Source organism: Lepisosteus oculatus, chromosome 16 (assembly GCF_040954835.1).
Source record: "Lepisosteus oculatus isolate fLepOcu1 chromosome 16, fLepOcu1.hap2, whole genome shotgun sequence".
Lineage (NCBI taxonomy): Eukaryota > Metazoa > Chordata > Actinopteri > Semionotiformes > Lepisosteidae > Lepisosteus > Lepisosteus oculatus.
The window spans coordinates 5,680,476-5,824,654 of record NC_090711.1 but is presented as its reverse complement, the minus strand read 5'-3'; the positions used below and the strand labels follow the sequence as shown (position 1 = coordinate 5,824,654).

Sequence of the window (144,179 nt, the reverse complement as noted above, 5' to 3'; positions counted from 1 at the left end):
ATGCTAAACCACTTTTATTATCTTTGTGTTTTTTGAAGCACCTTTAACATTTTGGCATGGTACACACCTCCAAGGCTGTCATCTCATCGAATCTCTTTCGTCACCACACAGCCCTCCTTTCCTCCTTCAGAAAGTACAGTATTCACAAGGCACAGCTGCTCTTTCCTGAAGCTGATTCAGTCACATTCCGTGCACAATAAAGCCTTTTTAGAACACTTCAGAATGATTTAGCTGCACTGCTGGGAATAGCAAATATGAAATATTTATTAAAAAAATAATTTAGTGCCATACATCATGGTTTTCAAAGATTGCTATAGAGGCTGACACTAGGATTGCAAATTTGATGTTAAGCTCAAAATCAAATAAAATAGATGAAGAAACCATATATAAAGACACTGAAGAGAGGGAGAAACGTTTTTCTTTGATATCATTGCAATCATATTAATGATATTCATTTTTAGGTGAGTTTTCTAGTATAGATTTTAGCTTTAAAGAACACAGTTGGCATGTATAAAGAAAATCAGATTGAAACCATTTTTGTAGATATTATTTAAGTGTGTTTATAATGACTAAAATATACTTTATCAATTCCTAGTTTTCCATAACCATAATCATGGCATCAGTAGTACAAATAATTATTAGAAATCTGCAAGCTGTTTTGAAGACTATCATGCTAAAGGTTTTGTACAGGAAACATTTGCATTATAGGTCACATTCTGCTTAGCAGGTGATGACCTGATATGCACTTAAGTAGTATCACTGCAACCAAGGTATAAATAAATGTTAAGCAGGTTAAAGCAGTTGATAAATCCTCCAAAGTTTCAATTTGTGTTTCTTAGAAAAAGGCAGATCGATTTTTTTTTTAGAAAATATGCTTGTCAGGCAGCTGTAATGATTTATACAGGTATCCTGTATATCCTGTTTATTTGTGGCAAAAATGCTACCTTGACCAGTTCATTGACCAACCAAACTGATTCTGAAAAAGCATACGGGTTAGCGATAGTGGATGTGATCGGGGTCACAGTTTAACAAGCATGTAATTTCCCTTTACAGGATTAAAGAATGTTGCTAAAATATGCAAGGAGCAATTCTAAAGTAGCGTGGTGAAACCTACAATATATAAATAATATACGTGCTGCAGTTCCATAGACATCAGTAATGTTAAGTTTCATAAGAAAATAAGATCTGACAGCCATCTTAGTTTGCAATGCAATGTCCCTACAATAGCACCTGCAAATAATCATTGACCGCACAGTCTTTGAACAGTGCTGTTTGTTATATAGGATGCATTTCAAGAAAATAAAAAAGCTGCGGTCAGGCAGTTCCAGGACGGTTTATGCAGGAGCCTTATTTTTGCCTTCTTGCCATTGCAAAAATTGGAATTCACTTACCAAACATTCTTTGAACAAGAGTTGTTTGCATAACAGGAAATGTTTTGTCATACAAATGATGACCTGGAAAGGAAATGCACCAACTTTCAAGGTGAAAAACAGAAGTAAGAGCAGTTGTGGAGGAAATCTGTCAATTCAATAGGTGGACTGGTCCGGAAGACATACAGTAGGCAGTTTGAGTTTTGAGAACAAAATGGTGGTCATGTGATAATTGTATACTAAATATGATGATTTAAGGGATTTTAAGCAGTATAATGGGCTGCTTATCAACAGTGAACAAAAATAAATAGCTGTCAGGCTATCTTAGTTCATGCATGAATGCCCACTGATACTAAAATCCTACCTATAAAGTTTGTAGTTACAGTAATAAACCAAACAGTTGTTGTGAAGGAGCATTTTAAATGATTATATTTCACAATTCACAAAACAGTTTATTACTGAAGAACTTAAGAATAGACTAGGGAAGGCTTTTCGGCCCATGGTGATTCAGTTAACAAATTGACTCACACAACTTCTGCTCTAAAATTATGACCCGTTATACCTGCCTAGTAAGACATTGCTCAGCTACTTGGTCTCTGAACACAACCCATTTCCAAAAGTGGGAAGAAAATTTTAAAAACATGAGAAAGAAATTGTCCTTGGAACCCTAATAAAAAGCTAATTTATTTCACACGGCACCTTTTTTTCTGAAAACCTTTAAAAACACGAGAAAGGAAATCTGTTTGTTGCTGACAGTTAGTGAGGGATGGACATCTGGGCTCTCTCCACGGACAGTCAGGACTTGGACATATTGCATGTCACAGCGAAAGGTAACAAATTCACCAGGACAGCCTCGCCATCTGTCACCAACCAAGAGCCACGAAGACAAAGGGGTCAGGCTTCATCAAGACAAGTAGGCCTCTGACATTGCAATCACCCCATTGTCCTTGCTTTCCATCAAACACTACGAGCTTATCATTCAAATAACACTCACTGTCAGAAGCTACGAAGGGGGGAAACTGATAATTGTTTTACAGATATCACACTGATACAGATATATAAAAAAGAAAACGCATTCAAGAAAAAATCTTGGCATCAGCCATATTGCTGAGCCCCCAGAAGTACAAGAAACACAGTTTGCTGAAACACAGTAATCTAAATATATCACAACCCCTCGGGTCTAATAAAGATGAAGGGAAATTACATAAAAATACCCTGTTAAAAATGCTAAGGGTAAGAGATGCTGGATGAGAACACAAAAATGCTGTTTTGATGCTTGTATATCTGTTAAAATGCTACTTTAAAAAAATGTAAGAGCATCTTTCAGGACTTTCAGATTATGATAAGGTCGAAGGCAATGACTTTTATTTCATTTTTTTACAATTAAGAACAAAAAACTACAGTTGTCAGACCAAATCACCAGATGTAGAAGATATGACACTGTACACAGAATAAACACACACACATATATAATGCCTGTATCTATAGTTCTTCCTCTGCATACGAAGGCCCAAAATTCTATTATTCTATTAATAACTACTTAAAAGAGAAATAGTAATGATAATGAAAGCATGATAATTTGATTAAGAATTCTGCTTTTTCTTTCATTTCATTTTGCAGTTTTTACATAATCAGTGAATTGCGGCTGAATTTCCATGCCAAATTTCAATCTCATTGTTTAGACCAAATTTGCACACTGCACCGTCATGAGTGCACAAATATGCGAATCCAAATATAAAATGTTTGGCAACAACCTGGCTTCCTAAGAACCTGCTAGTTTTGACATAGATTTTTTTTTGTCACTTGCGAAACCATCTGGAGCATAAATATTAGTATTCCTCATGCTTGCCATTTCAGTGACCTATGCTAAACAAACCCCCTATACAACCCTTTATTCTGTCTCATATAGGGGAATGCCCTATAATTTGCCCTTGTGCTTTTGTTGCCAAATTGCTTATGTAAATGAATCTGTAAAAGGGGTCCCTCTCCTGTCGGAAGTGAAACAGCCCAAGGATAGCACTCATATTCATTAAGGTAGAAAAATGAATTCATTAGCCTCTGCACCTACTCTCTCTATTCCTTCTCTTAAACTGCAAGTTAGCTTCATTTATGTTCACAGTCAGGGAAGAAGCCTGAAATTAAGAGTGAGAAGTTTTTTTTTACATTATCTTCCAGAGAACAGCGTCATCTGGCGCAATGCGAAGCAGATAAGGTTCCCCAGTGCTGGGAGACGGGGTCGATTTTCCATTATGGAATTTAATAATAAAGATAAACTGCCATGCCCATCAAAGCATTACTTAAGGCAGTCTCTAAACGTACCAAGATTTCTTCCCCTCCCTTCAAATTATCAGAAAACTTCCCCAAAGTTTTTTCCGATAGAATGCGCCCCGCCACCACCTCCCCCATCTTCTATCTCTGGAGATGAAGGACGAAACACCTAACTGCCACAAAAAGGTCAAACAGCTGATGTGAGTAATAGACAGAGCTTAATATGAGAAAAAAACACTCTTCAACCACCTCCTGCAGGAGGCCATTCATGTATTCCTGCATTCTGCTGTTTATTTATGAGACCTTTAAAGAGGGACTTACTATATTCCAATGTATACAGGAAGTCCTATGCCTTGGACTCACATTGTATTAAAATGACACTGAATATGTGATTCTTTGAAAGATTTCTCCTCTGATATATTTGCTATTTGTTCACCTTTAAGTAGCATGGAAGATGTGGCTATGCTTTTTCAAAAAATACTATTAATAATTATGTAGCTTATAACTTCATCCTGTTGATATGGAACAGACTGGAAAAATATATTATACATTATTATACTACTTCATACATTTAGTCTTAATTAGCCAACATATTCAAAGTATTTTACTTCTGGTGGTATGAAACACGGCACTGGGGGGTCTTGAAACCCAAAGCTCCCAGTACAAATCAAAAGCTGCTTATTAAATACAGCACAAAAGGTACATCATATTATCACCGAAAAGCATGTTTCTTAACATCGTATTGACACCTAAATCGTGCCACAGAATGGTAACAGAAATTGTGAAAGCTGACAAACTGGGGAAGATATTGGCTGACATGATGTGTTTGTTAATTCCCCAGTGATAATGCACGAAGCAACTTGCATAAAGGCTGTTTTGTTCAGAATTACAAGTAAAGGCACTCTGCTCCCATCCAAATGTAAGCTGTTTCTTCAAAACTAGCCTTTATTACTGCTCAGAGTATACAGAACATTTTTGCTTGTGTAAAACCCCCAGAGCCATTCATTGGCTCACAGCTTGATTATAAACCATTTCAGAGCCAGCTACAATACTATTATATAACATCATGCTTCACACGATTTCTTTACAAGGTACAGACACTTATACAAGATGTGCAACCTTACTCAGCGGCATGGCTAGAAACACATGCCTACAGAAAAAGTAGGTGTTTGATCTCAAAAGGCTACCAATCTAATAGCAAAAAAGTACAGCTCAGAAAAGGACATGGATATTGCGATGGAAATTGGCAGTTTAGGGCAGGGAGCCTCAAGCAATAACACTTAAAGAAAGCTGTACTGTATATTTATTGTAGGAACAGTACATACTGTATGCAGTGTTTATGTACAGTATGAGATTTATAGAGCTACTGTAGCTGGCGATATAAACTTTGTCATATAATACATGGCTGACAATGATTTATCATGTTAATTATGTTAATGCTGTACTTATTTGCTGAAAGTAACAGCAAACAGCAAACAGACTTTAAAGCTTTTTTTACCTATGAAAAATGCTTTCACACTGTGAACATCCATTCATACATTTTCTGTTTTATCCCATGCAGGCTAGCAGGGCAGACAGAGCCTATCCTGGCAAGCAGTGGGTGCAAGGCAGGTTACACCCTGGACAGGACGCCAATTCCATCGCAGGGCACACACACACAAACACAGACACGCACACGGAAGCCAATTCACCTACCAGTATGCGTTTGGACTGCGGGAGGAAACGAGCACCGAGAGGAAACCACGCAAACAGGGAGAGAACATAAAACTCCATGAAGATCGCACCTCAGGAACTGAATGCAGAACCCCAGTGCTGCAAGGCTGTTGGAAACATGAACTATACAAATCTAAAAAAAGAGATAATTACATTACACAGAGCATTTTGTTTTCCACTCCAAATTTTCAAATCATTGAGGTTTATAGTGGTATGTCAAATATCACACTGATCAAGATCTTTGAAAGGCATCCTTTAAGTATTTTTAACGTCTTTTTAATTTTTACAGCTTCATTGTCAGTTCATCCTTGCTCTAGGCACAAGGTACACTAGGATATTACAAGTAAAAAAAAACAAACAAATCTTTGAGCAATAATAAAATAATTTCTTAATAAAAATACATCTACATTGAAGTATTTCTCTCAGTGTAGACATGGAAAGAATTATTGAGATTTATTTCAGTCCAGAATAATGTTGACTTCTGTCTGATAGATCCGGGGGTCTCCTGCATCATCGTTTGGAAGATGTGAAAAGCCTGACAGCTGTTTGAGCTCTTATCATGCAGAATATAGGCTGATATGTGGATTAGTTGAGAATTTAGCAAAATGCAAACATATTGCAGTGTAAGTCTATGTGATTGTGGGGCAAGACAGTATTAATGGAGGGATTGCACATATAGTACCACTAATTGAGGTGGCAGGAGCCAAAAAAGAAAACTGCAACATGAGCTCTCAACTGTTTTTTACATGGCTATCCATCAATTGACAAAACAAAGCCCTCCTGTATACAACAGATCTTAAATGAAAGACAAGTAGAGTAGTGGCAGAGGGTAGCTCAGTCCCATGATGGTTGGCATTGCTGCCCCACAGTGCCAGGTTCCTAGTTGTCATTCTGGCCTTCTGTGCCTGTCTGTGTGGAGTTTCCACGTTCTTTCTCAGTTTGCCAGATGCTCATGTAATTGTCCCCTTGAGGAAGAGGATGGATGTTGCCTACTCGTGACCTGATCCTGAGCAGAAGAGCCTAAGTTCTTCTGTCCCCTACACAATGCTCTCAGGATAGTGGACAAAACAGACAGGAATTGCCTTACAGGACAAATTCCAAATCATTGCCTGTGTTCATGAAGAATTTGTAGAATGCTGCAGAAAACAACAGACTTCTTATGTGTATGGGGCCACGCTGTTTTTGTTTTTGAAGAGGAATTATTCCAAAGATATTTAAAAGTATTTTATAGATTGAACTGAGGGTTTTGGCATTTTAGTCCTGTGAGTTGAAAATGCTAGTTACCTGTTGAATGGTATTTCCTCTAGCTGAAGCCAGGTATAAATTACACATGGCATAAAGCCACATGTGTACCCAACGGGGAAGAGCTTGGAGTGAAAATGAAGAGAAAGTGGCTGCCCAATTAGTTGGGATGGATTGAATGATGTACAGTAATGGTAGCAGAAAAAAATGCAATTCCCATTGGAGTGGAGAAACAAACGTGTTGTCACATCTTCTGACAAATACTGTACTATTCTACAAGCTTGTAATAGACAGGAATACAGTAGAACAAATATTCAGGTTTTATTCATCTTGATGAGATAAAGGTCTGTCCCACCATGAAAATAATATTTATCTTTTTTGTCCCTGTTTCCTGAAATGTAATGTTCTTACAGAGTATTCCTTTTTCTTTATTTTTACTGCTAGGTCACTTTTTCACCCCACACTTTTTTGGGTTATTACATAATGACAGCACTGCTTGTGGACACAAAGGTGCCCTAGTACATAGGGGAGATCACTGAGTATTGAAGTGTCTGCCTTTACTGTACATCTAGCATAAAAATATTGTCATTTTTACATGACCCAGTAGATTCCTCCGTTATCCATATTTATCATAATAAATTATTATGGACACATTACTTTTTATCTGCCCTGCAAATTTATAAGATCAGTAGGAAATTGATCAGTAATACTAGTGTAATTCCATGGAGGATTAATATTCCCCTAGAGGTATGCTCTTGCTTTTAAAGAACTGACCCTCTTACATTACATATTTTGTTTATTATGCACTTTATACTATCAAGAGGGCGCTACAGTTACCTCGTAAGAAGTCAAATTAAACAAGAGAACAGAAGTAGACAGTGTTTCTTCAGTTTCTACATGGTACTCTGAAGGTTACAGTGAGGAAGCCTCAGGCAGCCAGGCTAAAGGCTTGGAGTCCATTTTATGAAGCGACCAGGTCATGCACAATTGCCTCACCCCTTCAAGGTGGGCTGCTCAGAGCTTGGTGGCCAAGAGTGACTAGCACTTCGGCTGGCTAATCACAGACTGCCTTGTGTCTGCTCCATAAGGGGCCAGGCCTGAACACACTTTACTTGTCCAAGGTCCCTTCAGTTTCTCTGAAAGCAAAGAAGAACAGTCGATCTTTGTTGGCAGTGTTTCAGGGAGCAGACTTTAATTAGAGTAAAAGCTTTTTCACCCCGGTTTTGTTATGCTTCTTGTTTAGCATTTTCTCTATTTATTAGTGCAGCTTGAATTCTGGCAATATTGTTTATATATGATACTACTAAATGCTTTTGAAAGCTACTTTTTTTAATCCAAATGCCTGCTCTCTGGCAAAATTCTTTTTACTTTCTCTTTATTAAAATTCTGTAGTTAAAATATGAAATTGGTGATGGTTTCTCAAAGAATAACATGCTCAAGAGTATTTGCTAGTGAACTGACAAAATTCTTCAAAGAGCAGTGAAGCTACTGAGTGACATAAGGGAAAACAATAAATAACTGAGAAATATTTATGGCTTTGCTATTTTTATTGCATCCATATTTCACCACCCTGTAGGCACAACAACAAATGGGACTACTTGTAAGAAATAAAACTAAAACTGTGAAACATTTGCACAGGTTAAATTAAATGGTTTTAATTTTAATTGTCGTAAGATCTATTACAAAAAGTTAAACATTTGGTATTGAGTACTGACAAGCAGATCAAAGGAATCAAGACTAATCCATTGATTTAGCAGAAATGCAGTGATAATTTAACAATTAAAATACAGAGGACAGACATTATCGACAATAAAAAAAGCTTTGTCATAATTAAGAGGCAACCTGTGAGAATGAAAAATACAAAGTCTAAATTTTATATAAATATCTCTTTATAGATATTAGGTTACAATTGGCCTTTTTTCCTCTAATATACTGTATGGAGGCATATGGGTTCCAATATTCATATTGTATGTTGCTTTTTAAAGTCTGTATATTTAGAAACACATACATTTATTAACAACAAATATTAAAAGCTGAAAACCCATTTTTGGAATACAAAACCAATTTAATTACTCATTATTATGATTACTCTACCTGACAGCATACCAATACCACCCTCTTTTATCAGCAACATACCAAACATCCATCACTGTAATAACAGGACGATGCATCCCTACTTTAGTAGTCAATCTGTATTAAATGTGTGTTATCCCCATAAAAATGCTTGTTTTATGGATCTGAAAGGGAATGAGTCAGTGAAATAAGACACAAGAAAACAATATTTAACAGCTTTTCTCTGGAAAAAAAAGACATCCTTTAATATACTTCATTTTCTGCTTAGGAAAAAGGGAAGGTGTACCATTAATAATTTATTCATTAACAAAATAAGATAAATATTTGGTAACCGCCTTTGCTAAACAGGAGATTAACTTTTCCCATCATTGTTACAAGCCCACTGTTCGCCATATTAGTGCTCAGGTCCAAATCTACTTGCACATACATTTTCACTGAAAACAGCCTTATCTGTATAAAACAGATGCCACAATTTTAACTACACACGACAGAGTTACACATAATATAAACATAATATAATTGAAATTCTTGTTCCGCCGCTTTTCCAGTTTAAATTAAAGAAAATTTAGGAATCCAGGCAAATGGTTAGTTACTTTCGGTAATGCAGGGTTTATTATTAGCTTGTTTACATGCAAGCTCGCGATTTTGTCAGTCTTATGCAAATGATATGAAGGATATCTTACAATAATAGGGATTTTAGTCCATTTACATGGTACATGCGATATAGAATATTATGAACATAATCTTTAGAAATTATACACAGAATCCCATACATTATGCAAGTAAAATTATACTTCTAAAAAAAGTACAAACTGGCTGATGATTAAAAAAGCCCACAACTCCTTAGTGCTTAATTTCCTTTTGAATATTTGGAAGTATATAATCTAATCAATCTCAATTAATCTATTTCAAACAAAACCCTTGGATGTTTACAGAGGTTAATAATAATAATTATAATAATAATGGTGATTATTAGTATTATTATTATTTAAAGATAAACCAACTTAATGTGCCTCATATGCAACCTATTTAAAGAAATCTTTGAACACAACTATATTTCCATTCAGTACCTGGATGGGAGACCTCCTGGGAAGGCTAAGGCTGCTGCTGGAAGAGGTGTTAGTGAGACCAGTAGGGGACACTCACCCTGTGGTTTGCGTGGGTCCTAACACTCCAATATAGTGATGGGGACACTGTACTGAAAAAAAAAAAGTTGTTGTCCTTCGTATAAGACTTCCTCACTCTCCGTGGTTATTAAAAATCCCAAGGTGTTTCTCGAAAAGAGTAGGGGTGTTAAACCAGGTGTCCTGGCCTCTGTAAAATCCCCTTTTTACATTTTCCCCACCTATGAATAACTTTGCTCTCCTCTCTACTGATTGCTGATGTGTGGGGGGCGTACTGCTGCACTATGGTTGCTGTCGCCTCATCCAGGTTGTAGCTACACATTGGTGGTGAAGAGGAGTCCCTATTACCTGTGAGGTGCTTTGAGCAGAGTGTCCAGTATAAATGAAAGGATTATTATTATATTTCACTATTCTGTTTAGGTTTACAGTTTATGTAACCGTCCTATGCGATTCACAATGCCAGTATGCTCTGGGACAAATTGGATAAAATATCAAACTACATACTGTAGATGTTGAAAGCAAGGATAAAATTATTCAAATGTAATTCTAATTTCATCAGGCAGTGTCTCAGAATAAGACATGTCTGAGAAGGTTGAGGAAGCTGGGGCCACTCATATCTATTATCAAACTACAGTACAGCAATGACATGTTGATTATAGATAAAACTAATGTAATGTTACAACCATAATTTTATAAAATGATCTGTTGTTAAAAAACTACTTTAATGTTACTTTTTAAGTTAAAAATATTGGGAAATAAGTTGGAATATGTCATATCAATTAAGAATGCGTCCATTGTCAACAGAACTGCACAACCACGGCACTGTCAAAGTTCACAATCACAACTATTCCCCCTTAATTTAGCCTTTAAAGTATCAACATTCTTAGCTCATACATAACTTTAGATGAAGCATTGGATATCAATTTTGATGGCAAATGTTTTAATATGCACAAAAGGTGACCTCATTAATCATCTTAATTTTGGGTGTAACCCTAATCATACATTTTAAGAAGGAAAATGTCATTGCATTTCACATAAATTGGTAACTACACCTTAGCTATTAAATGACATGATAATAAATTAGGAGTCAGGTTCTGTGGCTCTTTTCGAGAAATCTACTTCACATCATATTTTGTAGATTTGGATGCACTGGTAATTCCCTTTATATTGTTATGCATTTCTACCAATGAACAGTATCCCCCAACCCATGAAATTAAAAAAAAAACTTTGCCCTGCCATTAATAAACAGCTGTGTTGAAGCTGCTTATCACAAAAGATTATCACAATATCAGTCATTCAAATGAATTGAGAATTCTGCGTTACTGAGCAATTTAATATTCAGCATTTGATTTTCACAAGATAAAAACATTTCAGATTCAGCAGACAGATTCTAATCATTTACCTTCTAATTTGAATCACATCTATTTTGCAAAGAAGCTAAATTCTTATTGCTAATCACAGAGCTAGAATGTAAGGAGGGATAATATGTGAGATGAACTTTCAGAGGGATGATTGAACAAGCTTTGGCAAACTTATTTTTTTTAATTAGATAAATGATTAGCAAGCAAAAGAATCTGGTCTCTTAACTCTTCCAAATATTATATTTGAATGCAAAGGACCATTTATATATATGAGGACCGTTTATAATTATTTTATTCACCTGTTGCGGATTTAAAAAATGTTATAAAATGTGTTTGTTGTATTATATTTGTCAGAAAGTAAACTGTATTTGAAACAATTTCTTAAAAATACATTTCTCTAGTGCATTACAGTTTTAATGGAAGTATTGATCATTTTGGTGATGCTTATCTATAATTATTTAACTGGTGTCTAATTATAAGCAGTTTATACAGAGGACAATACAGTAGGCAAAGCAAAAATGCACTGTGTAATTTCAAGTTTTCATATCACAATGTTAGCAGTTTAATTATGATACATGAACTCAAGTTCTCAGGAGATACTGTTATATTAGCAGGCCATTGGGGATTTCCTTAGCCAATATTTATAGGGTCAAATCAGGGATTAACCTAGGGATTATTGTGAAAACTGCTATAGGACTTGACCTTGGATTCCATTATTTTTAGCACTAATAGCTCCAGTTAAAGTGCTTTAATCTAGCATGACTCGATTAACACAGTGAGAACAAAATTAGTGAAAACCAACTGGATGCAGGCATGCAAACTGAGGAGTGTAAACTGGAGTCCACAAATTAGGAAAGTAGAAGTTCCTATGTAAATGCAGTAAAGAAACTATTATGTGCATAAAACAATGGAATTAAATCATATGTACTGTACTGCATTAGAACCAGCTGCAGTACAGTACATACTGCAGAGTTGTTTGTACAATACTTAGATTTCACATGTAAATCATAATAATAGTAAATGCAACACAGTAGATCTATGTATAACAGCTGCAGGTGGTACCTTGTGGTTATAAAAAAAGGATTTGAAACTAGAGCATTGAGTCAAAGAATAAAACTTTGTTAATATGAGTAAAAGATTTATTTGTCTTTTTAATTGGAGTTCAGGGCTAAGAGCTGATGCTTAATTGTGAAAACTGTTGTATTCTCTTATGTTGCCTGACTGTACCTTAGCTTACTACATCTTGAAAGATTCATGGTAGTGATACCATTAGTTTTCATACAGTCAACATCAGGATAACTTAATCTTAAAAAGAGTCAATTAAAAATCTGTAACTAGAGTGGACAGGGCTTTGTTTTTATACATCAGACTTATATTGCTCTGAAGAGTAAGCAAAAAGACCTCCTTCATGAAACAGCAATAATAATTAATAATAATAATAATAATTGCTTACACTTATATAGCGCTTTTTCTGGACACTCCACTCAAAGCGCTTTACAGGTAATGGGGTCTCTCCTCCACCACCACCAATGTGCAGCATCCACCTGGATGATGCGACAGCAGCCATAGTGCGCCAGAACGCTCACCACACATCAGCTATTAGTGGGGAGGAGAGCAGAGAGTAATGAAGCCAATTCATAGATGGGGATTATTAGGAGGCCATGATTGGTTAAGGCCAATGGGAAATTTTGGCCAGGACGCCGGGGTTACACCCCTACTCTTTTCGAGAAACACCCTGGGATTTTTAATGACCACAGAGAGTCAGGACCTCGGTTTTACGTCTCATCCGAAGGACGGCACCTGTTTACAGTATAGTGCCCCATCACTATACTGGGGCATTAGGACCCACATGGACCACAGGGTGAGCGCCCCCTGCTGGCCCCACTAACACCTCTTCCAGCAGCAACCTTAGTTTTTCCCAGGAGGTCTCCCATCCAGGTACTGACCAGGCTCACACCTGCTTAGCTTCAGTGGGTTGCCAGTTGTGAGTTGCAGGGTGACATGGCTGCTGATTGCTAATTGATTAATCATGATAATATACTTTTTCTCCTTTGCATAAATGCCATTAAAGATGAAGCTTTTTCAGCATAATCCAGCTAAGACAATTAGTATCAGGTGTCTTGGTATTGCAGTAGCAAAGTGAGAAAATGTCCTCTACACAAACATTGATCACTTTTGAAAGCAACACATTAAATGAAAACTAGTTATCTCCTGTCCTTTGAACTGAATTCTCTTCAGCCCAAGTTGTATTCCTGAACAAAAAGAATTCTGATGAAAGCTGGAAGTAAAATTTCAAGGGAGCACCTAGGTACGTTCTAAGAAATTAGGAGTTTCAGAGAGAAGTAAAGTAAAATTAAAAGAAAACTTCACCGACTGCTTCACACTAACTAGCATCTCACTGAGCATAACCCTCAAGGGCAGTAATCCTTTCACAGGCTGTTTAAAACAGAATTCCCTGCTCGTCAATTTGAATGTGAGTTAAACCAAAGTGTTACTGGCAGCAGATACACAGGAGAGCGAAGGAAAGTTTTTACTTTCCACATAACAGATTCCTTTTGCCCACCCAACACCATGAACGGGATCTTAAAACGATGAGCTAGCTCACTGAAACAATACTTCTACAATACTAATACAATCATTAAGGCTTTGCATTACCCACTGAATGACCTTTCTTTTCTGGAAACAAACAAAAATACAGCAGGAGGAAATAACAGACCAAGAATATATACAGCAAATACAACAGGAACGGAATATATTTAAGAGAAGTGCTAATAATACACTAGAGCAGATTAAATACACAAAAATCTAATCAAAATCCAAACTGTAATTCAGTACCAAAACTGTGCCAAGGTAAATAAAAGGTAACAAAGTAGCTTAATCAGGAATGAGACCACAGGACAGGCCTTTTGTGCAATTCACTGAATTTATACTGCTTTGAAGGTATTTGACTCTTTAATTCCTAACTTGCCATGATTTCTATCCAATGAACTGTGCAGAACCCATTTCGTTTTTCTTTTGCATTAACGTTTACACTATTTCCAGCTCTGTGCAGTTTGGTTAAAAACATCCAAATCTTGTTTTGGCAACATCACATAGTAAGCATCTGTATTTCCTAATTAATTCAACATTATGTCCTGGGGCTCTTGTTAAATTGTTTTGTTCTGTTTCTTCTGATCTCTTTAAGCAAAAAAAAATCATCTTGATACTACTTAGAATACTATTTCAGCAAAATAAGACTTTCAGAAACATACATTTTGTGGAATGAAAACAGTTGCAAGAATATCAGCACTACAATACAATAATGCTTCATACTTCATACAAAATGTTTAATTACTTGAATTAAGAAAGCTTTATAATGAAAGGGGCCATTTAGCCCTTCTAGTCCATTGTTAATTGATCCAAAAATCTAATCCAGCTGAATTTTACTTGTTTCTTTCAGCCATTTCTCCTCAGAGTAAATATTCCACGGAGAAGACTTTTTTTAAAAAAGCAATGTTGAGCTTGAGCATATTTTACACTCTGCAAGTCAAATTCCCCAAAATTACCCACAGGCAGATACAGTATGGGACCTGTCAAAAGCATAGTCTTTCAAAACAATCCCTAGCCATTAAATGACTGCAATGTTCAAAGGTTATACACATAATATATTTTTAACCTAAATGATACAGAAGCTAATAGTGCTCAAACTGTCAGTTGTGAGCTATGAATTCAATTGATGATACAACAAAATTTTAAATGTTAGTGGAGTGTGGAGGTTATCCTGACTCCCTTGGTATCTGTTATTCAGACCACTAGGATTCATATTCCTAATGTGCAAGCAACATTTTAGCCTGTGCTCTTCCATTGTGTAGATTTAGAAATTGTTCAGTTTCATAAAAGCCTTACATGAATAGCCAAATAAACTGGCAACAATACCAGGATGGAGGTTCATCAAGTGTTCAGCTAATTATAATTTAAGGCTGAATAGCAAGAGCAGCTAAAGAGCTCTTGTGTTCCTGACGTACAAGTAAATTGCCAGCATTTCTGTTACCGCATATCCACTACAGCTTCAGCAACCAGCAGTCATTAACTACTTCTCAGTGGGAGATTGTTTTATATTCGCTAATTTACACAAAGAAGAAACTATTGCACTGATTTTTAAAGCCACCCATGCACACACCAATTAATGAGACGAATATGTATATTTATTTTTTTCTTGAAGTCTTTTTTTTCAAATTTGTCTAAATGCAATGTTGGCATCCATTAATCTTACCTTGCATTTTAATGAAACACATCTGAAAGAACAATAGGTGCTCACATCCTCAAAGTAGAATTATGACCCAACACAATATGTTTTAAAGGTTTTTGCAGATATGTTTATACAATAGTTTGAAATATGAGATTACGATTTTGTGGCTGGTTTCAAAGTTAAAAGTTACAGCGTTTGTAGGATTTATTCCCTTGGCTCAAACAGAGTTAAGATACAGCACTTAAGTACTCAAACTGCCACAGCAGTATACTCTCAGGGTCTGATTTCATCTGCTTTTAGAGATCAAAGCCTTTTTAAGGGGAAGAGTATTATTTCAACTGTATTTCCTCATATAGGTGATACACAATACACATGAAAGAGATCTCAGCAGAAGAGGGGGCGTTTAACATTATTTAAATTGTAAATGGCATCCATAATTTAAGGCAGTACTGTACTATGTAAAGTACCACTTTATAAAAATCATATCCATAATTAATGCATCATTATCGAACATCAACCTACCGCAGACACAAAACATAATCGAGAATAGGTCTTTGTGACTTGAGACACCCGAAAGGTGTCTCAAACCACAACGTGCTCTAGGCAAACTGCCTGTACAGAACACACATGCTTCTGCTTGTTTAAGGAAAGACCCAACAAGACTCCTAATTAGGACTAATTAAAGGTTGAGGATCGGTAGAAATCAGTCTGGTCCAGAATACATTTGTTACCGAGTGAAGGCAAAGGAAAATTGTATTCATTCAAAAGATACTCAGGCTGATACTCCAAAAGGTCTTTGCATTGCATACCACTAGGGATGGTGATGACGCTGTAGTCACCATTTAATTATGAGTTAAGAAACATAAACAGTATGTCCATTTATGTTGCCCCATTTCAGTTCTTTAATTAAACTTTTAACATTATAAGCAATATTCAACAGAAGTGGGCACAGACTGTTATAGCAAAAAAAATGACAATTGTCTTTTGCAATATAGCAGCACACTGTGCCTGCTAGACCTAAGTCTCTAATAAGGAACTAAACTTAAAATTAGGACATGAAATGAGAGCAGTAGTCCCTAAACAGGACTGGACATCAAAACCATAGATGTGCATGTCTTGTCAGTTGTCAGACATGATTCCTGTTGGATACTTTATTACCAAAAATGTAAGGATCTAGTTTAAAATATCTGATTAATTTCCCTTGGTTAGGTTGTCTGAGGACAGAAGATCTATTTCTTTGTCTTTTGATCTATATGTATATTAGAAATATAAATGCCAGGCTGCTGTCAATAACCCAGTTGCCTCCGGCAACAGTTCTGGATCTGGTAGTTCTGCGCTTTAAGCATTACTGTGATTTAGATCTAATAAACATGGAGAAACAATGGCCTGCCAAGTTGATTATTGGACATGGAATTACTTCCATTTCTAAAATTGCCGTTTAGATTGAGCTGGAGAAGACCACTGCAAGTTACATGTGACTGGCGACTGGAGTCGACTCTCCTATTGCTTTTGAACACAGAGCCTGCTAGAGCAAAGCAGGAATCCCACCCAGTGAAAGAATACTGGTTACGGCACATGACTGTGCCGTCCATTCTTTGGATTAGTTAAGGTAAAGAAAATATTATTTTCTTGTGTTTTGTTTTTTGTTTTCATGAGATGGATCTTGTGTTTGGAGTGATTATTGTTATCAGATTCTTGACTGGTGTATTTTATCACCCAGGACATACACAGAGTGGCTACATAATCAAGCCAGCTAAATGCCTCCAATGGTTTGCTTGTTATTATACTGCTCATTTCTCATTGCCAAGGAGCAGTTTGTCCCATCAAGGCCTCTACAGGTTGATCAGCTCGAAAGACAGTTGTTCCTGCACTGTGTTGGCAGCATGCCGAGGAGAGCACCTTGGGTAACACAAGTCTTTTATTGGAATTCCTTCCATCTGGCTGTCATCTAACATCTGCATTTCAATTTGCCCCCTCTGGTTCTCTGGAATCTTTTGATTCTTGCAATTCCAATATAAATTCACCCCTTGAGAGACCCCAAGGAAGCCTAGAAAAGAATGTTTTGTTAAATATGGAAAGTCCCCAACAAATGGCTCCTAATTTCAGCACCAAGTTGTTGTTGTTTTTTTGCTTTTTTATTCCAGGTCTCAGACAAACTTTGTAAAGAAAGGTTGCTCATCCTTACTCATGCCAAGAAACTGTAAAATGTCACGACAAAAGAGTTGTCAAAGCTGCAACAGCCACACCTCCACAAGAATGACTGTCATTTGGGAGACTCTGTCCCCCTGGTTTCTCCTCATTGTGAGGTAGGAAAGATCATTCACACTTATTAGACTTGCATCAGCAGTCTGCACCAGCTTCTTCTTTTAATAGAAGGCATTAGTCATGGGAAAGCAGTGTGAAATATTTTATGAACACATCAGGATGGCTAACGTTAATGTGAGAACTGCACAAGTATCATAATTCTTCTCCATATTTTAAACAGGAGACACACTAACATATGAAGGGGCTATAATCTCATCTGAAGCTGGCTATGCTGTCCCAAAAAAATAAAAAAACCTTATTTACATGTTTTCGTAGAATTTACCCCACTTTCTTACAGTTTATTTGCAAAATAAACAGTAAATAGGTCCTCGGAAAAATCTACATTTCTGAAGATCTGCCGTAGCACCTGCACAATATAATTGATGTAAAATCCCTTAAAAAGTTAAATGTTACTGAATTAGTAGTTGAATTAAGGCAACAGCTGTTGCAAGAGGAATGTGACCTACATGCTATGTGTTGAGGTGGCCACGCCTTTAAGTGCTTAAGTAAAAGTCTTTAACCAGTCCGTGTTCCATCCTGCTACCTACTTACTCTGTGTTACCCTGAATTCACTATTGAACCTGCTCAGTCCTTGAGATGAAACTAACTTTCTACAGCAAGCAGATCTCTAGCATATGGCAGTTATTATTGAATATTTCACCTCTCATTCTCTGTAAATTGCTTTGGATAAAAAGAATCAGCTGATCCACTAATAACTGTTTTACATTCCAAGCTGCCTCGTTCAACGAAACTAAAAGTTAAAACACTGGAACTAAGATTTTTGACGATCATAGTCTTTAGAGGTTTCAGGACTTCAATGGTGCTAAAAGTGAGATTCCGTGCTGTATGACTTAAATTCTTTAACAGTGTTATAAAGGTGTAATAAGCTAAATGTGCTGCAGAACTTCAGTAGCACTGCTCCAGTTTCAGCATCTCTCTGTTCACTTTGCCTAATGCACTTTCTTTCCCTCGGTGATGGCATCTTGGAAAGCCTGGAAACTCCCTTGATGCCAAGAGCTTAATAGAGTCTTCCTTTCATTCTGAAATACCTGGGAATACAGTTCAAAAACTGAGCTGAGAATCAAGTGCTGTTCACACTGCTGGAGGTCTTTCATAGGCAGTCCTTGTAAATCCAGTTAGTGGCAGCATGCCAAACGCAAACTGGCACCTGTCCAGGCAACAGAAACCCCCTTCAACGTTCATCAGGCTCTGCCAATCTGGTACACACACCCGCACATGCCACCCCCACCTCACAGAATACTGACTTCTTTAAAAAGTTTTTGTTGGCACAAAGTATTGACTTAAAAAAAAAACAAAATTCACATGGCTCTTACCAACCTTGCCTCATCCCCACCCCCAAAGCCTAATTGAACCAAATTAAGTCTTAAGTGCCACTTACTTATAACTGTCAAGTATTCACAGTTTTTGTCAGACTTTTAATAGGGCTTAATCTCAATAAAATCAGTGAATTATCAACCAGCTTCTCAGATTTAAAAGATGAGATGGCCCTTCTAAATGACCATGAAACTTTCCTTTTTCTCCCTTCTTCCCTTTTGCTCGTCAGGAAACACTTCTCTCCATCCCTAGAAGGTCTTTGCCAGTCAGTGCTGCTGTGATGGCCTCCAACAATGTGGACAAGTCCGAATATTACAGCTCTCTCAGCCTCTGCCAGCTCCTCCAACCACATTAGTATTGTAACCTGTGCCTTTGCAGGCAGACACACAACCCACGACTCTGAAAAGAAACAGCTGCTGTTAGGAAAGATCATAGCTTAGATGTCCAACAGTTATGCAATGGATGTGGAATGATATTTGAATTTGCATTTGCCTTTCCATCTATAGTCATTTCTAACATAAAGCAATTTGTTAAGTAATCACTGATGGGTGGCCATCTGTGGGTGTAACACTGAAGCCTTCTTACACCTGCAAAATACAGCAGCAAATGCTTTCTTTCATTTTGAAGGACTGTAAATAGTTGATTTCCCAAAGCCGAAATATAAAATCTGTGGAAGTGAAAAGAATATACAGTAGGAGTAGTGGAGTGAAAATAATATAGGACTAGAGAGGAATAGAAAATATCAGAGTAAATTAAACTGTAAGTGATATTTACCTACATAAAAAAGAGGAGATGGGGGCAGTTGTGTGAACATATGCAATGGTATTCCCAACAGAATTTGACATTAGATATAGAACTGTTAATTACCATGACTTCAGAGATTAATGACTTATTTAAAATAAGTATTTAAGAGGGGGCTCTCATGTAGCCAGTCAAAGAAAGCTGTCAGTTCAAAATGCAGTTTGCGCCTTGTAGTCCAAACATAATCATTTTAAGTCCAGGATACAGAATTAACCAACTATGATCAGAATTCTCCAAGTTACATGCTGCCCACTTTTGCCAGTGGGTGGGCTTCTGGGTATACTTTTGCTGCACAATTGTGATCTGTCAAGTCACACGTGAGCTGGGCATCTGCTGTTAAGAACTTAAGGTCATGAGAAGAGTTGCAAAAGAGAGTGCATTTGGCCCTTCCAGCTCGATTGTTTTCTAGTAGTAGACTTATCTGAGAATCTGGTCCACCCATATCTTAATGGATGAGAGGACATCAAAACATGGCTGGGTAGCTTATTACAGACTCTCACAAACCCTTTGTGTAAGAAAATGGTTCTTGTCCTTTGGTTCATGTCACACTGTTGACCATGAAGACATCCATTAGGTTAACTTCATCAGCACTTTTGAAGATATGGTCAGTAGGAACTGTTTCCCTTCTACAGATTATGTTTCCTCTGCCACAGACACTGTGGAACTTGGTATAGACATTGGTGAACAGCACTGACAAGAGTGTGTTTGGAATCAAAGTGTTTCTGGTCATCACAGATGCATAATTAATTGTAACCTTCCTCGATTCCAAATTGCATGTGTTCAATGCGAGATTAAAGTCACACGCGTCTAAATGCAGCACTTAAGACTGGAGTTTGAATATCTGCTTCTCCGTCTACTGAACCAGTAACACCTGGAGCCATGTGGTCAAACAGCTAATGACAGGCACCTGTTTAGAACTCCACCAAACTGCTGCACTAGAAAACTGATAGCAGCCTAAAAGAATATTATTCAAATAATTCCACATTTCCACAAAAAAAATTAAATGTACACCAGATATTTTATATACTTGAGGATTAACCATTTATTTGAACTGTAATTTTAATTTTAACAAATATCAACCCTACAGAGGATGTGGCTGCCATATTAGACATCTGTACCTAAAATCCAGGGGAATTTCAAATGCTCTTTCTCTCTTTCTAGTTGGCCTGTGGAGTGTTGGCTTGGGCTCGAGAAAGAACATTGTTGCTAAGCAACCAGTTGTGGTTGCCATGGTGAATTTAAGTGGAGCAGCTGGTCCAATCAGCATAAACTGCGGGCTAGCGGAGGCAAAGCCAGTGAATTTCATGCCAGTACAGACAGGAAGGAAAGCTGTTGAGGCATGTATGATGCCGGAGAGAGAAGTGTGCCGCCTATAAGTACCCAACAACACAGTCCCTATGATTAGAAACAAGCTTACTAATGAATATTCATTCGGCTGATTAAGCCAAACTCAATTATATACTTGACTGCTAGAATTAAACTGGTTTGCATTTTTTTAGTTTATTAACTACTTAGTTTCAAAGTGGTATGGTATTTTATGCAATGCAGAAATTAAAAGCTGTACCTTCCACTAGAATATAACCCTGAAAACACTTATGTTAGTATTTTTATAGGTGCTCATCATATATTGTTTCGCTCATCTGATGAAATAAAATGCTGTTCACAGGCTTCCTTCTGTAAGCTGTTGTTTTTAAAGCACAGATGTTGCTTTCAAATTTATATGGTTTGAGTGTCAGCAGAAACACTGCAGGATAAAACCAGAGTTTTCCTTAAGTACATGATAGGATTTTCAGACTACTAAAATGTTGAAGCTTCACACTGCATTCCATATCTAAAGAAGTTCTCTCTTTAAAAAGCCTTTCATCTTCTAATATAATTTCTCTAGTGAAGGCACTGCTTCTAATATAGCCATGACGACCCGTGAATTAATGTGCATTCTTAAAAACAAGCTTTGAAGAAATCTAAGCAGCTATTCATTTGAAAGTAGAATTTTATTCTTAAATCTAGTTTGAGTATTACAGCACCCAATTATCACAGCAGCAGAGCAAGTTTAGACATTTTAATTTGCAGAGATATTCAGATCATGTCCTCAGAGAGATCTAGCAGCCCATGTTAAAAAAAGTGTTATAGAGTGTATTTTTCTCTTGAGTAAGAACCTTTGAAAACCATGCTATTAGAAAATCTGAGAGAATATAACATTTAGATTAATGGACGTATACTCTAGTGTATCTGCCCACCATACAACTAAAATCTTAAAAACAATGCAATGGGAACATTGTGTTCTAATGCTTGCTTGTGATCAAGCTAGCAAAAAGAATACATTGCAATATGCATACTGAATGGGATGCAAAAAGAAAAGCATATAAGCTTTCAATACAAGTACTACACTGGAATCGAAACCTTTCTATCCTGTGTAAAACTCAAGTCAATATTGTTGGCATGGAACATGTAAACTATCATGGCTAACAATGCGGTCTATTTTGCCAACAACAGTCTACATACTGTCAACGGATATGACACAGGAAACTTTCTTTGCAAACCTGTGAACAAAAAAAATCATAATCAGACAGGAGAGAAGTGGATATGTCATTTAAGGTTGTCATCAGTTTTTAATGTGAATATAGTGCAGTTCAGGAAATAGCTTTGGATACATAAAACAAAGTTTTCTACAAATTGTCCTGACCATTGTTCATTTTGTGGAAGTTATTTAACAGAGCTCTAGTTAATACTTAATCTACATGATCTATCTGTGATAAACTAGATGTATCATGCACACAACTATTTATTAAGATTGGAATACCAGCATCATCACCTCTCTTTAAAATCTGCTGTGTGTAATAAATTAAAATAATATTTATTTACAGTTTAATTACTTATTGTTCTTGCATGTGTCATTTTTAATTCGAGATATTTGCCTAATAACTATAAAATACTGTTTGTGTGGATACTACGCATTTTCTGTGAGTCAGAATAACTCCTTTCAAATGCACTGTGGACTTTGAAGTTTCAGTTATATTGTATAATTAAACGAAAAACAACAGAAAAAGTAAGAAAACAGGCACTGCAAAGGGAGCTATTTAAGGTAACAGCAATCCGGAGAAAGTGTATTTTGTTTGGCGGTGATATATAATTTGAAAGCTCCAGCAACGACTAAACTGTGTGCATATAGTACTCCCAGGTATACTTGCACGGGAGAAAGCACGATAACTACAAACTGAAAATATTTTTCATTTTTTAGATTAAATCATTCAAAACTGCTTTTACAATTTGTAATTGTACATTAATGAAATGCTCACTGTTTAAATAGACAACATCTTGTATTTTTTTAGATGCAAAACCAGCAAATCCTATATCTCAAAGTTTTAATGTCTTTCCTCAAAAAAACTAAAAAGCATTAAAAGCAATATTAAAAATTGATTACAACAAATGCATTAAAAAACACAACAGTAAGAATGTGTGGTATACTGCAAATGTACATGTATCTACTCCCTTTAATATCAAGTGAAAAATACATTTTTAAGATATACAAGGCTGGTGGTTATGTGAGGGCACATAAGCTATGTGCTGTTATGCCCAAAGGCTTAGTGAGAACAGGTTTGCCTTTCTAGCCAATGCACATTTGGAAGGACTATCTGCGTGATACTAAAATGATCTGATTCTTTTAATTTAACCGGGAGCAAAGAGACACAAAGCCCACGAGTTCCTTAGAAGGGACAATTTTGCTGGATTGGCTTGATTTAATGGGACAAGTTCTGCATGTGCACATTGCATGAGGTTTAAATTAACTCCAGTATGCATGCTGGGGGTGAAAGCACAAACTAGTTCTTACACTATACATCACAAGAGCACCATAGATCAAGGCATCTTGGAAAAGGCATCTTTCCAGAATGTGTATATATAATCTAAAGAAAAAAACATTTTAAATATTGATAGGATTAATGATGGGATTAAACTGGTAATGTGTCAGTCTATATAAGTGCAGTTCATGTATTTTTAAATGTACAAATGTTTATATAAAAATGAAAAGCATTTTACAATGAATACCACTGCATACTGCCTTACCTTAATTATTTAACATCTCACTAAGAAGGTGCTGAGTTTGTACATATAGTCTGTTGTCTTCATACTACATAAAATATCAATATTAAGAGAAGGTTCACTTTAAAAATGCAGGGAGTTGTTGAGAAGACTTGGCCATTTGGTAACTGACCAGCAACAACCCATTTAGAAATCACCAATGTATTTGACCAGTTTTTACTTTCACAAAAAAATGCCAATGATTTGAGCTCTAGAGGTCGTGATTTGCTTAACCCTTAATGACTGTAAGGTGAACATTTGAATAAACTCCATCCCGAGGAACAAGCATGTAGTTAAGCAGAGTAAAACTGATTGTAGTGAGCTTCTAAAATGAACCTTGTGCATGACGCTGTCTGTCTCTTGTTACAAGTGGTAGGAAGTCATAAGCGCAGACCATGGCTGACAAAGTTAAACAAGATTGCTAGGCTGCAGCAATGCTGGGGGTCCCAGCAGGTAACAGAATAAATCTGCTCATTCATGCCCAAAATTGGTTTTATATATTGCAAGTGCAGAAACAAGCACAAACCTGCGAGTTACTAGTTTATTCACTGGGTTTAAAGAAGGCTCACCTAAGTAGGCTATCACAACAAAACCAATTGACTCTTTTGTCATTGTTGTAGCTAAGCTCATCGTACCTTCATTATATTATAACCTTTTACATTACAGAACATGTGATGAGGCTATGAGACAGTGGCTCCAATTTAACTTACTGCCATTTCACTGGCATTTGCAACCATATCACTATATCTCTTTTCTGCAGTTGTGAATTATAGCTCACTAATGTAGGAGAATACTTTGTATATTTGATTTTTTTATAATGTAGTACTTAGAGTCAAGGAGCAACACAGCTTTGCTATCTGAGCTCAAATTAGACACCATAGTCACCAAAATATAAAAGTCTCTTCAACTTCTTGGTTTTACAAAACAAACAGTATTATCTTTTGCAGCAGTATTTAAATTTCACTTAATAAATGCACCTGACAGACAAACATAAGTGAATATTAAAATCTGAATAAACTGTCAAAAAGAACTATGGTCTCTCACTTTTTTTTTTAAATAATGCAATGCAAATAATGACAGTAGAGTTTCGTAGCATAAACTAAAATCAAGAGCTATCTACCTCTTTTAGGGTTTGATAGTTGTAATAATTGATAGTTAATGTTATATGAAATGAAACTGAAATTTAAAGATTTGTGGCCAGGAATTACCCATCTAAGGACACAGTTGTTTGAAATGTCTTTTCACAGAAGGCTTTGCTTCTCATAGGCCACAGGCCAAACAATTGCAGAAATACATGCATGAAAGGTGAACAAGAGAAGAAACTCCTGTGAAAGGATATAACAGAGGCATGAAATTAATTCCATTGCATCACATCTTGCACCGTGTAATATAACAGAGCAAACAGATTCCTAGATAATTCCAGTGGAGAGCCTAACAGCCTAACAATGCAAGCCAAAATGTCACATTTAATCACAACTACAGTGCTCCAACCTTGCTATTCACTTTGAAACTTTATCTTAATGTCTCTCTCCAACACAAGCACAAGCAAATATTTGGAAAGCACTGACATCAGGTGACTTTCAGAAGAGACTTACAGTCATATATTCATTTGTAAAGATTGACCAAGAGTCCTAGACTACTGGGAGGGAGGGGGGGGGAGATTGAGGTTTGAGCAATCACTGCTCTAACAACCATATAATGGACACTTTTAAAGATCCAACTAGGACCCACTCCAAAACTAACTGATTTAGAAAAGGCTTGCTCGCTGACTGAAGCCAATTCTCTGCTGATCATCAGCCAGCCTGTGCAGCAGCCTACATTGTGACTCATTGTGTTTGGTTACTGAACCACAAGCAATACCAGTTTATAGCACAATAAAACACTACAAGGAGGCATTAATTGGATATAATAGCCTGCAATAATTTAGCACCTTCACATATATACACACACAAGAAAAATATATTTATTAACTTATATTGCTACCATTATCAGAATTACCATCATCTTCCTCTCGGTGAAAGTTTTTGGTCAATTTAAGTTTTGCAACAAAGAAAAATAACATTTGATGACAACAAAACAGTTCCATCCTAGTTTAGTGCTAAGATCTGAAGACACCACAGTATTTCAGGGTCTGCCACTGCCGACACATTTGCTCACAGTCCAAAAGCTTACTAGGTTAAAGGTAAAATTGTTTTTTTTTTCATAAAAAATCATTTTTGTGAATCTTAAGGCTTTTTTTTTTTCACAACAGCCTGCAACACACACAATTAAAAAAGGTAGTGGTGGCAACTGCATTCAAATGCTTTTGTAACTGAGAAAACATTACAAAAAGAGAATGTGAGAATTGTCCAAATATTGCAATGGTTTATAAAATTCACTCGAACAATTTGGGGCAGGAATTTATCACAGTATCTAGCAATGAACTGCTAATTGCACTCAACCTTTTGCAAGGCAATCCTCGTTAGTAAATTGTTTTTGAAAACCTCAAGACAATGAGAAAGAATCAAGCACCTGAAGCAGAAAAGACACTCATTAGGAGTCCAGTGATCAAGGTATTGCCAGTTTGAGACCAGGCTATGCCATAAGCTGTCTCTGATTGGCATTATCCCCAGTCAACAATTATCCAAGTGCTCCTGTGGATGGGCAGCCTTGAGTTGGATAGGCTATGCTTAACGTGCCATACAACAGCAAGCCTTACACTAACTAGGCTCCTGTGGATACACACTACTCTTGTTGTAGGTTACATCAGCCCTCGAAGTCAGTGCTAACTTGGCTCTAAGCACGTGGGATTCACAGGAAAAAAGGCTGAGGACAGGACTTTTTAAGGTAAAAATGTACCACAGTTATAACAGTGAGATGAGTGCACTGACCACAACTGGCATTTCCGAATTCTAAAAATGAAACTCATTAAAATAAATATAATTAACACCATCTTAAGAGCATAAGGATCTTTTCAATCCCTAAATCACTGGAATAATTGTATCGCAATGACCTTCAAAAGCAACTGCTGCATTAAAAAACATATACTGTATATGTGTGACCATCATAGATAAATAGTACATTATGTATTTTTTTGTATACAGATTGCACATACTACTGAGTTGATTCATAATAAAGTGCCCTCCTCAATCTAAAAACACCTTGCTTTTTCTTTTTAAGCACTTCTAGTAATTCACCCTATGAAATGAAATAATAAAATGAAGTAAACAAGGAGCAGATAGTATTTGTGTATAGGGTGTACTTTGTTATCATATCACATTCATATCACGGGATTGCTTCTGCTTGACTTGGAGGAAATGCAATAATAAAGATCAGACAACAGCTCACTCACTCAGTAAGTGCCCTGATAAACAGTCAAGATCAGGTCAATAAAACCAATCATTCCTAATCTTCTTATGGAAGTCTTTAAAAGTATTTCAGTAATTTCAGAGCCATTCACCAGAGTCATAAAAGAAACAGGTATAATGAAATACCATCATCTCCCAACATAGTATCAATAAAGTGGGTCATTTACAGATGTTTAATCCATTACAAGTATGTTCACTGATCACAAAGTGATGCTTTCATCATGTTATCACTCAGGAAACAAAACACATTATGGTGGTAGAGTCATATTAACATATATTCTAACACTGTAATATGTCATATATTTATAATGGCAGTTGTGCAAAACTTCTGTAGATTCAGTTATCTTTGTAACAGTCTGGTATTTGGTGAAATTCTGATCTAAAGGAGAAAAACGGACTGACAGCAAAGCAAGAAAGATTGTTCTGACAGCTTTCTGTTATAATTAACCGAGAAGTTAAAATTGAATGTTTTATTGCTGCAAAAAGGAAATAATGGGCATAGCAGCACACTGTAGTTTAGCTTTCCATCTGTAAGGAGTATGGTTGATTTAATCAAGTAAAAAAATGTGATGTCATTGTGGCATCTATTCCCCTATTTCAAATAATTTTCATTAAAAACTCACAAGCCCTGTTTATACTCACTGGGCTATAAGAACTGAAATTCGGATGCTGTCCACTTTGAATGTAAATGACCATTCAAATCATTTTGTGCTCTTATGCTCCATCCTCAGCGATATGTGTCTCTGCCTTCTTCGTGGAGCCTGGGTATATGCATTTTAGAACTGCAGTCCAGAGGGTATTGCTTGTTAAGTGTTTGTAATCCTATGCAGTGTTTGTTAGCACTTCAAACAAAGTCTTCTGTTGCTGCATTGCATCTCAGCAACTGGGTTTCTATGACTACATGTCTATTTTGGCTTTCATTTTGGGCGGGAATTAGCTTTAAAGATCAAGGTGAAAAAATCTAAATTAGAACCTAAGAAATTGTACCACAAACACCTAAAGGCCTGAGCCTACCCTACCAAAAATCACAAAGGCTCTCAAACACACAAAACCATTAAACAATACGGCTAGAAATGGATTTCTCTTCCACGGAAATATTCAATATATGACCATTTCTTATCCAGAAAGGTGAGGTGCACCATTACATTGTTTTGTCTTCTGCCTAGAAATTGTAAACTCAAAGTCTGATCCAGAACTTCCACAACAGTCAGAGGTGTGTCCTGAAAAAAACAGCCCTCTCAAATGCTTTTTTCTCACTGTACACACGAAGATGTTAGTGAAAGTATTACAAGAAATTCTGAAAGAAGATTTTCTATGACTTTGATAGAACTATAAATTCAAATGTCATGTCAAGGTGCCCACAAATAACAACAATTATGATTATTATTATTTTTATTTTTTTTATTGAATTAATACTATAATAATTATCTATTATATTTAACCAATTCCTATAATGTATAAACAAAAATATAAATGTTCTTTTAATCTTTTTCTGAATTTCCAGTCTCTAGATTGATGTACATACTATTGTGTACTCTTCTGGAAACATTAAAAGTGACAGTTTTAGGAATGTAGGATTGCTGTACAGTCAGGCCCACTGTGTGAATACTGTATGTTTTGGAAGCCTGTTAACATGGCACACAAGGCATTTAACAGAGAGGACTAAAACGTTTGAGGTTCAGCCTCATCTTAGCATTCTTACCATTTCTTTCTCCTGTCAGTCTGCAACAACGGAGTTTCAGATCATAAAGATGAGTCCTATGGTGGCTGTGAAGATAACAGTATATGAGAATCTGTACTATAGTTATTATACACGTTTTGTTTTCTTCTGCTGAAACAACTTCAAAACTGATCCAAATATTTGTGAAATTGCCCAGGGTCTAAATAAAATGATCAGGCTATAACTCCAAACCCTTTGTGCTAAACGCATTAACTATAAACTCTGTATACAGTGGTAAAGTGAAAGTCAAGGTCATAGCCATCAACCACAGAGAGCGTCTCTCATAAACCCAGGTCAAACACAATTGGCAGGAAAACACGTTTTTTGACTGAAACTCCATACACCGGATTCAAAAATACCACTCGCTTCAATCTGTAGAAAAGAGTAGAACATTTGGCTTGATACATAATAGACTGTGTTATGTGTTATATTTTTTTAAATCGACAGATAAAACTGTTGAAATATCAGACACATAATGTTAGTGTATGTGCTGATAAGAAAGTAAAAATGTTTCACTGTACTTTTTTGAATTCCTAGTGTTTTAGATGCCTTTGTAATGTTTCTGCACATGTGGGTATCCCACATCTGGAAGGAACAGACGTTTGTATTATTTTTAATAGAACCCATAATTCAAATTAAATTAAAAAACATCTTAGGGAATCCAATAAAATAAATGTACATACACTATAAAATTATGAATTGAATATAGTTGTGTGTGATATCAATCATTGTAAATACTTTGTATCAGCACATACAACATTATTATATAACAGTTGCACACAGTAATGTATGTCTAGACAGCACCATTCTTTTTACCCTTTCATTTATTTTTTTTTGCTAGCTACAAGACTAATAGCTCCTTGTGGTCTTTATTCTTCACTGTTGCAAATCTTGTAAGTTGCACTACTAACACTAACTGCTTGATTTAAAAGGTGACCTTTCACCAGCTCTTGATACTGAATTTTCTGGCTGAGTAAAGCTAAGCATTATAGAGCCATCCCCAAACTCGCCAGTCAGCAACCTGGCAGGACGTAGTACTTAAATGCTATTACCTCAGATGTAAGACTGCAAGATCAGACATGACAGGGTAGCCCAACGCCAACTGTTAGCACAGCTGTATGCAAAGCATTTGAAGGACAACCAGTAAATGGGTTTCTATAGAAATGGGCTTGAGGGGGGAGGGTAATATGAAATATTTATATTATTGCTGATTTTCTATAGGAAAAAAGTTAAATCACTCTCTTTTTTCTCCCACAATGAAATTTGCAGAGAACATGCACATCACGAGCAAAAGGTTTCGGCAGCAATCTAATTGTGTCAGCACATCTGATAATTCTGCAATGTAGGAACTCTAAGAATTATATAGATTTCATGCATTTTCTCTTGAATTTCCCTGGCAGTGCAATTCTTATATTTTACCATGGCTTTTTACTGCTTTGTTATACCATCTTGTGCCTTACATTTTCTTACAATTCTTTTTTTTTACTGCTGTAATTATATATAAAGACACAGACGTCAACAAGACAATAACACTATCTTCCTTTTAAGGTACCTAAGAAGAACCTATTTTACTTGAAAGTGACACTGAGATATTCTACTTTTACTTTTATTCTTGTTATGACTTTGGTCCTTTAAGAAAAACCTTGATCATATCTGCACAAGTACAAAAAATAATTATTTCCTAAGACAATCTTGTAAAATATAAACTCGATCTTCAGAATAAGTAATATGCAAATTAAAAGAGCACAGGTTCAGGACAAAGCTCTGGAAAAGAATAACAGTAAGTCACTCCCAAAGCCACACTAAAGCTACTGTACTTACTGTTTTTGCAGTATTGTCCCACATTCTAGTCACTAAGCTGTACCTTGTCAACAACAATATTCGTTAAAATTAATTGTTTGCTTAAAACATAACAATAGCAACGAAAACTTTGGACATTTCAAAAAATAATTAAACACAAAATACACAAGACCCGGTACTAAAAATTATTTTCCTTTTGCATCTCAAAAAAATCCCACTGCTGTTTTTGAAATAAAATCTAATAAACTGTTTTCACTAACCTATTCTAATTAGGACGGCAACACGATACACCACCAAAATAAAAATATTATATGTTGAAAGTGCTCCTTTCATCAAAGGGAAACAGTGCTCTGCATAATGTACCAATATTACAGAACTTTAAACAAAATAGGGAAATAAAAAATACCACATAATAATTAACAATATTTTATTATTAAATTGTAATTAATTACTGCAAAACTAGAAGAAGCATCACAAAGTGATTGGTACACATTCTATTCAAATATAAAAATATGTTTATTTTTCCTTTGGGTTCACACTATGCACATTAAAACAGTTCAACACTTTGTATTACATTTAAAAGACAAAATTAATACTGAGTTATGATTTTTATTATATATAAAGATACATATATAAAAAACTATGTGTATAATTCTGCATATTTGTACACTCTACCACACATTGTTTTCTTAAGCCTATGTCATTTTTGTGTTTTGAATATTGTTACCATTTTAAAGAACAGACCGACCAGTTCATCTTTGTAGATCCCACAATGTGGAGAGCCAAAACAAAACTAATACACTTTAAGCCATTTTCTACATGGCAAGAGAAGGATTGTGAAAAGCCCAAACCCTTTAGATGAGTAGGAAACCTTATGTGTCTGTGGTACGTGTTATTGCCATTTGTTTTGCTCTATAACGACATAAATCCATAGAATAATTATGCAGTTCACAAAGAATTGGTCCCTTATCTGTCAGTGTGCCCTTTCCTTTCAGGCCATCACAAGTTAATTCAGGAACCATTCAACCCCTCTAATGAAGCTTGGCAGGTCTGAGGTTAATTGTATATTAATTCGAAAACACTGATAACAACAAAGTAAAAGTGTAACATCTGTAATGACTTGTATGAAAAAGAGTCAGAGTGCAGCCCTTGGTTTGAAACAGTGTTGTAACAGTAGTTTGCATGAAGGAGACCGTAAGTCGGTTTCTATGACTGTGCTCCTATTATGAAGCTTCGCCATCTACAAAATGGTGAAAACTGCCCTATGTGGCCTGCGCACAGCCATTTTTTTCCAATTTAACAATAAAAATGCTTCCATAAGTGTATATCATCTAGTTCTTAACATAAGCCAAAGCAATGAAAAGGTACATTTTATAGAGTGAGGGTTTTTTTTATAAATTATTCATTCCTATTTTATTGTTCTCTTTAATGAACTGACACTGTTTTGAAATGCACAAAAATCCCTTTGAATATCATGCACTTGTACATAAAATGGAAGTCACTTAACGTTAATTAGCCAGCTAGGAATGACTGTGTTTCAAAGAGAAGGATAACATTTTTTTTTAAATGCACAATTAATGGTGGTCTTAAAAAAACACAAATCCCCTTCAAAGCTGAGCTATTAACAGAAGATTTGGTTTTGTGTACTGAAAGATATCAATGCCTCTACATGCTATTGCTACTGACACAAGTGATGTCACACTTTGAACATACAAAATGTACCATATTGACCATGTTAAATTGTTTGTATTTATATTTTAGGTGATCAGTATTGTCTGTTTAGAGTAAAATGAAAAGAGAGACGTGCAATGGTCAAACTCTGATCCTGCCAAAAGTCATGCTGTTAATTCAGCATGTCTCTTGACAACAGTAAAACATGAAGAATTCCCCTTGCACGGGTCAGCATAAAATTGAACCGTATTGACTTTTTTCCCCACACACAAACATGAGTAAATATGGAAACCAAACAATGTATGTTAGAAATGTGGGATTCTTTATTGGAATTTTACAAGCAAGACCCATCAATAAATTAATAAGTTATCCCAGTGCTTACTCTTACCAATTCTACAAAAAATAATTGTTGGATGAACTGTGCACTGAATGGGCTGTGATGGAGGATATGGGGTACCTAATATCAACAGAAGGTCATTAAAAAGACAACCCTCTCGAAAGCACAATCATGAGGAACTGAATGTTTGTTCAATTAAAAAAGCAGAAAAGTGCTCCTGTTGCCCCATATTTTTAAACCTTTCCTCTGCTAATATATTTTTGTAGGACTGTATCCTGTTACCATGACCTTCATGGGGGATAATAATATTCCATGATAATAACAATGGTATTTCTGAGGGTTTTTTTATCATACAACAAAAGGATCACAGAAATACTGTCTTTGAGACTGTTTTATGTGAACGTTTTTGGCTCCGTCTGCACAGTGTATCAGCTACTCTGTGCAGATAAGAAGTGACCTGCACCCATGTTACCTGTGTAAGTCAAAAGCAATGCACCATTCTACACACATGCATCTGATCAGCTGTTCTGCCACAGTGCTTTATAGCAGTCATACAATATTTCATAATATTTTATGCAGAGTGTGAACTCGCTGGGACATTTATTTGACAGTGCTGTAGACCCAACATTAACCCAGTTGCTGAAGATTTGTCAGTCAAAGCATTTCTGCCTACAGTACTCTACAATCAATTACTTAAAACACTAGTCTTGTTAAAATCACGTCTGCATTTAACTCCTCCAAAATTGAGCTAACAAATGGCAAAACGAATCTGTAAGCATCATTGTGCACGTACAGAAAGAGTGGAGATGACAATTTAAAGGCATACTGTGCACTTTACCCTGTTTCTCAATATAAAACCCTCTGACTGACAAACAAAGATACAGAGTTATCAAACAAGAGATAGTGACAACTGATTGACAACAGTTTGGAGGAAAATAAAATGGAGCAAATTGGTGAGTTTTAGCATTGGTATAAAATTGTTGTGGTAAAATGTAAGTCTTTTAACCCATGCTTTCTTCTTCAAAACTAACCTAAGTTGTTGTCTGGTTATTCATAGGGCAATACTAATTCACAGAGGAAAAAAAAACTTAAAATATGTACACAATGCATGAATGAAAACATAAATATTGACAATAAATACTAGTGATACACCTTTCCTTAGAACATTTATGTTTTAAGTTACAGTTATGTTATTCAATAATAATAATAATAATAATAATAATAATAATGTATTATGTTAGCCTCTTTGTTTTCCATTGAAACCAAAACTACTGGCATCTTATTTCCTCATGTTAATGTTAAACAACAATGCTTTAGAACAGAGAGCTCTGAACATCTGGTCAAGCTGGTTTTTAAATCTAGTGCATTGTTCTAATTTTATTAGTGAAAATGCCATTTGTGGTCTGAAACTGCTTAACATTTACAAATGGATGTAATAAAATCAAATAAAAGGAAAATAGTATATATATTTACAATTCTCCAAATTAGACCATATGGTTAAAAAAATGTCATTTTCCATCCTTATATAATATCATAAGATAAGTGCTAAAATGATCTTACTGTACATGCAGGTATGGCCCACTACTATATAGTTTCAAAGACATCAAATCTCATGCAATACAACCATAAATTCTAAAGCCAGAAACACATAAATGCATTATCACAGTCTGTATTTTTGTGCAACTTTCTTGAAATGGAATTAGGCTTTCTGAAAGGCTTTCCTTAAACTGTTCCAGCACATATAGTGGTGTTCCAGCACCACTATATGTGTCTTCTTTTCCTTCATTATTAAGTTTCATAAGCAATTTCAGCTATGAGCGGAGTGCTTCCAGTCACTACGGTTAGTGTCCACTGCTCTAAACCATGAACCACGTCTGAGGCACTCCACCAGTCTCCACTTCACTCCAGGCACTCCACAGTCTCTAGCTGACCAGGATGCTATTAATCTGCCTTATATAATAAATGTGGCTGATACTGTACATTGTAACTATGAGAAGATCAGTATTCTGAAACAGTCCTATTATATAAATGAAAAGGAAAGAAGGAAGTTGGTCATTCAAAAATACTATATTATGCACTGTGTTTTTACACAATTAAGATGAGATTAAAATATTTTTTAATCAGTTGACCAGTACCAGTGCTTGTCAAAGTGCTCTTTCAGGTCTCAAGGAGCTCTGGAAATTACCATAACATGAAATAAGTTATAGAGATATTTAATTTTCTAGTATAGCATCATTAATATAACGTAACAACTATTTGTGTTTTGAGTTTATTATCAGTATAAGGCTCTATCCAGTCACATAGAATAGAGTGCAAAAAACAGATCCTTAGGTGATAATTGGGAGCTCTATCCTAACCCTCACGCATTATAATGTGGTGCAGTAATTTGAACTATATGCACTGAGCTGCTGTCACAAACAATGACTGCAGTGACTTACACTGAATTTCTTCAAAGAAAGAAATATGAGTTTTCCAAAAAGAGAAAATAAACGTTTGAGGCTTTACTTAACCCACCTATTTTCATTGAAACATTTTTGGTTTCAAGGCACAGTTTTGTTTGAATAAGAGAGAGAGGGAGAGAACAGCATATTACTCTGGTTATTATGATTATTTCTAGTCCAAGTGATTCATTTTGTCACATTCCTTTTCCCTTTGAGGACTATTTTATCCAATATACTTTAGACTTAAAACAGCAAAAGATTCTCCAGAGACTGACATGTTTGTTAAAGTATTATCACAATTCTCTTAAGGGCCATAATGTGAGAAAAAAAAACATCCATTTATATTCACATAACATATACACACACATGAAAGCCAGTTTTACTTCATATTTACCACATCATCATTCATTGTCTGTGATATACATTTCTGATTGCACTAAAAAGCCTATACAGCATGTAACATCTTATAATGGATGTTAGTAAAGGTCATTTTTGGTGTAACAATTACTTTGATAATTGTATTAATTAGACAACATCTGATATAACCAGAGAGTTACTGAGTTTTCCAGAAAAGCAAACTACAAACAAGCAGTGGATAACAAGATGGCATTAGATGAGACTATTTTAGACACCATACATTCCTATAAACAGACATATAACTGCTGACGAGAAAGAAATGTTCATCTATAAAAGTAATTTCAATAGGCATAATTCATATTTTTTGTTTCCTGAAGAATTAACTTCTGCAAACTAGTACACATTTATCTAATTAATTTCAAATTTCAAATCCCAAAAAGTACAAACAAAAAAATTAATAAAATGAAGAAACAATCACATCAAATTATTAAAAAATCTACATGTATAAGCTTCTTTTATTAGTTGAAAGTGATGATATACCAATGCAGGAAGATGTAAGTACCTGCACCCCTCCTCCATTTTGAGAATATTTATGATGCACTTCTTGCTTTGTGACAGGTGGCATGCAATTATGAACCTTGATGAAAAAAGAAATCGACTGAAAAGGTTCTAAATTCATTTTAACACATCCTTCACCTCATGGACCACAGTAATAATTTACAGATGTATGTTTTAGTATTATTTTTTATATTTTATTTTACATTATTATTATTATTATTATTATTATTATTATTATTATTATTATCATCATCTTAATCTCGGAAGAATGTTCTGAATGGCCATAGTCTTTAGTCAGTAGGAATCGTTTTACATAACAATTGTTACACTATTTACAATTAAACAATAACACATCTGATGTTGGAATTGTGTCAAGTTAGACAAATGTAGCTATGAGACACATTAAGAAGTAACGCTTTTTAAGTACACACTATATAGGATTCATACAGTATTTTAGTTTCATTTGTCTCTTAATTTTTTTTTTTCTGTTCAAATGGCAGTTTTCTGTTTAGACTTATTGACGCTTCACACTATAGGTCGATTTCCAGTGCTTTTAAAGAAGGGAAATCGTAATGAAAACAATGAAGAGTAAAGATGATTTAATTCTGCTTATACACGTAAGTCTAATATCATGAACTGCGACCAAACACTGGGCGTCTGTATCTATTAAATCATTTAAATAAATAAAAAATCGAAATAAAAAAATCATCTTACTTGTCATTTGTAAAGTCTGCAACACTTCTTCCATTGCCTTTTCCAGATCTGAAAAACAAGGCATTTACAAAGAAAAACCTCAGTCAAAAGTAAATTAAATTACTACAAACGATCCACACACATGTTACATCGCTACAACACAACTAACTTAAAGTTACTCATGCAACTTTTTTTTTTTAGAGAGACGGCAATTCTCGTCTTCTCCGGCTGGGGTTTGGTCTTTGGGGGGTTGTGGCTGTAGTTTTTAGGAGACCAGTGGGTGCCTGCGGTTTTGACCAAGTGTTTGTTCACCCCCTGATTACCATTTTGTTTTTGTTCAGATGTGAAAGTGAGGGCCCCCTTGCATTCAAATCATCGCCTACCATCTTGATTGTAGAAGACAGCTTTCCAAGCCCCGTGGATTGTTCCTCGCCAACAATGAATTCTTTTGTGAAGGTGGTTCTCTTTATTTCCTTACACAATACTTGAGGGTCCTCCTGGCCCTACTCTTAGGAAATGTTTGCAAAATTATACCCCTCTGCGTGCCACTCCAAATAAGGACACCGTGATCTAACCACGAAAAAAACAACACATTGTTGAGGTGTGTAATTTAATTAATCTGTTTATGTTAAGAAAGGAAATGGGCGATGTATTGAGCACATTATTTATGGACAAATCAAGAAATAAGCAAATAAAATGATATTCTGTTTTTAAATCATAGTCACAACAGACTGAAAGTGGTTAGCTTATTTATTGTTGCTGGGGTACATAAAGATGTATGATTTGGTCATTCGAGTTTTTGAGGGGTAAAGTTTAATTCTACAGCTAAACCATTTTGGAGCGTGTTATTCATTGAGAAATAGCTGCAAGACGAAGGACAAGAACGAGCCATTTTGTGCTCAGAAGCAAAGGTGTAACTCTACTGTAGGATGTCACACAAACACTGGTTTTAAGAGAAGCATAATCTTTATGCTTTACTTTTTGATTTACTGGAAACTACAAACATTGAGCGCAGCTGGATAATTGTAAATAGGCTTGTAACGTTTTTCCGGCAGATTAAGGTATAAGGGCGGCATTTATTTTTAAATGAAGGTTGTTAATACAGATTATTTTCTTTCATCTTAAACGGTATTGCTAGCAGTTCACCTACTTCATACAGCTAGTGTGCAACTGCTTGGTCTTCTGAATAAAGTAGTTTGTCTTTGATTTTTAATAGGACACTCCTACGTGCACCATCATAAAACCAAATAAATCAGGCTGCTCGGAGCTAATGCACAATGCTTGCGGAGCCGCACCGAAACGGAATTCTAATAATCACCAGCCAATACAGGCACCCTTGGTACTCGGGCGCGAGACGGCGTTCGCGCCTTTTGAAGTGCATCTTTGCCTTGATATTGCGGTTAAAATTAGTAGCAACATAGGAGAGGCTCATTTGTTATGCATCAGTACCACAAATGATAGACTTTTCACTGGAACACGTATAGCATTTGGGTTTCAGATGCAGGTTGTCCATCGGGGCATGGAGCTGACCTTTTCCCTCTCTGGTTGAATGGTTCTATAAGTAAAGCATCCAGCTGTGCCTATCTCGCCCTTCAACATCAATTCAGAAATCGGTATGATTTCCCCGGGAAACCCACACTCGGGGAGCAAGTAACCTTCATACCAGTTTGAGCATGGTGTTGGCATTTAATATTTTTTTTTAGAAATCAAATGCCATGGAACATTTAGGGACAAAAAGTGCACGTGACGAACAGATACCAGCAACGCGCGTTCTCAGAAAATAATAACTTTCTCCGAAATTTGAAATCCCCTTTTAAAATTTACATTTGAATTTAAAAATCTCCCGTTGCATTTCACGGGCTGCTTTTGGAGTTTGCCGCAGCGCCCGGACGGAGCTGGCTGGAAACCGTGAGAAACGTCTCAGGTATCTGCATGATACGCAACTAGGCGAATCTTACTGTGGTGAACTACTCGCACCGCCCGCTCAGCCCGCCCCAGTGCGGTCCTGCAATAGGACGGATAGTGAGGCGAGTTCGACCCATGGAAGTCGTCGTCCTTTGCAGCTATTTTAGTAATTTGAATTCAAAGGAGTTACATAATGGGGACATTGGGTCTGTTGCCCTCGCCCACCCACACGCCGAACTGCACTGCGGTGTACAAAGATACAGGAAAGGAAGGTCTGTGGTATTTGTAATGAGGAACCACACAGATGACTTATTTCCATGATGGGATCTTGTGTGACCATGTTTTTTTTTTTTCCACTTCCAAAGATTTTTTTTATTTTATTCTCTTAATTGAGAATTTGCCACCCCCCCACCCCACACACACACAAACATTTAAAACGTCATTGCCCAGGAAAGGCATCACGCGTAGTTATTATCTTATAGTTATTATATGAAATCTGTAAGCCCCTTACTCCAGTCTTTTTCTGGAAATGCTGTTGGTAGGACTGTCGGAAGGACGGCCTATCGAACAGTATCAACTTCCATATTCTCGTCGCTTTGGGCTTAACAATATGACCAAAATACAACACCTTCACCACAAACACCAACACACCTCGGTTCTCTTGCACTTTGTGGAGATTCGAATAGTTTTCATTTTTAAGCGTTATCATTATCCCCGTATGATTTCTATCAGACCCTATATACTTAAAAACTACTTAGATTAATATTTACCATATTTAGGATGACTAAAACAGCACTGTTATGTCTTGAAAACACTGCAGTGTATCTCTCCAGTAGAGCACCTCAAGAGAAAGCAGCCAGTTTTAGCCCAATCTGCAATGTAGTCGAAATAGTGTCTATAGTGTGCGCATTCCCTAAATGTACTGTTCAAACACCCAGGCGCGTTAAGGCCTCCATAGGAAGCACTCTTTTGAAGCTGTGTTATGCTTGCACTATATTTAATACAGCCGTCCATTATCTCACTGAAAGAGCTGCTTCCTAATCCTGTGCGTTAAAAATAATCAATGCATTAAAATGAACACATTAATAAATATCATAAGCATTTAACGATCGCGCTGTAGGTCATTAGGAGGCATTACTCCGAGCAGAATCAGAGCTGTGGGCTTTTACAGCTTTCATAATATTCCATTTCAGCCAACTTTGCACGGCCTAATCTTCCCTCGCAGAGCTCAATCTAGGTTACCGACGCGAGCGCGCACACCCACGCGCGCCGCAGTCTCTTCCCTGCACCTGCATCATGCTGCATCTGTCGGCTCGTGGACGTATAGGCGGTGCATTATGAGGAGGCAAACATCTCACCGCCAACTAGGATTGTTTGGGCATGCAAAGACAAATAACAAAACCCTTTAACACATGCAGATCATAACTTTAACATGTGAAAACATTCCTCCGGAACCACAAAGTTCAGTCCCGATTCGTGCATAACTGAACCTAACTCTTTCCCCCATTGTTGGAGCTATTGTGGTGACGGCGTGTTGGGATTGGGGGAGTAATGAGGGGGCTATGACCCCCTGGTGGTGTGGATTTGCTGCCCAAAGACCGTTAGACAGAAACTGAATGAATAGGGACTGGATGTCATTGTAATGCAATGGGACAGCCCCTCCTTCATTCAGTTTAAGATCTGGGGGCCGCCCAGCCATGCAACGGGGGAAAATCCCTTTCTACATTTTATATCTGAACATTTAACTGCGTTTAAAAAAATATTCGTTTCCACATCCCGACTAACGCTCATTTGCGCCTAAGGAAGACCCTCCAGGATCTAAGATTGGGCGAAGAAACCTTGAAAGTTCCTGTGTACGTAAGAATCTAAATCGTTTTTCTTTGCAGGTTGCCTTGTCTTAATTGCACTTAAATCCTTAAGATAAAGGTAATAGTTCTGCCCCCACGCACGTTTTCGAACCCGAGTTTTAATGTTTATGGCTTTCTTTTGGAATTTGTATTTTCGAATGAGATGAGTAATCTCAAACCTCGTAAAAAACGTATTTTGGAGGCCTCACGCAGGAGGAATGCGATTTATGTAGAGATTTTAAAATATTGTAAAGTGTTTGTTTTTTTTCCACAGAAAAATGCAATTAATAACTAGTCTCACGTGTACGTTCAAATATCTATGCCTTCTTTCTTTTAAGTGCATTTCGTCAAAAAGGCGCGCTTTCTTTTTAACATTGCATCAGATAACGTTAGGATGCAACTTGAATACAGGACCTATTCAGCATCACGATAACTCGTTTCTCCGCCGTTATTAATGAGGAATTCAAGTGCGTTGCAAGGAGACAACTTCTATCATAGCGTAGCCTATATACTTGAAAGTGTTAGACGAACACGTTTCAATCTTTGCAAAATATTCCAGATTGCTGTAGCCTGCCTCTCTTTGTTCAGTAAACAGTGGGTGGTAGGTTTGGGGAAAAAAAAGGCCATTTGCAAATCCTGTTTCATTTTCTTCCGGGACAAGGATCGATATATTTCTGGGGAATCTGATTTCGAGGCGAGTCACAAATATACTGGAGAGGTTTAAGACTTTTCAGAAACAATTTGTTTTAAATTATGCTGTGACACGTGTTATACCAAACCACACGCTTCCGTGGACAGAAAATACAAAATAATTTTCCACAAGTCTTTTTTTTTCTCACATAACTTTCTAATCAAATTATACAATATATTTTGAGTTAATTTTATACGAATTACGTAGGTTAAGTATCGTTATATTTAAAAATGCACAAAAAATATTTGTTGTTAAGAAAGTTTGGGCAAAATCTATGCAGCTTTGTTCCTTAACGCTTCGAATTTATATAAATTAAAATTGCACTTTTATAATCAGTCGAATTAAGAAACTTGTCCCACCTAGATGACTGCACAGGTCAATGCTATTTTTTTTACTCGAATCGATGTTTCGTCTGTTACTAACTATAACCCAAATTTAAATTCCGTACAGTATGTTATTAAATAGTATTATTTCATACACATTCGTATTAAGTTCACGTTATCAGAGCTTTCTCTTCCAAGTGAGTATTCTACGTTTAAAATTCGTTTCTTTTCGCGTGGATATGTCTGTATGTCTGTACGAAAAGCACAATAATGTTGACCGAAAGTAATATTTTTAAAGAAGGGGAGGGGTAAATTAAGTTACTAGAATGTGCATGTTCTGTTCAATACCATGGACAGCGATCTGAAACGATTTCATTGTATTGGAGAGAATCGTTCATTTTGCAACAACGCCTTTATAAGTTAATAGAAGCAACAACAGGAGCAATACATACATTTTAAATTACATTAAGAAACCTTTGATGTTGTGCAGCACAAGAATTATACAAGTCCTCTTGATATTTAAAGCTTTTCTAAAGCAAACCAATGAAAAATATTGCATTTTACCCCTTTATTAGGGAATAAGCGACTCACCTACTGCACAATAAGTACTTTCTACCTGATAAATGTATTGTAAGTTTATGCTGTATGTTTCTTCCGTTCTTATTTACCTTTTTAAACAAAAAAACATCAGTTATCTTAACTACATATAATACCTCGATATTCTAAATGTTTCAACTGTCCGTATTGAAATACCCCTCCCCCACAGCAAAATTATTGCTGTACATATAACCTTAGCTCACGTTTACAGTTGGATTGCATCTTCGATTCTTGAAACGTTTAGTCCTTCCAATTAAATGTTTGGATTATTCTTTTTATCGCATTTTCACAGAGTGTAAGAATAAGAATCATGTACAGGAAACATAGCTGAACTGAACAGTTTTCCACAACCTGGTAGTCATGGAAAGCTTTTATTTCGGCCCCGAAAAGAAAAGCATAGGCATTGTAATGACTCCAGTACCCCACATTTAGAAAACCCCTATGTTAGACATTAAAGATGTGACCAAAAAGAAACTGCAAATATGTCAGAATTCAACTATATCAAAATGGAGTCCATTAAGTCGTGCACGAGAATAGTATGATTTCACAGTGATTTTATGAATTTCGAACTTGCATGTATAATAAATACCTCTAAACTGTCAATATAAAAAAATAAGTTAAAACGCCGTCATGATATAGCTCTATAATGGCTCCTTTAACTCTATGCTGTATACGTTTTTGAGATCATCTTTATATTAATATTTTTTCTTAAAATTCAAAATTCCGACTACATCAATTTTCAGTTTGTGGTCATTTAGCGCAAACCTGATGCACCACACACATATTCCATTTTCTTACTGAAGTCAGGACTTCCTATTTTCCATCTACCACGGACTATAGGAAACCGTGCGCCGTTCTGAAATTGCACATCTTTCCTTTACATTGCGGCAGTGCTTGTGAAAGCATGGTGCGTGCCCCGTATAATCAGCATTACAATATCATTTATGAGGTACAAAAAAACATCTTAATGAAGAAGCGTTTAAAAATCCATATATTGTCTGCACGCCTTATGCGGAGAAGCAAAATGGTTGAAGGACGGATGCAAAAAAGGGAAATAATGATCCGTTTTCTATATATGAATATGTGGTACTGTATATGTAATAATAATGTCATGCGTTCTCTAGAATGTCAGCTCCTATGGTTTCAAGGACATCTTGCTGATGAGGATTTGGTTAATGGGGAAGAACTTGGGCCCTGGCCATGACGTCATTAGGTCCCAATGTAATCCTCTTGTGCTGAACCCAATCAGCAGATGGGTTGAGAGTGTCTGGGATGGAAACAAGGAGCTCTAATCCTCTAGACTGGATCAGATGAGCTGAAAAAAACCCAGGGCTGGACCAAAAACTGCTGCCTAGGACGATCAAGATAAAAAAGGGATGAATTGAAAGAGACATGTCCCAGTCCTCTTATAGACATTGACGGAGTGAGGGAGAGGATACGGGGGCACACCGAAGAAGCTTTAAGATGTTACCAGCTGAAAGGAGCGTCCGGTTTTCAAAACTGGCCAGGTCTTCTCATTCTACGCTCTTGCAGGGCAAGGAAAGGGTGTGAAATAGCCGAAGATAATGAGAGATCGACTTCTTTTTTCCCCCCTGCTACACCGTAATGTAGCCTGCAAACAAAACAACAGAAAGAAAGCTAACGTGCATCCCTGACGAGCTTTAGGAGGGCGTTTGCCGTGGACGTGAAGAGATGCTGCAGTTGTGCTGTGCTACGGAGGGCATTCTCCTTGTTACAATGGAATGGGTAATTCAACCAGATAGTATTGCTATACTGTAATTATGGGGTTTTTAAAGAGACAAGCGGTGGTTTAAAAATCCCAGTACTGGGTTGCTTTCGTGGAAGAGGAAAACTGTAACGAGCTGTGATTTGATCAAGAGAAACCAACGAACACAACAGTTACATAAAGGGTATCTTAAATTCTGAAACGCAGAGCTGCACAGCATACTGCTACACCGCTATACCGCTGGAAGGCGATAATCCTTGCGTTTCATTGTTGTCCTCTGTAATTAGGGTACGATTAACCTACGTGGATTTCCTGGGTAGTCTGATTTTTTTTTTAAAGATACGAATGCGACAACATCCTTTATATTAGACCTGCGAGATGCGCTTTAAGGGTTAAAGGAAAAGTAAAAGTATTTTTAGATGAATCTTGCATGCATATCCGTGTGCTTCTGTGCGAGATAGCATTTCTGTACGCGAATTTTCTGCTTGTGTGCTGCTGTTTAAAAAAATGTTCAGTAAGTCGTTTTCAATTAGCGGTAAAATTGGCATCCTCTATATGGATTATGTTTGAAGTCGGCTACGTTTCAGCCTGAAACGCGATAAACGGTGATATAAAGCCCCTCATGCGAAGTGGGCTCTGAAGACAATAGGAGTGGAGCACTTTACAGAGGTTCTGAGATGTCTCCGCTGACTGTTTCGACTGGTGCCTTCTTGAATGTCCTGCTTGACAGCATATACGGTAACTGTGGTGAGGGGAGGGAGGTGTCATACAGGGCTACCGCTCTGCGTGTTCACAGCGGACCTTGATTTAATGTCCATACAATTAAGGCACGCGGTGAATGCCAAGAGAGGAACTCCAAAAACTGCATACCGAAATCATGTTTTGCATGAAACACACCAGGCACATTAGTCGAGTCGCAAATTCCAGCCTACAGTAGGTAAATGACTATGATCTCCATTACCTCACTGGTCTTTTCTTAGGTTATTCAAAGTACTCCTTAGGCTGTTGCAGTTTGTATTTTGCTGTTGCTCGTTCCAGTTCACATCGTTATCAGTATCTGTGTGGGTTGTGTGAATGTGAGTGTATATATTTTAAAAAGAGACGGAAACAAGAACTACCCGGTGTTTCAATTCACGTCCTTATGTGCGCTACTTGTATTAGAGACATCATTGTGTATATAATGCAATTCTATCGTACTATATTATTGTTGGAAACACTGTACAGTACGTATGCAGTACGTATTTTAGCATAATTTACCTTGATGTTTTTCAGCATGCGTATCATTAAATTTCCTAAAAAATAATTAACATAGGACAAAGTACGGACACGCCATAGCTAAATCTGGAGGCATTTTGTGTACCTACTATGTAATAGGGTTTATAGCAGTAGCATATAGTACATAAAAGGCCTATCTGTATCTGTAGAGAGATATAAGGGAATGCAGTTCGATGACCGCATTAATACATGCACAATATACTCGTGTGCACAATATACTTTGGACGCATGTAAACATCAAAATATAAAGAAAATAATTCAGAAACAAAAGCCTTTGCAGGCCTGTTTCTGTTTTGCGTCCCCGAGCGACGTTTGTGACACTGTGGCAGCCTTATTTTATTTTTTTATTTCTCCTAATACCTATGAAGTGAATTGGAATCACTGATCATTAGGCGCTCCTGCTGAGGTTAATTGCAAAGTACACTCTCTTGCTCCGAGTCAATCTATTGTACAAGGACCTTGTCGGGTAAAAAAGACAGGTCATATATACTCATGGACGAGCAGGTTAAAAGGATTATAAGGCTAAAAGGAGAACGAATAGCATAATTCTGGCGTTATGAACTAAGCATGACTTTATTTCCTTCGTATGATAACATGATACTTTTATTTTTAGGTGGTTTCAAACTGGATTGGTTGATTGGTTGGATAAAGCAGGCATTACAGTCTTAATTTATAATGACGACTAATGTATTAGAATTTTTTCGTAAAGCATGATAAGACTTTCACGTGTTCTGATTTGATGGTTACTAAATATTAAAGATAGCTGACAGTTTACGTTGTGTGTTGTCAATCTGGGCCAGGAATTTTATATTTTAGTTTTGCTAAGATTGACTGATTCAATCAGTTCTATGCGTAAATATCTGTGAATCATACATACATCGTTTCACATTTGAAAAATAATTCGTGAGTTTTCTCATTAACTCCGAACAGTTCTTTCTTAGGACTCACTGGATTTAAAGTGATAAAATGATTAATAGGTCGTACAATGAAATGCCCTTTTAGTCTATGGTTAACGTCTTCATTACTTCAACAACTTTGCACGGCGAAAAATCGAGTTCAAACCTCACTAAACTCGCTGTAATAAGAAACCATATAAGGCAATGCAGTACAATTCAATCAAAAATTCTACAGTGCTAAACTGTCGATCGCACGTTTCTGTTAAAACAGCGCCACCCATCGAAATCGGCGGGAGCAAACAGAGACTTATTGTATAGAATACACGACACTACTGTTTAGAATAAAACGTTTTTAAAAACAAATATTTAAAATTCAATGGAGAAGTTTATTTCTACACCACGCAATTTTGTTTCTTCATACTGGAAGGTTAAAAAAAGTTTAAACGTTAAAAACTTTAATTTTATGCATTATTGGAAGAAAAACGGATCCCCCCGCCTTAACAAGAGTGAAAATGTTGATTTATACTAGCATATCGCTTTAGGAAATTCGTTGCGTTTTCAAGTGCATGGATAACTTATCGATTGCATGAGTCAATTTACATTTTATTTTCGGGGGCGATAGATACATTAATTGCACAGCACGTATTGCTTCTAACCTTTTTTTGTAGTTTTCACTGTAACTCAACTGCAACCATTTTCCTTGAAAAAAAATCCTAGGATCTCCAATCCGTTCTGCATTCAAGACACGGATATAATGTATTGAATGGATATAGTGCATCGAATCTAGATACAGATAGTGACACAAATTGCCTACCGAGACTGAATTAAGGGGCAACGATTTCGCGACTTGAAGACTAAAAGTTCCCGGATCACAGCCATCATTGAGATACACACTCAAAAAATGCGCACTAAAACGATTACATATAGCCTTTCACTTAGGAGATGCAGAATTGATATCCGCTGTAACAAGCAAGTCATCGTTATGGTACCCAGAGCACGTTACAGCACGGTGTTGATTTTATTTTACGCAAGATCAGACAAAGAAAACTACAAATTTCATTTATGATTTATATAACAAGAGATGTCTTCTGGCCTGCTTATATAACCCCAATTGATGTACCCTGTGCCGTGACACAAATACGATTCCTGTTCCGGGACGAGGAACCTACAAATGCCTAAACTTCGTTTGCTCACAAGACCGAAAAAATAGGCTACGAAAATCAGTGTAAAGTAGGTAGCACAAGCCAATTTATTGTCAAGGTGGCTTAGGTTCCCTATAAATAAGTGATGCATTGCAGGCAAAACTGCACCTGCTAAGACGTTCCCCTACTGGCAGTATATCATGTACTGCTGCAGGCCTCTGGTGACGCTGTAACTTTTTTCTGTCCTGTTCTCATCTTCAGTGTTGGCTTGTCAGAATAAATACTTTCAGCAAATCAGTTCGACTCGGTTTTTATACAGGGCAGTTGTCAAGGTTTGCAATCACCCTCCACAAGAAAACCACTATTAATCTAGAAATTACTAGAAATTCACAGTGTATGCGGGGTACAAGGGTCATAAATATGCGAAGAGCAGTGGAAAAAAATAATTTGTCACGTCTATATAAGCAGAAATATTGCACGACGTCTGAACTACACTCCACAGTAAAGGGATTATTGCGCGTCGCACGCAACAAAACATATATGCATGATGTGTTTAGAATTTAACCTTAATCTGGGAACTTTGTAGAGTTCTAAAAGGTAATGTCTCAATTGTTTCCGATTTGTCTTAGCACTTACAAAATCAGTATATTAAATTTAATTTTTAATTTGATTTACAGAGTCTTAATGTTATTTAACAGATGTATAAAATGTAATATTGTAACGCAACTCAATTCATTTTAAAATCAGCAGAATTTGCAATATATATTCGTCGTCTGAGTTGATTAAAAACGTGTAGCAGCAAAGGAGGCACTGCATCTAATCCTAATGTAGGATACTCTATTTTGTGCTGCAGGACAGCGAGGCTTGGGTACAGATGCTCCAATATCACCAAACAAGCGCCTTTGTATGTGGTGTATCTCTTTAAAGACGTACTCTGTGACAAATATTCTAAAATTGTATTCTATTTCAGCCTTGTGTTAAGCACTGCAATACCATAATCGTTTAACTTAATCGGTTGTGAAAAATTAATATCGATCACGTACATAAGTCTTTCGTCAATATTAATATTGCCAATAACATCCAACCAACAACAACATGGGAAATATATTGATTTTTTAAATTTAAACTATAACCAGCATTATACCAATATGGCTACAATTGTCCCGTTTTTCTCCTTTTTTATTCGTAAAAGCGCTTACCTAAGCAGAATTCAAGTCAGCATATTTGACGTTCAAATTTAAAGACCCGAAAAAAACTCAGGGAAGAGCACTCTATGGTTTTTCATCCCGAAAGAAAATGTAATCTGGTCAATTCTTTTGATAATAGTTCTTCATTTACTCAGTCTGAACAACTAAGAAATTGGAAAAGGAATTTTATTTGTGTGTATTATCTCTGTCTCGTGCTACAAAATAATCTGTGTTATATGGAGTGTTTTAAACTTACATATGTATAATTTATAGAAATTACAAATCATCCCACTCTTAAATCTCAATAAATGTAATGAACCACAGTATGTATGTCCTATAAAGAGGCAGCATTTGACAAAGGCGTTACTACAGTGCGTATGTAAACTTAAAACCCTCAATTCAAGACAGATGACAAATTTTAGCATCCTATTTTTTAAACTGCTGTTTATGTTGATGCTGTCATTTTGGGTTTGTAAAATTTTGAATTGTTGTACTTGATTATGTTGTTTTAATTAAAAAAAATCGAATCCATGTGCATTAGTAATTTTTTTTTTAAATTACGATCATCGCATTGCCTTCAATCGATATTTTTATTATTCACCTGCTCAAGCAGGTTCATAATTACCCCCCCTTAAGCCGAAGTAAATGTGACCCTAAGTTTGGGTTAAATAAACAGCAGTCACGCGCCCTTGCTTGACACAAGAGGAGCAGATGGCACCTTGATTAGATTTGTAGGGCAAGGTTGTCAAAAGATATATTTACACCAAAACGATGGCAGCATACTTCGTGAGCAGAAGGTGATCTTTAAGCCTTGAGGCTTTGGTAAAACAAAGAAGATTGTTGTTGAATTTACGGGTTCTCATAGTTTTACCGCATAAGAATTGAACATGCAGTGCACAGGAATTTCCCATCGTATCACTTCGTATCAGGACATCCAGATATGGTCCTTGTAACCCACTGACTGCGGATTCTACTACCAACTGAGCTCTTCATTCTTGAATTGAACCCCCAAATTTAACTTAAAATTTAATATTTTTTTCTAATTTGACGTTCATTTCTTTTTTTTATTTCTCGGTTCCGGAACCGTCTTCCATTTTTCATTGCAACATGAAAAAAAATCAACTTTTATGAACAAATTAAACAATTAGAGAGAGATAAGTGAATTAAATTCTGGATTCGATGAAGGCTAACGAGGTCCACGATAACGCCGAACTGAAATTTAAAACGGCAAGCCTCAGGACGGCCTTCTCCGGCGTGTTTAGCACGCAGGCCTCATCTGAGCTGCGTTAGTCGTAAAGTTTCTTAGATGTCGTGTGAGGGGGCACAAATAAAGGTACTGGCTTACCAGCAAGGTGCCGAAATGATACTGACTAGCTGGTGCCTGTTTAAAAAGGAGGCTCAAGACATTATTTGTCCTCGATAGATTAACCTCCTTACACCGACTACCAAAGCTCCTTATTCTCTGGTGGCTCAGTGTGGAACATGCCGTGCCCTGTCATGCTGCATCAGCGCAAACTTCAAAGTCCAGGAGATGTGGACGCGGCTGACCTAATAGGATGAGCATCACAGAAACTACCTTCCAGCGATGCAAGGGCTGCTGGCTAAGTGAATTACAGCCTCGCAGCTCCACCATTTGTCCACCTTGGAGTACTTCTAGGTTCCGGTAGTCCTTTGGTTCGATTGACAAATTAACAAAACATCAGTTTCAGGAACATCTGAAGTCAAGCGGAAACGCTCACTGAGCGCCTCGACAGTACTACGGAGGTAAAGACAGCGCTCACCCTCACTACAGACAGGTAAATTCTCCAAAGACATTCTCGGTGGATTGCTTGGGTGGCCTGACCTTACCAGCATCTGAAATACCATCAGGGAGCAAACTACAGAGAAAGCCGTAATTCTAAGACATAACACAATTCTGACACGAATCTGTCATTTAAAAAATGCTTGTTATCACTCTCTATTTCATCCATATTTTATGAGAACGGATTGGTTATAAACGATTAGAAAATGTGCCACATTACTATATACTACACATCTAAGATAGTTTCTTTCTAAATTGGTTCCCTGTTACGCGTTGGCTAACAGGTAGCTGTACTCCGTGAATGTAAACCCGATAAATCTCGTCATTTGAGAAGGACATAAAATGTAAAAAACCCACAGATGATACTGTAACGCTTACAGGACTGCACTATGGGTGAACACAACCGGCGGTAGCTCTATTACGTAATGATGTTTATAACGTAATTGCTGTTTTAAAATAAACCTCACTTTCTAATCTGAACCACACTCAAGACCAATATTTTAACAAAGGACAAAACCGATGGTCACAACGTTATATCTCCCTGGCGAACTGAAGGAGAATAAAGAAGGAACAATAACTCTTTTTAAATTCGATCATGCTGTACCTTTTGTCTCAAAGGCAAGCAGAATCGTCGTTTTATTAATTTGATTTTATGCAATGCACCTTCGATTGAAAAGTACTGCACTGGGCCTAAACGTGAATCTGTTTTGCCTGCTGTATCCCCCACTTCAATCTCCCGGCGAAGCTGGATTAGAAAGCGTGACATGTTAACACGAGGAGCGAACAAACCAAGCCAGCGAAACCCTCAAACCAACCTCTTAGTTACTAGGTTCTAAGAATCATTTCTCTTTTTAACCATATGAATAAGACAGAGCATAGGTTTCGCGCTTATTAAACGGAAACGCTTAATTGCGTAAACTTGCTTTTAAAAAATACCTTTCACGTTGTTCAGCCCTTTAAGGAAGCCAAAAGCCAGAGTGCACCGAGCACACGTGCCATGCACGTGGTAGTAATTAACGTGGCAGCAGCCTTTTTAAAGTGGTACCGTTCGAAATAGCAAAAACATGGTTAGACCACGCAATACCTTTTACATGATAAAAATTCAAATCCAGTAACTGTTAAAAAGATCAGCCGGTAAAAGCCGTAAAATATTCCCAACTGAAGAAAGCAGGATATCTGATCAATTTTGGGGGAAAAAAAAGCTATAGGACATTTGTTTCCTAGTACAGTGTAATAGAAAATGCGTGTTGCCATGGCACTTATGATAATTGCATCAAATACAATGAGTGCTATATTTACCCTGCAAAAAAAGACACATTCACATGTAATGTAATGTTGTAAGTGTCGCTGCCACCTTCACATGCATACAAATACAGTACATAAAGTAATTACGTATAAATTGTGTTAGTGTAGTTCTCTTCATATAATCCTTGGAGTTTTGCGCAGATGAATTGCGCAATAGGCACGGCTAGCGGCCAGGTTCAGCACCATGGAGAGTTCTTCAGCTGCCATCTCGGCAGTGTTGCTTGTACTCGTCTCAATCCAAATTCACACGCGTGAAGAAAAGATTTCGCTGTGGAACGTCAGATAGAAGACAACAGAGGTGAAAACAAAGTGTGGTTTTCAGAGTTCGGAAATCTTTTAACCAATCTTAAAACATGAGCTCCCTCTGGCGGCAGAATCCTAGATTAACAGGAAGAGAATGCTCAAAAGGTTTATAGCTCAGAATATGATCGTATTTCTAAACGGAATGCCAGGCTAAAGAAAGTTACCTTCACAGTGTTATCTTAAACAAAAACATGCCACAGTGTGTTCTAGTAAGGAAAACACTATCAACTTTTGTTTTAAACTTAGTCACACAACAAATGAGGGATTTTAAATATGTGATGCTGACAGCATTAACATCGACTCAGAATTGAAGGTTGTGTGTAACTTACCAAAGGAGGTGACTTTTCAAAAATGAAGCTTCCACACAAGACGGGGAAGCAATAAAAAAGACAATAAAATATTTAAATATGTGGTGAGTGTAGGATTCAAATCTGGTTGCATTTAGGGTTGAAAATAGGCACTTCTTAAAAAGAAAGCAATCTGGACAAAACTACCCACCTGTTAAAACAGATCCCAAGTGGTCTTGTAAAACCATGATTTGTATGGTATGTCTTTTGAGTGTACAGATAATTACATCAAACATGCAAAAACAATCCAATGTCTAGAACATGAACGTTTAAAGACTATTAAGGACTGGGGATCCTGAAGTACTGAAACGCCTTTTTTTGTGTGGAAAACATTGTAATAAAAACAAGATGCTTCAAAAGATATTAAACTAAAAAGCTTTAGAACTGGTCTCTGAAACTAATTCATCTGCATCAATCCTGAATTATTAAAGAACCCATGGTTGGCCCTGTCCTGGCTATGTTAGACTCTAGGATAATACAATCTGTCCTACCTAAAATTCCCCATTTATACAATTGACGAAGCAATCTCTCACTTCTTTATCTGATTCGCATGGGTGCTGCACTACACACTGATGAAAGGGGTGCCCCCCCCCATGTGTAAAGCTATGTGGAATACTTTAAATGAAGAGCAGTACAGACATGCATTTTAAATTAGAATTATTGAAGAACAATCTCTGAATTAAGGAGGAGGGTTGCATTCATGGTTTCTTCCACTAGAGGACTCCAGGACCTTAAAAATAAAACATACTGTATGCAGTTGTACAGTACCTGAGTGACACATATGCATGCAGCCTGTAGAGTTTCAGTACACATTTTGAGTAAAATGGAATGAACCCAGACATACCAAGGAAAACGTACTGACCTCACTCATGCCTCGTAATATGCTTGCAAATACAGCATTACATGAAAAGCAATCCCACCTTTGTGCTTATTCAGTCAAATCAAATGGCGCTTATTTTTAAATGACTAATTAGAGAACTCTAGCACAAAAACATGGGAGTGTCATCGGTTCGAAACCGTACATAATATTTACTCATGTTCTCTGTGCCAGGGTTTTTAATACTTTCATATTCCCAAGCCAAATGAATGCTTGTGTGAACCCGGAACTGTTATCTGGTGTTCCTCAGGGCTCCATACTAGGCCCCTTACTTTTCAGCATTTACAGGTTTCCACTTGGTCAGCTTTTAAGATCACATGGCCTCAACTATCATTTCTATGCTGACAATACTCAAATCTACATCTATATCACTGATGTGGCTGTTTCTTTTCTAATTGCATCTCCGACATAAAAGCATGGATGACTCAAAGTTTCCTTAATCTAAACTGAAGTCTTGCTTATTGGCACCCTCCCATTAACTTAAAGCCAATGTTGTAACCCCATCTGTGGATGGTAATGTACCTGAGCTTCAGTCTAAATTGAAAAACTTGGGGGATGATATTTGATTCAGGCTTGACATTTGACCCACATGTGCAGCATATTGTCAAAACATTTCTTCCACCTCAGAAATAACGTTAGACTACCCCCTATGTTATCACTTACTGTGGCTGAAAAGCGGATCAACATTTTTCTTCTCCCAGATTGACAACTGTAACGTTCTGCTCACTGGGGTTTCTAAATCCACCTTGAACAAACTCCAGTACTTCCAAAATTCAGCAGCCAGAATCCTGACCAGGTCTATTGCAAGTGATCACATTACTCCTATCCTGGAGTCCTTGCACTGGCTTCCTGTCACTTTTTGTGTCTACTCCAAAATCCTCATGCTCACCTATAAGCATGGTTTGGCACCCCAGTACCTTCCTTGAGCTCTTATCACCCTTCTCCCCATCTCGCAACCTTGACTCTTCTAATTCTGGTCTTCTATCTGCCCCCTAAGCCTGTCTACAACCTATGGATGACAGGGCTCTCTCCTATTATGCCCCCAAAGCTCTTGAACTCTCTCCCCAAGAATATCAGAGTCACTTTCTCTAAACTCAAATCCAGACTCAAAACCTTCTTTAGAAGAGCCTTTACTTAACTGGTTCTGTTCTTTACCCCTCTGCTCCTACTGTATTTACTACCACCATCTACTGTCTCCTCTAACTTTATTGTCATCATGTGAAACTTGTGTATTTTTTGTCAACATTCAGTAAAGTGCTTTGAGAAGCCACCTTTAAAGGCGCAATATAAAATAAAGTTTATTATCCCCGGTTAGTACTTCCATGTTTTGGAGTCTGACACAGCTGTGATCTGATTTACATGGTACTTTTTGTACAGGATAACCTACATCAAATTACCAACCTTGAAAACAATGGATTTCAAAATGTGAGAAGACAGAGAAAAACAACTAACATGGTTCTTGCTAAATAGATGTTGTTTATTAAGGCTTGTATTCTCCTAAAGGAAAGAGGAAAAACAAAATAATCCAATATTGTTTGGTTTTTATCTTACAGGCAAGATTCAGACATTAACTAAAATGATCTAAATACAAGTCTAAATGACAGTTCATATTTTATTCTTGTAATTGAGGTCCTTTCCTGTAAATAGTTTTAAAAAACGTAATTAGCGGCTTCCTAACATAGCAAATATCTCCTAACAAACACGTGCATGTTATTCTGAGTACTAAAGCAACAGGCATCAGCACTGTTTCATGCTTTTACAGTCAGACAAAAGTTAAGCACCTTCCTGCATTAAGTATGCAAAATAACGAGTATCCAGTGCAATCAATTTCAGAATCACATGCTTATATTAAATGGAAATAAAAACTATACCAACCCAAGGTTTGGTAAGCTTACATCACAAAAATGATAACATGCATCGATGAAACCATTCATTCATGATTTATCCTCAACAGACAGGTTTAATGTTTAACTTTAATTGAAGCACACCTCTGATGATCCCAATAAGTCTCAAACTGTCCAGCAAAGCCACTGCCAAACTATAAAGATTGTGACTAGCATAATTATTCTCAAAATGGCCAAGACTAAAAAGGATGGTACCACAAAGTTTAGAAATCAAGGGGTAAAGTTTGATCACGAAGGCCAAAAGCACACAAAGGCAGCAGCTGCCAAACACCTAACAGTTGGTATTTATAGAAATTCTCCAACATCTGTTAACAAGACTTAAAAACGAGCATGTAGTCAAGATCCTGGACACGCATGGTGGAGATCAACTAAGACTAATGGCCGAGAGAATCAACAATAACTTTGGAGAATATGGACTGCAAGCCCGAGAAAACAGTACAACGATACCTCAACAAGCAGGGCACCTGTGGACTTAATCCAAAAGGCAAACTTCATCTAAAAAACGCACAAAACACAGAACAGGTCAGAATCTACATGGAGAAGCTTGATGATTTCTTGGCAAACTCACAGTGAATCACTGAGGAAAAACTTGAGACCAAAATTCTTATAAAGATGAAAGGAGAGGTATTATCCTGAAAAGGTCATCATAACCTCTGTAAGGGTAAGAATAGTGTGAACTGTAGCTGATCAGGCATTGGAAAACCTTTACTTGATCAAACAAATGCAGTACAAATACCATATTGCTAACATTGCACTGACAGTTGCATGCTAATCAATGGCAACTTCAGTTTATTGTACAGCAATGAATTAATTTACACAGATCAGAACACTAAAATGGCTCATGCAATCACCTGACCCTTGTCCCCCCCGAAATGCAATGGTTTCTCCCAATGAGTTGTTTGCCCTTAAAATAAGGATGATTTTTGTCTTGTAGGCAATTCCAAAGCTACTAAAACACACTGTTTAAAGGCAATAATATTCATTTAATTACCATTAAAAGCCTGTGAATAGCTTTTTCCTGTGCCCAATGCATTTTACACTGCAGTTGTTTTACAATATTATGCACACTGTATATAATGTTACTATTGGTTTTCCTTAAATATTAGAAAGTAATCTTGACCTTTTCAATCATTTTGCATAATTCATGCAGGAGGGCAGACACTTTTCTTTAACTGTAGAAATCCAGTCAGCAGCCACCACTTTTTTATAAATCGTTTCCCCTCATTCAACAACAAAAAACGTTTTCTCAAGAAATCACACACAGAAACCATATTTTTCTTTTTTCACCATCAGTGTTGACAGTAAATCAGTAACAATAATTTCAGGTTACACACTTGAGGCTTTATCCATCACTATGTGCTCCTACATTAAAGCTTAGCATTTCTGAGGACAAATGAAAAGTTCATTTAACTGAGTTTAAAAAGCTTAAAAGCAAAAGAACTAGATAACTAGAAATGACAGTATATGTGATTTAAAAAAAAAACATGATTTCACATGTAAATGTTGCAATTCCATCATCACATTCTAATTAAAAAAAATAGCAACGTCTTTTTAAAAAGCTGTAAATGCTACATTTTCAGACTGGATTAAGGTCATGGACAACAGAGCTTCAGATGGAGCAATATGTGCTACAACATTTATAAAAAAAGCAGGAAACTATCATCACTGGATCTCGGATTCTAAGAAACTTTACAAAATGTGGTAGTCTTTCACCCCAAGAACAGAGATCCAGAAGTGCTGCCCCTGAGATTCTTGAATGAGTCCTTTTTCCCCCCCGATATAGTGGTATGGTTATCGACAGTAGATTACTCTGTTTTGTTTTAAGCATCTGACATCACTGTCAGTAAACAGTAATTTTAAGGCTCACAAGATAAAAAGAGCATTTATATTTTTAGAACCGATTTAAATTGTTACCACAGTAACAAGTCAAGACATACATACACAGACTTGTAATACATATGAATATAAACTACTGAAAAGTAAATGTGCATTTAATCTGCTCCCTCCTGTTCTGTTCTTGCAATAACAAAATCAAAAACCTCTGCTCAGTTAGGCATGGGCACATCTGGCAATCAGCTCTGACAACACTGCTCTTGGTGAACATGAAAGAATACTACACTTTGGGTTTTGATCGTACAAGACAGGAACTGACTGGTTTAATTGCTGATGCTCACCCCCAATTAATATTATTAAAAGAGGGTAAAAGAAAATGGTCACCAGTCTGACTAAAGAAAGGTAGAAAACAAAGGCTGTAGCTAGTAATACATAAAACAGCTTATTTTCCCTGCACAAGAAGGTAACATTGGAGCAGAAAGCTTAAGTCTCGATGCTGGCTGGCAGCCTGACATCACCAGAATTAAATAGAAAAGGTGGGCTATTTTTGCCTGTTAAATCAAATATCAGTCTTGGTAAAACCGTTGATCAAGCCATGAATATATTCTTCTACTGTTTACTTCGATTTTGGCGTTCCTACAAAAAAAAGCAAAAAAAGAAAAAGGTTAGGAAATGTGGGAGAAAAGGGTCATATATATCATACACTGCTGCAGTATATTATGTTAAACAGGTTCTTGAAATCCAAGTCTAGCAATTTTAATCAAGACTTATTAATGCTCAATGAATCAATACCCAAATTTGTACAATGGTGCAAAGGCTGTGCTGGTCTATTCTTACCAAAAGACTTGCTACAAAGTTCAGTGAAAAAGACTTAGAAAGGTTCCTCACTGTGGAACACTGCATAATTCTATTCAACTGCTTGCTGTTCAAGCAGGTGGAAATTGCCCTTTTTAGGTGATCTTTGATTTGGTGTTACCAGCAATGTTATGGCAAAGGATTGTCTCCTTTCCATTTTCAAACCGCCTGCAGCACTGTGTTAAACCTCCTCAATGACAAATACAAGAAAATCAACAGAGAAGACAGCTTAACTTTAAAGCATACATTTGTCTAAGAAACCTAGTCCAATAGCCAGTTATTTTGTTTTGATGCTAGATTGGCGTTACGTGCAAGAAGACATAAGAAAAACACAAATGTCAAAAACTGGTAGGGCAATTGCTGAGCAAGGGTTTTCTGTAATGTCACCGCTCAGGGGCACCAAAACGGTTCACAGCGTCACATCTGGTTTGATCTTATTTCATTCACATACAATTTCCGTCTCTCCTTTTATGCACGCGCCCAGTTTGGAAGAGCCAAATATCTGTACCATGGTTTACAGCGATGACGACTCTCGGACTGCATGGGGAGAATGTGACAAGACCAGCTCCTCTGACGGGCACACCCACCCAGACACTTCTGTCTTGCTGCCAAGTCCACTGCCCCTTAAATGAGGGTTACCACCAAACAGAGGTGTGGCATGTCCCTCTCTGACAGGCTTGCAGGTGCCCAGGAAGTGGCATGATTCACCATTGGGCCGAGACAGAGCCTTCTCTGAATAATTCCAGCTATTTATTTTCTATTTCCACGGGGGATTCCGCTCATTGTGAGACATCATCCCGGCTCTAACTCACAAATTCATCTGGGCCATCGAGCTCAGCCCACATGAGTGTCTTCACCCCGGAGCCATTCTCCAGCCCTCCCCCCATATTTCATGCTGGCAGTAATGCGAGCCATTGTATCTGCCTTCCTAAACCAACTCTTCCATCAGGCAAATAACAAGTAAGAAAGAATACTGTACCTGATCCAGTCTGGATCGGTTCTGGATCAGAGGGGGCTCAAAGTTCTAACAATGGAGAGAAGGAGTAAACATACTCAGTGACTGTGAATATAATGTTTCAGAAAATCTATTACCAACAGTAAAATGTCCGGACAACAATGTGACATTCATAAAAAGTTGTTTTAAATGGTGTTTTCTAAAGCATATTTGTTTTTGTGATGCAAAAAAAAATATAAACAAAAAAGGTCCATTTTTCATTTGGCTTAGAGTAAATAATGACATTCAAAGATTCAGATGCAAATGGGGTTAGCATTCCATATTGTTAACATTTCCCAAGTGGTTTCTTAAACCCAAACAGAATCTGACTGATAAATTTTGGAGCATAACATATTAATCTATGTGCAAAGTTCAGTTACACTGCTTTTTGGCCAGTTTCCTGAAACTGATTTCTCTTTAAATGGAAGGGTATTTGCAGGCCATTAAAACAAACACATAAAACAGAAATAAAAATACTAAGGTTAACATAGGTACTAAGCTTATAACCAGATTACTCAAGTTAAAAAGACTACTACAAAAAGATTAAATTCAACCAAAAAAGCATTTCTACTCAAAATGAGAATTTGGTATACATTTAATTGATTAAATATATTTACTTACCGCAACTTCTAAGTGCTGGTAAAAGTTAGATGTTTCAAAATTATGGAAAGTATGCATTCATCAATTGTGTAACAATTAGGAATTTCTTTTATAAACTCATAGCTAATTTTAAGACTCCCACAATATAACTAACAGTTTGTGGCTCGGTTTTGAATTTCAGTGAATGTCTCGCTATTATTAAAACACCGCATTTCAAAACAGTAAAGTACCCGACAAAAAATCCAAATGCAAACACTGTAAAGCTGTTGTGACATCCCAGTTAAAAAAATAATTTCAGTAGAACTTATATTTCATTTCACGAACTGGATGCAAAAGAGACCAACTGATCAAAGTGATAAGTGATAAGTCACCTGCTTTAATTCTAAATCACTTGAATATACACAGACTCCCGTTTTTGCTTAAAATTCATTGAAAGCAATGGAGCCCAGAAATCTTTTTCAAAGAAACACTATTATTGTATCTCACAGCATGGAATTTATAAGTGTAACATTAAAAACAAAAAGGCTGGAAAGACTACAAATTTCAAATCGGAAATTCCTATCTGATTTCCTTCCAGCTGCAGCCTCAGATTCCAGTTCAGAAAAGAACGAGCGCGGTAAAGGCGTTTACCTTGCGAACAACCTCCTCCTCTTCCTGTCGCTTTTCATAATGTGAAAAGTCATCAAAGATTGAGGTGGTATGCTTGTAAGTTGCAATAATTTTAAGCACTTGCTTGGCCTTCTCCAGGGGCACCTCCTGCGTGTCTCGAGAGTTAGTCACGGGCTTGTTGTCGTTGTTTTCCAGGCGGATGTGCCTGAGCTGGCTGTTGGGAACGTCTTTGACAAAGAGCCACTTGACGTCGAACTTGCCTTTCCATTTGTCCTGAGACCAGACGCCGGCGCTCGTCCCATAGTCCACGGGGGAACGCATCTCGGCCACGCCGCAGAAGTGTCCGCTGCCGTTGACGCTGAACAGCAGGTAGACGGGGCCCTTGCCGTTCATGGCACGGAACGCGCTGTCCAGGCGCTTGTTGCCGTGCTCCGTGCTGCACCAGATAGAGTACTTGATGGAACGGTGGATGTCGTCCTCCGAGTAGCTCTTTATGATGAACACCCGCGCGTTTTTGACGTTCCAGTCAAAGTCCTTGGGGTTGTAGCTGTGGGCCGCGCGCAGCTTCTCCAGCACCGGGTGAGATTCTGCCCCAAGGCCCGAGTTGCTCAAGGAGGCACTGCTAGAGGAGGTACTGTCGGTGCTGCTACCCTGGGCGCCATAGCCTGGGTTCCTGTTCCGGGGGGCCACCCAGCGGTTTTGGGGCTGCAGATTCTGGTATTGTTGCAGGGGTGCCTGGTGCTGAGGCTGCATAGCAATGGGTTGCATTTGTTGTGCCATCTGCTGGGCAGCTGATTGAGGAGACAGGACCTGCTGCTGCTGTTGCTGCTGAGGCGGGGGAACTTTTGTCACAGGGCCTTTGTTATCCCAAGTGCCGATGTCCATGTTGTGTTTGATGGGCGGCGGGGGTAAGGCTCCGCCTACAATTGGCACCCCAGGCTTGGCCTTTTTTGGTTGTGGCTTGGCCGGTTTGCTGGCAATAGCTGCCCAGGATGTGGGCTTAGGAAGGGGCATGCCAATCGCCGTGCTACCGTTCCCCGTTATCGCACTGCTAATCCCCGTGCTGCTGATGACAGATCCCACCGTTTTGACAGCAGATCCCGTCACGTCACCCCCAATCTTGAGTCCCACCATGCCTTGCTCGATACTGTTCATGCCCGGAGCTTTGTTTAAAGTGTCGTTGTGAAAGCCTGTCTGTCCATCCACCAAAGTCCCCCCCAGGGAGCTGGGAGGGTAGCTGTAACTGCCACCATAGGCTGAACTCTGAGTCTGCTGTCCCTGAGAGCCACTGGTTCCCCAGGTTGAAAAAGCTGGGTTTTCAGGAAAAAAGTTAAACCTGTGCTGGTAAATATTACTTCCAAGTCCTCCGGGTTGGCCGAAAACCGTATCGTGCATGAAATGGTGGTCTCCATTGCTCAGCTGTCCATAGGTAGTCAAGTAAGGAATCGGAGGGTCTCCACCTGTAGACCAGGGCGCTTCACTTAGAGGATAGGGAAAACCAATGGAGGGGGCATAATAGCTGGACAAGTATGGATCGGTCATGGACGGATAACTGCTGCTCTGTTTAAAACAAAAATAAAATATAATGTCAAACAGTTAAGACAGAACAACGCCACATTTGATCAAATCTCATGAGCAACTCAATTTGCAGTCCTTCCATTTCACAGAAGCACTACAGCAGAACTGATACCTTGTTATATTGATCCTACTTAATATCACATAAAACAGAAGCTGGTTGATGTAACATTCTCAGATGCACTGGAGTGCAAGTTTCTGGTTTCCCATTTCCCACTGAAACATATCTAGCTCTCTTAGGAGAAGGCTAATCTATATGCTTTTAGCACCACCCAAAACATGCTATTTTTCCCACTTTGTACATCAATCAATTTGATCTCTTGCACAGAATAAGAGCACAAGAGAATAACATGCCTCATTAAAATACACAACATACTTAAAAAATAATGAAAGGAAGCCTGGTGTATAATTGCTTTTTTAGAAGCAAATGCAACTAATATTGTAAGAGAATGCCATGTAATTTATTGGCGAACAGGGAACTGGAATAAAGGTTTAGCAAACTGAGAAAAAAAAGTTGTGCATGTAGTTTGTACTGTTATTAAATATTTTCTTTTTTTTTTGTTTAGCCAACAGTGTTTCTCTTTTTACTACGAAGCATTGTAACAGTGCACAACATAAAATTAGAGCTTAAGCAGATTTATATTAACTCAAAACCCTCCTTGGGAATCAGCATCTTAAAATAGACCATAGTTTGGTCTCAAAAACACATACAATAAATAATGAAAATAAATTCACGGTATTGCCCTTCTAAAGACAAAAACCCTTTGCTATACCAAGTTACAAAATGCTTTACAATAATTATCCTGCGATACCCATCTCACTGCTCAACATAATAGGGCCTTCAGATCAACATACACTGAAGGCACAATACAGGCCTCTTGTTTTCACTTTTAAATATTAGATTAAGAAAACAGTATAAAATAATGTTTAAAGATAAAGAAATAAAATTAACATTGAATGGTTTCTTTATACATCGATTCCTGTATGAGACATACACACAGAACAAATACTTCAATGTGAATGGATGAAAACAGTAAACTACCCATTCCACAAATTTAAAAAGCTCAATCTGGGGCAGAGGGTATTGTGTTACTGTGGATCTGGATTCATAACAATAACATGAGGACCATCATTTTGAGAAATGGCCTTCTCTCTTTTGTCTCCTTCTAAAACACTGAGCTATACACATGCATACAGAACCCAGTACAGAATATAGGATTATAGTCATTGATGCATGCCATAGCTCAATAACTGTAAAGGAAAACATCCACAATAAACAGGCACTCCATCGAAGAATGCCACTCAGTGCTTCTTAGGGATCTTAACTATTACATGCTCTTATTTTTTATATAAGGAACTTAAAAGGGGGATATTTTAGATTTTAAAGAAGTCCTCTTAATGTTATTCTAAGAAAATTCTAAGAAATACTGCATATATAGTAAATCGTACTCACTGAGGGCATTAAGTGCATCAACAAATCGTCTACAAGTGCTTCTATAAAATGTGACCTTGCAGTCCTATCTTATAAATACTTCATTAGATATTATCCAAAAATAATCAATGCTCTGAAGGCTGACCTCTTACTCAATTATCTTCCATGCACTACTTAAGACTAGACTGATATAAAAGGATCCTTCTGTGTTCAGTACTTTACTGTTCTAAATATAATACATGTGCTACAAAATTCTGTGGTGTCCACTGAAATGTAATCGATTACTTAAGCTCTCAACCAGGTTATGACCTGGAAAGGTCAATTGTTGCTGGTTATGGGATCGGATATATTATTGGTAATTTATTAAAGCTTGATTTATAATTCATGATTTTGGAAATTTGTTGAAGTTGCTACACTTGTTACTGTGTGCATACTTATGTGCAGGTGCAGAGAGCTTGCAGAGTGATCAAGGCTTTTGCATCTAAATCATCTATTCCTGAAACAGAACTACTTCTAATTTCTCAGAAGACAACATTTAATTGCGATATCCTTCACTACCTTCTGGCAGTGATAAAAAACAATCAGCGTTTTTACTTCCATAGACCTGTGCAGCACATTCGTTATGTCAAAATGATACCTTTTAAGACTCTCAAATGGATTTCATCCAGATATTTGCATCATGCTGAACACTGGAATGTGACGCACTCTAGTGCTGTAACTAGTTTGCATATTTTCCATCACCAAGTCATCTGCTATTTTTATTTACATAGGCCTAATGTATAACTGGCATTTCCTAAATGTACAACATTTGAAATTCACAATTTGATTCTAATGCCAGGAAACACTGGCCCTTCTAATGATAAAGTGCGAGCTTACATTGATGAAATTCAGTCAAAGAAATCACATCACTAGTACATATATAAACTGGCATTTATGTGCAGGAGATTTAGTGGAACAAGGTTAGATTTTCTTGTGTGAGGACTAATCTAGTGCTGGTTCAGGGTAATGGCAGTAAAACCTTTTTGAAGATTAATCTTTTCAGAAGCACACTCTAAAGCATTATTGCTCTTCAAGTAATTTCCCAAATAAAACCTTGAACATTTCCATCTGGGTTACAGTTTGTGAAATGCTGCACTTGAACATTACATTTTCTTCACCGTAAAAGCAATATACCAAACTAACAAATGACAGCAAAACAACTCATTTATTTATACAACACCATCCTAGTTATCAATGGTTGTTTATTCAGTTGTAAATTTCTGTTTTTACTCTGTGCTAAGGTGAAGTTATTTTTGTAATCCTCTGCTTATTATCATACAGCCCCTAATAGTGATCGGCTACTTGAACCTGTCAGGGAGACTAAACTGAAAAACACTCTTACCAAAAAAAGTGCAAATTAACAGAACATGTTTGGCTCACAAATTCTCCATAAGGCAAACTTGCCAAAAGCCGCAACACTGTTCCAACAAACTAACAGCTTTAACTTCAAATATACAAGTCAGGTAAAGCACGAGAATGTTCTGGGAGACAGGACACCATGTCTCTGCTGTAATGATTGATGAATAGTGCATATGGTGGGGTACTGACATCATACAGTTCTGGCAAATTGATCACAAATAACAACAGAGGACCATTAGCTATTTAATAAACATTGGTTCAACACCAGCTGGACAAAATAAACAGAAGAACATTTATCTGAATCTTTTCTTGCTGTGTGTAAACAGTATGATGAAGTTACAACAGTAACCTACAGACAGGCCGAAGTCTGCAGATTTTAATTCCTATGCAAAGGAGTTGTTTAAAGAGTCAGTTAACTAAGTCACCAAATTTGTAATCATCAATAGTTTAATACATAGCTTACAGAGAGAACTTCTGTAAGCTCTCAATGCCATATGTTTTTTGACATTTAGTAGGCTCCATATTGCCTCAGAGTCAGAACCAAAAGGAAAAGTGGCATGCCTCTCATTTCACTGGAAAACCTGGAGACCCCCAACAAGAGGCAGGGAACCTTTTCTTTAAATTCAGAATCTCCAAAACACAGGCAATTTACAATAGTTAACTATCTTTCATATCTCGGCTTTCTAGCTACAAATCCTTTTCCTGCCCCAGAGGAGAATGAGGAAATGTAGGCAGATACATCTAACCCCCTCACCCATTAACATATCACAGGCCCCACAGGCCAGTACTGGAGGTTTATTGACAACTGGAGGAGAGGAACAGCACCAGATGCCTGCAAGTACCTGGGAGGTTGCAGGGATCGCTGTATTACGGAGAACAGGCAGAGAGACCTGGCTGACTAATCTAATCCTATCTTCGGCAGATCTCAGTCAACTGCGCATCACTGCTTGGGGAATCCCACTCATAGCTGAGTAGTGACATAACCCAGACAGGAACCCGTGACCACAAGCTCAATCTGTACTCGAGTGAGAGCCTTTTTGCTGACTAAGGCACTTAGAAGGCCCCCAGGAGCCTCTATTTTGCTGAAATAAAAGAATTCTTTTGCAAATGAATGCCCTCAAATGACTAGTAATGGTGACAATCTCAGACTGGGGACATCTGAGCCATAATGTGTGAACTGTGTTTTGAGGCACTTCATTGGTTGAACCAGAGACTCAACTGATGTCATTTTAACTATGAAGCAATATACCCGTCAAGCACCTATTGATCACAACTGGCAATGCTCAGATTACAATTCAAGCCAAGAGCTTGCCTTATTGTCATTGTATTGTGCTTTCACAAACATAATACAAGCTTTGTATATAGTGTAAATCAACCTGGATAAGGGCTTATGCAAAGCAAATAATTCTGATAAATATTTACCTGGTTAGACTGACCAGTGAGGTAAGGTTCAAAATCATTGTCATGAACAGTGTCCTTTTGATGAAGCGAACCATTTTGCACTGAAACAAAAAACATTGACAAAAAACATATCAATAAAAGTAATGACTTTCTTTCATGAAAAAACAACTGACAAGTTATTATTAAATCCAAAAATAGTATACCCATCACAAGATGTTACCTCTACAATTTGGTACTTCAGCTGCCTTATTCACATTGTTTGGCATTATAGGAGCATAAGAGTTCACATGCAGCATTTCTAGCTTTCCTCTGCAAAACCTCTGAGCAGCACAAGCAATGTCTGTTTTTTACCTGGAAGTGAATCACACCAACAAACCTGACCCACAGTAAACATCCTATGGATAATGCAGGTGACCTAGGCTTCCTTTCGATGTTATGGTTTCTGTTTAGTGTGAAGATGATTACACTCAAAGTGCACCGGTTTGGAATGAAAGATGTACAAAAAGCTTTGTGAAGATGCAGCATAGTTGATGAAAAGGTATCCTATACATCTAACACGTTTAATTTAACGCGATGCGCTGTACTATCAGTTTTCAGCTTACCAGCAGAGATGTCACTTTTTTGTTATTTTCAGGCAATGAAAAATCAAAAGTGAGCATGAAAACCATTTAAAAGAAAATCAAGCTGCTACTGTGCAAAACAGTGCTCATTTAGTTAAACGCTGTACTCTGAAACTGATAAATGGAGATATCACAGTTTTTCTAGCTGGCTTATCCCTGTGGAGTTGAACTGTAGGTGTATCTTCTATTTAATCAACACTGACCTGATCTTTTTTAAGCATTTAAATATGACCCAATAGCAATGACATACAGATAAGAGGAATGTTAAATGCCCATGTGTTTGCAGTTAGACTTCCTTATCATGTCCTTAATATGCAGGACATCTTCATTACCATTTAGATTATTCAGTGTGGATCTTGTATGTAATGTAACAGTATTGTGAAGTGCAATTCCTTTAATCTCATATACTGGTAAAACTAAAAGACAATATAATATCTGAACACCCTTAAACATCAAAATTTCACTTATCCAGTGGTCCCTTGCTTGCAAAGGACACTCATGCAATCTTCTCTCAGGCAAGAGGGCACTGAAAGGTCCACATCTCTCTTAAGTCACCACCAGACATTCTGGATTTCTTATCTCTGTTCTTCAACCACTCATGGAGTGAACACTATCCATTTTAAGCCTTTCCTATTAGCAGAACCTGACTAACACACTTTGAACTAGAATATATATATGTACATGTATGTTGATTTATTTGGGGTGGCACAGTAGTACCAGCACAGCTGTACAGGTACAACTCCTGGGATGCTATCCACATGTTTGTGAGCTCGTATGCTCTCCCCAGGTGTTTGTGTGGTTTTCTACCTGGTGGTCCGGCCCAACACTGCCTGGCGTTTGGGAAAACTGTCCAGGTGCGAGCGTGAGCACGCTTGTGTTTTTGTGTGCCCTGGCGACCCATCCAGAGTGTATTCTGCCTTGTGCCTGTTGCTTGTGATAGTTATAATTATAGCCAGGTGGATTTTATTTCATTCTTGCTTCTTTTAAAAACAGAGCTTCAACTCCAGCGGAATGCCAACAATTAAGGAACATTTGTCCGTATCAGATTCTTATCTACCCAAGGTGCGTGTCCTGACGTAGGACTGTGCATAACAAAAAAAAACACTGAGAAGTGCCCATTTTTTTCTTATAAAAATATGGTGTGACCAATTGATTTTACCACCTTCACTATTTGTACTGGACAAAACACGAATTCTTGGGTGTGCCTTCTTTTGCACTATTTGTTGCTACTCAAGACAAAGCATGATTACCCCTCGGCCTGTATCAGCAAAACACCTAATAAAACTAGGAAATAAATGAAAAGGCACGGGTACAGCACTTTCGGAACTACAGTTTAAACTAGGTGGATGCTGCACATTGGTGGTGGTGGAGGGGAGTCCCCATTACCTGTAAAGCGCTTTGAGTGGATTGTCCAGAAAAGCGCTATATAAGTGTAACCAATTATTATTACATCAAAGCTAAAACGAGCAGACTGTAGATCTCCCCTCCACAGCTTTCCTGACAATTCAGAGGAGGGGACAGGGTCCTCACATTACCTTACCCAACGCTAACATCCTGCAAAATGCAACGATACCACAAAGGCAATGCAACTGGTCCCCGCAAACGCCATGAACACAGTGTTTGATTTCTCATTAAACTACTTAAAAACGAGCTCCATCCGAGTCCCTTAACCAGTTTTAACACAATGCGAGGCGATATTAAAAAAAACTGTGCTTAATCAGACGCTGAAAGACAAAAACGTAAATGTAGGACTGTAAGTACAGAATCTCAGAGCGATTACAAAGTGTACAGGAAGTAAAAAAACCTATCAGGTGACCCTTCTGGAAATTTAATACAGTAAACGGAATCTCGCAGGAGTCAAAGGCGTCTGTCAGGCCTTCTCCTGATAACATTTAAAATCACATAAAGAGCACAAATTCATCCGGTGATCAATAGCTTCTGCGAAATCTCCCCCCCCACACACACAATGTATGTCGTCATCAGGGGCGCAATTTCAAGTTTGTTTTTTTATCACCTAGGACTACTTATCGAGTTATAATAAAGCTTAAAAAAAAGAATTTGTCCTTAGCTGGAAACACGGAGCTCACAAAAAACGTAACGCGTTCTTCCACGGTGCGAGAGACCCGCAATTTCCTTACCTTTAGTTTCTTGTCCTTTTGGTCTCTGCGTTTCCATTTAAACGGTAACATGCAAGAAAATAAAACAGAAACAAGTTACACCTCGGTATCCCCCCCCACCGAAAGGAAAGTGATCGTGAAAAGGGGCAAGGATGTGCCCGGGAAAGTCAGCAGATCCTGAATATAAAGAGAACACTCCCTTCTAACTTAGTACATTCCCATTGTCAGCCATAGAAGAAAAACATCCACAGGACTGAGTGATAAACGAAACCCGAGCCTTAAAACACGTCAGGCTGCTGCGTTGTAGTTGCAGGGTTACTAACGTATGGCATAACGTATCGCTCTGCCCTGCCTCACAATTTAAAAAAAAAATGTTTTCGATTATTCCCAAAATGTTTTAGGGGCTCGGAATTTCCTTTCCCTCTAATTCAAAGTAAAGGCCTCAAAAAAAAAAAGAGAGAGAGAGAGGAAATGACCCGGCATATCCAGCCCTGCCTACCTGAGGGTCAATGCTTGTGGCAGACATAATTCATTAAGCAAGCCCCTGGATTGGAGTGGAGCCTTGATCAATGTTTGCTTTTTTTTTCCTCCTTTGCTGTTAAAAAAAAAACCCCACAACGTTTTCCAAGATCGCGATCCCCAAGTTGCGCCCTGAACCAGTCCACTCGGGCTCACTTTTAGTCCGGCCTAAGGGCTGTCTGGATGTTTTATGCCCGAGCTCCACAGTTCTTTTTCAGTTTAGTTCCTCCGGCTGTTTCAGTCCTGCAAGAAGCCTCCCTCAGTTATCGTGCAGCCCAGATCACTTCCCCACCAATGGCCGCTCCATCCGGGGTCTCAAGAAAGAGGATTGACGTCACTGGTACTTTATATGTATGCGCGGAGGGGGGGGCGCCTGTGAGGCAGAGGTGGTGACAATACCCTCCGGAAGCTGTGATTAAACGCTAGTAAAAAAAAAGAAGAATAAACTCAATGCTCCTCGCACCACTGAGATCATTTTTTTTGTGTCTGTCTGTGCCTGATTCATCTGGTGACTTTTTTTTTCTAACGTGTATTTCAGCTCCGTGCTAAGCCGATGGAAGAATTGCTTGGTTTTCACAGCCTGACGCGGCTCACGCTGAAAACAATTTACCGGTGCAGCGGTACCGACGTGGATATCAACCTGTGTGTACAAAAGATCAATATACTGCAAAAATGCGCTGTAGGTTGGACCCGTACAAGCAAAATGATAATTATACGGGAAATGGGCAAGAAACTGCAACTGGGATTCGTCAGACTTACTTTCTTCTTAGCTTAGTAAAATAAGGTTTAATCATTTGTTTAAGCAGATTAGTCATTATATTGTTATATATTAAGAGATACTGTATATTGCAATGTTATATATCTGTACATCACTTTTGAGTACCTTGCCCAAGAGTACCACAGCTGTGTACCACTTGTGATTCAGACCACTAACCCTTCCCTCCAGTCCGGGAATAAAATCAATACAATTTTATTATTTATTTAATAAAATACACTATAGTGGTTCGATCCATATTTAATAACTTCACTCGCTACCCGAGTGCAGTCCCCACTTGGCAGTAACAAGCCACGACACGGCTAGACTATGAAGTGAAAAACTGCTTCTCCCATTACTGAATTAATGGGCGATTTCAGGAAGGCCATATTGCACAGGTCCACTCAGGTAAAAAAAAATCTTTCCTTGTTCAGGGCGCAAGTTATTTGACCATTTTTCGCTTTTGGGAAATACCTGATGTTTTTTGTAGGCCAGTGATTTCATGACTGTAACTTTTCGATGCGAGGTTACTTTTGGAACCCACATGAATGCCTGGCAAACGTAGGCTAACACGTGGGTTACTGTAAAGCCTGTTTTGTCTTTCAGCTTTTGTCAGGATTTTTTTTTTCCAAAAGTGTCACAGAAGCACCATTGTCCGTGCGGCATTCACCGACTCGCAGCACGGGACCCGATCCCGACAGTGTTGAGTTTTCTGGAATGCTAATACAGTGCTACTCAGCTGCTGCGGTTTCCATATACTGACTGTGCATGAAAACCGGCACGCTGGTGCACCCCAGAGCGCAGCAGCCGACTCCACGATGGGACACACCTGGTATGCCTGGTCCTGCACAGGAAAGCAACGCTACCATCCCAAACGTGAATATGCCGGGTGACAGTTCATTCATGTATCTGTTGGCGGACCCCGGAATGCGAAACGAGGCGGCGAGGCTCAGGAGTTTCCAGCACTGGCCCAGCTATGCTCCAGTCTCCGCCGCCGATCTGGCCAATGCTGGGTTCTACTTCCTAGGACCCGGAGATAAAGTACGGTGCTTTTGCTGTGGTGGAGTACTTAGGCACTGGGTGCACGGAGACGGACCCATGCAAGAGCACATGAGGCACTTCCCGGCTTGCTGGTTCATACTGGGCAGAAACGTGGGCAACGTCCCGCTGCTTGCAGCGCAGGGTTCAGCCGATGCGGTGGATGGACAGATCCTCAGTCAGCTGCAGAGAATGACAGTAGAGGACCAGGTAGCAGGTGGACAGCCTGTGTACCCGGAGATGGAAGCAGAGGACTCGCGTCTGACAACGTTTCAGAACTGGCCTACCGGCGCCTCCGTGCAACCAGAAGTTCTGGCTAGAGCGGGTTTTTTCTATACTGGTATGCGGCTTTCCTTGCGATGAACACCTCTATAGAGTCAAACACGACCAGAAGTGGTCAAACTATCTTTTTAATTTCATATAATCAGTGTGTTCGCATTTATGCATATATTTTTAAAGTCCGTTGGTGTTTTGAACATTTCCAATAGCTTGGAATTCATTGTTACTTTTTTTTACGACGGTGTTCTGTTTTATTTAGCCCCGACCATGAAGGATTATAGATACACGTACAGTATTACCATTCGCACAGATTTAACCAACTTGAAAGTAATTTTACTGATACAACTCGGTCTTTGTGCTAAGCTAAAGCACAATAGAAGCGCAGTGTCATGGGACTTCAAATAGAAACACCTGGACACCGGTAGATAAGTGATAACTGTTTTTGTCTCAGACAAAATCATCCATATATTCTTATAAATAAAATTTCTATCACATCACTGAGGTCAGAAAATCAATTCAAAAGTTTCTGAAAGTAATTAGTTGTAGTTCCTTGGGTGTGTGATACTACAAAAAGGATAGTCTCTTGTTCGCCTTTAGGAGTTTCATCAAAATGCAATTAAATTATGTTAAGAAAAGTTTTGAAAAAGTTTGTACTGTATTAAATTTTAATACAATTTTAAAACACCTTGTAGGTTTTTTATATGAAAGAAATGCAGTTAAGAAAAAACTAAACGTATGTATAGCCAGTGGTGACATTTCGCGTTAAACACAGTTAGAAACGTTAGGATTCAAATAAACGTGCTTAGAGTAATGCAAAGCACATTGCATCACGACAAGACAGTTTGCTTAATTTCCCCAGGTCCTTCACTAATTCTTTCACGCCATTTGTTTCTGTTCATGACATGGAGAGTCTGTCTAGACAGCAGCGCGTGAAGGTTAGCTCCAGCCTTTCAGCTGGAGCGCAGTTCGAAAGCTTGGGGCAGAGCTTTTACAAATAAATGTCTGTGCTCTTCCAGGTCATGGCGACAATGTCAAGTGTTTCTATTGCGACGGGGGCCTTCGAAACTGGGAGCCAGGGGACGACCCGTGGCAAGAACACGCGAAGTGGTTTCCCCGGTAACAATAAAAAGTCGATAAATAAAACAAACATATCGAACAGTTTCCCTCTCCCAAGCAAAATCAGCTAGAATCCTTTGGGATTTTTAAGACTTCTATTTCTTAGTCCACTGCCCTGAAAACACATTGTGTAGTGGCATTTTGCCTACCTCATTTACGATTTTGAGAAACATGGTCATCATTTTAGTCAATAAGACCATGATTTAGATATTTGTTTCATTGACAGCACAAAATAGGAATTCTTCTTTGAGAGAGAAAAGAGTATGGGTGTCTTCTTCTGTTCAGGACTGTGTCAAAAAACTTCAGAAATGACACCTACAGTACCAAATAATAGTAGTTCTACCACTCTGATCTAGGTTTTTAGGCCTAATAGCTGTGAAAACGTGTTTTTTCCCCCTATTGTACTGTACATTTTCTTTCTTGTCTTAGATGTGAATTTTTGCTGCAAGCAAGGGGAAGAGACTATGTTAACAACATTCAAGAATCTTATTTTCATATTGGAGAACCAGTGGTAAGAGATTGTCCTAAAATTCTGTCCTGAAGTACAGAAACTGCATCATAGCATCAGAAGTATATTGTTACTGTCTTCCATTTTTTGCAGAGTGGATCACAATCACCAGAAGCTAGAGAGACCACTTCAGGACAAGGTTAGTGTGTTGTTCTCTTTTTATCATTTGTATTTGAGATCAGTAAAAGAAATAGAACAATACAAATCCTGAGCTGGCTTAGGACTAATGAAAAAAAGTACATCTCTTTCTTGTCGAGGGATAAAGAAAGAAGTAGTTCTTGTCATTTAGTTTTCTTTCCATTTATTTCCATAAATTCATGGTACATTAGCTTAGCAGTCAGTTTTTTAGAAACTACAAGATCCAGGTCAGAAACTGAAGATGCGGTTCTAATTAAAAAATTAAAATAAAACAAGTCCTGAATTACTGTATAAACCCCTAAATTTCATTTAGACCAACCCTGTCTGACATTTCTCCAGAAACTGTACCACATTCAGAAGAATTTGCTCAGACGTTAACTTGCGAAGTCCCATGTCCATTTTGCTGGTCAAATGAGCTTTGATATTCTTGAAACTCTTCAACACGATAACTAAAGATACTTCTGACAGAAATTCCGTTGTGTTAAATTAGAACAGTGATGCGATGCACTAATGTGGGAGTATAAATCGACAGTTTGCAGCCTTTTTGTTTTTTTTTTATGGTCAGAAATGAACACTCAATTGGTCCGTTCCAAAAATAATGACGCTTTAGAGAAACTGAAAACTTCCCTGTGCCTTTCGTGGGCAGAAAGTCAAATAAGAATTTTGAACGTGTCTAATCTATGTAACTGCTGTGTGTGAGGCGTGTACTCACTTAGAGTTGTCTTGCTAGTTAAGTGGCCTCTCGGGTCCAATAGTCGTATTTGATTTTGTCTTAATTTGTCAGCTGAAAAGGCATTGGCATTCATCATGTTCAAAGTCTGGTTGGCAGTCCTCAGTACTGCTGCATTTAAAAAAAAAACAACTTAATTGCAAGGTCCTAAAATTGCATTTTCCCCCCAGAGAGAGATTTCATTTTAGTGTTAGATATGGACGTTTATCAGTTCTATTAAAAGTGTCAAAGCTACATTCTGTAAAATGTTGAAAATCTTAAAATGTAGTCGTATTTTTCATTTCAACTTGTATCATGCTTATTATTTTAATCAACGGATCGCAAAGAGTAGGAGATTGGGCATGAAAACTGAATTTCCACATACTGTAGTTCTTCATTGGTATTCTTCGTTCCATGTGTGTGTCCTCTTTATCTTATTCTGACCTTGTTTGTGTAGCCTACCAGTTGTCGCAATAATTAGGGAGAAGTTGTCCTTTTATTTTAGACTCCATATGGTCACATGATGGAGCCAATTTCAAAAAGCATCCTATTTACTTTTAAAATCATGCAATTCTGCAATTAAAATGGAAATATCTCAACATTAAGCTAAGCACCATGGTCTTAAACTAAAAACCAACTGAGCTAAATGGGCCAAATGGCTCCCTCTCAATTTGCATTTGTCCTTATGTTCTTATTTTCTTCTGATTGAATTTGTGTTGATTTTGTTGCCAAAAAGTCATCAGTGCTTGAAAATAAATTATTGACTCAGAGAACCCCAACTGTGCACTCCCCCTTTTTTTTAGATGTGGTTGGTAATCAGGGCTTGTCCTCGATCCTGCAGTCTCCAGAGGTCCAGAGTGTATTACAGATGGGCTTTGACCCCAGTCTGGTGGGAAGTTTAGTACAGACCAAGTATCTGCTTACTGGAAATCAGTATACCTCAGTGTCTGACCTGGTGTCTGATATACTGCAAGCTGAAGAAGATGACAGGGAAGAAACAGAACAGACTAGAGGTACAAAATTCAAAGTATCCTTTCATTTATAGTGGGAAATTAAGACAGAAAGCTAGGCACACGTCACACTTTAAGCTGTTTTGATTCTGCTGTGCTAAAAATGAGACGTCAGCTTTATTTGTGTTTTACAAATAGGAAGATAGATCTCATAACTATTTAAGAACAAAGCTCCCATTATAATAGAATGTGAAGTTATTCTTGTAATTTACTTTCAGGGTGTGCATGTGGAGCAGGAAAACCGTGGTTGAGCTATAATAGCAAAGCAGTGTGCTGCAGGAAATATTTTTTTAGAATACTGAACAACATTCATATACTGTAGGCTTTAGAATAAATAGAGTAGACAGAGATGTATACTGAGTGCTTGTATGGCTGTTTTTTGTATTTGCAAGGACTCCTGAACTGAAATAAAATAAAATGTGATCATAGTTACCATCACAGTAAAAAGTAGTATTTATCCCCTTCTAAGTAGTTCTGCACTGAAAGTGTTCAGAGAGACTACAGGGAAAACATACCCAAGACAGTGACAGTGACAGGACCTCAACTGTCCTTGTCCATGAGAATTTGTTCCTCCAATCCTATTATGTCTGCTAGGCTTCATTGCTCCTTCATGCACATTTCATAACGCGGTGAAATAGCCTGTAAACACCCTGTACATTTGTTCTAGAGCCTATCCACAGGCCAAGACAAGGTATGAGTGCTGGGAGTGAGACGGCACAGGATCACCCTAAGGAGAAAGGTTAGCTAATTTACTTCTGAAACAGCAGTAGGGGTCTGGAAAGAAGTCTTGCAAGTCTATGAAAGTTTATATTCCAGAATGTTTGATGCCGAGTGAACTTGGCACCATGTTGTAATTACCAGAGCCATTTTAAAAGTGACTTCTGATTTCTAATTACGAGTTATTACTCCTGTTCAACATCTATTGATTGGGATCCCACCACCACAGTGTGGGGAATTCTAATCCTATAAACACTTCATGAACTTCTAAGGACACAAATGCTTCTAAGGACACAAATCAATGTATTTCATGAAATCTCAGTAGGGTATTCAGAAAGAAAGAAATGTGAAAAAAATATTTTTCGCAGGGAAATATTATTTCCATGGTTAATTTCCTAGAGTTACAAAGAATAGCTGATCTGTTAGCACTAATGTAATGGCACTGAAGTAACACAGCCTGAGAAGCTGTAGAATACAGCAGGGCTGGTTACAATGAACATGAAGCCTCAGTCTTTATTCCTTTTGGTAGTGGGGGACATGAGCCCAGAGGAGGAGCTGAGACAGTTGCAGGAGGAGCGTACCTGTAAGGTGTGCATGGACAAAGTGGTGTCCATCGTTTTCATTCCCTGTGGACACCTGGTGGTGTGTACCGATTGTGCGGCCAGCCTGCGACACTGCCCCATCTGTCGCGCTGTTATCAGAGGCAGCGTTCGGGCATTCATGTCTTAAACTGGGTTGTCTCATTGGTAAGCATCTCGACTCGGTACTCACTTTTTTAAGTGGTTGGTTAAGTAGAGGTGTTAAATGAGGTTTCTAAGAGCTGATTATGTGCTGCAGCAAAAACAGTGGACATATTTCACTTGCAAGTTGTGCTACCAGCATAAACATCAAAGTGCTTTTTTGCTTTTATCTTCCCAGCTAGAGTGGTGAGAATTTATTTTGTAGACATGAATGTGAATACGATAGAAAGCACACCCCTGAGTAGAAAATACTCACACAAACATTACCAGAAATCATTTTTGTAATTGTGAATCCTTTGTGTCGTTTTAATAACTCCACAAATGCCAAAACACAGCTGAGAATTTATGTTATCAGAGTTCTACTTTAAGAACTTACTCTTTGAATGTTTTTGTTTTTGTTTCGGAAAGACCTTTGAGAAGGCAGTGAAAATTCTTCTTTCTTTTGCAGAAAATCCTCAGCGCTGAAAAAGGGGGAAAGCTGGCATTAAACTGCAAAATAACACGTCAGATTTATTCATGCCTTTTCTCTGATCACCAAGGGGTGCAATTGCCAAAGAGCAGCCACTAGAGGCAGCCTCAAGCAATCACTGGGCACAATACAGAGAGCACTTGTGCACAAGGTAAATAGTTCACCTATAGGCAATGATTTGATTGGTAAATTGTGTAGAAGAGTTGGGTTGGTTTATATATAGAAACAGAGAAAAGCAAAGGGAGAGAGAGAAGGATCTGGAGTGTCTCTTTTATTTTTAAATCTTATATGTGTGTTTTGGCTCATCTATCTTTGAATGAACCAGTACAGCCCCTGGAAGCATGTCACCCACTTAATAGATATTTAATGTTGCTTTATCTTGACATTGAATGAAACTAAGCTTTGTACTTGGCTCTGCAAGTAATCATTTTCAGTCTTAAAACAAAGTGATTTGTTTTAACAATGAAATGGAGATTCAGGGTTTGTGTGTTTGTGCTAATGTTTCATGCTTTAAGAAAACACAGAGCAGAAACATTAAAAGTACACAGTTTATTAACAAATGACTATTTACATTTCTGAACACAAACCACCATTCTCATCCGACTGGGAACACTTATAGGAAGGTACATTACAATGAGACTACAGGGTACAAATGTGAATACCAGAGTGAAACGCATGTTTGAAAAATGAGAGATTTTTTTGTTAAGTTAACCAATGTGTTACAAACATATTTGGAGGCAGAAATTTACCTTAGAAGTACAAATGATGTAAATCTACACATTTTAACAGAGCACTAATGCACTCAAGCAAACTTTCATTCTTTTACTAAATGAACTTAACCCACATTCATTCAAACCACCCCAAAGAACTGTGAAGTCAGCTGCTGTGTAGTTTTCCAATGAATACACAATAGCCAGAAAATTGTTAGCTGCTGGCTTCATATGTCTGAGTGCTTGTTGTAAGTAAAATACCACAAAAGATGCAAGTAACAACATAGAAACATAAAAATAACATTCAATACTCTCGTAGAAATGCTCCATAAAATGGAATACCAAACCCGTAAAGAATGTTGTTCATTAAATCAATTGATCAGCAAGCACACGATTTGGGGAAGGTTCTCAAAATATTTTATAATATATAAAGACTGCATGGGTAAGCAGATCTTTAGAAATGTGTGAAACAATTAGAGTCATACTTCATTGTACACAAGCAAAGAGCACACCCTCCTGGATGGAATATACTGTACAAAGCAGTAGTGACTTGTATGGCGAGAGACAATCCACTCTAAAGAGATTTTTGATTATGTTTCCCATTTAACACATTAGATAAAAACAAGAAGGCCAATGGCCAATCTTTCCCTTTATCTCAGTCAGACAGATGCATGGATGAACAGACAGAAATCAACATTCTGTAGACTTATTATTCAGTACGCTGTTAGATGTGAGGTAAGTGAACTTAAGCAAGCTAACTGTCAATACCTTGTTATAAACATGACTTGTCTTTTCCTTGCTTGCAGTCTGCAATTTGTTACAGCTCCAATCACTCACTGAAGTAAACAATGTGAATCACAGAATTTGAAAGAGCATTGTTTTTTATTTTGCTTTTTGTTGATGGTAGCCAACCCAGTAGTAATGTATTACATCTAAACAGAGAGAGGTAGATTCAGGTTCTACCAAGCGTGCACACATAGGCAAAGGTACCAGTCATGCTCATTTTAAACAATGCATTTTGTGTGATAACTATAGATTCAGTGGGCAGAAGATGTTTTATCTATTATCAATGATTGTTGTCACTCGAAACAACATCTAGATTTAAAAAGAAAGGAAAAAGCTGTGGATCTCATCTTCTACCTAAAAAGTTTTCTAGAGGTACCTCCCTGTTTTAAGTGATATCTGATAGGTTTACATGTTTAAAAAGGGAATTCCTTTAAAGTTGCTACTACTGATGCTATAATAAATTTGTATCACTCTTCCAAATTAGCCTGTTTTTATTGTTTCATTTTATACATTTCAATGTTGCATTGTACCCTCGGTCTGAAGAATTTAAATACCAATCTGTACATTATTCTTTTCCTAATTTGAGGTTGGAATTACCCTTGTTAAGGTTTTGTTTTATTGAAAAAATCATAGATGAAGCTGAAAGGAATGACAGTAGGCTTCATTCAAGAGGTCACTCAGAATAGGAATTACCTTAAGTTTAGAGCTAGACTTAGATACAGATTTCATGTGATGGCAGTAAAATCTAACTGACTTCTGCTCTATTTCAGGGTTTAGCCTTTGTACAAGAATGATATACTGCACATTTGTACTTTTATCATCTATCTTGCACAAGGATAATGCCACTTATAATAAATAAAGAATACTGTACACAACACAGTAAAACAATCTGATAATATTTGTAATTATAAACAGCCTAACAAGAATTAAAACTCATAGAATTTTCAGCATATTATAGTTGCTTCTCATACTGTGCTGTTTGACAAGTCATTATTGTAGGGATGTTGATTGTGTTTTATGCTTTTCCAGTTTCATTTTGCTTATACATTAGGCTATACAGCACACAACCTAATGGGAAAAAAGGTAAACCAGGTTGGAATGTTAATACCTTTCTCCTGGGTAAATCACATCTTATTTTTGTACAACTTGGCTTCAGAAAATCTAACACCTAGTTCAGCTGGCAAAGTAATTTCTGTCTCCTGTACCCGATTTGCTGTGTAGTGGTGATGCAAGCACAAAAGTGGTGCTACAGTTCAGTAGTGGGTCCCCTCATGTACGTAAGTTGCTTTGGGATTCTTTAATATGAAAAGTGCTATAAAAATGTAAGCTGTTATTATTATGAAACATCAACACCATCACAAATACTGAATGGAGTTCTTTGAAAACCACGCACAAATTTGTAAACTCTACATATATTCAACACTAGGGGTCAGTAATGGACTATGGAACAGACGATTGTAACCCGTACAACAAAGAAGATATTGTGCTGTGTACAAAAAATACTGTTCTTGATGGGTGCTGAAATGTTAGATTAGATTCTGTGCTATCAAACATATGTACTATTGCACAACCTTGGCTAAAAACGTCACCAAATCCATCCTCTGTAGAAATATCTGAGGAAATAGTTTCTAAACTCTTTTGGAATATCTTTGAAAGAGTATTTATATAATACTTCCAAGTCTTTAAACATTCTGTCTTCTTCCATTAACCTTCTAGAAACTGTAACAAATATATGTATCAGATTTATTCTCAGATTAATGCTTGCCCCAGGTTCTGTAGAATCTCAAAGTGCTCATTAAATACAAGTTGCTGACAGAGATACTGTAACTGTCAATTATCAACCTGTTTGGGAAGAACGAAAATATTGTTCTATATTAATGTAATAGTGAGGTTATACTTCAGTGAAGGTCAAATATTTGCTCACTTTATTTTTGTATTTAACAGCTGTATTCTAGAATGATTCATCATCTATCCATTAATATATGTCAAGAGTGCACAGCTTGCTCTTGAAACAGAAAATCAGCTGAAAGTGTGGGTGCCTGTGGCACTTGGTGAGACCTCTATAAAGAGAACTTAAAACATTTCAAGCGAGTCTTGCAAGGCATGTCAAAAACTTTACAAGACTGCATGGTATTCTATCAATACACGCTGGCCTTAGTATATCAGCTAGAGATTACAACGTTCACCAGAAACATACACAAACATTTCTTTTTATCGCCCTTGTAGTTACTATGATTATAAATGCTTGGGCTCTCTGCACAGAGCAAGAACCAACGGTCCTTAATGTTAATTATTTTTACCATCCAAGTCCACAATGTACTCACCGTTGCTGGTTTGCAACAAATAAAGGAAGATGGAACAGACGATTCCATATGCCACCTGTCATTAGCTACAGAACTCTCTAGTTTAATCAGAGATTGTTTACCACCCTAGTGTCCCATGTTTAAAAGCCAAGAATTACTGGATAAGCCTAGTAGAGAAAAGTAAGGGGCAAGTAATGAGTAAAGGTAATAGAACTTTATAAAATGTGGAACTTTGGTGTTTAATTAGATACATGTATTGCATATGAGCATGGTTTAACACTTTTACAACATCTGAATGCTTTGCCTTCTGTTTTAAACAGCAACCACTTCAGATTTCGTTAATTTTCAACTGCCCTTTTGTTTTTAATTTGGGCTTGTCCCCCATTTACAGCAAGCAATAGGTTACTGTATCCCACAATGAAGTCAACAGTCCACTACCATTTCACATTCCAAGTGAAAGTAAAAAGAAAACAGCACTGCAGATTCAAATGCAGCCGTTTGCTGCTCTTAAAAATATCCATCTGAAAAGCAGCAACGTCTGCAGGACCAGCAAACCAAGGAGAATAGCAATTAAACAAAAAGGGCAGGGCAAGGCATTAAAGCAAACTTGTACTTTTTCCCCATAAAGGACCAAAGATTTTACATTGCGTCAACAGCAAGAAAAGTTAGCCTGTGTCTAGTGTCTTCTTGAAAACCTTGTTATTTTTTAAAGCTTGACCACAAGCTAGACAAGCAACTGTGAAGCACAAGAAAATATGGAATTACAGTACTTTTAAAGCAGCATACTTGCAACAAAGAATCTAATTAAAAATATACAGTATATATATAAAATTGAAAAGACAAGTAACCAAACTGTGGAATGTTTTGTATTGTCCTTGTGTTTTTCGCTAAGTAAGTTTTACATCAGCTCTCCAATGTATCCTTCTTGACTCCTCCCTGTCTATCTCCATTAGATCTTCCTTGAAAATCTGGATCCTTTACTTACGTAGACCTGTAAAACCAAAGAGACAGTGAGTCAGCAAGAGCTTCGCTGGCATGAGCTCCTGCATCTGTGACAAATGCACAATTTGTTTTGGCACACTCATTCCATCTTCTCAAATATTGGCTTTAATTTGAGTGATCAGCTACTTAAACTGAAAAACCACATTTAATCTGAGTTGACATTAAAAGTGAACAAAGTACTGTAGATCCTTAAGGCTGATCAATTTTAGTGATTGGAAATAAGTGTAACTGAAGGTCTTGGCACAGTCACAGAGTCCTGAACAATTTAAAATAGGTTCATCCAAGAACATTTAAAAGTAGGAGCTGCAAAAAGACAAGACTAAGAAGAATATATTTTAATAAAATCAAAAGTCACTTATAATAATAACCTAGGTATTTCAGTATTTAGAAAGGGGTATGAAGTTTTGCCATTTAACAGATATGGGATGGCAAACATTTACAGCAATGAAAACTGGCAAGTTTAAATGAAGCAGGCTATAAAACAGGATGGATCAGTATCCCAGATGTTTCTGTCTTTGGGACAAACTACCAGTCAATGTCTCCGTACAAACCTGGTAAATCACCTATGCTAGCAGTTAATCTCATTTTATTTTACTAAGGGTTATGACTGCTTGGCACCTTTGAAACTAAAAACTGAGCAAGATTTTCACTTGGAACTTCATTTGGCCAAAGTGACTTCTGATCCAAGGTGTTTGTGGCATATAATGTGGGAAAAGTCTGTTTTTGGACAGTAAATTGTAATGGAGCACATATCAAATTACAAACCCAAGTACTTCACTAGAGCTAATGGATGAGATGAGCTTTCACCAGCAAAGCTTTAGAAAACTAACTTGAAGTCTTCTTGAGACTGAAACCAGTAAGCAATAAGTGTAATGAAACACACACTGAAATAAGATCAGATATGATCACTTTATTAGCCATATACAATTTCTTGCATTAGAAATTAGTCTTTTCAGATATTCCAGCTTGCTCTCCATGAGACACAGGCACACAGACTGGGAGAAAAGTTTGGGGTCAGAGCGCGGGGTCAGCCATTGTACAGCGCCCCTGGAACAGTTGGAGTTAAGGGCCTTGCTCAGGGGCCCAACGGAGTAGGATTCCTCTGCCGGTTGTGGGATTTGAACCAGCAACCTTCCAGCCACAGACGCAGATCCTTAGCCACAGTGCTACTGCTCCGCCCTGTACTGGATACCTGGATACCTACAGTAATGGTATTCTTCCCCTTGTTTTCTATTTTTTTCTTTTAGATGGTACATAGCATTAAGAAAAGCAGAGATTTTCCAGAGGAAGTACAATCTAGATATATTGGTCTTGAATATTGTGGTACAAAAGCAAAAATGTATTTAAAGTAAATATTGTTTCTGACAGGACAGGTAGCTCAAACTTTAATTTACTAAGCCTTCACATAATGAATGTAGAATGTATGTGTTTGAAAGAAGAAAAAAGGGCAGCTGTTGCTCATTTAAACCATGGTAACATTCTATATTTCTAAACGTAAGATTTGTCCTGCTTCACAGGAAATGTTTCTCCATTGTCTATTCTGCATGTCTTTGACCTAGATATAAAAACAACTAGAACAGTAATAAATCTTATACCATTGTTAATTATATACTCATTAAAATGATTCTGCAGTACTCATATGATGAATTCATTAAAAGCTAATTTTAATGTAAAATGTGAATGACAAGATGCTCTAACTTGATTACATCTCAGGCCAAATGAAAAGTGTTTACAACAGGTTACCTTCCTATATATGGAAGAGGTTTAACAGTGTAATACAAAAACAATCCAATTTCTGTTTGTGTTAAACATGTCTTAGGAGATTGCCTTGGATATGATTTTAACTTTGTTAGGAGACAGTAGCTATAATTTTATTTGAATGAACAGCCAGTCTTCATATGGGGAAAAAAGGCTTAACCATTCCAGTAACATGAACAACCTACTTAAAAGGCAAGAGCTCCCCAATATATTCAATATTAAAAGCTTTAAAGCCACCCTTGAAAAAAGCTAATTTACTATCATGTATTTACATCTAAGAAACAACACAAAGATGTTCAAAAGAGAGAGATTCTTAAAGAATGGAACAAAACATTAATGGCACACTGAAAATTGGCAGTTGAGTACTTACAGGTACATTGGCTTTAACAGGAGATGGGATGGTTTCTCATTGACATGGTACAAGGGAAATGGATCAAATCCACCAATAAAATCAACTGAAAGCCAAAAAGGATCAAATGAAAATTAAACACAAAATTGTAACTTCCCCAACAGAGGATAAATGCAAAGCACACAGAGATAACAGATCCACGAAAAAAATGCAAAAGTAAATGAAACACAAAATGAATGACTTTTGTGTGAAAATGGTTCAGTACTCGATTGTTTTCTGCTCGCCCCCTTGACATTTGAAAACATTAAGAATATGCATTTAGTTACTAATTTACAACTGCTTAAAGAGCCCTTGAACATTTCTCTAATTGGATTAAAACACGGGAAGAATACATTCCTGTTTTTAACGAATTACAATGTGTATTATTTTTACATTAGGAAAGAATAAAATATTTATTTTACATTAGGAAAGAATAAAACAATCTTGTAAAAGATGCAGGAAAAACCCTTGGGTCAATCAGCTGACAGATCTAAGGTGACACATTCATTTTTGAGAACAGCAATTGAGTTTGGTAAATAGATGTCCTTTTGAGCAGGTTGGATTCTAGCATCCCAAGTGTTACACATTCAGATTCAGACACCCAGGTCTATATTTTCTGCCATTTGTGTCTGGTTTGGCTCAGCTAAATCTGTTAAATTGCTGGCAGTGAAAATGCTCTAATGAAAGGTACACGCAAAACAATATGCATCATTATATTTCTGTCGCATTACAACACCAGTTTCGGTGTCCAAAACGTACAAACTGATGTTAAAAAGTGGTTCCACAAAATGGAATTATTTCTTGATAAGGCGTGGATTTAAAAATGATTCAGTAATTTAAAGATCTAAATAAAGAAGAACTTAATTTCTAAATAAATATGAAAAGTCTATTAAATAACTAAAGCACCAGTTTATTAAGCAGAATAAATGCAGTATTCCATGAATAAAATAAAATAAATAAAATAAAACGTATGTGGGTCAGTAAAACATGATGTATATATATATACTGTATATATACATTTCTGTTGGGTTACCAGGCATTTGATACTAAAGCTACAACTAGAAATGTAGCCAAAAACAATCATTGTCTTTACTAAAATACACAATCTCTGCTCTATTGCACATTCCATTAGAATACCCAGAGCTGTTATCCTAAGTGGGGTCTCTATTGAACTCAGTGTTTAGTTGCCAGCTGTAATGGTTTCTATTAAGTTTCAAGACCTCCATCCATATTCCCACTTTTCTTCTGACTGACTGGTCTCACTGAAAGAAAGAGTGTGTTTGTGTTGGGGAGGGGGGTGCACACTCTTGTCAGGAGCTATCTATCTTCCACACAACACAAATGAAATAAACATGAATCAAGCAGCAAATCGTTTGATATGTAGAGTTTTCATGCAGAGCCTGAATTACCTGTCAGCAGTTATTTACAGAAATGCATGAAACACCCCTCTATTCTGGAGAAGAGGGAAACACATTGAAAACAGGGCAATATAAAAACTCAGGAGAGAAAACACATCACATCAGAAATTCTGACGCTGGCAGTATTAATTACACAGGGGAAATTTTACTTTGGCCACTTCAAACAAGTGAAAGAACACTTGGATTTTTTCTGGGTATGCAGATAAGAAACATTTTATTCTTATTTCTGCTCACTTATGATGTTTCATGATTAAAGGGCTTGATTCACAGATGATCCTGGGACAATAAGATAATTCCAGTGCCACGGTCATCAAACACCAGTGTAATATATCTGTGTGAGCTTCTGCTCTTACTCAAAGCTTAATCTTTCGTAAATCAAGCTATATTGTAACTCCAAGTACACATTATCTGTAAGTGATGCACAAGTATACAGTACAAGGGAAACAGAAAAGACATCATGGGCCTTGTATCTCTGATAAAAGCTTCCTAGCAAAGAGTATGTAGAAAAAAAAGCCTTACAACATTCTTATCTCTGCCTACCACTGCCTGTGGAATCTATCTGTCTTGTTTGCTAGTGAGTAAAAGGTGTTTTCTAACATCCTTCAGCTGGAGGTGTTTTCTAAACTACAAGACCACATTATGTAGAGAGAAATTGGTAAGCATTTTGTTAGTTTTTTTTAATTACAGCACAGGAACGAGATGTTTTAACAAAAAGCCTGCCCACAATATATTTGATATATCTGTGAAAGGTACTACTTTATTATTAACTTGTGCTGTCTTAACGAGATGATCTTACAAAGAACTAGATAACATCAATATTTTGGAAATGTAATATGTTGTTTAGTTGGTGGCCTATCGTTTAGTTACATTAAAGAAATATAGGAATTTAAGCAAAGTTTTGCACATTTTGCAAAAAAACGAGGAATGTTATGACAAAAATGTACTTTCAAGAGCCAATGGTAATCCTATTAAAATGAAATTCAAAGGCAACAAGATAGAATACATATAATACATATAGAATTAACCAAGTCTCCTTCAAGCACTTACCATTCTATATTCTTCATGTAGATTATTTTTCCTTATGTATAATAAGAAACATCTAAAACACCTAACAACTATTAAGTCCAGTATTGTTCCACAACTAATGTCTCCCTGTATTTATATAATATAGATGGATTAATACCTTTATTTCATACCTCTAAATAAGTACACATTTGTGGCTATACAGTATGACCGATTTCCGAAGCTGAATGTTTCAACTGAGAGTATGATTGTTTTATATCTCATTGGCAGTATTGAGGTGAACCACAGAAAGCAACAGAAACATTTTTAATAGAGAAATTGTTCACATTATAGTTGATATTATGCATATTTTTGCATATGCATATTTTTTTGTACACATTTTATTCTAAATCATGATGAGTACATCTGGCTAGCTCACTTCTCTCCTACTTAAACCTTTCACAACACTACTGTGACCTGGAAATGAGACTATCAATCACAGAGACGTCAGGCATCTCCTTTACATTATATACTACGGGGGTAAGGAATGGAGACTGTGGTGCATATTACTTCTTCTAGGACTTCTGTATCTATTTCTATACTATGAAATGTTTATTGTTCCATACTCTAAGATAAATATTTACACACATAATGAGGAAAGGACCAATTAAAAGCCTTTAAATCCCTAATCAGAAAGCTGCTTTTTGGCAAGGTTCAAAGAATAGGGTGTAAGGCAGGGCTGAAAACACAAAACTACTCTCGCTCTGGACAGGACACCCATCCATCATGTGGTCCCTGAGAAAGGGAGAGTACAGGACAGGCAATCGAAGTAAGCCAGGACATGTTTTGGGAGGTGGGAAGCCATTGGAAGATCTGATGAAAACCCACATGAACACAGAATAAATACTAAACATAGAATTGAACCCAGGACCCAGAAACTGTGAGGAAGTATGAATAAATACTAGGGCATCCTTAAATATAGTAATAGGTTTAAGGATGTAGTAGTTCAGGTGGGTAGCTGCGTCAGCATGCGTAGGCTGCAAAAGAACAAGTAAAAGTTTTATTCCATGCTGAAAAAAAGAAGAAAGAAAACACAACGTTTCGGCCGTGAAGCCTTCTTCAGGTGTGTGAAAGCTTCACAGCCGAAACGGTGTGTTTTCTTTCTTCTTTTTTTCAGCATGGAATAAACCTATTACTTGTTCCTTTGCAGCCTACGCATGCTGACGCAGCTACCCACCTGAACTACTACATCCTTAAATATATATATACTAATATATATAATTAGTATATATTTTTACTAATATAAATATATATATATGGCAATTTACTAATATTTTTTTTAGCCATAAAAATGTTTTGGTTCATTAAAATATAATTGCCTGTTCCTTAAACCCATTATTATACCCAGAAGATTCTTAAACAGTCCATTTTTTAAAATATGAAGGTCAAATTACCTGTTACATTGTCTGCTACATTTAAATCTAACAATGGTATTTTGGTACTAATTCATATAATTGTGCAAGTAAACAAAAAAAAATGTTTCCTGTGTCAGTGAGTAAGTAGTTTCCAAAACCAATATAAAATGAGAAACTACTAGCTTCACAGTTACTGTGAAGCTGAGAACACAAAGGCTATGTGTTTATAAAGTCCCTTAAAGTCCAAAGCAGTAAAAGCCTGCAGATGACAAAATGAGCAAGTCTCAACAGGTCCACTGTAGTGGGAGAGAAGAAAATACAAGGGGAGCTTCAGGCAAAAACAGGTCAGTCACCCTACCTAATTAGATGTCAGATGGAGGACTTCCAGAAAAAATACGTCAATTGCTTCATTTCCCACGTGCCTAGCCTCATTAAAAAAAGCAATGTAAGGAATACAATCATGCCTCTGAAAGATGTTCTGCTGCCAGACTGCTTCTCTCCACCTGATTGGTTGAGCCGGGGGCTAGATGACCTTTCACCTCTCAGTACAGTGAGGTCTTTGCATGGCTACAATGACAGGATGATCCATACAGTCAACCGCTGAAATCTTTCAAGCAGGTCTCGTGCAGAGTTTAATTTCCTCACCAGGCCGAATAATTCACCAGACCTTTTTTTTTTCATTGCTAACTCAATATAGCACTTATAAATTATGTCTCACTGTGCACCAAATAAAGAGCAGCCACTAAGATGCGTAAATGAAGGGAAATTGAAATCCAGCAGTAAATTGCCCAAGACACTGCCAGGGGAGGTTTCCTACATATTGATGTCCCTTCATCAGTAATTATTCAAACTGGTGAACCCCTGACTGAAACTAGCTCCTGCAAAGCTAGAAGAAATAAACAAAGTAGTCACAGTTCATTTCTTGCCAGTGACCTTTTCATATATAAAACTGTATGTGGTGAATGATCAACCTCAAAGATGGAAAGTTGATGGTTGTGACGTGGCGTTATTTATAACAGCTAGTGTGCAAATAAATTAAGGGGATTTTCATAATCTAATACATGTTAAATGCTGTACATCGGAGGAGTTTTGCAACTCCAATATTCCTGGCACTTATTTCAATGTCAATGCAAGAACATTTAAGAATGATGCATCATTTTTAGCTTATTTCAAGAGCTGCCAAAGAAACAGGTTTGACAGTTCACTAGTCACGCTTTCTTTAATGGAATTTAGAAGCCTGGAGTAGTTTCTTCATCAGATCTTGCACACTGCTTCTTAAAACGAGTAATAGAAAGGATATATCATGGGTTTCGAACAGTTTGCTCACACAAGCAGTTTAATTAAATGGCCATTATGGCCATTATGTAAGTTAGCACCATAGTTAGTGCAATAAAGATGCTGAAACTACTAATCCTTATAAAACTGTGTAGCAGTTTAGATAGACAGCCCCATAACCAGAAAACATGGATAGCTTTTTATACTAAAAAATAAAAGTCTTTCTTCCATGCATACAGTATATAGCCATTACAACACAAAAGATGTGAGCTAGTTATCCATTTTGATCAGACTTTATGTTCTTTTCAGTTACATTCCTTTCCATGATAGCTGTCTTGAGAAAGGGAGTGAGAGTTACATAGGAAGAGGAGCCTCTTTGAAATAAGACTTTTAAATTCCTGTGTGGCAGACTGTTACTGTACATCTTAAAACATCTTCCAGTAACTAAAAAAACCTGAAGTGGCCAGAAATAAGATATTGCACATTTAAATTAGTGACAAAGCTGCATCAGCCATAACAAAGAGGCATCATCAGCGAGGGCTGCTTTTCAGACATTGTGTTGCGATGTTCTGAATATTCGCAAGGGGAGATGGGGATTTCATTCTTCAAGGGTGCACAGAGTAAGAGGCACTCCCTGCTCAATTTTCCAGTAAACCATTAGAAGACAGCTGGAGGAAGGAATGCGAGGCATGTTCAGAGAAGGGTGTGAGAGTGATGTCAGTGTGCAGAACGGAGTGGGGGCGGGGAGGAAGTGGGTCAACTGTGCAGTTTAGGGAAGGAGAGCATTTGGGAGGGGGGGGCAGTACTTAATCTGTGGCAGATCAGTGCTCACACATCAATACTCACAGCTGTCCTCTTCCTCAGTGAAAGCGCTGACGACATAGCAGGCGTAGACAAACCCCACAAGCTGCAAGGGAAACAAAAGAAGACAGGGGCTATAACAAAAGTGCTTTAGCCATTGACAGCCAACAAAAGAATAGGCCAAGGGGGCCATATCAGTCTGTCATTCACGTCAGAAAAAGCCCTCCATCCATCATCCGAAGACTATTCCTGGTAAGGGTCGTGGGAATCCAGAGTTTAGCCCTGGAAGCACAGGGCACAAAACGGGATTACACCCTGGAAGAGACCAGTCCATCACACACCAACACACAGACACTGGTCAGCCTAGCCAGGACTAATCCCCATGCCAATGTGGTGCCCCATGGAAAAACATTTCCAGGTAAAGAAGTCACGTAATTTCCATGTGCAACTTAGGTATCTCATTATTTTGTAAAAGTTTCATTAAGTGCACAAGAACTCATTATACATCAATATTGGAGTAATTTATTATACCCTACGTTTTGCAATATACTCACCCGTGTTCAGGAGGTGGCAGTGAAACTAGGAATTAGCTGATTGAAGTGTGTGCATGAACATTAACACTCCCAGCAAAACACGCACAATTAAAGATGTAATTCTGTCGGCAATACAGCGCACACAAAATGTATTCTTGCACTTGTTTTGTTTAGCAGATAATCACCTCTGTGATAATCAAGACACCTGATCATACTGAAACAATATGCTTTTTGAACAGGCTTACTTTCAGGTGTTTATGGGATGTATTCAAGACTCTAAGGACAAGCAGTTTGGAAAAGCTAGCACGCTTCAATATTGTAGATCTTAAACACAAGGATATGTAATAAAAAACGATTTGATGACAGAAAATAAATACTAAGCACTGCATCTGACAAAGATAAATATGCAGAATATTTTAAAAATGATCAATAGGTATCAATCTGCAATATATAGTATATCAATAAATTGACTGCCACAAAACAATCTAGAAAAGGCATTGTATGGTTAAGGAACAGTATAATTTGCCTTTCAGAAAGCATTCGCTTTTGTGTAATCTTGAAAACCTTCTTTTGCATTTTACATCACCATGCTTAATTATCCTTTCAAGACAACAATCGCCACAGTGTTTAGAAAGCCCTTTGAATTACCATTAAACTTAAGACATTCAGTCATATAAATGTCAAGTGCAAGACGAGCTCGTCAGCAGAGATGCACAGATTGCCTCATTTGCATGATCCATAGTGATTAAACAGTCACAGCTTTAGCAATTCAGTGATTAACACGTTTGGCTTATGGGGTTATCTGGTGCGGCACATATGTGAAGCACATTTTTACTACCAGAAGCCAGATTTAAAAACCCCACAACTTTTGTGAATCGTTTCCTTTCTAACAAGGAAATCGGTCCATTGGTGACCAAGATACCCACTTTCCCAGGCACAATGCCTAATACTAAATTATTTATACTTTGTAAGCATATGAGCCTGCTACAAAGTAAAGTCAAAGGTAAATGAAACTGCATACATAGTACAGTACATTATGGCTTTTTGTTTAATCAGCACAGATATGTTAATCACAACTGTGGAAAAAAAACTTTCCCTCAAAAGCATACTTTTTAGATGTTTTTTTTATCGCAATTGAATCAAACTAGACCTTATTATCTTCAGCACAAATCTTACTCATTTGGCCTACAATAGAAACAGAAGATCCTTAAATCCCTAGTAACTCTTCACCCATACCTACAAAGCCAAACGCAAGAAAAAGGAGCTCAGATGACAACAGAAACTTCAAAATAGAAAACTGAAAAAACTTTAAAAGCAAATGTTTTTTAAAAGAGAGCTCTCATTTAGCAGCTGTCTTTGCAAACAGAAGCCCAAGTTAGACACAAAAATCTCCAGATGCAGTGCTGCTTGTTTCATTAGGGGATAGTATTGAAATGCAGCAACATATTTAGGATGATTAAATCATTACATCAGAATGCAGAGCACATATATTCAAAGTACAAAGTGTATTCCTCTTCTGAAACAAAAGAAGATTAAATTGACTTACATAATCAATAAAATATGGCTTTTGTTCCAGTTGAATGTTCTATCCAAGTAATCTCATTAAATTGCTGAACCCAGAGCTATCTAAAATTACTTTTTTTATAGAGAAGGTTTTTAATTGCACTCACTCTGTAAAAGTCCTGTTGAAATGACATCTTTTGTTGCAGGATGCTGTAAAATACTATTAATACACAATGGGTCTTTGCATAACTGAAACTAAAGGCTTTTAAGTGACTTTTTGTAATAAAATTAAAATACAACTATGTCTCTTAAGGAAGTATTGCAAAATTGGTTTGAATTAAAGTTGAGAACAGTGTGCATCAAGTTTTGTCTATAACTGTAAGCAAAAAAATAATTAATTGATTTCACAGTAACCAGCATACAGTAGATCAAGGCAACCATTGTTGTCTTTTCTACTTGAAGAACGTGTCAGTTCAATCAAGGAGTGACCACTTTCAGAGGAGGGTCACCTCATAGGAATGTTACAGCAAGTTCAGGAATCCCCTAATATGCTTCAGAGACTAATGCTCTTCACCTTCTGACTTGGATTCCTGATCTCAATTTTTGTTTCCTGTCTGGGGTGTCTAATTTGGACTCAGAATGCAGAATAAGAATTAGAGAGGAACCCTGCTGAACTCCTGATGCCCTCAGTACATGTGCATTTGGGTAATGCAATATTTTGTCAACCCCAGGTAACATTATCACTGTGTTGCAGTGGCAAAATGTTATCTCCATAAACCTGATTGATCAGAACTCTAACCCACCACCCTTATTCTAATGTGCTGACTGGAAATCCTCCAAACTGGCATAACATTCAGAATCCCTCCTCTAGCACCAAGCTGGTACTGAATGTCTCTTGTTTTGACTAAAACATAGCTAAAACTAATAGTAAGACCTTATGTTTCACCTAAAGGGAAAATGTAGTAAAACAGAAAATGGTAACTCCCAATTTATGCAATATTTGTAAGTTTTTTCAGATTTTGAAATCTCCAGTTCTGGCAAAACATAGCTTGGAAGTGTCCACTGTCACATTTAGCATGATTGCAAAGTTTTACAATAGACCTTTTGCTTCATAGTTCACACTGTAAACCACAGTATTAAAATGGTGGAAAAAAATGCCAAAACAATACATGACTCTAAATCTTAATGCTAACCTCAAACAAATTTCTAAGTTTAAAAAGTTTATAGTAAAGTATAGTACATATAAAGACCCTATATTTTCCTATATATTTTTCTCAGGAGTATAAATGTTTTATCTGTTGTATCATTGGTCAGCAGTAATTTAGTGTGACAAAACATCAAAATGCATACAGGTAGAAAGAGAACATCTATTTTTTTTGTACAAATCAGAAACTGCAAACCTCTATGATATGTATTAGCAACAAATGAACAACATGCAACATTTGAACTGCATCAGAATGACAAGTGTTTGCGAAGTCTCCAACCCCCCCAATTTAACTTCAAAAGAAGTAGGTGTGATCCTTGAAGTAAATCTTAACTTAGCTGTTTCTGCGATCACAGCTGCTGTGATATCCTCTCGGGCAAGCCCCAAAGCAGGCTAACGCAGCACAGAGATCTGTGTAGGAGTTTGACACTGGAGAGAAACATTTTTTGTAGGGATTTTTATTTTTCATACCAGACTTCATAAGATTACACTTTTTTTATTTTTACAGTGCTATTTTTTTAAACTGGCACAATCCCAGAAGAAGACTTAAATTACACAAGACAGAATCAAAACAAATATCCTATCCAGAGAAAGACATGAAGATCTATCTATATTTCTACTACTACGGAGCTAATAAAATAAATTTGCCAGGAAATGAAACAAGTTCAAGTCTAACACAAAGTAAGATTAATTTATAACAGACTTAATGCAAAGGTGTTTTTCATATGCTTAGGAGTGATACTTGAATGTATCACTTGAATTGAATGTTCACATCAGGTCAGTTTCGATAACCTCTTATCCAACTCAGGGTCATGGTGGCACGGGGCCTATCCTGGGAAGCATTGAGCTCAAGGAGAGATAGACCCCAGACGGTGTCCCAGTCTACCACAGGGCATGCAATTAAATGTTCTTAAATAATTGTAAAAATTGCAAGTAAAATTTGATAGCTTCATGCCATAGAACTCCCATTGCCTCCACTGCAGATGTGCACAGATGATCAGGGTGACAGGAGGTTGCAGCCCCTCCCAGCAAACTGGGTGGAGAAGTAAGAAGTGAGAAACGTGATCGAACTGAGGGGGAGCATTGCCCTTTAAGCCAAGCTGTGTTAATCCAAAGAAGAATTTAGCCAGGACACTAATGTCAATGCTACCATGGGATTTTTAATAACCAGGTAGTTTGGACCTTGGTTTAATGTTTCATCAGGAGGCTGGCATCTTCTATGGCTCGGAGGTTAAAAAAAAGAGCTCCACCTACTGGTCCACCATTAACAACAACTCAAACATAGTACAGTCTACCACAAAACTGAGATTTGGAAGTATTAGCATAGTTTCTGCTACATTGCCTGCCTTAGAGGAAATGCATACAGTTAAACCACACTGAACAGCAGTACTCCACCGGACACTTTCTGCTCTCTCTAGTATGTCCAGCTAATGGTATCCAATAGCTGCAGTATTGTAGACAAAAAGCTTTACAAATACAAATCCTATCAAGAAAGGCCTACGTTGGCTTTAAATCCAAGTAGGCAAATTTACATTAAATCCAATTTCCTCCAGGGAAATTGAGGATTTTCTAGTCCTAATTAATACCTAGGGCCAGCTGGATGAAGAACATGGTGTTCCACCATGAAATGTTGTGTAAATATACTAAGACATTACATTTAGAATCAGTATGCAGTTATTAAGAATGACGGTAGTACTTCAGGATGATTCTCTGTACACAGGGTAATTCCCGTTAATTAGGGATTAATTATGAATTTGTACAAGCTATGTTATGAATATGATCATTTATTCTAAATATTGTGGTACAGGACAGGAGTACTAGCAAAAATACCTTTCACTTTCAAGTGCATTCAGAAGAATAAATGAAAAAGAAATTAACAAGGAAACATGGAACATCTGGAAACATGCAATTATTGGTATAATTAAAGCAAATTGAAGAATCCTTTAAAAAAAAGGGAAATAAAAATTCTTAAGAAACCCATTTTCCAAAACCTCATTATAGGGAACGAAATACACCAGTTTAATGTATCCATAGAGTGAAATAACACTCTGAGAAGGCATGCAGATAAACACATCAGCCATTATCATTAACAATGATTCTGCAATGCACTATCTCAGCCAGGGAAAAAATGCAAATCCTTAGTAAGGTTAATTAACTTAAGGCAAATGCTTTTCTTTCCTGCAGTGTCAGAAACAAGATCAAGTTTCCTTAATAAATGATGTGAATAATTAAAAAGATAGTTGGTTATCAACCACATTTGGAAGTCCAGCTACCCTGAGTATCCAAACACGGTGAGGTGCTTTTCTGAATAAAAACCTCAGTGTTTGCCAAATGAAAAATAAATCAAATAAATCAATTAAGAGCAGTCTTAAACCTTTCCAAGACTTAAACCAATAATCAAATGGTATCTTAGACAAAACAGCATACCCGAATGTCTTTCCTGACAAATACTACTATATTTTACAAACAGTGGGGAAATATTGCAGATTCAGAAAGGCATCCCTTTCCCCTACCTACTAGTGCTTGACAAAATATTAGAAAATATTAATTTGAGATATATAAATATAATTAAAAAATTGCACAAAAACAATAATGGCAATAGTGATGTGGCAAAATGACAAAATTACAAAATGACAAGCCCATGGTCTTCTTCAAAAGATACAGGCTTTCTAAAGTCACCTCAAGAAAAACAGATACCCATTTAAAAATTCTTGTGACAACCAAGTTGTCCGAAAACACATAAAGTTTAATCTGATAGACTTCTGAACCTATGAAATATGATAAGGACACATATCCTAGTGAACGGCACATTGAAGGGATACAAATTAAGGCTCTTAAATGCAAAAATGGAACTTCATAGGATAAGTTTTGAGTCAAACAGAGAATAAATCTGTTTTATAATTATGAATAATCAGCAGTATTCTTTCAACTTGAAATCTACATAAGGAGATAAATCTTGCTGACTTAAGTCTTGTCTAAAAGCCATGCTGAGTAATTTTATTAAGATTCAATAATTGCAAGGGGCTGCGGTCTAGACTGAATTTTCTCCACTTTTGTATAAGACTGCTTAATGAGCAAAACATTACTTGATTACAAGTTTTATTATTTTCCCCCTGAAGCACTGCAATAAAAATCTGGCAAACACACTATATCATTAGATTTGAACTAACAGTGGCAAGTGGTATTCACCATCTAAAACATTTTCCTTTCAAGCTGCATTTTTGTAATTAACATACTTTCAATTTGTGTGTGCTCAGAAGAATATCACAGGATGGCCCCTTAAATATTGCAGTTTTTAGTACTCTGTGCATTCAACTAAAGGTAAGAGAATTTCCTAACCATTCTCAGTCAGCAACTATTGGTTATACTCTGTACTGTACACTATGTAACTGAAGAGGTGATGGATTGTGAATGGGAAATAAACAAAAGGCTGTCCCTGTATGGGATTTTCAGATTGAAATATCAATGTATCAGTCATCCCAGGGCCATCTGTAAACAATCAAGAAAGACAAAATGACCTACTGATGCAGACCACAAAATCTGTTATGACCAAGCTCTGTTTCAGATTAAACAAAATCTGAGTTCCTCCCATAGGCTTCAGTTTAAAAAAAAATATATATACTATATATATTTGGATATAGATCAATCACAAAGGCTCATAATACTCTTTCAAGAAAATAAACATCTGAAAAAAAACAAATTACTTTGTCCCTTCTCCCGGCATTGAGGCCTAAACAGAAGAATCTCTTGTGCAGTTCAATGTGTCAGAAAGTAAAGGTATAATTTTATTAGCACGTATTAGATACTGCTATGAAAATCTATGGGTAAGAAACTACTCACACTTTTTTGTTGACGCCTAGAATGAATATTAAATGTGATAGATCTGCACCCCTCTCAAAAACATTTGAAAGCCACTGGAAACATTAAAGAAGCATCCTCAAGAGTTTATTGGATTAATAAGATGCTAAAAGCCACAAGTTAGATGGTCTGTATTACTTAATGTTTGCATTTTATGGTCTCCCACAGCTGATGTCACTCATGAATTTTCTAACACTTACAAATTAGCACTTCAGGGACAAATGGGGTTTTCATATGTTATGAGGCAATGTTGGCTAAAAGTAGTCTAATGCAAACCTGTTTTTAGACCACATGAAGTGGCCTGCAAATCAGTTTGATTACAATGTATTCACTGTGTGCAGCTGAACAGAATACTCGTACTAAAATTTCATCACATCTACATGAGACAATAAGGTCAGATGTAGCAAATGTAGCCTGAGGGAAGGGTCTGCTTAATTTTCCAATTTTTAGCTGTAATATCACAACAGAAAAGGAGGCACAAAACAGTTGAGAAGAGTGTAGAATCTGGGTCACATTGTGCCAAATATAATGCTTACCGCTAATAAAATTTACAGTTATCTTCTCATTATTTTAAATTGGTCAGATTGTAGCTCATTGAAAAGCTTCCCCCCTGAGAAAACCATGGTAAAACCCTAATAAGGAAAAGGAATTTCTACTTCCCAATGGTATTGTTTTTTTCAGCACACTGTGAAAAAATGGACCCGTAAAACCTTCTAGTGAGTAAGTAAAAGCAGGCATTTATATTCTGCATGTCTATCCTTAATTAACACAACTTTTTCTTCCATCTATGAAAGGTGCCATTCTCCTGTCTAAAAATACCACTATCTTAATGATGCACCTAGAAAGGACAGAGCTGTCTGAGGCCAATCATGATCAAAAAATCTTATTTTTACTTTACTTTTTGTTTGGGTTTTGTTTGGCAAGGAAAACTGCACAAAGAAGATAAATTACACTCCTAAAAATAAAGATGACAACAAAGACTGAATCTAAACGTATCAGTGAACTGAAATATTACAGGTGTGCTGCTCCTGGTATCCTTTAGAGCTTTAATTGGGTAATAAATCAATCTATCAGAACCAGATGGTCATTTCCATCAAGATTTTCATGCAACCTTTCATTCATTTCTCTGGTGGCTCATTAATTCAACATCAAGCAATGGAAAATTAAACAGGTAGTGGCCCCTCAGGAAAGAATCAGAATTCACTGCTTTTTATACAAATTAACAAGAGTACATAGACTGAATTACTCATGAGAATTTCTCTTCTTTTTTCTAAATTTCGCTAGTCCTATTACCTTTCAAATCTTCTAGATAAGAGTCGACAGGTTAACTCTAATTCAAAGGGAATGTTTCTGCAGGTTTCTAATTTCGTTCAGAACCAATTATAAATGGTGCCTGTTGATCTGAAAAGCAGTCCGCACAGCAGCTCTTTGCTACAGTACCTGTGTGATTCACGAACATCCTGAATTCCTTCACACTGCTCAGCTTACTTGTGCCTTTTGATGCTTCCAAACATTCTTGTTTCTCAGTTAAAACAAGAACATGCAGTTGCAGACTGTATTAATATTAGTTGTATTATCTGTAGTATCATTAGTCTTATCTGAAAAAAGGTTTCTCAGTAATTTAGTGTAATAAATAGTATAACTACTGTACATATATTTACCAGTGGCACCTCTTTCAGATTTACTTAAAGAAATGAAGGTGTTTCAGAGGCACTAAGATATTTAAAAAATCAACCAATCCCTGGAATACAATGAACAGTCTTTCATTAACTCTAATGTTAACACTTCAGCTTCCATGTCTAAGCCTATCCTAGTCAGTGCCATGCACTGCAAGACTCTGTGGGTTATGGTGTAAGAGTAAGTAAGAGGGGTCCCTACTTCCAAACACTTAATCACGTGACTCTGTAAATACTTAAAATTGGGGTTTTACATGTTTTTCAATACACAAGTTGATTATAACTGTAAATGGTTGCATAATTGTAATAAAATCAACAGGGGAGTACGTCAGTCTATTGTTATGTCCTCTTTTTGTTTCCAGAAGCAAGAGAATATGCTGTAATGCCATCACACACCTCTCCAATCATCCTCTTTGCCTAAGGGTGGTAAGTAACCTTTTGATGACCAAAGCAGAAGTGGTCCCTGGTCCCGCCTGTTTTTTCTGTGTTTTTCTAACCTTCATGCTGTGTCCTAATAATTTAGTGTAGTAATAAAAGACCAGCAGCAAAATCAGAAAATTCTCTTTGCCTTCCTTTTATTTTCATAGACACTTAAACCTGAAATTCCACAAAGCTTACAAAGTTTTTTTTAATAAAGATCCACAGTCTTATTTAACTTACTCCTAGAGCTCTGTAGATTGAGCTATCATCGCCATGGCAGCCAGCCATACCTCCACTCACCTGTCATTCAGCATTGGTTGCTGTGAATACATATCTGACAGGAAACCTGTACCACCTGGAGGTAATTTACAACTTAAGCGAGGTGTCTGCAGCAGGCAGGGGAAGCAGGCAAAACATAGCGAAAACTCAGGACTGAGGAAACAAGGAGTCAAGCTAGGGTTGTAGAAAACTCTGTGCTGGAGTCCAGTCTAGAGCTCCACCTGGTTTAAAAAAACCTGAACTACCTGAGGCAGGCATGCCTCCAGGTCGTACAGGTTTCCTGTCACAACGGTATCCATGGCAACCAGCGCTAAATGACAGGTAAGTAGAGGTGTGGCCAGCTGCTATGCCAATGCTCACTTCACACAACTCCAACAGGAGCGAGCATGACAATGAGTGCATCTATTCTCATCTCTTCCCCGCTGAAATGGTTGGTGACAGATGTTAAAAAAATATTGCAAGACAATTAGTGCAAAATACTGGTGTAAGAAATACAGGCGCACACTCCTGTGAGTGAATTTACACTACAAACCAACAATGCCAGATTACACGTGTCTGGTTAAGAATGTTGCATAGACATCATCTCTGCTGAGTGCCTTCCAATGTATTGACTAATCTATTCACTAATGTACTGTAATCCTTCAGCCAATATTAACTTGAGTCTACATGGGAATGAACATGAGTGGACTCTATCTGAATAAAGAAATTGTTACTTTATTAATAAAAAAAGACATTTTGTAACATTTCTGAAAGAAACACAATTTTGGATAGTGATAATAAACAATCACGGCATCAACTATTAACTAAAAAACTAAAACTAGCTAACACCATCCTGCAATCTGTCTGAGATGTCTTCTTTTTCTTACTAATGCTTTAATGGCAGTTTTCCTGAAACTGAGATTGCAAATGAGTTGCTGAAGTGCTTTGTTGCTTTTTTTATAGCAGTGACTTTTTAAAGAAATAGTGGAAATTAGATTTTTTGTGTATGCCCAAGAGGTTTAATTTTCGACTGCTCATTATGATACATTTCAAACTTGTCTCAGACGAGGTCTGTAATAACTAATTAAAAGTTAAATAGCTTTGTTTCAGAAGACTCAGTTATTCAGATAGACCTATTTTTGTCTTTGTAAAGAGGGCTCCATTTTAAAAAAAATCTAGGGAACTATCCTTTTCAAACCTGTACAAAATGTCTTGCTGTATAATCATAAAGCCATCACATCTATCATTGGTAGGGTAAGAGGAATTTTAAACATTAGGCAATAGAAAAATCTGATGCTCCTGTCGAATTAACTGTGAAGTATCATTATCTTTTCTTCCTACACTGAGGACTAGATAAAAGGTTTAATTAGGAAGTCCTATAGATGTGTTAATATGAAAATGTGAGCTCATGGTTTTGAAGGATAGTCTCTGGGCATCTTCCACTTTCATAAAAGTAAAATAAGAAGAAATTGAAAAATTACTGTTTCAACGCTAAATTAAATGAAGCTTTGCGCCTTTTAATGTAATTTCACTAAGCTGTTGAGAACAAAAGCCATGAAACACAAAATCGCTGTGCACTATTAATGCAGAATGTGGCTTTCTGAGTTATTTTTTCTTCTCTCCACTCAAAAGCAGTCTTGGTTTGGTCGTCTTAATTATTATGGACTTTTACATTGCCCTAAAAACAGGCAAAACACAAATCTAAACTGAAAAAATTAAAGAAAAAACAAATGTAATCTTGACAGATGAAGTAAGCTTAAAGTGTGGTGAGAATGCTGCGTTTTATTGTTTGCACAGCTTCCTCATGTCCACCATTTGTAACCGCAATTTAGAAGCAGCAACTGTTATTGCCGCAACCTTTGTACAATTCCTCCAAATGTCTACATCCTACTCACACTTCACAGCCCCACAGTGCTTAAAATTCAAAATTGCCTAAATGTAATTCTATACACACCCGTTTGGAATTTCCAGTGCCAGGCAGTTTATGGATCCAGTCACAGCCCCAGTATAAGAATAAGCAGGGATGAGAATGTTTAGATGTGCACTGTTTATGTACCCTGAGTTCCACAGTGTCTACAGCAAAATTATTTCTGATTGGACAGCTGATACAGCTCTCACTGACACAACTACTAACACCCAGCATGCTACAGACATCACTGGTGGGCTGAATGCCAGGTGTACCCAGATATTCCTCCATTTATCAGTACTTCAGCTAATCACACAATTTTACTTGGGGAACCCCAGTTGCCACACAATGGACCCACAATATATGTAGATCATGAGAACCAACACATTTCTTCAAGGTTCCATGGCTGTTGTAATACTGGAAAACAACCTGATTGGGTGGTGACAGTGCAGTTCAGATGAGAAGGAACAAAATTAATAATTTCTCCATTTTAATTGATAAGTCAATCAATTTAATTGATCAGACTCTTCTCACCATAACCCCAGGTAAAGTATACATGAGAAACCAATATGAAGGACTGTAGAAGCAAATCAAGGACATTTTACAGCATTAGAAACAGCTTCACTGACCTTGTAGTCTCCCTGCAGTCACTACTCAGCTTTTAGAATTCAATTCCTAGGCTCAATACAGAAACACCATAGCTGAAAACATTAATATACATAATATTCTTCTTCACAGATAAAACTAAGTTGCTTGGCCATGCAAGAGAGATTAATATTTAGGCGAATAAAAGAATGCCAAAACCTTTTACATATGAAATGATAATCTGAATTGTTGTGTTCTGACATTGCTTTCCAATTAATCTTGGTTAGTGACCTGACACAGACTGACAAAGTGCAATTCACTGATGTGAAACAAAAGCACAATCAATCTATTGAGTGAATGCCCAAAACAAACCTTATCTAGATCTGAAAAAAATAGATCAAGAATGCTTTCCCTTTTATGCTGTTGAAATACAAATCCCTTGGCATGAGCTGACAAGTTTAAACACTGAGAGATACTAAGTGGAAAGCAGTCATTTCATTTATGAGGAGTTTTTATGAACAGGAACATTGACCAGGATAAATTTTCCACTACAGTGCTGATAATTACTATGTCAATGGCCATAAACTATAGAATAAAAATGTTAGAGTAGCTACAGTTCAAATATATAGAAGTGAAGGATGTTATTAGGACATCCCTTGTTCATAAAGTTTTTTTTCCTCGTGGATAGCTAACCACACTTTTCTGTAAAAGGAAAAATTCTTAATATGGTCAAATCTAAAAAACAACTGTCTACAGACTGAGATCTTACAGTAGGAACTTCTGAACATAAAATTATTGTAAAACAAGTCAGAAGTCACCATAAAGAGAAACAAACCCTGTACATACTGTATTTATATTTGAATTAATCAATTATCTTGGAACACCAAATGTACACAATATATACTGACATTTTTTAGAATGTTTTAACCAAAAGCGGTACTAGTAATTTCATACCTAGACATCTGACCATCAATCATTTTTTCTATTAAAAGTAAAACAGCAATATCATTATTAGAAAAGCAAAAGCAGAAGGCTGATTTCATAATATTTCTGATGTCACACATTTCTGTTGCCTGTACTATTAAACATGACTCAACCATGATCAAAACCAGCCTCCTCGTTCTCCACATTTCCATGAAATCCCTGAGCAGTGTGAGAGCTCAGTGAAGAGAAATCAATCAACTTGTCTTAAAACATCCCAAATCAATGAAAGATGTTTTAATTCTACACATTCAAGGTTGTGTAAAGACAGTGTAAAGTGTAAAGTCAAGGACAAAGGAATTAATTTCTAGTTGTGTACAGGTTTCTTTTTTGTAATTTATTGACTGCAGTCACAATGCAAACAGCCTTAATAAGAACATACCTTGATTTTCTTCTGTACAGTACTCAACCTAACAGCATTTCACAACTGCTATTCCGATTTCTACATGTCGGTCTTGGAGAGATGTTAAAGTTGTATCTAGGGTTGTGATCTGTGACAGAAAACTGTAGTGTTCTCTAACTCTATCCCATGAATCGGGGGTGTCACAATTTTCTTCTAAAAGTTATAAACCAATTTTTGCAGTCTCTTTAAAACTAGCTTCCTTATGTTTGACTAAAAAGCTCTTAATAGGAGGCCAGTTTATGATGAACAGACACATGATAATGGTTTAGACATTTTTTTAAACCTTCTGCTTAGGTGAAACCCATCACATTGCAGTTAACACATATGAAAGAAAGCCATTCTGAAACTAATTAGTACAGGATGAATACCAACTTTAAATCCCATTCACCTTTGAAGAGTGGGAAGCAAATGTAAAAATTAGGCCTAAAAATAGAAAACTGAAACTAATCTGACAATGACTCAGAACACTGCTGGAGAAAAAAAAAATGACCTGGTAACCTGATAGATACCAGGTTCCCCAAGACCTGGACTGGGAACCACCAGGATAAAAACGTCCAGTGCTTGTCTTGTGCTTGTCTTGGCGGCCTTTTTACCAGACAGAAGCAAACAATTCTGTAACAAAGAGCGGTACGGTCAAAGAACCTGGTCTCTAGGTTGCATTAAAAATTTTTGGCTGGTGTCTTTAAACACCAGATTCCTGTACATGCCAGAGGTGTCCTGGAAATCAGGCTACAGGACTTTGTCCTGTAGATTGTGGAAAGTTCTAGATCTAGATGACAGTGTACAACTTTACAATTTCTTATTCTGAAGAACTGTGCAAACCTTCTGTCCCCATCATGACCAGGACCCTGCTGGATGAGACTAATTTGTAACACAGAGTACATTTCTATTCTCTTCTTCATGTGTGAAATCGATCATCTTGTGTGTTACAGCAACTGTTTACATGGATTTTATATGTAATTCATGTAAAAGATGATAATGTGTCTTGAAATTAAGATGAAAAATTCATGCCCACCTTTGATCCATACCATGATCTGTGGGCTGCTAAACCTGGAACACTCCCCTTTCCCCCCACCTGATTCAGATGATGAGTGTAATTTACCCACGCTGACTGTACTCACAGCTATCAAGATCTGGAAGGCGCTGTGCATGACCTCGATGTACTGATACTCCACCATGCAGCCCATGACCGAAATGTAGGACTGGCTGTCAAAGCTCTTGACTCCTGTCGCCGGCATCTCCTTTCGCACACACCCTGGGCCGTGCTCACTCCACCATGAGTGGTGTGCCGAGATGTTGAAGGTGAGAAGGTCGCTCTCCTGCAAGGAAGCCGATGAATAGTTTATGCAGTACATCCATTATTAAATATGCCATCGCCATAGAGAAAGGGTGGCCAAGGCTACCTCCCTCATTTGCATGCTTTGCAATAAATCGGGAAGGAGGGTGGAAAGTTCAGAAGCTTTGCAAAAGAATGAGTTAGTTCACATATTTTATTTAAACCCCATAGGGATTCTCAGAGGTGAAGATGGAAGGCAACAGAGCTTTCCTTATTTTAACTTCCAGAACAGTAGGATCAGCTTCTTTTCATCTTTAATATTCCTTCCAGACTCAGTGGTGACTCAAAAACTGTTAAATTAAGCTGCTTCCAAGGATAACATTAAAAAAGTATGCGAAATTCCAGACTGTACATTGAAAATCCTACATCTTTTAGCAAGTAGGATGTTCTCCATTTCTTTTTTTACTTTGACCTTTAAGGTAAAATTCATACCTTTAAAGAGATTTTTTTCTTGTTGTTGTGGAAACTTATGGCTTTGCCCCAGGTAAGTTCTTTTAGAATGTTACCTGTGCCAAATAATATACAGGACAAGGAAAAGAAAGAGATTTTAGCTTTCCCCTTGATTCGAACTGTGATGACTGAACCACTTTCCAAATGAGAACAAACATCTAGTTTTTGTCAGACAGGATAACACTGGCACTGTTCCAAGCTCCTTCTGGCACAGCAAATCAATGAGCCTGACACAGAGGCTGTCAAAGCTGATGGTATATTAAATGCAGTTGGTGGCTGTGAGTGATAGTTTTATTACTTTTCAACAGCTCATCTGCCAAACAATTTTCACTTGAATATCTCTCCAGAGTAACACTCTCTAAATGTCTTTGCTTTTTTATAAGAATTTACTTTAAAAAAAAGGAACTCACTTTTGAAAACATGATATCTGGGTAATTAAGTAATTACAACAAACCTCTGAAGTAAGTTATTTTATTTTTAAAGCTGTGGAGCTCTTTGAAATATTTAATGTTAAATCTGAAACATGAAGAAACATGAGGAACCATTTAATATTGTGATTCCCATCCCTGGTCCTGAGGAAATACTGTTCACTGGCTTAGCTGAGCCACAAAACTCCAGTGCTAATTGATGACAAAACTAATCTACTTGCTTCTTTAGGCTTATATTGAACTTTGGTCAGTCCTGAGGGGTCACAAATACCTTGCTTCAAGGCATACAAAGTTCATGCAACTTCTCCTTTAACTTATTTCTAACTTAACAGCTCTCACTAGTTGATCAACGATAAACAGATGATAAACACAGGTGGAAAAACACTGTACCAGACACACCCACAGATGGGAATGACACTGTATCAGACACACCCACTTTGAGCATTTGTGCATTCTGTATGTGTCCAATTGGTTCCATTTCAGGCAACACTGCCTGCTCTCATGCCTGTGACTAAGAACTGGCTGCAGTAAAAAACAAGAGACAGTGTTCCTCCCCAGGACCACAGATAGGAGCCACAGGAATTACATACATTAAATCCATTATATAATATTAAAGGATGACAACTAAAAAAGTACGTGAACATGCATTATAGCCACTCAACAAATACGTACGTTTTCTTTTCAAACATTTAAATTGTGGTTTTACATCTTTGTACCACGTGCAAGATGCAAAAATATTAATTTACTGCATTTAAACACTCCTGCCACTGCTTCAAAAGGCCCTCCTTCCCCCTCTTTATCAGCATGGAGAGTCATCAATCCTTCATGAGAGAACCATCCAATAAGACGTAGATAGCCCAGTAGACAATCTCAAAGATGAAGCATTCCCAGCTAACAGATGCCTTGAAATTAAATATTATTTATCTGAAGATTGCCTGTCATGCCGTGTTTGGGGAAAATAAAGATTTTTTTGAAATTTCAGCAGGATCTCTGCGTGGTTCTTTATGCAAGGCAGAAAAACGAGAGATTGCTCCAGCTTCTGGAGACCTGCATGTGAATAATTAAGTGTGAAAAGTACAGCTGCCAAGGTTCTAGCCGTATTAACCCAACAGATGGACACAGCTTGGATTCTTATGAATACATATGGCGTCTTGTAAGAGAACTGTCTGATGGAACAGGCTTGCAAAATTATGGGAATGGAAATGCCAGAAAATTAATGTTGTTTTCCATTTTTTAAAACAAAATCAGCATTATATTTTTGCCATGTGATACTGTTCTTCAGCTGGTTTTGGTCCAATTTACCAGACCATGTGAGGGACAAGTTTTTACAAGTTTCATTGAAAGGTCTTCACCTCCAATCAGTCAATGCCATGACATGCTACTGTATCCATATCTTCAGTAAGATGTGGATTAAGGAGACAGTTATGTGGTAAAACCATGTCATCTATAAAAGCAACACCAACTTACTGTACATGCTCAATGTAGAATTTAGGCAGCATTAAAAAAAAGCTCCCACGTTTTAGCAGCAAAAAGGGCAATATGGATATTTGATAATGGTATGTGTTCACCAGTTTGTAATATTAAACTTATAATCTTGGGAGAGCAAGAAATAAATCAGACCTTTGTCTTTTTTTAAACCCCATCTGCATAACAATTTTAAATATGTGCCATGAATCATTTCCTATTGCTTCAAATAAGTATGCGTAGTGAGCAAGTGGAGACAGTGTGCCTTAGGCCCTCTAAGGAAAAGACATAATCAACGATTTCAGCACTTCTTAACTCGGTCATTACAAAGCCAGGCCTCCATGTTAGCCTGCGCTCACTCAATTCAAGGCTCATATTTCGGCTTGACATACTGCTCTGCACGGATTCTATAGCAGCACCGAAACAAAAAAGGCATCCCAATCAATTAACATCAACGCCACCGAGCCTGTCACACTCTACAGAAAAAAAAGACTGTCAGAAGAAAAGACTAATGAAACAATTTAAAGACGCAAAGGGGGTACAAGCGCAAAATGACAGCACATCCCTTTCACCAGGCGCCTCCACCATTTTCAGATTGCATGTTTTGCACGTCCATGGAGTTCTTCTTTCTCATATGAGAAGAATTCTGGTGAATCAATCTTTCAGCCATTGTTTTTTTTTAGCTGGCTAAATAACAAAAGGCAAAACAGCTGCAACATAACAGCAGTCCAGTTTATTTGCAAAAACAACCTAATGTTTTTCGAAAAAGGAACAAAAATGGATGGGAAACCTATGCCCCGCGGATTTTTTCTTGTGTAAATACATAACTATGAGAGGTGAAGCTAAGGCTTAGTTCCCTGGAGAAAATGTCTACAAGGATGAACGTGATAAGAGTGAGGATGTAGGAATAATGTGATGCTTGGACAACAAGCAAGAGAGCAGGAGCCAGTATACTTCACTTAACATGGATTAACAAAAAACGGCTAATCCTGTAAGAGGGCTCTTACTGAGAGTCTTACGGAATAAAACTACGATTCAGAATCAGTCAAGCTGCCAAACCAGAAACTTGTTCTGATGTACTTGAGGGAAAAAAAACCTCCCTCAATTTAAAATGTTCGAAGGAACAATCGCAGCATACAGTCTATGAACAAGAAAATAGCAGCATTCATTATAGGTCATTGAAAAATTCTCAGCAGAAAATTAAACACTGAAACCATTCTTTCATTTTTGAAGTTTTCTTCTAAAATGTTCTTTGGAATATATTAAATCATAACTTAAGCAAGCAAAGAAATTACATTTGATTTAAATCTGGACTGAAGTTTAAATCAAACTCCCCCCCCACCACCACCAAAATCCGAACCTTCAGAGTTCTCCTGTTCTCACATCCGATCCCTTTAATTAACAACCCACAACAGGACTGATATTCATTAATCCTCATTCTTTCTTTGACAATTTTCATTTTGACAATTATAGCTTCTTTGACAATTACCACCACACATGTCAAAGGTGTGTAAAACTATAAGTTCTTCTAGGAACTTAAAATTCTTGACATTTTCCTTGTTTTCTGTTCATTAACAAACTGTATGTCCTTTTGCTTTCATGATCTGGTGAACTCATTTCCAGAATTCTTAAAAAGATACATCATAAGAGAGTTTAATCTGGTAACCTTGAACTGTTGTTTCACTGGTTTATCGTGATTATTGAATTTGCACTTAATTTGCTTGCAGCTGCTTCACATGTGCTGTACTACAATTAACTCTTCTTAATCATGGTAAGATTTTATTTATACGAGATCACACAGATGTCTTTAACAACCACGATATGTGTGTGTTTTTTTTTACCTTCTTCTATATTTAATGACTATTTTTTTAACTGCCACTGTAGAGATCTGAAGGGCAGATGTCAGTTTTCTTAAAGATATGATGGTGTGAAACATTGCTAAAACCAAATTTCATATTTAATAATCTACTGTAATTCTCTTGGTCAGAAAATGGGTCATTAAAAAGAGGCAGATTACAAACAGTCGATCTTATTGCTTTTCTTAAGTGGTTTCTCTTGTAACTGAAATAAGGAATTGAATCCTTTTTTGACCTCTCTCTGACCTCTCCAGTAGCTCAGTAAACTCCAGAAATGATAGGAATCTTTCAAAGTGCAAAAGGCCACTGTGCACTCAATAAACCTGCTAATGAGTTATTGCCTGCCAGAAAGAGCTTTAAACTCAAAATGTGGCTCATAAAATAATTCCCCTTGGTGACGCAAGGGCTGAATGGTGAGCCTTTGCTATTTTGGGTTCATTTTTTAACTGACCGATTTACATTTATAATGACAATTGTAGCAATAATAATGACGCGAGGATGCCTCAGATAGCTATTGTTCAAGCTTTCTGTGTTGGGATACCTTATACATGGAGTTTGCATGTTCATCCGTGTTCATAAGGGCTTTTGCTAGAAGCTCAAGCTTGCTGACTTCCCAAAGACACTCTTACTATGTTAATTTTTGTCTCTAGATGATCTTGGTGTCTTGGTACAAGTGTCTCTTACAGCCTTGTACCCTGTGTTTCCAGGATAGGATACAGGTGTGATCTTTAGGAATAGGAATAGATGGTGTCCAGCTGTATATCTCCTGCACACTGGGCAATACAAGTAGCTTCCAATTTTCTACTGGCACTAGATTTATAAACTCTGCACACTGCAAACCACAGCAGACAAAATTCTTACTAAATCAAAAGCTTTCACACAGTTCTTCACACAGTCACATTCAAACTGTATATAGAGTGGGAGTATTATTATAATTTTAATTCCAGAAGGACAGAGGGAATATGTAAACAATCTAATGATTGAAAACACAGAAGCTCAAACTGATTCCCATATGCCCGGTTTCCTGTGAAAATGCAAAGAAAGCAATTCAGAAGTGTAAAAGTTCATTTGGCACTGTGGTAAAATGTCCTTTTTTAATCTGTTCCCTTTGCCTTTATTTTTATATATTTAATTCCATTTTTTTTCTAATAATTAAGGATATTATAAATAAAGACATTAAACATAATGCACAGAAACACATCTTGCATAAGGGTAAACACTGAGGAACAGAAAAATGTGGGCATAAAGTTAAATTGAATTGAAGTTAGCAGTTGCAGATGGAAAATGCTATAGAGGCAGTTTCATGATTTCTCCGATAACGCTTAAGGAGCACATTTTGAACCTGGACAAACACCAACACCAACGAATGGGCCTGCCTAGACCTCTTCAATGTACAGTACAGACACTCTGGAGCCCATTATTAGACATAATAGCAATCTTTTATTCTTGATAATATATATTTAACTCAAGGAGTGTTTCACAATACTTCAAAGAATTTGAAGCTTCAAGGACCTCAGGCAATGATTTTGGGAATAACTCTCTTAGCCATGTTCATTGTGTTCAGACTATCAAAGGGAGTACTGTATAAACATGGGTACATTTTTCAGTTATATATACTGTATCAACTAAGAACTGAATTTAATGTCAGCTGTCCTAACTGAAAAGGGCTGTAACACATAAGCATTAATCCAACAGAAACTGGAAATAAAAGAGGCTACTTATTTTAAGTGTTTATGTTGACAAATCATTTACATCTTCATGACCATGTGGGAAGCAATTTCAAAGGCAAACTAAGTTTTGGGGTAAACAGAATTTAAATCAGGAGGTGTCATGTTGAAATTTTATACACCAATAAGTCCTTATTTAGAATACAGTGTACAACTGTGGTCACTTTGTAATAGATATTATGTTGCAGCTCTGGGATCAGTCCAAAGAACAGCAACTGGGTGCATTAAGGTGCTGAAGGGGATGTCCTACACTGACAAGCTGACGGGACAAAATCATACGATTACAATGGGACCTGATAAATATATTTATAATCCAGCACAGAAGACTGTTTCAGAAAAACACTGAAAACATGAACCAGAGCACACAAGTGGAATCTACACAGACATACATTTAAAACCCAAAACAAAAGGCACTTCTTTACTCAAGGGGTTGTGGGATGACTCAAGGGTCATCAAGAGCATCCTCACCAATGGGATCACTGTTTGGTAACACCTCTTCTCGAGAAAGAAAGGCACTGCATAGAATGGTCAATATGGCCCAGAAGATCATCGGCTGTGGTCTCACAGAGATTAAACAGCTCTATGTGGACCGCTGCCGTGGTAGAATTCTGGCCATCACAGAGGACAGTCAGCACCCCGGGAATGAGCTCTTCACCCCACTGCCCTCAGGCAAGAGATACAGTATAAGAGCATACGGACACTTACCCTTAGATTCTTCAATATCCACAAGCAGTGCAATTGGCAAACACATTTGGCCAGGCCCCTCGGACCACACCTACACCATCTACCTCATTATGATTTCTTATTTATTGCACATCTCCAGTCATTGTTTACACATCTGTATTGTTTACATTCAAACTGTTTACTTGTTTACCTGTAAATTGTCTACTGTTTGTTTGTATGTTGTCTTGATGCACTGACTGCACTTTGTGTGTTTACACTTGTTTAAACAATCGAGAGACTTTCTATAAGTTAGAATTGTTGAAACCGATACCCTGGGTTCTTTCAAGAAACAGTTTGATGAGATCTATTAACTACTTCAGCTACTAACTATCCAATGGCCTCAATGACCTCCTCCTGCTTGTTACCTTCTTGGAAAAATAATTAATTCTAAAGAATTTTCATTTCTTTCTCACATTTTGAGCTTAACCTGCTCATAACATTTGAGAAGGAACAATGAAGTGGGTGAGCTCCTTGGTTGTATGTGTGATTTAAATTTGGCAAAAACTACCCGACTCGCAACAGAAACAAGGGTAGATGTCTTACCTTTGACAGACCTCCCACCTCCAAATAAAAGCAGATAATGAAGACATTCCAGGTGACCCAAAGAGCTGCCCAGATAGCATACTAGAAAAAAAATAAAACAATGTGTGAAATGAAATTGCATCTTGGCTACATTTCACAGCCCACCGCTCTCACACACAGTATTTTACAATATTAAGCTCAGAGACAGTTGTATCAACACGGCTCTAGGTGCCACAGTGAGCTTTCAGGTGAGAATATAAATGCTCGTACAAACATGAACTGCAAGAAATATATGATTCAGGCGTTGGCTTTGCATTAGGATTCAGGCCCTGGAAATAAAAAAAGTAAAATTATGCAGAACGTGGATTCTTCTTCATGTACTAATGGTGTTCCAATCATTTAAACATTTTGGATGTTTCTTATTCCCTCAGCTTCTCACTATGGTCATTCATTCACAGACTCACAATGGTGCTCCTATACATGCAGACACAGGTATTTATAATTTATGTTTGCAAATCTAAAGTTTGAGCTATTAAACATCCAGCACAGTAAGGAGTCTCCAAATGTCCCAGTTTGCATTAATATTCTCATCAGGCTAAATCCAAGGTGAAACTTCTTCACTATGTGGATGGTGCATGCCAGGGGCACAGATGCCTAAAGGACATCCGATTGAAGGTGCATACCTTTCAATTGGGCCAAGACTCGTATCATGAGCACTGACGGCTGTCAGTCACTTAAGCTTTTGCCAAATTGGGAAGAGGAGTTCAGAGGAGGACAGCATGAAGATTTCGTGACACCTTTTCACAGTGTCACACCCGAGCCAAGTCGAGCCCTTCTTGCAATATTCAGTGTGCAAGCTGTGCTGAGAGTGTGATCAGCAGACACAGGAATAGTGTGGATTGATATTGGTCGATAATGAATGTCAAGGTCCTGTTTGTTTTTTGCTGAATGCAAAGCTAAATGTGACAAGCCAGCTAAACAGTCAGTCTTGGAAAACTTCAGAAATAGCTGAGTTAACACTTTGTCCACCTAAGCTGAGGTTTTCAGTGATATATAACAAATGCTAATGACAGTAAACCTTATTGAGACTGTCATAATATAGAAAGCACTTAATGTGGTTAGATGAATTTAAAATATGATAATGGTTTTGTATTATAATCTTGAGGAAGTGGTAGTCCATTCCCCGGTGCTTTCTTAGCAGTCTAGTATATTAAGCCATATTAAGTGTTTTGCACATGAAGCAAAACTGTATATGAATGAAATCTCAGACTTCTTAGTAAAATATAGAGAAAGGTTTTATTTTTAAACTAAACACCAATCTTTAATGAGTATGAGTATGTAATGTGTTGGTGCTGTTTATTACTCCTTTAATAACATGTTAATAGGCTGTTTCATAGACAGTTACAACAAAGATGTAAACTAAGGTGTGACCAGTGAAAGAAAAATAACAGTGAATCCTAATTTGTCTTACAGATAAAGGGAATCAAAACACTGTCTTGAATCTGTTACTTCACTGTGTTTAACCATAGCTGTGGGCCACAGATCAATAGGTCATAATAGAAGATACACAGTAAATAATCAACTCCACCTATCATTCTGATTCAATATGCCTTGATCTCACAGCTGATAAAAGTAGTTTTTGCACAAGAGTTAAAGATAATATATAACTGCACTGAAATGATTCAACATCATTATTTTCTACTTATGCGGTTGTATTTCTGTGAACTCGATATCCTTACTTCAGGAAATGCCTATTGTCAGATGTTCATGTTTTTGTGTTATCAATGCTAAAATAAAAAGATCCAGTAGCTCTTCTCATTTTACTACAAGTTTTCCTTGACTCTTTCGCCCCAGCCCGGACCCAGCCCGGACCCAGCCCGGACCCAGCCCGGACCCAGCCCGGACCCAGCCCGGACTCTGGATTGTTTTTGTGGCTGAGGTCTCATTCACTGGTTCTGGCCAGCAGAGGTGCTCCACTGCGAGAAGACCACTACTGTCAGGTGAGATGGTTCAAGCAGAATTACTGCCCAGGACTCTCAAAGATCAAGTTTCCAAGTCAGTACGCCCCACCCCTTTGCCATAGTGAGCTTGTTAGCTGCTCACAGTGGCCCAATCAGACACTCAGATATATCTGCTAGACTGGAGACTGAATCCCAGGTCCGACCATACAGAACATACTGTAGCACAACTGCAAGTTCAGCCAAGATCTCTGCAATCCAGCCTTGTTGCTGCATGAATACAACCAGAACAGCACTTTAAATTTATTGATACTAAACAAGTAATTATGCAGTCTATGAAGTTTTCATACATACAACATATTCTAATTGTGAGGGTGCGGAATGTCTGTACAGCAGCATTCAAACTCAAGTGCTAAAAGTGTAGATGATAGCAGTTCATTCAATAATGATTCAAAAAGTGATAAATGACCAAAGATAAAATAAAAGCACATAACAGATGAACTTTTATCGGAAAATCTGGATCTCTGGCAGCAATGTTTTCGATTGCAATCCGATTTCTTCCATTGGCACTCCATCTTTTTTATCTTTAAATAATGAGACAGCCTTGCATTCATTACCTGTCGGAGAACACCGTTTCCTCACATGCCTTAGTGTCACCAAGGTCATGGCTACAGATGGAACGTTTTTCTAATAGCATGTGAAAGAGAATAATATTTCTGACAGGAAGCCAAGGACCAGAACTTTGTGATAAGTGATTTTGCATTTTGCAAAGGATTTTACTCAGAGGTACTGGGCAAATAGCATGAGATGAACACAATTTGTTTAAAGTTCATGGTGAGGTTCATATTTAAAAGACACATAACATTTTACCTTTTACACAGAAATAAATCAATCATTAAAAGCATTGCATTTTGTAGCTGTTGCAGATAAGATAACAGTCACTACAGAATAAACCTACCATTAGTAGAGTCTTCTGGTTTTACCAAACGTAAAAGAAATTGTCTCAAAGGTACCGTTTACAGCAACATTTACACATATTTCATTTTAATAATTTCCTTTTGAAATGCTGCAGTAAGAAATTCAGTGAAGCATCTTTGCTTATGCAAATGGAGTTTGCTAATAAGGTCTCATTGTTTGTGCCGAACAGCAGATCTTTGTTTGCTAATTCTCAATCTTATTTGCCAATTAATACTTATTAGCAGTTCTTTAAGAACTATGGTAAAATACTGTTCAACAATGTAATGTTGTTATTTGTGGAATAGAAATTCAAAATACAACCAAAGTGACATGAAATTGAAAACAGCACCACAAAATAAGGTCAAAAATAATTTATGCCATTTTGAAGTATTTTCTACCACATTCTAAAAGTGAGACAATCAGAATATTTTTTTATGCTGGAAACATGTTATGTGACATTCACAACCTTGAATAATTTAGCAGTAAATGACATTCCAAGCTCTTTGGCCTTAGAATGTCTAATAGGTAACCAATAGTTATTTGAATGACAAAATCTTCTTGTTGTAGGTGGAAGCTTTCAAAGTTAAAAAAAAAAAAAGCTGAGCAAAGTATGGAGAATACAAATAACCAAAATCAAGATCTGGACTCCGGAACAGAGAAGTAGACTGTACTTCTGTACTGTACTTGTTTCTGCTCATGCACTATAAAAGATAATATTGAAAGAACCAGCAAAATGCCCTGCCATATATTTTGGGTTTTTGCTAGTTAATTTAGACAGAGAAGGGGCCCCTCAAATGTTTATAAATTCTGGAAGAGCTTTTCTTATAGCATGCAAGTAAATCTGACCATACAGTATGAGCTTTACTTCACATTATTTAGTTATGATCACACTGTACCTCTTTCCCCACCTTTAAGCATTGAAAAAGTGAAAATGAAGAACACGAGTTATTTTAAGACGATGCCTGGTATGATTAATGCATGCACTAAGTAAAACAATAATTAAGTCTGAAAAAGAATGTGATGTGATCCTAGGAAACACAAGGTGCCTTATTGAACAGTGAGCTTACGAGTTGCAGTACTTACCACAATAATGTACCGAGGCCTGTACTGGATGGTGCCAAACAGTCCCAGAATGACGATGATGATGTGGAAGAAGTTGCACAGAATTGGTGCCCATTGATAACCCAGGAAATCAAACACCTGTCTCTCCAGTGCAGCCAGCTGCAGAAAGGAAAGCACAAGTGTGAGTCCCCAACAAGCAAGAGCTCTGTTCCACACAGGAAAGCCTTGCTTCTCCAGGCCATGTGCATCTTAAGCCCCGGATCTTACTTTTTTTTAACTTTCCACATTCTAATTTCTTTGCATAGCAACTTTTTATTTTGCATGGAAGCGAATCTCCTGGCAGTCCTCCCAAACAGATTATTGCTTTTTTGTACTTTATCATTGCAGAGCCCCAGTGTATAAGGTGCTCTAAAAAATAAAATTATTTCAGCACCTAAACATGGATCCAAGCAGATGGGAAATGCTTTTTACAGAGACTTTTTCGTGGCAGGATAGTACAATTTTTTAATAATACTATAGGACTGGGCTTATGCTTTTGAAAAAGGAAGATGGTATTCTGCTAAACACCAGGAATAAAAGAGAAAATACAGTCCACTTAAAAATAATGTTCCTAGGATTGTTTTTCAAGTGTTTTCTGCTGCTGGATATCTTCCCATTGTAATGCAGTCAATTAATTCAGAACACCAGTCGTGTGTCACGCAACAGTAATTGAACAAGTATTCTGCATCCTACCGGTGCTACAATCCACTTTAACAAAAATAATTAAATCCACCTTCCAACTCCGAGAACATATTTGCATTCACTTAATTAACATAACATTCAAAAACAAGGTGGAAAATGACTCTTTTGAAGAAGAATATGCGTTCAATTAGCCTCCTTTTGAACCAAGAGTGAACACCAGACAGAAAAGGAAGGCCACATTTGAATCGGAAAAAAATAACTAAAAAACGAACTCATCTTTTGCTACTTCTTTCTGCATTCAAAATTGTGATCCACAAGCTCAGTACACACCTTTAATGCAAATGCTTAAACTGTACATAAGATTTACTGTGACTAGAAGAAATTAACTTAATATTACCAAGGGAAAAAATAATTATGAGATGTGTACTAATTTCCAATACTTTGAACCTGAACTGCTCAATCCTGGTTTTGGAAGCCCAGTGCATTTGTAGGTCTTCAAACACAGCTCTTAACAAGCTAAACCATCTGGTTACTGGTTAGACATCGCCGATTTAACAGCTTCTTTCAGCTCTTCAGTCTCTGCTGCTTTATTTGCATTTTGGGTGTTTTCAAGAGGCCTTGAAAACTTGCAGATATGGTATACACAGTTTGTGCAGCTAAGACCATTTATACTACAGGAACATATTCTCACCCTCTGATGATGGAGAATTAAAGTTTAAAATGCAAACCACAAATAACTTTTATTAAGATCTAATTACAAAAGCACTGCATTAAAAAGTATGACTGTTAATGCTATTTATGAGACATCAAGAATGCTCTATTAATGCTCCATGATTAAATAGTTATTTCCAGCACATTCAAGCTGTTACTCAGCCACAGGGGCTGAGATTAAGACTGAAACCTATTTCCCCCCTAGTGCTCCACTTCCTCCAATGGTTAAATCCATACCCCTTAATTGGCCTCCTTTGTAAATGCATCTACAGCATTAGGCATTATATTTGTGGTCAATCATACAGGAATGTTTTTAATTATAACACCCAAACTACTATTTAAGAAGCAAATCCTCTTTCCCCTTTCCACTGGATTTTAAAGAGCTACACTCTCCCAAGCCAGGATGAAAAGACTGAAATATAGAGACAGTCCAGCAAACTGGTTAATTTACCTGCAACTCAACTGACCAGATTCTGACAGCAAGGACAGTGTTATTTCCCTGTCTAGTACAGGTAGCTAGTCTACTATATAAACTGACAGGGGAATAAACTGGGACAAAGCTAAATAAAACTGCTATAGACATTAATACAAATCTAATGTATATGCATCAACCTCCTTGTTTCCTTTAGATTTTTTACAACAAAGGTCTCCTCTGTACAGTAGACCTATTAGGAGTCTATTAGGATATTAAAACAGTTCTAAAGCAGGTATTTGTAGTTTATTTTGCCATAAAAATAAAGATGTTAAATATGCAAATATGGCACCAAGAAAACAAGCATAATTCTTACTGACACATTGTATATTATAAACCTTCAGTTTACTTCACAAGCAAACAGCAAAGATGTGTGAAACATCCAAGTGGTGTATTGACAAGGAAAACAGAATTGTCTCCAGCTAATATTGAATTATTTACAACAAGTGACCAGCCATCAGAGCACCAGACATCCATAATGTATTTTCACAGGAAACAAATCCACCTTTTTACTTCTAGTCAGGAAAAGACATGAGTATTGTGCCAGAAAAATGGTTCGAGATTAGAAATCACCTTTTCTAAGGAAAAATGCTAAGGAAGACGCCCACTGCCCAAATCTCATCATTCTGATTTAGCGCTGAATATGCATCCTGACAAAACAGAATGCGCTCAGGGACTTTTGGTTTTAAAGCAGCATAGAGCTGCACAGTTTGAAATCGGTAAGCACTGATTACTTCTAAAGCACCAGAATAGGAGACATAATGCTTCTGAGATTAGGTTGTTTCTGCATTTACAAAACTCTGCTGAACGTGATCCAAAACAATACAGTGGAAAACCGATTTATAGACAGCAATAGTTGCCAAGATGTAAAAAAAAAAGAAGGTACATACAATTTCTTTCGTGAAATGCCCCATTTGTCTAACAATGAATGGATTGTAAGTAGTAAGCAATTCAGCAATCTGAGGGTTTTTGCAATAAGCAAATGAACTGTTAGCTACTAAATTGTGTGATCATTAACATCGGGATTATTGTGTCAGATTTTCATGCTGAGTGACACAAACGAGCGGCCATCCTGTAATGATGAAAATTAATTAAGAATGGACTTGTCTGGATGCTAACCATCTTTCACCATATGTAGATACAGTTTATACTGTAGAGGAAAGAGAATGCACTGCAGCAATCAGCAGTGAGCTAAGGCTATCATTCATATTGAGCTTTCTAGTTAGTATACCAGTGAGTTAAGCATTTGAGATGCTTAAGAGAAGCAATAAAAATAGTGCAACAAGTTATAACAATAGGATTTTGAAGTCTAAGTGATAAGCACAAGTTAAACATAGCATGACATATTAATACTGTCCTTTGACTATCTATGGGTCACCTTAGGGTACACAATGAATAATTGTGTAGTTCAGAAAACCTTGCATATTGTAGTTTTATTTTAATTAAAAGGCTATCCATTACAATTCTGTCCAGAATTCCTTGCGAAATATCATTTTTTCTATGGCTTGACTCAGTTTAGTCACAGTGAATGATAAGCAGAGAACTTCAAAAGACATCATAAGGTGGTAACAACCAATTATTTAAAAAAAAAATCTATAGGTTTCTAAATGTTTTCATATAGTGTTTGCTATAATAATTGGCCTCTTTGGATCAATGTATTCAATTAAAATTGAAAAAAAAACACCACACAGATAAGAATATAGCTTCTCTCACACAACAGTGAGTGTAAAGAGGTAAAAATACCAATATCAACATAACTGATTTAACCTTTAAGCACAGAGTACAAGCTACAGATTAGATTATTTTGCTGGGTCTGAAGAGATAAACAAAATGTTCTTATGCCCTATATATTTTCAGTTACTTTATTATCCATCATATTTGTAATCAATACACCAATTTTTAAATGGTGAGAAACAGTCTACTGTTACTGCTTTGTATTTTGGCATCCTGCTTTTACAAAAGTAATTATACCACATTAATCTAAAGTATTTTTACACATACATAAGATTCTGTCCATAAAACCAGGTAAATGTAGGTTCAACTGTCAGAAGAAAAAGGATTTGAAAATTGGTCTTGTTTTGAAAACACTTTTTCTAACAAGCACATGATGAAAGATTATACTACAGCAGAGAATTCCAGAAAACACCATGATGACTGTTGTAATGTACAGTAACACACTACAACCTCTTAGATAGTGTTGGCCTTGACCAAACACATCATTGAACAGCTGACTGTGATGCAGCGCATCTCCTTTATCAGTGGAACTTTTGAAACTCAGGGTTTGGATAATGATAAAAGTATTGAGTATCAACCACCAGCTTCAATAGACACAGTTGAGTGCTTGCGCAATAATGACTGTGTGAGAGACTCACTTTACATTGGACACTACCGGCTCTTGATTCAATAAAAACCTGAGTGAGCGGACCTTAATTACATTCGTTCAGAAAAATCCAAATCACCTTACATTGCAGACATCGATATAGATTACTGATTTCACATATTAGGAAATATAGCCAAAAGCTATTCATATGAATAATGGTTCAGCCATTACTTTAACAATCAAAAATAATGCACTACTGAAATAGCAAAAGCCTCTAGTTCAAACAATGGAGAAAGGAGGATCAATGGAAAATAAGATGATGTGGATGCATATTTCGCTTGGTTCCTGGTACATATTGCCCACAGGACAAGGGATCAAAATAGCACATCTCTTTGTTAAGGTAGTGATGCCTTAAGATAACAATATACTGTAGACAAGTACTGTACAATTAGACGTCATTAACATTGTATCTTTACAATGATGAAAAGAATACCATAGAGCACAGCTACTCAACTTGTTGCCCTTGCAATCTGCTCCATTCCAGGAGCTATAAGCCTCTTAATTATTCAATTAATGTTCAGCAGTAAAAATCTAGCAATTAAGAAGCTGGTTGTATCCACATCTGGAATGAGGCAGCTTAGAAGGGACTTAGTGAGAGTTCAGAAATGAAGTGCAACAAAGCACCTGCAATGGCTACAGTCTGACCTCACAGGGAGCTAGCATTTCAGGGAAAAAATAAATGGCAACTCCATTTATTTCCAAAGGAAACACTTCAGATTAGTTCTTTAATTCTCGGTAGCACTGACACTCCCTTCTGTCTGACACAGCTTCAAAAAGTTCAGTTTGCTCTTGTGGAAGCTGAAGCTGTTAAGAAGCCTGAGGTAATGTTGATAATAAAATAAAGAACTGTTATTGCAGCAGAAAGAAATACTAAGTATACAAATGAAACTGAATTTCGTACATGGAGCAAACGTCTTCTAGTATCACCTCTCCATAGCCACGAGCAATCATTGTTTCATGTATTCTCACTCTGACATTTTATATTTGAAATTCAAATAAACATTAGTCTCAACCCACAGTCCAATTAAATGTTCAGGCCAGGGGCAAATATTTCATCATAAAGAGATTACTCACCCATGCTGATATAGAAAGGCTTATCGTTCAGTTGACTAGAATATATTTTGTTTTACTTGTACACTGTTTATTACTCACTGTTCTGCTGTTGTTTACAATAAAATTAAACAATTATATAGACAACAGTGCACATTTGCTGTACTCTATACTCAGAGAACATGATGTTAAACTTTTAATAAAAACTAAGATATAATGAAGGATAAAAGGTCTATGTTAATAGTAAATAGTAGGATTCATTACAACTGTGATTAAAAAAACCATAGCATCATGGCTCTCCTCTCCAACTTCTCGTCTTTAAATCGAGGATAAGCTATTTTTTTTCTTTTCATACACAATCTAAGAGCTTCCAATGTACAGCAGCAGAAAGTAAAATTTAATCAGAGATCAGTACCTACCAAAATGAATGTTTAAACAGGTAACCATGTTAAAATGTGAAAACAGAGTTTCCAGTGTCAAGCAAAATTGTGATTTATGAAGAACAATATTTTAAACTGAGATTAGAAAATTCATCACATGTTCCTTACACATAATGCATAATGGAGCCTCCTCAGAATACAGCTTTTAGTAGCTGTTATTTCTGGGGTAACCGGCTGAATGTAACCATATGCTAAATGTTTTATTTTGATTATTCAATAAGTTTCTGCTGATATGTTTCCCTTAAAACAAATGTCAAATAACATAGTGGACTTGAGCTTCAAACTAACATTTTTGCACCTTTGATTTTTCACACAGCATGGGGATATTTTAATACAATTTAATTTGCTCTAATTGCTGCCAAGAGAAAGTCATTGATGTACCATATTAACAATATTATTTCTTCTTCCAGTGTTTCATTAAAGGCATTCAACACTGAAAAGACTGATTGGGAGGCACTACACAGAAAAATTAAATGATTATGTTTATTTGAGTTTGAATGGAGACATTGCATGGCCTTGACTTTGATAGAAAGCACAAGCAAGTGGGAATCACTAAAGTGAAAACATGTAGTCCATTAGCTACCTGAGGGACTAATTTAGATCCAAATGAGGAGGGAACATATTACTGGAAACTAAAGGAAGGGGTGCTTTGAGCGGTTTTATCAGATTTGTCCATAGATTAGCCCTCATGCCTCACAAATCATCTTCCATAATGTACTGTACCTTTTTCTAAATGGATCTTGTCATCTAACTCCTCGTTTAGTAATGTTTCAATAGGTCTGTGCCCCCCTCTTCCTTACTCGCAAAAATTGTAGAAGAGCCTTTTGCAGTCAAGCATCATGCTATCCTTAACATGATTGTAATGATGCTAAAGAATGATAATTTTTGAAAACACTAATGGAAAAGGCTTTAGGTATTCACACAGACAGGCATCTGTGCAAATCCTTTAAGGAGTTTGATGACTTTAATCTCAGGCATCATCGGTGAGTTATGATCCGGTAATTTAGAAGATTAGCCAGTTACAGCACACATGCATCTTCCTTTAGAAGGCTCTCCACACCCTGTTTTGTATTTTTTAAAAACATTCATAAAATATACTTAAACATGTTTATTTAAAAAAAATATTCTTTAGGACATCTACTTAAAACAGTATGCTATAACAAAGTTCATGCTACTTCCAAATTCTGATCCGGAAATAATCCAAATATTAAAGGTAAACCTGTTTTACCCCCAAGTAATTAGCTGTGGAAGATAACTTCCATATCTGATCACACTCTGCAAGAAATGTACATCTTTAGCAGTGTAGTGTGTAATCGTTATTGCTTTAAAGACTCTAAAGTTAAACTTCTATGCAAACCATGCATTTCTGTAAATTACCAAATAGAAGATCCCCAAAATCTGCATCACTACATTAAGCAATTTAAAAACTCTTAAATAAAACCACATTTTCTACTGTAAAAGACAATAGGCATTTTTCTGCATAACATAATGAGAGTTCCTGTCAAGCATCTCTCATTGTGAGTCTCAGATCTTTCTCAGCAAATCAATCTGTGCCTGAATTGAGATCTTCAAGCTATGTGATCTAAGCACAAACTGGTACCTGCTGTTAACAACATTTTTTTTTTAATCACAGCTCTTCTCTAAGACTCCTTCAGCATCCCTAATTAAATTATGCCTTTGAAACTGCAGGACTCAGTAGGCACAAACAAGTTACCCAATTAAGAAAAAGTGTTGAACTAATAGATTAGGAAGTATGGATAAAATTATTGTGGATTGTGCATCAAATAGTACCTGCTTACCACAATCCCTTTAACAAAGTATTGTATTACTGAAAGGGACGCGCTTGCTGTCATAGACTTCAAACATCTGAATGTTGTTCTGAAATCCTTTTTAACATCTAGGAGCCCATTAAAAAGAAGAAAGCAAGAGACATCCCAGGCTCAGACATGGCCTTCACCCTCCCACTCATTCCCCGCCTCTCCCTGAAAAAAGTTTCGGTGTGTTTTCTTTTAATGAGTCTTTGCTTGGATCTACCCAACTTCTTCATGAAACATCTTAGCAGCTTGAAATGACCTCTCTGGAACAAGGAAACAAGTTCTTATCAATTCTTATCAGCTCTTCCATTAAAAACCTAGGTGCTTCATTTCTGTACTGCATTTGTCTTTAAAGGATAAGACCACCACAAACATTGGTATCTTGCTAAGCAAACAATGAAATCTTGGCGCATACTGTCTTCTCTTTCTGTGTAGTGCAAAGATAAACTACTGGGCTTCTTTAAACTCCAATTACCTCTAATCTTGGTTAGTTTTGCCAAGATTAATGGTAATACAATTTGTAGGGGAATCGTCATGAATATGTGACTAGCTGCCAGACTCCTAACCCTGAAAATTAACTATGGAACATTAGTTTGAAGCCAGAGTAGAAGGTTGTTAAGGTGACTATAAATTGCAAGTTCAACTGTAAAACATCTGCAGAAATGACAATTAACAGATTTACAAAACAGAGGTTTTGCATGTGGTACAAGTTCCTCGTATCGATATCATTTTAATAGTGGAACACCATCATTATTTTATTATGCTTGTTTAGCTAATGCACTGTTTAAGAAGGTGGATTCTGCATTAAAGTTCTGATATATGATTTTAAAGAAATAAACAAGGAAATAACAGTTTGACAACATATTTATATATCAGAGTATCATGCTGGATTAATGGACAACTATATAAACAGCTTTCAGAACTATATGAATTTAAGTTGGCATTTGGTTAAAACTGAGAAAAATGTTGTTATGTAAGAAATTCAATTAAATTAAATTCTAAATTTAAAGCTTTTTTTACAATTGTTAGCACAAGATTAAATTACCAACATATCTAAAGAGCTGTAAAGAGCATATCTGGTAACCTTAATGGTTACCATAAAACAATTTTACTATTTTTTTTATATAATGATATTTTACGGTATACAGTGAACAGTTTTTACTTTTAATTGAACTGTTTCATAACTGCAACATTAATACATTACAAATAATGTAGCTAGCTGTAAATGTGATGGAATTAACTTTAACAATGCTTGCCTGATAACAAAACTGAAATGCTAAAATAAATGTATTGCTTGTCATGCTTAGTATTACAATTTCATACTTTGTGAAATGAAAGTTTAAGACAAAAAGAGTAAACATTCTATAGTTCAGCACTTCTGAACAGCTGACAACATTGAACATTGTTTTATTGGTCCTGGAGCCATTTGTAATCTTTTCAAGAAAAACTAATTCTTCCCAATGTGAAAAAAAAACAATTAATGAGCTGAAAACACATTTCTTTTATCTGTCAACTATGGATGCTTTAAAAAAAAACATATTGAAAAAATTGTCACACTTTATTTTTATAGTGTTCCAAATAAATCAATAGAAGAGCAGTCCATTGTACATGGTTAAAATTTCCCTTTTTGGTTCCCATTGGTCACAATCATGATTGCCTTTGAAAATTCCAGCAGGAACACGCTAAAAGATTTGCTCAGAATTGCTTTCTGTCAGTTCCATGAGTGCCAGTGAATGGATAAACATCTTTTTAAGAGGAATTGAGAAAAATGGGCAAGAGAAAGCTTTTTCTGGTCCAATTATTTTGAAGAAGTGATGCCATTAAACTGACATTTCTGTATCACTACAATTTTAAACAGTGCTCACAACATGTTTATTGTAGAACAGAAATAAGCTTAACTAACTCTAAGCTTAACTGGAGATGCACAACTGACGTACATATTTTTGCAATTCAATTTATTGGTATGTCAATACCTTTAATTATTATATTAATTTCAGCATTAGTTATCAATAAGACTGTATTTGGTCTTAGCAAAGGAGCAAAAGTCTGAATATAAGATATTTTCAATGTGAAATCAATGAAGTCAAGAAATAAAAACAAGTAAAAGTGAAAATAAAATACTTGATTAATTAAAGATTTAGGTTCCCCTCAAACATCAGTATATTGAGTATATTGTTATGAGAATAACAGCACACTAGATAATAACAAGCTTCTGTCTTTGGATTTAAACTGATGCTCCTGAAACAATACATCTAGTCCACACAAAGGTATTATGTTATGTATAATTGATGCTGGCACAAACTATTTTTTTTAACTGACAATTCTCTCATGCACAACATCCATTTTAACTCTAGTATCTTTACAAAAGGTAACAAGTCTATTGTAAATTAATTAACCTGTAAACAAATGATTTGTCCTGATAGGAAATGAGCTTGTTTGTACTATTTCCATTAACTATAAAGGAGCTAGACATACAGTTCAAGTGGTAGGATATTCAAACACCATCCGGAGTTAAAGATTACCTTACCTTACTAAGCCACTGATGCTTTTCGAAGGCTACTCTATCAAAGCAAGACTAACAAAAATGTCTCAAAAGCATCTTATAAATCAGCAGAACTGAAATTTCCATAATATGTTTCCATCTGTTAGCCATCTCATTAACCAAAGCAAACAGAATTCAGCTTGGGTAATTCTTTACATTCATAGTCCTATAACTGCCAACTCTGCATTATTCTTCTTGAGTGAATTCTATCACTTGCAGCACATCTGCAAGGAAGGTCAGGGAACCCAAGCATAATTAGATCCCTTTCTAGAGAACTCTTGTAGATTTATGAGAAGAATAGAAAACATTCAGCCTTCTTGAATCATTTTATGAATGCATAATTATTTTGTTTCGCCGAGAATGTCCCACTGCTTTGTCAGCAGTTTTCACACATCTCTGTTAAACCAATGTAATAATGTGAAGGCAGCAAATGTGAAGGCAGAACGCTCTAGAAACATCAGTGCAAAATACAGGGTACTCTACACTCCACTCTCTTGTCCTCATGATCTGACAGGATGACTTAAGAAACTGTAAAAGTGCTCCTTCAGGTCTGGAGCTGTTTCAGTTACTGTTATGTCTTAGTAGCTTGATATTTATGCCACTGGTTCAAGGTCCTGTTCTGTCAAGTTATACACAGAACCTGGTGTACAAGACTTTTTCCAGAATACATGAATAACTATTCTGTAGTCCCTCAGCAATTAGATAATTGCATTGGGAGCAGGATGTCTGGAAGCTTATTGTCATGATCTGGGATGGAAGCAGATGTTACACAAGGATTGCAAACACTTACTGTAGGTTAAGGCACAAGTTTATTTTGGCAGTAGTAAAGGCAACAGAACAGCTCTTTATAGGGGCAGCCTTTTATAAAGCAGTCCGTTATCGAAATTCTCTCCTCAATCATTCTGGGGAAGGAATTAGAAATGGTGCCCTAAACAAGAAATAATTCCTCTTTCGAATGTACAGGGCATGGGCTCATCATGATCAACACTCTTTTGCCAGATAAACTGATGCAAAACATCCTGGCAACAAAATACAAGCAATGGCACATGACAAGACTTTGCTATTTTCCCTGCCCAGAACCATAAGGAGTTCCACATCACCACAACAACTGCAGGAGCTCATGACTGTTGGAACAACAAATCTGTTATGTGTCCAAATAGGCCTAATCCAGCTCCTCAACATTGACTTCGGAAAAACCAATGTCCACAGAAATACAGAAAATACTCTTCTACAAAGAGACATTGGAATTGACACCAGGAAACACCCGGACTGGTTTGATGTAATTTATATTTAAGGGTATTTTCCCCAATCACTACTTCACAAAACAGTTCAAAATTTTAAACACATTCCAGAGAAAGTACAGTGCACTATTAAGACTTTATTTAGAATGCCGTCTACAATTTTGGTCAAAGCAATAAAATGATATTCCTGCTCTGCAATCAAGACGAAACAAAGAACCACATTTATTCCCTCAAAAGAATGTCCTTCACTGATAAAGTAGAAGAACTGAATCTTTGGTCTTGAACAGATAAGACTATAAAAAATTAAGCGCTGTGGATTTCTTCAGAATCTCTAGTGTGAAGCACAGACTAGAGGACACAGGTGGAAACTACAAGAAAGTGGATTTAAAACTGAGAATGAGACACTTTTTACACAAAGGGTAGTGGGAGATGAACATGAGCCACACAACTATTGTTGAAGCTGTTATCCTGGCTTTTTAAGAAAGAGCTTAAATAAATTAGCTATTACATACCCAAAAAGATAGATGGGTCAAATGGCATCCTTTCATTTGTAAACATTCTTACAAATATATTCATCTTATTAATGTAAAAGGAAAAATGTATACTACCCTGTGGAAGAAGAACACAATACACAATATGTATATTAAGATAGCTGTTCTGTTCTTGATTTTCTTGATTAGAAGTTAATAACAGTAATTTTCAACATAAAAACAGTGACCCTCCTAATCAAACCTTTGTATTCTTGTATTAATAATGCCAGTTAAGTAGTCCAAAATGTGTTTGGTTCCTAATCATCACTCTAAACACTTTAGAATAAGTTTTTTTTTTCTCTTTGAGGAAGAAAATTAATATCTTCAAGCTCTGCACCCTTTGCATAAGGAAATGTCCTCCAGATAATTTTATGTAACCTCTTGCATTTTAATTTTACCTCCCATGTTCATGTAGGTTTATGTTTTCAAAGTCTTTTTAAGTTGCCATGGGAACAGTCCTTTGGGGTCCAGTTAAAAAGTGCTTACCCGAGACAGCAGGCTATACTCTCAAAGGTCACTTGCTTAATTGGTCACTGGGGACTCCAAGTGGTTCTCTTTATTTAATGTTTCAAACTGTGGTGATAAATCATCAATCATTTAACTAAATTCAAGTTTCACTCCCATTCATCACAAGCAAAAACCTCAACACTTGTCAGCTCACCATAAAAGTGTGGGTGATTAACTTACTTATTACATTTTAGTGGTCCTTCCATGCTACACAACAGGTGTGTATATCACACAACCATAACTAGTGAAAATGTCATGAACGAGATATTATCGCTGGGTCTTTATGGGGACAACCTGAACACGTAAGTCAATATTGCTTATGATCTTTACATGTTTGGAATGAATTACACAATTTCACCATGTTCCAGGACACAATCTCTAAGGTTCTACTCATAATTACTTATGACTACCTTATAATTTTGTTTGTAATGACAAAGAAAAATGTTGTCCTGCATACTTCTCATGAATTAACAACCAATTTATGATGTTTTAATGATGGTAAGTAAAAAAAACTTTTTTCAAATCAAGGAAACTGCTACCAGCCTCAGCGTGTCACAAGTGTTGTGATTTCACTTGAAGATTATTACAAGCACAGACAGGAATCTGTTCCATTTTCTTAAATCACAGTGTTTTTTATTGAGGTTATACAGCATATTTCTTAAAAAGAAACAATCTGCTGATGTTGTTTTTCCACACAGGGATGGAAATTTAAAACTAATGATGCACTGCTTCAAATAATGACTTGCTACTGAACTCTATTTTTCATTTGTCAAGCAGGAATAGAACTCATAAGGTTAAAATAATACTTCAAGCTCTATTTAAAGCGTTTACATTTTATTCTAGTTTTCTGTACTTTATACTGTAGAGATTGTAACAAAAAGTATCTATTTGAAATAATCATACAAGTTTGTAATAATTTTGTGGCTGTATAATTTCCCATATACAAAGCAATGAACAGTTCCCTATGGCTATGCATCATTCCATAAAGATTGCACATACCCCAGAATATTAATTCTGGCACTACAAATGATCAAAAGGATAAACTGAAATATTTATGAGAAGCACTGCTTTTATGACCCCGTACAAAAACAAGATCTTGAAAATGGCTTCCACTAAGACTTCATCTTGGTTTTAAAGAGGCCCACAAAAAATAGCTTTGATCAAGGGTAATTTACCAAGCTGGAGTTGTCATATTGTGAGACTTTTTGTTCATCTGTTGTGTAAGCCTTTGATTCCAGCTACAGAATCTGCCTACTTAAACCCATGAATCCAATATAAAAGTCATCTTCATACACAGCAATTTTTACTTGAAAAGCAAATATCACAGTCAAATCCTCAGACCAATCCTTTAGATTTCTAATTACTATGCAGAGCAACTGAAAGCTGATTCACAGCATTCCTCACAGGCCTCAGTTTATGCATCGGAGAATGTCTGTAGTTTCACCACTAATCTTGCATTCCAGCATTGCTTCTGGTAACCAGGGCACTTCTGAGGCTATTTTGTAAAGGGAACAATCCCTCTCAAGCCAGCTTCAATTCTTTTCAAATAAAGGCCATACTCTTTCGATCTGACCACCTAGCAGTTCAGCTCAGAAGAACAGTGGCTCTGGCTGTCTTATGTACAAAGCCACCACCCCTTCTCAAGAAAACACTTGTGGGAAATAGGCTTGGAACTTGGATTACTCTTACTGCAAGCTAACTACTACCTACTGTGGTGAAAAGACCTTAAACTTTCAAAACATTTTGATTTTTTAAAATAAAGAACACGGTTCCAAATTGATTGGTATCACTTTAGGGAAACTTACTCTATAAATGCTGTTAACAACGAATTGTAAACTCAGTGTTCGTATACGGTGAATGATCAACCTTTTGTTAGTAACACCCAATTAATCTTTAGAGATTAGTTATTATTAGGCTAAAGTCACTTTAGCAATGTTCTGCTTATGTATATCAGGTTGAAAATAATTTATTACAATTATTACAGCTCATTATATAAGTATTACTAATATGGTTTTTTAACAAACAGTTCTGTGTTTTAGTTAACAGTTATAAAGATTGTGTTTGCTTCCTCCAGATTTAGAAACAAAAGATTCCAGATCAATGGTGGTAAAAAGAAAATAATAAGACCTTCGAAAGCAGATTTGTTCTTCTACCATGCTTTTCAGAAATCACTGCATGGTTTACCGGCACTCACAACTATAAAACCTTAATATCCTTTTCCAAAACAGTACTTTAGAATTCTGGTTGACAATGTCAGATTTTAAAGAAAGGTACTATAACAACTTATTGATTTCCAAGGTGGGAGCTAAAGGTCAGTTCTTTATCAGCATTTTCCTTGCTAGTCTTGCAGAATTGTAGTGTGATTATGTTTCATTTTAACAAACATTTTTATATTTGGAAGACTCTGAAAAAATTACAAATATGAATTGTCTTCAGCATTTTCTTTTCTGTCCAACAAATAAAAACTGAAACAAACAATCAAATGCATAACTGTATCCTTGTTTGCTAAGAGACACAAAAGGGTTTCCATTATGTGTAGCTAATACAACTAAGTTACAGCTGAAAGAGCCCCTGACTGTTTTCTCAGTGTGTTTTGCCAACCATATCTTGTTATTGAAAGAAAATAAATGCAATCCTAACATCTGTCACTGTCAGATTGTTAGCTGCTTTTCAGTAGGTTTTCATGGCTATCTGACCTGCAGTATAAGATAAAGATAAGAAAAAATATATAGCAAAATTATGGTGGTGATTAATGGACATTTGTATGGCAATTATTTTTTAGGACTGGGTCAGTCAATCACACCTTCCTTCTGTGGTGGAAAGCTTTAATGATTTATTCAAGACTCCCTCCATTGATCAGTAAAAGCTGAGCATTATGATCCAAACATTGTGAATCCAAACCTGTTTCACGTTACCAGCCAGCTGGGACTGGGTTTTCACGATTGGCGGACTTCCTACAGGGACAGGCCTGGGATTAGGCAGGTAGGCCTACCTCTCAGCTTTTAATGTAACTCGCAGGCTGTCAGTGAAGTCAGTGAGGGGCACTCTGCTTTCCAGTTGGCACTTTATAGCCAGCAGCCATATCACCCTGCAACTCGCAACTGAAAACCCACTGAAGCTAAGCAGGTGTGAGCCTGGACAGTACCTGGATGGGAGACCTCCTGGGAAAAATTAAGGTTGCTGCTGGAAGAGGTGTTAGCGGGGCCAGCAGGGGGCGCTCACCCTATGGTCTATGTGGGTCCTAATGCCCCAGTTTAGTGATGGGGACCCTATACTGTAAAAAGGCGCCATCCTTCGGATGAGATGAAAAACTGAGGTCCTGGCTCTCTGTCAGGAAAATCCCAGGGTGTTTCTTGAAAAGAGTAGGGGTGTAACCCCGGAATCCTGGACAAATTTCCCTTACCAGTCATGGCCTCCTAATAGTCCTTCATCACTCTGTTCTCCTCCCCACTGAGAGCTGGTGTGTGGTGAGTGTTCTGGCGCACTATGGCTGCCATCGCATCATCCAGGTGGGGCTGCACATTGGTGGTGGAAGGGTTCTTCATCACCTGTAAAGCGCTTTGAGTGGAGTGTCCAGAAAAGCGCTATATAAGTGTATAAGTGCTATATAATATATAATATATAATATATATAGTGTCTGTCAGACACTGTGGAGCCCACAGAAAGTCAAAATAATGAACGGCTTGTCTGGGGAGCAGGTCATTTCTACGCAGTACAGAAGTCTTCACTATGAGCCATTATATAACCCAACTATGTGTATGGGTGGGTATGACAAGTACAAAAAAGGTTCACACTCTCTTCATTATTATAAACACAACAAGAATGCGTATAAATTCTAAATTCACATAGTCTTAGATATTGTATTTGTACTAATCACCTGTGTCTTCTGTGAAGCCTTACTTATTGTTATATTACCAAAGCTAGCTGTCATAATTATATACTTAATATACACTTATATACTTAATATATGTCCTTAACACTGATACATTTAACATTTAATACTGAGCCATGCGTGCATGCATACTGAGATGGCCTGTACTAATAACTGTTCCACCTCAGAAACATGGCTTGGCAAAGTGAAACAGGCAAATGGAAGTGGAGGGTGCGGAGAATTTCTAAACAATTTACTGAACTTTTTCTGAGAAGGGATGGTTAAACACTTGGCTAGTTGTTAAAAGAACTGCCTCCAAAATAAAAGGTTAAATCGATTTTAATTATGCAACCCAAAATGTTCTTGATGCGTCAAGAAGGGGGCACAAGTGAAGAGGAATAACTCCCAGGTTATGAGCATTGAATCAAACTGCCAACAAACTATTTATCTCATGCTTCTCTTTAATAATACCTCAAAGAGCATAAATATTACAGTTAATCTTGACCGACACCTATCAAAAGTCTCATCTATCTGCCAAAATCCTCAGGGACACTTCAAGCGGTGCCCTTCTTTTGTTTTATTATGTTATCATAGCAGGTTTTTTTATTATGATTAAAATACACAAACACATCTGCCAAGACAGCAGTGAAGCAGAGATCTCACAGCAGGGGACACACCATTAATGAACCAGGGCTTTCTGTAGACTGAACTCTCCACCACTGCAACACCCAGACAAAGACACATTTTCTTCCACAGCGACAAAGAGCACATTCAGAAGTCCAGCGAACTCACCCTGTATACACAGATCTGCTGGGGAACCCAATGTGTTACGATGACTGCACTCTAGTATCACATTCCATTGTTTGCTTTCTGTCTTTAGCTTCAATGTGCAGTGGAGATTAAAGATTGTGTTTTTATTCAGAGCTCCATGTTTGGAGTCTATCCAATCCTGCCTGCACAGTCTAATGTTGTACATTAAGGTCTAGTGTAAATACAGTGTAATATCATAGTAGATAAACAATAACCATCATTAGTTGTTTAGAAGACAGTTTGATACATGGATTTACAGGCGTTTGGGATGAAATATTTGTCAACACCTGCTGTTCCTAAGCCACTCACAACAAAACTTTCACTGAGAAGGACATAGTAGGAGGTCCAACATTTACTCCCCTTCCTCTGCCAATAAATAGGGACTCCCAGGAAAAGCCCTTTTGCTCAACTAGCCATTCCATGCTATTTAACATTAAAAGTGGCAACATTCTGAGCATAGTACTGCTGTGTTTGAGCAAGGATTGCCAAATGACGGGTTTCTTTAACACAATGTGCAAAAAATAAATCAGAATTTGGAAGATTATCTCCGTAGAGCAGACATACATGGCGCTATTCAAATAACTGGATTGTGAAAAGCTTTGCACCGTGGAGCAATGCAACGCTTCCCCCTAGACAGCTCTTACTGTAGTCCCTGCAGCGGTGACATATCACTGTCCAAGGAAACTTATTCCCCCTGGCCTGCTTTATGTATCTGTACAAAACACGACTGCTCCATGGTGCACAGTTCTCACAACATACAGTAATTAGTCCACAAAACATTTTAAACACAGTACATTTTCTGCCATAATGTCCTACTGGGGCAGTCTAAATGACCAGTAAAATCATAACAGTGAGGTAAGGTACTAATAGAGGTGACCTCATTACAGTAAACCTTAAGCACCACTTCTCCATTATAGAGTGGCCAAAGTTGCCACATCCAATTAAATGACCACAACAGTCAATCAGGGTACTCACTGGGGCTTTGCAAATTCACAGGAACGGTCATGACTGATGCATAGTCAGTCGTTCCTTTAAAACATGTTTCGCTTCTAATAACAGCTACAAACCCCAAGTGATTTCTTTTATCCACAGCCTTTCTTTATCAGGATTAGTTAGACAGGGCCGTACAACAAAATGATCACAACCTCTACAATGTGTTGTAGAGCTGTTGAATGTTTCAGAGCCAAAAGAAAGGCAATTACAACTATCAGTGTTGCTTGGTACCACTGTCAAAGAAATCAAAGGCATTAAATAAATGGAAAATAAATCTAAATCAATAAAAGCCCATTATATGCAGCTGAAGAAAAGGTCCGTGCTCATTTTAAAGCAATGGAATTCCATTACAGAGAAGAAAATTTGATACTAAAACTTGAAAAAAAATAAAAAAAAACATCATCTCCATTATTATTAAGCATGTTGAGATTTTTCATGCAAAATTTCTGCTCTACTACTTATATTTCTTTATATATAGTATATATGGGTTCAGATTTTATCATAAATAGAATGATATGTTGTCATGTATCAATTGTAGTTCAAGAGTAGGCAAAGCTGGATTTATGATCCTTCAAAAGGAAAATTGAGTAAAAAAAAAATCAAACATAAATCATACCAAACTGCAGTGCCAACACATTGAGAAAGATGTACAGACAGTGGATATTGTGCTTAAAAACTTATGTGGATTATTGCTGTTTACTATATTCTATTAAACTGTATTCTTCACACACTCAAGTATTTGCTTGTTTCCTAGTGGATATTTCTTTGGGGGTGCATCAGTACAAGTATCTCCCCTTCTCTTAAAATCAGGCTTTTTTTCTAGCTCAGAGGACTGCATTGGAAAAAAACAATTTTTCAGTCTAGTTGTGTCATTAAGATGTTGCCTTGAAACACACTATTAAAATACAATGACATAACATGTTTGAACTGCAGTTTGATATGAGTTTTTTGGCTGAATTTCCCCTTTAAGTACTATCTGTATTTTTTAACTGGCCTTGCAAAAATCAACAATACCTCTTCTCTAGCAGTCAGTTATAAGGAGAACTAGGCAAATAGTGATCTGCCTTTCAGTCTGTATCAAATCACAAAATTAATGATTTCAAAATTTTAACAGACTTGGTGAAAAATGTAACTAGCTATCATCTGTTGTTTTTAATTAGTTAAAGACAACAACCTTGTCTTAATGATTGTGGTAATGTGCCTTTCTGGACCTCATAACTATTTAATAATCACAGTTTAAAAATCGATTTCCTGGACTGAGGTCCATTCTTATACTTTATGTATCTTAATTTCAGCTAATTTCATTTAACAAAAACATCTGAAATGCTCAGACTCTGGAAGAAGTTAACCAAATGAGTATACAGTATATACTGTAGTATATATACTGAATATAGGAAGGAGTTAACCTTCCTACTGTATATACAGTAGGTTGACTGCTTTTTATTGAAAATGCAAGAAATATTTGTATTTCTATTTTTTTAAAACTACATTAAAAACTTAAACAGAATATATTAAAATATTGTGTATAGAAGTATCTTAAGTCTTTATCTAAGCCTCTAATGTTGTAAAATCCAAAACAAAGAACTCAATAGTTCTTTCTTAATCCTGAAAGATTTTGGTGACATTTTCTGTACATATTGCATTATTTTTTTCACTAGGTGTAAGCTTGGCACAATGGCAAGTGTTTTGCGAAATATCTTCCCTTTAATTCTATAATTTTGCCTTGTCGGCCGTACTTATCTTAACAGTCTTAACAGTAAACATTCCAATCAACAGCAGGTCTCTCTAAACAGGTGTTTCCCCCATTTGGCTTCACTGCCTTGCCAGTGCAAATGCCTCTTTATAATAAAACATTACACACCAGGCATCGACACAGGCATTCTGAATACACAGACTGGCGTCCCTTTAAAACCCTGGCTTTCCTCAAGGTTAAGGCTGCTGCAAGGCCTGTCCAGTGGGCTTCATTAGGCCCATCTGGGAAACGAAGGGTTCATCTGGAAATGAAGACATAGTACACTTGAAGCCAAGATCACTTCTTCACTCGAGGGACTGCGAGACCCTGGAAGACGGTAGGTAGCCGGGTCACTGAAGATGATCCCTAAAACTAATCCCCTTCAAGAAACAACCAGATGAGATCCCCAGATCAGCTAGCTACTGGCAACCAAATGAGCAGGATGGTGTGAATGTGTTTCCTTCACTTATAACCTTTGGTTCATTTGCATTTTTAATTTGTTCTTCACTACAAAATAGCAACTGCAAGTGCTAAGTATTTTTAATGGCCTTATTGTGCAGTGGCAATTGTATGTAGAGGGGCACTGAAGAAGAAATTATACAAGAGAGAAACCAAAGGTAGTCAGCAGGAGTCATTTGTTTTTCCTGAAGGAAGACCAATCCCAGTCATACATCACCTGGACACTCACAGCAGTAAAGGCTTAAAGCAGGCAGTTTTATGTCTAGGGCACAGAGGCCTGATTTGGACTCAGGCTGTAGATAATGTGTAGGCTGTGTTTAAATGGTTTTGATTCTCTTTTTTTTTCTGGTCTAGCCATGTCTTTTTTTTTCTTGTTTGTCCCAAACAAAGAAAATATGTTTGCCAAAATAAAAAGATAAATTTACCTCCAGCCCAGCAACATACTGTAATGACTCTCTGAGTACAGCAAGAAATAACATAATTCTGCCCGAGAAACTCAAGATATTTCTTTTTACTGTACATAATTCCTTAACTGTAGTGCATTCTCTCACAAAGCAGAGTCAATGATGTTCAAATTAATGTCAACGGTTAAGGAAAAAAAACAAATTTAGGTAATAAACTAGAACAGAGTAGGAGAAACACTTTCTTTATTGCACCAGGAGACCACTGTTGCAATTAACGCTCATTGTGTGTCAGCTGGAGGGGAACTTGCAAGTTGAATGGTCGCAAACAGACAGTGAAGTCCCCAAGGCCCACTTGCCTGAAGCAGAAAGTAGCCACCCTATGGCATACAAAGAGAACAAAAGAAAAATGTATAATAATTTATTCTAGAAGTTAAAAATGAAAAGGTGAAATCAAATTCTGACATGCTCAGCCACAAAGGGTTTTATCGCCAAACAGCTGATCCAATAAATTAGCACTAAAATAATCATTAAATCTAAAACCCATAGTTACAGTATTACTATTTCAATATACTGTATGTCACCTGGAATAAAGAGAGCAGGTAAGCTCTTCTGAAATAAGGTCCTTTTTAATAGAAAACTGGTTTCTCACTTAAGAATGTGGTGTATAATATAATCAATCTTCTACGCATCAAAACCTGACATCAATAAAATGAAAATGTATTTTCATCTAACAGGGTTTGCTACTTGAATCCGACTATAGATCAGTTTCATATTTTGACTGTTTCTTCAGAGATAAATATGGAGGATTTCTTAGTGTTTTCATCTATTCTCCTAGTGGTAGGTGTGTAGCCAGTATTGAAGAAATTGCATAAAACATAAAATCAGGGTATGACACATTGTTTAGTGGAACAAAACACGTTAAGGGACTCTAGCTATTTTCTATGTGGCTCTCAGGCTGATTACATTGGACTGGACCGCACTGTTAAAAGATACAAGGATGATGAGAAATCCGTTCACTTTAAGAATGTAAAAAATGCTAATACTGAGATTGTTTTGGAATCCATTTCTTCACATTTGTCCTTTCCTTTGAACACTCAGGTTGGTTATGAAGTGTTCTGTGATTGTTCTAAGCCAAAGCAGGTCTTGTTTCTATGTATTTATACAGTATGTAAGTATTTATATGCTGGCATTAATTTATATTTAAAAATGTACTTTAATGTGTGGCCAAAGACTGACTTCTGTTTATCTCAGCAATATCATCTTAAACCAGCAAGGTAGAAACTCTTAGCTAGTACTGAGCTTCACACATTGATCAGTTTAATTTAAAATGTAAACATTAAAAAAAAAACTCTTCACAGTCTTAGAACAAGATGTCTATGCCAGAAAGATGCAAGAAGACAAAAATAATTAAACTAGTTTTACACCTTCCCCAAAAACCAACGACCAACTAATTCCTTTCTAAGGCTCGTATTTCCTTTATAGCCCGATGCCATCCTTACCTGGAATTAGTCACTCAGATATCAAATTGTGTACACTTACCCATAATGCGGTCTCTCGCTGTGGTTCCCTTTACGCACTCCTTTGTCTCATATTCCTGCTGTCCCCTCCTCACACACCCAAAGAAGCTCCACAGCCAAAACACTCCCTTACTTATTCCTTTCCAGCTTGCTTGCACACAATATGAGCTTGAAGGAGCTGAGCCTTTTTAGTCTTGAACAGAGAAGACTATGAGAAGACTTAATACAAGTATTGAGAATCCTCAAGGGCACTGACAAAGTCAGATCAGTGTTTTTTTTCAGAACGCACAGTGAAAACGTCCTCTCTGGTTCAATATTATGGAATACATTGTGGAATATGATGTGTATTTAGTGTATATATGTGTATTGTGGAAGTGTATTTAAAACGGAGCACATGAGGCACTTCTATACACCATGGGCTATGGAACAAGTCACATTGTTGGAGTTATTGATACATTAGCTTCCCTCAAGAAACAGCTGGATGAGATCCTGGAAGGATCAATTAGCTACTAACCACCAAATAAGTCCAATTGCCACCTCTCATTTGTAGATTTTCTTATGTTCATAATGACACAACTCCCTTCTCTTTTTTCATTCTTCTTGTCATAGTTCTCTCCAATGACCAAAATGAAACCAACTTAATACGCCTGACCTGTGTAAGACTTTCCCATGAAAACTCTTTTAACGCAATAGAAATTAGCTTGTAACACTCCATTATTGCACGGGTCTAGCTTTAGTGCAGTGATAGGTAAAGACTTGATGGCAAAGTTTTGTGCACAGAATAAAAGCACAGATACAATGGCCTTGTTTTATTCTTTGTGCAGGACTGAATACAATATCTCACAGTCCATTGCCTTTTAACGGCCTAAGTACAAAATAAAATGAGAACTGAAAAAAGAGGGGAAATCAGAACCCATTTCACAGTCTCTTCTGCTTTGTTTAGAGTCCAGATTCCCATAAGCTTATAGCTTTAGTGACAATGGCTTTTTGGCCTCTTTGGACAAATCAGGAAAATGAATCTTGAAAACAAGGTGATGTACAATACCTGCCATCCACCACAACTTCAATCTATCCACCCATCCATTGTGAGAAAGTTCCTCATTGTAAATAAGAGTTACTGCAACCCAGAGTCCATTATTAGTGGAAAGCACAACATGGGACTAGACCTTGGACAGACTGTCCAATTCTATCCTAGGACACACAAATGGACAACTCAGAGATTCCACTTAATCTGACTAGTATGTCTTTGGAAGGCGGGACAAAAAATGGAGTAGCCAGAGAAAAAACACATTAACAATGGGGAACATGCAAACTCCACACAGAGCAGACTCAGATCCAGTCAATGGCACTATCTGCCATGAAAACATGCCACCCAGCATAAGTGTAGTTTTGTTTTTCTAGAAACAATTAGCAAGTGATAAACGAGGATCGGGCTAGTTGTTTTTGAATGAATGGGCATAAACCGCCCCTTTAAATGTTTGTCAGCTATAATAAGATTTCTTTGTCTCTAAACTGACGAAACAGATTAAGACTCAGCTACAATTCCCGAAGGTAAATCTCGTCACTGCATCATTGGTAACCCTTCCGAAATCCCCCTAGCTCACCAGGTCTTTAATGGAAAAGGCTTGGTCATTACCGAATGACTTTAAAACGAAGTCAACAGATTTTATTCAACGAAGTCTACTTCATTTATCCAGGAGTTTTAATTTGTTGTCTTTTACAGTTGCACTAACACGTGGTTTAAAACGTATTAAATTGCAATTTCGTATTAGCCCCGGGGGTCAGCTCTAAAGCTGTAAATTACAAAGGCAAGGGGTCAATATGTCATAATGAGTTAATAGACTTCCTACAGCCCAGTGCAGTCCATGTACTGTAAAATATCGGTTCAATTATTTAACACTACTGCGTGACACTCTGTTAGGCTTCTGAAATCCGACAGTAACCACGTTTACAGTGGAAAATCAGTTTTCTTTCCAACATAAAATATGTATATAGTAAATAATATTTTAAGTGGCCCAACGTCATAGAAAAATTAAACTAAGGCTTTCCTCATACCAGTCGTCTTCAGTTTTATAATAGTGTTTTCAGAGCTCTGCCTAAAACAAATTATGGTATGAGTCTCACGTAACTTATAACTAAGACGTTCAAATAATAACTAAGGAGAATCATGTTGCTTTTGAATATCTTGCTATATGAAGTTATCCAACTAGCTAATCAAAATAAATACCCTTAAGGGATCTAGCGGATTATTCACAATACTGCCTTCTTTAGTGTGAAATGTGTCAGGTCTATAAAACGGTTAGTGTCTTAAATGTGGGCCCCACCGCCCTCACAGTAATTGCGGATCGATACTGCGGACCAACATTGCCCTTTTAACATCCAAGTGAACGCATGAATAGCATTCTTGCATTCATTAACTATTAACAAAAGTGAGTAACACGACAGCCACCAACACAGAAGCGCATTAAAGAGACAGAGGGGGGAGGTGGCTGACTGTTCCGACTAGCCTACATGTTCCTCACGTTTTCTTGTATTTAGTTTAAAAATAAAATAAAACACGCACCGGGCGCGCCTTTTAAACAATTGTTCTACAACAAGCTACCTACCTAAAAAGCCTCTCAGAATCCCTCCCAGGATCTTAAGAAAACTCCAACCTCAAGAGAAAAAAAGAACTCTCCGATGAGAGTCAACGGGAGACCTCTTTGGAAATGTTAACCTACATTAACGCAGATCCCAGCATTCAAATCATAACTCTTGGGCATAACACGTGCCGAGAATGGAAGAAGCATAAAATATCAGAAACTGTTACTATGTGTAATAATACGAAAAGACTCACCAACTGAAAAGTGCACAGAAAAATCAATGTGCATCGTCCAGTACAGCACCCCATTGTAATATCACACGGGATATAGAGAGTAGCGCGCTTCAAATATTCAGAGTTTAAAAAGAGCAAATCACTGATCTTTTCCCAACATAATACAGAAGCGTCCAGTTATAATCACAGAACGAATCGGCGACTTCAGGCACCAGAATCCCATGCTTCAGCCATTCCTGCAAGAGAAGTGTACCGCTCGTATCTTTGTATTTAGAGAGGCGCGGAGAGCAGCTCAGCTGCGCTCGCCCGAAGTTGTGTGGAAGCGAGCACGCTGTGTGGTTGGTGTAATGAGAGGCGAGGGGGGACAGCTGTTAAAGGGGTACGAGACGTGAAAATCCGTTCTGCAAGAACCCTGCTGTGGAGAAACACCCCCTGCGTGTGCGTCTTTCTGAGCGCCAGCAATCTAACGCACTTAAGAGTGAGCGCAATCTCACGAAAGTCAGATGGAATGGTACTGCATGTGAAGCAAAAAGCAAACAATCAAATTACAATAAATAGATCTGGTTCTTATTGTTAGCATTTTAACTGATTTCAAATGTGTACTTGCTTTTCAACGTACATGCTCTTTTTCCGTAGAATATCAATATCAAAGTTGCTATAAAGTGAAAACTAAAATACTGTACATTCTTGAGTTTGTGCGTATGATATACAAGCTGTGTGTAATGGATTTCTACAAATATTTACTTTTACAAGCTGTTAAATAATTGAGTTACAAACTGGCTTTAATAAGATACTCATGCTTTGAAAGGAAATTTAAATGTCTTGTCTTAAGCCATGCCTTGGATCCTGAATTCATGAAGAGACAGAATACAAACCAAGCCCTGTGTCTGCTTAGCGATTGAAAGGCTTTACGAAATTCTCCGAGAAAGATCGTGACTTTAGACCATGAGGGGATATTATTCTCTCCGGACCAAAAAAGCGCTAAAGCATATGGAAGCAGTATACGCTGGTAACAGATCGCATAGCAATTTCTTCGAACAGTCTTACCCTCTGATACACATGCATGCAGGCTGTGTGTATCGTATGAAGGACACAAATACCACGATTGCTGTTCGAATCGATTTTGATTCCCCAGGGTGATGAGCGGCTAATGTAAACTAAAAAACTAACGTTGAACGTATATGATTCATGGATCAGGACCACTAATATTAGTAAATTGCCCTTTTTCTTTATCAAGACAAAAAAAGGCGCAGAACAGGACGTAGAATTGTAAACGATCTGTCCCTCTGTGATGTGTGACTTTCCTCTTCATGAATGCCGTTGGAGTTTTGAATCAAAGTGCCATCTGCTGACAGAATATAAAATTGCTACCGTATTATTTACTTAATCTCTCTTTGATAAGAATCAAAATTCCACGTGGATCTGTATGATTTTATGTGTTCACTGTGAAAGCTTTTCAGAGAGAATTGGTGAAATTATGTGACTCACAGATGATAATATTTTCAAAATACAAAAACCGGTAGACATAGCCAGACCAATAGATCGACCGAGACAGATCGACTCAACTACTTTTAGCTGTCTCTAGCCCCTTGGTGTAATACCCCGAACATCACGCACACTTCTTCGTGTTTTTTTATCAGGACAGGAAACATGATTAGATAAAGATATAATAAGGTATTATAAGGGAACAGATAACATTTCATGCTTCTCTAAAGTTTATGCTATTCACAGACTTCTGGCTTCCTTTTTGCGTCTGTTTCATAATAGAAAGCCTCTTAAAAGCAGTGTCTACAATCCCCTGGTAACAGACTTAACCATGTTTTCAAAAACTATAATAAATCTTTTACACATAGGCTAAGGGGATCTGAGAAACATCACATCGGATCATATCAGAGCACCTACTTCTCTGCTCCTTAAAAGCACAGTATTTGAAACGAGCTTCCTGTCGCGCTTTTATTAAATATGACAATGATTGTCTTAGACTTTAATGGTAATTGTTTTAAAACTGTAAGTATGTAGATATTGCATTAGATCAACTGGAAGACAGCTGACGAAAGCCACCATACGAATAAAACGTCTCATAAGTTGGAGTAATTTTGGGAGAAATACATTTACATTCATTCACATATTTATAGATACGTGAGTGTGCGTCCGATGATGGCTCTGTAGCTCATCGGTCCAGATTTGCTTCTCGTTTCTATGGCGTTAAGCAGACAGGAGAGAGAACATGATTCGCCCCACCAGGACGCCACCAGATTGTAGGGATCACCTCCAGCAATGTTCATCCCCATTAATATAGCTGGGTGAACTGGAGTAAATGGGGCAAAGTACCTTGCTTATAGTCACACAGCAGGTCCGCTGTACTCACAATCCGTATTGATTTATGACACAGGGTCCCATTTCAATGTACATAACCTCTACCCATATAATCAAAAAGAAACCCATTACAGCTGGGAGCTGGTAGTTAATGAATAATTTTTCCATATCTTATAGTAAAGCACAAATTGCGTTAAGATAGTTGGAATGAAACATTAGAATGAAACGGGATTATTTGGAATTCATTCATTAATTTAGTGACACTTGCAGATTTTAGCACATTGAGATGCTCATATTATTTTAACTATGGTGGGAATCAAATATTTGACTTTAGCATGATATCTACTCACATCAGAAAATACCTGTAACTGGCCTATTCCTGATAAGCAGTGTCTTATGCTCTAATATGCTTTCTAGGTCCACACAGCTCTTGGGTTTTAGGCTCTGTTTCTATCTTAGAGTACCTTTTGTCACGATTATAGTTCCCCCTCCTTAAGGGTGCTCCAGCCCTTTCATTTAAGACTTTATTCTCTGCACCGGCTCACTATTCTGTCAGGGAACCAATACGTGGAATAGGAGGATCCTTATGCGTGACCGGAATCCCACAGGACACAGAATAGTCCTTAGGGAATATCCAAAAACACACGAGAAAGTCCAAAACCAGAAGATCCATCAGAACAAGATAAAAACCACGAAGGCCGGGTCGGAACCGGCGGACGGGGAACGGGAACGGAGGTTAAAACCTTAACGGGACCAGGCGCTTCCAGGTCCCGGACTCGCATGATACGGAAATCAGATGCAGAGCCCGGAAGAGCGTCAGCTCCTGGCTTTTAAGGTGGGCAGGGAATGAGAAACAGGTGCAGAGAATGAAGTCTTAAGTGAAAGGGCTGGAGCACCCTTAAGGAGGGGGAACTAATATCGTGACACCTTTTGTGTGAAGTTTGTATGTTCTCTCTGGTTCCACATTGGTTCTTTAGTTTCTTCCTGCCCCAAGAAGATCTGTTGGCTGTGGTAACTGGTAAATTTAAATTGTCCCTGTGTGCTTGTGTGTTTACCCTGTGATGGACTGGTGTATCTTCCAGAGTCTAGCCCACTCTGGTTACCTGTGCTTCTAGCACAGGGTCTGGGTTGAAAAGGTATTTTCTGATAATACTGTAGACGAATGGTGGCTCTTCCTCTGGCATTTAGCTGAGAATAAGAACTGAACAGTCACTAAGGTGATGTTAAAGTTATTTTTGATTGTCGTGTGAAGTGAAGGCTAGCACAATCCTTTAAATTGTCTTCTCAAGCTTTGTTTGTCACATTGTGTTGTGCTGAGGGGGTTGGTAGGTGAGCACACAGGAACTGTGAGGTACATAATCCTAACCCCATTCACTGCAAAGCATGTTGTCACTGTTTTGCTTCTGATTCATTCTGACAGCAGAGTCATAGTACTGCGCAGATCAGCATTACATATATTCTGATGGATGGATATTTGAAATAAAAAAATGGACATGTGATGCAAATGACACATTAGAAAATGAATAGCTTTTGTGTAATTTCTTTTGCCTAATACAAACTTAGTAGTTATCTGAAAATGCCTCACCATGCCTGAAGACCTGTTTAAGAGTAGGGAGTGGCGCCTGAAGTTTGTAGAAATTTAAGAAGGTGGTGAACACTACAGCTTATGAGAGACATTGCACATGACAATGCACATTAAAATCAAAGTTTGCCGAGAAGAGGAGACACAAGGTATAGGACACACCAAGGGTTTCTACCTTATAAATGCCCATTGAAATAATTTTGTGCTAATGTATGTCTTACTTGAAGAAATGTATTCTTGAAGAAATGTTAGCACCTATATTTGCAG

The 144,179-nt window shown here is 37.2% G+C and overlaps 3 protein-coding genes across 6 annotated transcripts; 1 reads left to right on the top strand and 2 right to left on the bottom strand.

Annotated features, from left to right (window-relative positions):
• Positions 1-56,218: 56,218 nt before the first annotated feature.
• Positions 56,219-69,205, bottom strand: ythdf1 (YTH N6-methyladenosine RNA binding protein F1). Of its 2 annotated transcripts, none has more exons than XM_006639596.3 (6): positions 68,880-69,205; positions 68,402-68,426; positions 65,665-65,744; positions 59,859-61,397; positions 58,614-58,658; positions 56,219-57,415 (listed from the first exon to the last, which is right to left on the bottom strand). In XM_006639596.3, exons 1-6 carry the CDS (start codon positions 68,904-68,906, stop codon positions 57,389-57,391), a joined length of 1,743 nt encoding a protein of 580 aa, XP_006639659.1. In that variant the 5' UTR covers positions 68,907-69,205; the 3' UTR covers positions 56,219-57,388. The 2 variants fall into 2 exon arrangements, with proteins under 2 accessions (XP_006639659.1, XP_069035477.1); XM_069179376.1 differs by having other exon boundaries at positions 69,056-69,205.
• A 129-nt stretch (positions 69,206-69,334) lies between these two features.
• Positions 69,335-77,648, top strand: birc7 (baculoviral IAP repeat containing 7). Of its 2 annotated transcripts, XM_015364992.2 has the most exons (8): positions 69,335-71,031; positions 71,987-72,086; positions 72,516-72,597; positions 72,688-72,733; positions 74,245-74,454; positions 75,119-75,190; positions 75,698-75,914; positions 76,357-77,648. In XM_015364992.2, exons 1-7 carry the CDS (start codon positions 70,422-70,424, stop codon positions 75,895-75,897), a joined length of 1,320 nt encoding a protein of 439 aa, XP_015220478.2. In that variant the 5' UTR covers positions 69,335-70,421; the 3' UTR covers positions 75,898-75,914; positions 76,357-77,648. The 2 variants fall into 2 exon arrangements, with proteins under 2 accessions (XP_015220478.2, XP_015220479.2); XM_015364993.2 differs by lacking the exon at positions 74,245-74,454.
• Positions 76,912-140,371, bottom strand: nkain4 (sodium/potassium transporting ATPase interacting 4). Of its 2 annotated transcripts, XM_015364994.2 has the most exons (7): positions 140,036-140,371; positions 115,067-115,204; positions 111,090-111,170; positions 103,684-103,881; positions 89,281-89,341; positions 83,307-83,391; positions 76,912-81,167 (listed from the first exon to the last, which is right to left on the bottom strand). In XM_015364994.2, exons 1-7 carry the CDS (start codon positions 140,087-140,089, stop codon positions 81,158-81,160), a joined length of 627 nt encoding a protein of 208 aa, XP_015220480.1. In that variant the 5' UTR covers positions 140,090-140,371; the 3' UTR covers positions 76,912-81,157. The 2 variants fall into 2 exon arrangements, with proteins under 2 accessions (XP_015220480.1, XP_015220481.1); XM_015364995.2 differs by lacking the exon at positions 83,307-83,391 and having other exon boundaries at positions 140,036-140,370.
• Positions 140,372-144,179: the final 3,808 nt, after the last annotated feature.

Bases quoted from the DNA above. Each gene is read 5' to 3' on its own strand.
- ythdf1 (XM_006639596.3), bottom strand. From the start codon at position 68,906: ATGTCTGCCACAAGCATTGACCCTCAG. The intron at 61,398-65,664 runs GTAAATATTTAT...TGTTTTAAACAG, and splicing joins TCACTGGTCAGTCTAACCAG to AGCAGCAGTTATCCGTCCAT. The intron at 57,416-58,613 runs GTACAGTATTCT...TTTTTTTTGTAG, and splicing joins ACCGATCCAGACTGGATCAG to GAACGCCAAAATCGAAGTAA.
- nkain4 (XM_015364994.2), bottom strand. From the start codon at position 140,089: ATGGGGTGCTGTACTGGACGATGCACATTGATTTTTCTGTGCACTTTT. The intron at 115,205-140,035 runs GTGAGTCTTTTC...TCCTTTCTGCAG, and splicing joins TTCTGTGCACTTTTCAGTTG to CTGGCTGCACTGGAGAGACA. The intron at 83,392-89,280 runs GTGAGTATTGAT...TTTGGCTTTCAG, and splicing joins CACTGAGGAAGAGGACAGCT to TTGATTTTATTGGTGGATTT.
- birc7 (XM_015364992.2), top strand. From the start codon at position 70,422: ATGAAAACCGGCACGCTGGTGCACCCCAGAGCGCAGCAGCCGACTCCA. The intron at 72,087-72,515 runs GTAACAATAAAA...TTCTTGTCTTAG, and splicing joins CACGCGAAGTGGTTTCCCCG to ATGTGAATTTTTGCTGCAAG. The intron at 74,455-75,118 runs GTACAAAATTCA...CATTTGTTCTAG, and splicing joins AGAAACAGAACAGACTAGAG to AGCCTATCCACAGGCCAAGA.